Below are 144,179 nucleotides of genomic sequence, written 5' to 3' on the forward strand. Positions count from 1 at the left end.
CCACAGGTCCATCCGCGTCATTGTTGGGGTTGACATCTGTGCAGACAGGGTGGGGACCTCCATGATGTGAGATTTTTTGGATGGACACATAGTCCTGCTCGGTCCAGGCACCTCCTGGGTGGGTACTGGGCCTCAGGGGGTTCTGGACAGGGACCTGGGGCTCCTCCCACCTTCCTGCACAGACCAGAGCAGGTAGCATGGGACGTACCCTGCAGGTACCTGCAGGCCTCCAGGCACATCAGCCCACGCCAGAGTCTGCCAGCCCATGGGGTGCACAGGCATGTGTGTGGCATCCTGAAAGGTGGCTCTCACTGGCAGCTGGGGCCTGGTCACAGAGCTGGGATGGCCTGTCCAGGGGGGAGTGAAGGTCCCAGGAAGCTGGGACCTAGAGGAGAGCCCACAAGACTGGGGGAAGGGGACACCGAGAGCTCCTGGGCCAGGAGGCTGGACCTCGAGAGTGGGGGCCGAGCCCCAGTGGGCACGGGGATGGTGCGCACGCAAAGGTCGGATGAGTAGAGAGCAGGAGACCGCAGCCACCACGGTCCCCAGAAGCACAGCTGAGGAGGCCGGAGCCAGCGCCCCCACTAGAGCCAGGCCGGAGGTGGTGTCACAGGGAGAGCCCGGGTCCCAGACAGCAAGGCCTGTGGCAACAGTGCACCCAGTGGAGATGGGACCCCTCCACAAGCCACAGACGAAAGACCCTGAGATGCCACAGTCGGGCAGGGGGAAGCATGGATACTTGGACTTGGGACCCCCACAGCGGAACAGCAAACAGATCAAAGGTGAGGAGGCCTCCGGGAGCTCAGGTGGCGGCCCTGGTTGGGCGGGGGGGGGGGGGAGAGCAGAACCCAGAGGCCGCCTGGGGCCCATGTCTTTCCTGTTGCATGCCTCAGTTTCTCCATCTGACAAGACAAATGGCCAGGACAGCACCTCTCTCCCAAGGATGTAGTTAAAGGAGATGAACTAGAGCATGCTAAGCCCACCTGCTTCAGCCACTGCCACTCCCACATGTCAGGGGCTGCAGCTCAGCTGCCCACAGGGGCCAGACAGCATAGGGAGAAGGACGGGGCCAGCTCGGCTCCAGAGAAACTGCCCAGTCCCGAGGGGCAGCTCCTTCTCAGGAAGCCCACCTCCGCTCTTTCCCCCTTTTAAGCCAGAGTGCTGTTTGTTTTCCCCATGACTGCAACCAACTCAGAGGCAGCGTGTCCTGGGCCCTGTGGGCCTCTGGGGGAAACTGTAGGGGGCTAAGGTGTCTGCCCACTGTGCCAGCCTCGAGGTGGGTAGTGTGCCAGGCACTGAGCTGCCACCTTCATCGGCCCTGGTGAGCTGGAGGCACAGCAGTGCCTTCAATGGAAAGGCAGTTGTGCTAAGGACGCAGGAGTGTTTCACCCCTGGGGGACTGTGTCAGAGAAGACAGAGACTCCCATCAGGAGATAGACATGGGGGAGGTGGCCCCCAGAATCCCTGGGAGGCGATGGCGGCTCCTGTCTGTCCTGGGGACTCCAGGGCTCTCCTCTCCAGGTGAGCCTGTGGCTGGGGGGCGAGGGCCAGGAAGGGGCCAGGCACAGGCCTCTGTCTCCTCTGCACCTTCACCAGGCCACAGTGGGCAGCCTGGGGCCAGCTGTGTTGTCAAAAGCTGGAGCAGCTGCAGACCTGGGTGGGCAGAGGCTGGTGCTGGCCTATTTTTTCCTACTGGGTGAACTCCTATGCATCCTCTGAGATCTTACCCACAGTTCCGTTCCCTGGGAGGCCTTCCTGATTTCTAAGGGCCGTCACCCCAACTTTTCTCTGGGGTCCCCCAAGCCCATGTTGCTCCTCCTGTATGGCACCCCCAGGGACCCCATTACCCTAAGGTGGTCATCAGGAAAGGTGGACAGGAGGGAGGAAGCCATACACAACCCAGGGAAGGGCATCCAGGCATGGGGTCAAGGGCACTGAGTTGGGCACCAGCAAGGTGCCTCTGCAGAGGAGTGGAAGGTCAGGAGTGAGGGGACAGTGACCTGGTCTGTATCCATGCTTTCCCCTGCCCGACCTGGGACCTCACCTTATCCCCATCCTGCCCCCACAGGCCCGCAGTTCACCTATGCGCTGTTGGAGGACTGAGTAGCCCTGTTCATTGGCAGTGAGGACACGGGTGGATCTGCTTGGCCAGGGACGCTCGACAAGTGAGTAGGACAGGCTTGGGATTCAAAGCTGGGTTTCCTCCTGTGGGGACCTGAGACCAGGAGCTGCTAGGGCAGGGGAGGGGCCTAAAGACTGTCAGACAGCCCAACTTTGGCATCTGAGAGCCAGTGTCACAATGTGGGCACCATTCATCCATTAACTTCACAGGCACTGACTGAGCCCTTTCAGGAGCTCAGCTCTAGCTCTGTCTCCCTGCCACAGTGAGATGGTCTGGGGCTTCAAAAGCCCCCGGCTGGTGGAGGAGCAGGGCTTGCCTTAGGAAAGCAAGTTTCTGGCAGGTGCATGGGTTCAGAGGTGAGAGGAATGGGGGGATGACGCCTGTGGCCAGAGAGAGGTACAGGGCACAGAGACTGAGGGCCCCTGGACAGAGCGCTGGCTGCTGCTGGGAGCTAGGGAGTGAGGGCTGGGGGCTTACTGGAGCACAGCCAGGCCTGGGGGCCTGCCTCAGTCTCTGTGGGTCAAAGGCTCACTGTATCTCTCCCCTAGCAGCCAAGCTTTTGTGGCACTCACTGGCACTGCCACCGCTCATGCTCATGCAGTTCCCAGGCCTGGGCTGCGGTGGCCCCCGTGGCAGGGTGCAAATGCCAGGGCAGCTTGCGGGGAGGCCAGCAGGGCGGGGTCCTCAGGGCCAGCAGAGGACAGGGAGGATGAGGACAAGGACTAGGAAGGGGACACAGTGGCAGTGACAGTGGGTGCCGTGCAGGGCTGCATGGCCCTGGGAGGTCGTGGGCAGCCCTGGTGCCTGTCATGGTGAGCAGTGCCAATGTGGACAGGGCCTGCCAATGCAGGGGCTGCTCAAGTCTCTGCGTGCAGCCAATGAGCCCAAGGACAGGGCTCTGGAGGGAAGTGCAAGATGGTCTCCTTCCACGGGGACCTGACCTTCTGCCTCTTCCATCAGGTGGGGAACCCAGAAAGCAGGGGATTAAATTTCAAGTGAGATTATTGTATTTTTTTTTCATCCTTTAGAAGTAAATACTGAAACATCTACAAAATAAATGATATGGTATGTCATACTTGCTTTCAATACTACTTTTTAAAAAAATTATTTGACAGAGCTATAGACAGAGAGAGAGAGAGACAAAGAGATAGGTCTTCCTTCCATTGGTTCACCCCCCAAATGGCCACTATGGCTGGCGTGCAGCACCGATCCGAAGCCAGGAGCCAGGTGCTTCCTCCTGGTCTCCCATGCAGGTGCAGGGGCCCAAGCACTTGGGCCATCCTCCACTGCCCTCCCAGGCCATAGCAGAGTGCTGGACTGGAGGAGGAGCAGCCGGGACTAGAAGCTGGTTCTCATATGGGATGCCGATGCTGCAGGTGGAGGATTAACCAAGTGAGCCATGGTGCCAGCCCCTCAAGTACTTCTAGGATAACAGGGATTATCAGTTAAAACCATGGCAAAATAATGAAAGTTATTGTCTTAATAACTGATGAGAAAAAACAGTTTACTAGAATAAAAAGGCAGGGCCGGTGCCGTGGCTCACTAGGCTAATCCTCTGCCTGCGGCGCCGGCACTCTGGGTTCTAGTCCCGGTTGGGGCACTGGTTCTGTCCCGGTTGCTCCTCTTCCAGTCCAGCTCTCTGCTGTGGCCCAGGAAGGCAGTGGAGGATGGCCCAAGTGGGAGACCAGGAGGAAGCACCTGGCTCCTGGCTTCAGATCGGCGCAGTGCACTGGCAGTAGCAGCCATTTGGGGAGTGAACCAAAGGAAGGAAGACCTTTCTCTCTGTCTCTCTCTGTCTAACTCTGCCTGTCAAAAAAAAAAAGAAGAAGAAGAAGAAGAAAAAGGCATAGGACTGGAATATTATAAAAAATACAACTAGTCATTAAACATGAAAAACTGTTCATGAAGCCAGTGTTCAAATTCCTCAGTAATAAAAATAATGAAAATAATTGGAGCTGTTTGATGAATACATCATGTTTTATTTGATTATCCCTACTACTATGATTTTTTCATTTCTTTATATTTAAATAAAGCACACATATGTCTTTATAAAATGTGTGATGGCACACAAGCCCGATTCCATAATGAAAAAAAATTGCAGACTCCAAGATGTCTGAATGGGGAAAAGATGGGTGCTTTTGACTATGGGAAAATAGCAGAAGAAAAGCAGAGGCAGTGCATCTCCAGGGAATAGTTGTGGTGAAAACTCTACAGAAGGAAGAGGGATGCAGAGGTAGTGGGGAAGGTGCAGACCTGCAGCAATGAGTGGGGACATCTCCCATGACTCCCGCAGCCAGGGACTGGAGGAGGTGCCAGCTTCAGAAATCGCAGTGTGAAGAGACTGCACAGCCTAGGCCATTGGTGATTTTGCATGGGGAAGAGCTTTGCAGAGCACACTGAGTCTAGAATGGAGCCCCAACAGAGGGCATCGTATCCACCTAATCCAGTGAAAGAAAAGGCATTTATTTCTTCAAGCTCCCAACAAAGGTGCCTGGCACTGGTGGGGAGAAGGTGCCCTCTTGACACCAGTAGAGGTGGTGGTTGCTTTTGTGCAGGGGATTTTGTGAGGGAAAAATCCACATTACCCACTGACTTTCACTTGAAGGGTTAAACTAGGGACCAGGCAACCACATAGGACTGTGAGGTGCCCCCTTCCTGTCCACATATCACAGGTTCCAAGACTCAAAATCCCAAGGCAGAGCACCCATGAGCAGCTGGCTCTGAGAACCTCTTTGCTCTCTCTTTGGACAGGACAGACATGCAGTCAGCACCCCGTAGCTGTGACTGCGGGAATACTGTGACTGCATGATAGGGCGCAGGGTGTATCTGGGTCTCTGGGCAAACACTGTGTCTGGCATCAGAGGCTCAGAGGTCCCTGATGGCGTGGGCTGGGTCATTGCCAAAGGTTCCTTGCTTACACTGAGTACCACACAGATCCGTTATGCAATTCATGTGCCAGCATGGATGGGTGTTGTACCCATTGTGGGATCACCCCAGTCATTGATCACCTTGGAATAGTAGAGGAGGTGAGACTGAGATTACACCAACAGGCATGATCACCATCTCCCCTGTTGACATGCCCATCTTGGGTGTCATCCTGGATTCTCACCAAACCTTTGAGCTCTCACCAGAGTTCACTGGCCACACCTAGCAGATGCCTCTGGTATTCACTTAAAGAACAGACATTCAACTTAGTCACAGAGACATAGTTCAAGTATAAAGTCCATCAGAGGAGAAAAACAACAAGTATATTGATAAATGTCTGAAAATAATGCAGAAACACAGGAAGCAAGAATAAGGAAGACAATATGACTTTCCGAAAATAACACAACACTTCAAATAAGAATGTGAAGACAGATTGATGAAATGCCTGAAAAGGAATTCAGGAGAGTGATGATGGGGGAAACAAATTCATGAGTTAAAGAAATCCATACATGACAGGGAAACTTTTCCTGTAAGATTCAAGAGAAATGAAACAAATATTAGAAATGAAGAAGTCAATAAATCAAATACAATACAATGGAAATTCTTTTTTTTTTTTTTGGATAGGCAGAGTTAGACAGTGAGAGAGACAGAGAGAAAGGTCTTCCTTCCGTTGGTTCACTCCCCAAATGGCCACTGTGGCCGGCGTGCTGTACCAATCCAAAGCCAGGAACCAGGTGCTTCCCCCAGGTCTCCCATGCGGGAGCAGGGCCCAAGCACTTGGGCCACCCTCCACTGCCTTCCCGGGCCACAGCAGAGAGCTAGATTGGAAGAGGAGCAACCGGGACAGAATCTGGCACCCCGACGGGGACTAAAACCCGGAGTGCCGGCACTGCAGGCAGAGGATTAGCCTAGTGAGCCACGGCGCCAGCCACAATGGAAATTCTTAACAACAGACTTGGTTAGCAGAGGAATGAATATCCGTGCTAGAGGAAAAATCTTTGGAAATGGTAAGACCAAATAAAAATAAATTAGAAAAATTAAAAATAGCATTGAAGATTTATTGGATAATATGAAACAACCCAACAGTTGAGTCTTTCTGAATATGTGGAAAGAGAGAGTGGATTAGAAGAGCTATTCAGTGAAATAATAGCAGAAAACTTTCCTAATTTGGAGAAAGAAAGGGAATCCAAGTATGGGATGTACATAGAACTCTTAAGAGACATGAGCAGAAAAGATCCTCACCATGACATATTGTAGTCAACTTTCTTTTTTAAATTTATTTTTATTTTTAACTTTTATTTAATAAATATAAATTAATATAAATTTAATGATATAAATATAAAATTTAATAAATGTAAATAAACTTTTATTTAATCATGTAAATTTTGAAAGTACAATTTTGAATTATAACAGTTTTTCCCCTTATAATAAGATTCCCTCATCCATTATTGGTGGGGATGTAAACTAATACAGCCACTGTCAAAGACAGTATATCTCACAAATATGAAAATAAGTCTACCATATGACCCAGCCATCTCACGCCTGAGAATTTACCAAACAAAATGAAAACAGCATATGCAAGAGTTATCTGTACTCCCATGTTTACTGTAGATAAATTCAAATATCCAAGATATGGAATCAACCCAGGTAAAATGGTGGTATATATTTAGTATGGGATAGTACTCAGCTATAAAAAAGAATTAAATCCTGTCTTTTGCAACAAAATGGATAAAACTGGACACCATTATACTTCATGAAATAAGGCAGTCCTCCAAAGACAAATACCATGTTTTCCCTGATCTGTGATCATTAATATAGTACCAAAAATTTACATTGATGTTGTGAGGTTCAATGATTGTTTAGAGCCCTTATCTCTACTTTTGAAGAATTGCTTTTTATCTTATTACAATTTTTGAAGTCTTTATTTTCTGTAGGGTTAAAATAAACTGAAAGTTGATTAAAAGAATGAATAAGAAAGGAAGGAGAATGGAGGGTGGGTGTGTGGGTGGAGGGAGTATGGGGTAGCTATGCTCCTAAATGTGTATATATAAACTACATAATATGTTTTCATATTAAAATTTTTTTTAAATTTAGAAAAATAATAAATAGAAAAAGAAAATTGCAAATTTATACATGTTATAGTAATGAATTTTGATATTATTATCAGTTCTAGGTGACACAATTCTTGTGGAATGAGTTTATGACAATACAGCATTATTACCAAGAAGAGAGCAATGTAAAAGTCCCTTCATGTATAGACAGAGATGCTGTGAAAAAACTTTATGTAATATTGCTTTTTTGAGCTTTATTTGAGAAGGGATATTCTTTTTGAAACTTTATTGAAGGTATACAAATTTCTTGCATTTCATATATTCAGATTTAGGAAGCTAGTGATTCTCCCCACTCTACCTTCCTCCTATACATACTTCTACACTTCTTTCTCCTCTCTCTCCTATTTCCATTCTTAATTTTTAGAAAGATGTATTTTAAGTTTACTTTATAAGATTAATCCTAAGGTAAATAAAGAGTTCAACAAATAACCTTGATCATATCATTACATGTTTCCCCCACTTCACTAATAGTCATAGTTATAGAGTGTACCCTTTACTTCCATTTTTATTGGCTAGTAATATTGGACATGATTTATGTCCAGTCTTACATTTTGCAAATTTTTATTCTCTTTGCCTATGTAACCATTCTAAACACAATTCATGTCCTACCTGTGCCTTTTCCTCCACCCTTTCCTTCTTAACCTTTTAATAGATCAAACATGAATAGCACACGCTCTCTCTCCCTTTCCCTCTCTCCTTCTTAAATCAAATAAATAAATAATGTTTTCAATAGAAAGTATTTTAAATGGCACTAACTATGACACTGGAAGCACTCACTTTCCATTTCAGAGTGACTGAGTTTGAGTCCCAGCTCTGCTCCTGATTCCAGCTTCATGCTGGTAATGTGCATCCTGTGAGGCAGCAGGTGATGGCTAAAGTACTTGTGTCCCCGTCACCTACATGGGAATTCTGGATTGAGTTATTGGCTCCTCACTTCATCCTGGCCAAGCCCCTAGCTGTTTCAAGTATTTGGGGAGTGAACCACTGTTTGGGAGCTCTCCACTGTGTTCCTCTACCTCACAAATGAATAAAATAAATATATAAATATATTTTTTTAAATGCATAGTTTTTTCCAGTTCTGATGCTTGAATATTTGATTAATTGAATCACTTTAATATTTTAGAAATCATTTGCTTAAAAAGTTTGACATGATCTATGTAACACAATACTCATACACTATAAGTGGAACTTACATGCATTTTGGTGTATGAATGAGTTCTATAATTATAATCCCATTCTGTTGCACACTATTAGAAGAGACTTAAGGAATGAAATTTGTATTTCTGAACAGAGAATGACTTGTGACTTGGCAGCACTCAGGGCCAGGAAAGGTTCACATAGCTGGGCTTGGCCATGTGGGAAGTGTTTACAAATGGCATATGGAAGCACAGTACAAATCAAGCTCATTCGGCTAAGGGTAAGCATCCACCTCATTCTCACATCCTGAGCATGCTTGGTGTGTAGTTGCTAGTGATTGCCTGAAACTGACCCGCTATCAAAAATGAATTTCTAAATTAGGTTTTACTTTGTTTGCTAACTAAGTGTGGTTGAAATGTGAAGGTCTAGAGACAGCCTTGACCAATTTAAGGTAAGGGTATATTTTCCCTAATCCAATCAAAATCCATGCTGCTTGCCTCTCTGTGTGCAGCAGGCTCCTTGAGGCTCTATGGAGTGTCACTCATCCCCAACCAACCTAAGGACCACCATTAATCTATACTCTCTGCCCAGAGATTAACCATTTTTGGTTTTCTGGCTATCAAAACCATATGGTATGCATTATTTTGTGTTTAATTTCTTTCTGTAATCTTAATCATTTTGAGATCTCTTCTCCTTGAAACATATCACCATTTAAGTAATTTTGATTATTAAAGAGTTTTCTGTTATAAAGAAATATCACACTTTTTCCAGTCATTGGTAGATACTTGGATTATTTTCACATTTAGCTCTGTGATAAGGGCTGTGGTGAGCCTTTATGTGGATCCATGTTTTCATGTATTTTGGGTATATCAGTGGGATTTTAATTACTGGATTATATGCTAATTCTCCTTTTAAATATTTATTTATTTATTTGCAAGGCAGAAAATGAAAGAAACAGAGACAAAGGCATACAGAGAAAGCTCACATTCCCTGGTTTATTCCCCAAATACCTAAAATAGTCATGACTGGGCCAGATTGAAGCCAGCATCTGGAAACTCAACCCAGGTCTCCCAACTGGGTGGCAGGAAACCAACTAATTGAACCACCATCTCTGTCTCTCAGGAATGCACTAGCAGGAAGCCAGAATTAAGAACCGAGACAGAGCTATAAAACAATATACTCCAATGTGGGGTACCAAATGCCAACCTCTACATATGATAATTCTATTATGACATTTTGAAAAGCTGCCAGGTTGCTTTTAGAGTGGCTGCACTATTTTATTACTCTCTATCAGTAACATTCAACAATTCCATATTCTCCATTCCCTTGAATTGTTTTTCACTGTTGTTAGAACCATTGTTCAGCTTGTGTAGTGTTATTTTTAAAATTTTAATTTACTGTTTTACTGCTTTATTTACTGTTCTCAAATTACCAGTGATGTTGAAAATATTTCACACAATTAGTGAAAATTTTTGTATATTAGTGCAACATGTCAATTCAAATCAGCACTAATTTCAAATTTGTCTTTTATGTGGTGGAGTTCATTATGAAATCAGCATCACTTTTTTTTTCATTTATTAAACTTTTATTTAATGAATATAAATTTCCAAAGTACAGCTTATGGGTTACAATGGCTTCCCCCCTCCCATAACTTCTCTCCCACCCACAACCCTCTCCCCTTTCCCGCTCCCTCTCCCCTTCCATTCACATCAAGATTCATTGAAATCAGCATCACATTTTAGAAATTTTTTCCTGAGATATGCACTCATTCTGTTGCTACTTTGGATGCTATCATACACTTTTTAAAAAGAGATTTATTGATTTATTTGAAAGGTAGAGTGACAACATTAAGAAGAGGAAGAGGAGGAGAAGGAGCAGGAGGAGAGAGAATAAAAAAGAGAAAGAAACCTTCTAACTTCTGGTGTTCTCTCTAGTTACCTGCAACAGTTGGAGATGGGCCAGGCCAACGTCAGGAGGTGGAAGTCCATCTGTGTCTCCTATGTGGTTGATAGGAAGCAAACTATTTGGATCATCATCTCCTGCATCCGAGGTATGTTAGCCGGAACCTGGATCAGAAACATGGTAGCACTTAATACTACATACTTCAGCATGAGATGTAGGAATCCCAAGAAGCAGCTTAGTCCCCTGAAATATGCCTATCTCAGGATGGTATCACATTCTTAAGTACTGTTCCAGAATGTTCATTACTAGCTTATAGAAATATTATTGACTGCTATATATTGATATCATTCACTGCAAGTTTACTGAACTTATTAATTCAAGTGGATTTTTAGTGAATTCTTTCGTGGTTCTTTTATAGGATTGTGTATTTTACATGAAAATCAAGTTTTACTCTTTGGCTTGCAGTCATGAGTCCTTTTTCTCACTTTTATCACATGCTTTTTTTTTTTTTAAACCAAACACCTCCAGTGTGACATTTTAAAAAGTGCCCAATAAAATATTGTCAGCTTGTGCTGAATCATCTAGGGAAATATTTAGTCTTTCACCATTTACATTAAATATGGAGTTTGCTGTAGGTTTCTTGTAGGTGCTCATTTAAAAATATTTGTTTTTACATTTATGAGGCAGAGTGACACAGGGAGAGAGAGAGCGACAGAGAAAAAGACAGTTACCCACAGAGCTATCTTCTAAATGCTGGTTTACATGGCAAATGCTTTTAACAGCCAGAGTATGGTAAGAACGGGAGTTAGGAGCTGAGAACTCAATCCAGATCTCAGGCATGTGTGTCAAGAACTGAACTGTTTGAGCCATCACCACTGTTACCCAGGGACTGTGTTAGGAGGAAGGAGATAGGAGATAGAACCAGAACTTGAACCCAGGCACTGTGATATGGGATCTGGGATTCCTAAAAAGTATGTTAACCTCTGAGATAAATTACTGCCCCACACAGGTGCTCTTTATCAACTTGAGTAAGTTATCTTCAATCCTTTGTTTATGGTTTTAATCATAAATGGTGGTAGGCTTAGCCAGATGCTTAAGATGATCACATATTAATTTCCATTAACTTTATATTCATTGTTTTTCACATATTAAGCAAGTTATGTACAAGAGTAGTCCAAATGTTCATGGAAAATTCATAAAAAAAGTTCATTCTGTGGCAAAATGTTCTCAAATTCATGGCTAGATTTTTCTTATTATGTGTTTTCCATGAGCTTTTGAAGATCCCTCATATTTGCAATTTCATATTATTTTGCATGAAGATTTTAATGAATTGGCATCTTCTCTCATACTATAGATGAGTTAATATATTTGTTCTTTAATCAAGGTTGATAATTTTTTGTCATTATTGACTTTTTCTTAATTTGTACTATTCCTTATTCTTAATTTCCATGAAAGTTGATGTAGTAAAGATAAAGTGAAAGGAGGCATTGAGTAATCTATTAATACACTGTTTCTGTTTACTCAGATGTAGGAAGGAGAAAACCACTGCATTATGTGCTTCCCCTGACTGACATATGAGACAAATGCAAGATTGTACATATGTAAACTGATAAAGTCTGCCCTTTGACTTTGTGTTTTATCAAGATGACAGACTGAGGATACAGTCTCTTTTGAGTCAAAATTTATATAATGAAACTTGAATCAGAAAAACACTAAATATAAAATTATAAATGAAGAACAGTATGAACAGATGATAATTTGGTGAATCAGAGTTCTTATTACTAATTTGTCTCATATTATATATCATTTGCATGCATAGCCAAGACTGGCTTCTGGCTAACGCCTGGCCCAGCCCAAGCTGTTGTAGGCACTTAAAGAATTAACCAGTAGATGGAATATACACTCTCTCTGTCTCTCTGTATCTCTCCCTCTCTCCCTCTCTCTCTCTCTCTCTCTTTTTCTCTCTCTCTTTCTCTCTATCATTTTCTTGTCCCTCTTCCATTCAGCTAAATAATAAATAAGCTTAGGAAATGTTAGAAACATTTTATAAATATATGGGGAATCAATGAAAAGAAAATGAAGAAGTACATTTAAAATTATAATAAGCATCATCAAAACTATCACAAATCAAATTTTGGTATATAATAAGGATAAATATAATGAAAATTAAATAATGCTATTGGAAAAATCAGCAGGTTAGTAAGATATGAACATAGACAACATTCTAGCCAGTAAACAGAGTGAATGCCATTTACAAATAGTAAGAAGACATTTTGAAAATGTCAACGTTTTAGGATCCCAATAATGTTAAGAAAATATTAATCTACAAATTCTATATTTTCTCAACTGTGAAGTGACAGCTAGAACTACCAATTAAAATGTTATCAGTAAGTCATGCAAAAAAATTCATGGTTTATTTAAACCATCTTATTTAACCATTGTATCAAATGAAACATGCAAAGAAATTATTTTTGAGGAATCAGAAAAGTCATAGGTAGGAATTTGATGATTACATGAAAATAATGTATTCAGGTAACTAACTCAGCTAGTAACTTCTAAAAATTATATTTTTATGAAAAATATTAATTATGACCATATTCTCATATTAATCACTCTTATAAAAATTTTGATTTCCATAAATGTGTAGAAAACATAACATTACCCAAAAACATTAAAAATAAGCAAATCTAGAGATCATTATTAATGGATTTGTACATTATTCTTTCATGAAAGGTTCCATAATGAGAAACCTGGTATTTCTTTTAAGACTCTTTTGTCTGCCACAAACAATTTATGTAAAATGTTATACTCCTGTGCATTTGGTATATGCATGCATGTGATAAAATATATGCCACATGTTCCCAAAACACTTCAAATATAATAACTAATGTACTCAAGAAGTTCCAAGCATCCTTAAAATGTCCAAGAGAGTCAAAAGGAAAATTGAAGAATTTCCCAAGATCAAACATAAATCAACAGAGAGAGGAGAAATCAAACTGAGAGACAATTGCTATCCTAGGGAGGCTGGCTGAACACTTAACTTTCCCTCTGGCCAACTGGATTAAGCAAGGAAATATGAAAACTGGAGACTTTCCAAGGATCAAAGTATACCAAATATGAAAAACAAATTGGAAGTAATGGAGCATACACAGAAATAAGCCACAAGAATGAAGGTTCACAGAAATTATATATCAGAATTATGTTTCAAATATTTAATTAATTAAACAGAAAATGAAAAAAATTGAACTAGTATTGAGAATTAGTAATAATAAGATGAGGGAACCACAAATTTGATTAGCCATATTTATAAAAGAACCAAATGAAATGTAAACATTTGAAAAAAAGTAATAAAGTAAGCAAAATAAACACAGAATTTAGACATTCACCTCAGGTGATAAGAGTGATTAACTGGAGGATTGAGCTGCCAAAATATATCACAGGGTGATATTGCAGTAGAAAATATAAATTTGGTTATATATAGGACGAAACTAGAATGAGAATGAATAAAACACATTTATTTGTATCTTTAGATTTAGAAAATTGATACAATTATGAGATATAATAACCCAATAAAATAATTTATAAATACCAAACACAGCAATCAGACATAAAGCATTGATTTAGCATTTCATTGCATTAAAATAGAGATAAATAAATAGAAGCATTCAAACAGAAATAAGTGTTAAACTGCATAACCAGGTAGAAGTAAAATTGGAGAATAGAAAAAAGAAATGCAACCTAAAAAAGTGACAGAACAATCTACACAGCCCTTGTATAATCCAAGAAAGATAGATACCAAAAGTTACCATTGCAGACAGAAATGGATATCCAGTTTACATTTTAATACTTACCTATTTTTAATTAAAAAGTAAAATAAAAATATTTTTCAAAGTAAGTCATGAAAGACTTGATTGCCATCAGATATGTCTAAAGTATATGTCTTCTTTAAGAAGAAAGAAAAGTTTTCCTATCTGATTTTCTGAAATCAGAATGAAAAAATAAGAAACTGGTAAATGCATGGAAATCTTAAATCATGCTGGATGTTGAATTAAAGAAATGTAAATTCCGGACAAAATATGAATCAAAGCATTTAAATATAAGAAACGTATAATTCTATGCAATTGAATTAATCAGATAGGAACCTGTTGCAGTAGAATAATTTATATGTTCTCAGATACAGCTATCGCAAGACAGTCATTGTTAAAATTATTTATTTTTACTTAATGTCGGAGAGAAGAGAGATGATGGATAGATAGATGATAGATTGATAAATGATAAATATATAGGTAATCATAAATTTTCTGCTTCATTGCTGATGTGCACAACCAGGGTTGGGCCAGGCCAAAACCAAGATCGTAGATCTCCAGATGTCACTCTGATGTTGTGGGTGACAGGAACCCAAGTACTTGAGCAAGCATGTGCTGCCAATCACAGTGTGCACTAACAAAAAGCTAGATCAGAAACAGAGGCAGAATTTGAACCTGGGCACTCCAGTATGGGACGTGGGCATCCCAAGTGGTACCTTAACTGCTAAACAGCATGCCCAATGAAAGACAAACATTTTGTCATCAACTTGTTAAAACAAAAGGCTTTTCCATGGCATATTGTGCAAAACAATGAGTATTCTCTTATCAGAACTGGTAAGCTGTTCTAGACTAATAGTGGATTAGACATGGACCACAACACTCTGGACACCCACAATGACTGAGTCATATGTCCACAGTATCAGGGAGGAGGATGAGATGATGAAGTCCACCCAGCACATGACCACATAGAAAGTCACCAGCAGCAGGATGGTCTGGGTGGCCCTTTTCTCTGGGGAGGATCTTGGGGAGAGGTGGTGCTGTGAAGGTTCTGGGACCTCCTCTGATGCCTAAGTAAGAGGATCATCATGTATACACTTGAGAGCAGCATGACTCCCACAAGGAAGCTGTCCCTGGATGTGGTCATTGTGAACATCAAGCCCGTGATGCCATGCTTTATGGGGGAAAATGAGCAGTATTTAGTGATAGCCATCACATTGGTCCGAGTCACATTGGAAGATGCCACAGTGTGGAAGATTGTGGTCATACTGAAAGACAAACATACCAGCCATATGGGAAGAATAAATAGAAGATGACATGCGTGTATTTATACTTAAACTGTGCCAACCAGAAGGTGCTAGGACTGATGGTCTAGATGATGCTCAGGAGGCAGGTGGTGCAGATGGAGAGCCCCCTCATCACCCTACTGATGTTGAACAAAGCCTTACACTTGAATTCATTCCATACATTCAATGACACAAACAGGTCTGGAGAGTGCAAAAACAGCATAGTAATGAGCAAAGCAATGTGGACAAAGGCCAGGTGACAGTTGGTCAGGTCAGTGGGCTTAGAATGGCGATCCAGCAGGATTGAGGAACTGTGAGAGAGGAAGAGGAAGGTGTTGGCTGAGATTCCAATGCCAGCTGGATAAAGAATGCATTTATAAACAGCAATGTAAGCAGACATTGGGCTCATCTTAATGGCAGGGAAGAAACACATGTCTGAGAAGCAAACAAAAACAGTATATCTCATGTCATCAGATGGCTCTACAATGCCACCAGAAATTTTCCTTCTAACTCCCTATCTTCACGATGATCCTGGATCTCTCATGTAAATGTATTATTTCTCTCATTTGTGAAATGAAATCGAGTCATTTTAAACAAGATGGATGGAACTGGAAAACATTATACCTAGTGAAATAAGCCAGTCTCAAAGGGACAAATAGTATATATTCTCCCTGATCTGTGACAAATAACAGAGCACCTAAAAGGAAATCTGCAGAAGTGAAGTTGATAGTATGAGAAGCAATGACTTGAACAGCCTTTGTCTTGACTGACAAATAACAGTTTGTTATTTTATTATTATTTTTATTTTTTCAACTTAATACCATTGGTGGAACTCTTTACCTAGCATAGAAGTAATCATAGGTGTGTAAAGTCAATTGAAAATAAACCCCAGTAAAAATAATAGTGAGACTAAGAGAGGAGCTTTACAGTTCTGCACATATTCCCAGGGACTTACCCTTAAGGGTAAAGCTAAAAACTTGTCATGGCATACCAAATCCCATTAAGCTGGGTAGCAATAATGCCATCTCACATGTTAAAATGGTCATATTAAGTGTGCAATTGATCATATAGGTAAGATTAAATGTCAAAGGATCACATAAATAAGACCAAGTGTCTGGTAATAACAATAGATAGAATGAAAAAGGAGAGAATGATCCAATGTGGGAAGCAGGCCACACCACAGACTCATAGAATGACAAATGAACTAAACAGCACTCTGGCCTTAGAATCAGCTCTCAAGGCATTTGGATGTGGCTGAAAAGCCCATGAGAGCATTTCAGGCATGGAAAACCTGAGTTTAACTTAATATTTAAACTCTGTATTGTATATTTGTTTATTATAATTTTCAAATGTTTATGGTTATTTGGTTCTTTTCCAAATATGATCAATTTTGCTGTTCCTTGTTCTTATTTCTCAAGCTCATTATTATCTCAATTCTTTCATTTTTGATGTTTATTTAAATATTTGAAATGTAATTCCATTATCTAATCTGTGAAACTCAATTAATTCTAGTAGCTTATTTTTTTTGTATGCTTCATTAGTTCCAATTTTGTGCACATGTTGTCTATGCCTAACCTTTGGATAATCACTAGTTGGCATATTTTCTTATTTATTCCAGTTCACCAGAGGGAAATCTGGTTTATCCAAAGGGATTTGAGGCTCAAGTATTCAGCAACTGTCCTGGGGACAAAAATAGTCCTTTAGCTCGATTTGTCCTCTCAATATTTCTATTGATATATGTTGGCCTCTGGGAAATTCTCTAATGTTCCTCTTGATGATCTTGCACATTTTATAATTTTTGTACTGGAAAGTAAGCATAGTGGATGTAATGTAAGAGTTTCAGGAAATGAGGCATATGTTTTATCATATGCATGTATACATCAAATGCACACAAGAGTAGAATATTTCACAGGGATAGTTTGTGCAAGACAACATGATCTCATAAGAAATACTTGATTTCTTGGGCCAGCACTGTGGCGTGGCAGGTAAAGCTGCCACCTGTAGTGTTGGCATCCCATAAAGGCACCGGATCAAGCCTTGGCTGCTACACTTCTGATCCAGCTCTCTGCTGTGGCCTGGGAAAGCAGTAGAAGATGGCCCAAGTCTTTGGGCCCCTGCACCCACTTGGGAGACCTGGAGGAGGCTCCTGGCTCCTGCCTTTGGATTGGCACAACTGTGGCCATTGTGATCAATTGGGGAGTAAACCAGCGGATGGAAGACCTATCTTTCTCTCTCTCTCTCTCTCTCTCTCTCTCTGCACCTCTCCTCTCTGTGTAACTCTGACTTTCAAGTAAATAAATAAATATTTTTTAAAGAAAGAAATACTAAATTTCTTATCTTGGAACATTTAATGACCAAGTAATATACTTTATACTAATAATGATTTCACAATGGTGACATATTTAATGTTTTATAAATAATTTTATGCTTTATACAAAGCTACATTTTATACAAATTTGTAAATACCTATACATTTCAGACAAATCTAGAATATGCCACATTTCACATTTAATATTTGTCTGTTTTATAAAGATAATTTTTAAAAATTCTTAGCTGAATTAGTTACCTGATTTCATGTTCTGACTGCAATAATCACAATCCCCACTTAATACTTCTCTGATTCCTGAAAAATAATTCTGGACCAATGCAATGTGAGATAATCTTAAGTAAAATTTGCATGTGTCTAAATGACTTCTTGGTAACACTTTAATTGGTAGTTTTTCTATCATTTCATAGATGATAGAGTACAGGATTTTTAGATTTATGCCTTCATGACATGACTGGGTCCATAAACCTTGAAAGTTTCACATGTCTTCCTATTTAGCAACAATGTTCTCTCTGTGTGTGAACTGGTTAAAATATTGTCTTTAAGTGTATCTTAATATCTTGTTAATTTAGTAAAGTTACTTATCATTTATATGTTCATGTATATGTTTATAATATACTAACAATCAGTTTGTGATAGGTTTAGTATCACCTATTATAGTTTTAAATACATAAATTTATCCTTCTTAAAGTGAACCATTATGCTATAAATATTTTGAATTTTTCTAAATTTCCCAATCTTATTTATTTAATTGAAAGGTGAAGTAACACAGAAAGAAAATGACAGAGGAGAGTGTGAGAGAGAGAGGACTAAATGCTCAGAAGCTGGGATTGGGCCAAGCTTAAATGAAACGCCAGGAACTCCATCTGAGTATCCAATGTGAGTATCAGAGACCAAAGTACTTGAGTCCTCATCTTCCACCTAACAGGGTGTGCATTAGTAAGAAGCTGGGTAGGAAGCAAAGTAGGACTTGGTCTAAGAGCACTCCAAATAGAATGTGAGGGGCCCAAGCAGTGGCTTAACCTATGTACCCTGATGTTTTATCCACTTAAAATACTATTATGCTTACATATAAATATATGTAAATGGGATGCAGTGTGTAACATATTAGATTTAAGCATTGGTTCATCAGATCAGCATGTTTATGTTGTTCTTCATACAATGTTACATTTTTCTTATTTTAATGTTATTATCTAAATTAGGACACAAAAGAAAATGTACATTCAGTTTGTCATGTTGATAAAACCCAAAGTCAAATGGCACAATATATCAGTTTACATTATGTACAATATTTCATTTGTCTCATAAAATAACTGAGTAGCACATAGAGCAGTTAGTTATTTTCTGCATGCTACATCAGAATAAACTGAAGTAGAGTGTGATGGCAGATTGCCCAGTGCCTTCTTCTTTCACTTTATTTTTCCCACAACTTCCAAGAAAATTCAGAAACATGGAATATGACCAAAACCTACAAGAATAAAAGTTATCAAAATTGATGCAAGAAGAATCATATTAATTAATATAAGTATTAATTAATTAAAATCTTATTGCTAAATAAAATGAATTTGCTTATATGAGGGGTCCTCAAAAAATTCTTAGAAAATAGTATCTCAAAAAGAAAGAAAAACAGAAAATAATGCATATTAAGAAAAACCCCAATGTGAATTTAAAGAACATGTGATCATCGGAGTGCAAGGGTTCTATTTCAGGTTCTATTTCCTGACTTCCTCCTAATGCAGATCCTGGGAGGTAATGGTGGTGCCTCAAGTATTTGAATTTGTGCCACCCACCTGGGAGAGCTACACTGAGCTCCCATGTCCTGGCTCTGGCCTTGACTCAGCTCTGGATGTTGAAAAAAATCTGTTATGGAAATCAGCATATGGGAGAGATCTCTGTGTGTAAATAACTTTTTCTATTTCCTCTGGTTGTCCCTGTTTCTTTTTCATTCAAAATGTATAAAATACCCAAAGAGAATTGAAAATGAATCTTTACATGAATGGAAGGGGAAAGGGAGCGGGAAAGGGGAGGGTTGCGGGCGGGAGGGAAGTTATGGGAGGGGGGAAGCCATTGTAACCCTTAAGCTATACTTTGGAAATTTATATTCATTAAATAAAAGTTTAATAAAAAAATGTATAAAATACCAAAATCTTAAAAACAGCACCAAAAGAAAGCCTACAGTAAACACCGCATATAATGGAGGAATGCAAAATGATTTCCCCAAATGGTTGGCCACAAGACTCAAATATTTTCTTGTGCATGTCTTTTAAATGTCATCAGGAAGGTTTCTGCTAAAAAAAAGTAATGTGGTGAAAAATGGAGAAAAGGATTCTGGACTGCAAAGCAAGGAATAAAACTTGATTTTTGTGACAAATATGTAATCCTAAGTATAAAAGAATACTAAATAGTTCACTGAAAATCCATTCCAATTAATAAATTCTACAAAGTTGCAGTGTGTGAGGTTAGTATAAAATAAATTATATTTCTATGAAAAGTATGTACTGATACCATTCAGAGATGGGCATTTTGCAGGGGTTAAGCTGCCCTTGGGATGACCACATCCCATACTGGAGTGCCTGGGATGGAATGTTAAAATATTCTGATCCAGCTTCCTGCTAATGTGCCTGGGATGCAGCAGATGATGGCCTAGAGTTGGGTTCCTGACTGCCACATGGGAGACACAGATGGAGTTCAACTCCTGGCCTTGGCCTGGCCCAGCCCAGATGTTATGGGTATTTGGGGATTAAACTAGCAGAAAGGGTATCTCTCTCCACCTCCACCTCCCCTTCCTGCTCTATTTCCTCTATCTCTTACTTTTTCTTTTCTTATTTTTAATTAGCTTTATATACAGAAGATCAACTCTATACTACATAAAGATCTCAACAGTTTGCATCCCCCACACACAACATATAAAATACTGTTTCAGACCAAGTTTTGCAGTTAATTCTCATAGTACAACTCATTAAGGACAGAGGTCCTACATGGAGAGTAAATGCAGAGACTTCTGTTGTTAATTTTACAGTTAACACTCTTATTTTTGACATCAGTGATTTTACCCAAGGCTCTTGCCATGAGCTGCCAAGGCTATGGAAGGCTTTTAATACCACAACCTCTGTCAGAATTTAGACAAGGCCATAAACAAAGTGGAAGTTCTCTCCTCACTTCAGAGAGAAGTACATCTTTTTTGATGGCTCCTTCTTTCTACTGGGGTCACAGTCACAGAGATCCTTCATGTTGGATATTTTTTGACACAGTGCCTTGGCTTTCCCTGCCCAAAATGTTCTCATGGACTTTTCAGCCACATCCAAATTCCTTAAGGACTGATTCTGAGGTCAGAGTGTTACTTAAAGAGACTATCATTCTGTAAGTCAGCTATGTGGACTGCTTCCCATGTTGGACATTCCCTCCTTTTTAATTCTATTATTATTACCAGGCACTTGATGCTATTTATATTTCTTTAACACTTAATCATATCTATATGCTCACTTTAATGCATATGTTCCTTTAACATTTTTAAAATTTATTTTATTTGAAAGACAGAGTTACAGAGTGAGGTAGAGCCAGAGAAAGAGAGAGAGAGAGGTCTTCCATCTGCTGGTTCACTTCCCAAATGACCACAATGGCCAAAGATGAGCTGACCCAAAGCCAGGAGCCAGCAGCTTCTTATGAGTCTCCCATGTGTGTGCAAGAACCCAAGCACTTGGGCCATCTACTGATTTCCCAGGCCATAGCAGAGAGCTGGTTTGAAAGTGGAGCAGCTGGGACTGGAACTGGTGCCCATATGGGATGTCAGCACTTCAGGCAACGGCTTTAACCTAATGCACCATAGCACTGCCCCCCACTTGAACAATTAATATGGCATTTTACCACCTATTTTAATTGGATTTGGAGTCCCATGAAAACTTTTTAAACTGTACCCTTAGAAGTATGCCTGGGGGCCTGTGCTGTGGCACAGTGGGTTTAAAGCACTGGAATGAAGCACCAGCATCCCATATGGGAACTGGTTCTAGTCCCAGCTGCTCATCTTCTGATGCAGCTTTCTGCTATGCCTAGGAAAGCAGTAGAAGATGGCTTAAGTCCTTGGGCCTCTTCACCCACGTGGGAGATCTGGAAGAAGCTCCTGGCTCCTGATTGGCATAGCTCCAGCCATTGTGGTTACTTGGGGAGTGATCCAACAGATGGAAGACTCTCTCTCTCTGTCTCTCTCTCTCTCTCTCTCTGTATCTCTCTCTCTCTCCCTGTCTCTACATCTCTCTATAACTCTTTCAAATAAATAAAATAAATCTTAAAAAAGTAAGTCCATAGGACTGTATGCATAACTATACATCTTAACAGTTACAAACTCCCTCCTCCCTCTCTTATTCCTCCTCTTATCTTTTACTGAGATCTAGTTTCAATTGAGATATTATATATATATATGATTAACCCTATGTTAAGTGTTCAACATATAGTATGAAGAAAAGAAAAAATTAAAAATAAATAAAAAATAAAAATAACTGTTCCTCGACAATCAAGATGAGGGCTGTTCAAGTTGTTGTTTCTCAAAGTGTCAATTTCACTTCTACAGCTTTTATTTTAGGAGTTCTATTAGTTCTTACAGATTTGGGAGAACATATGGTATTTCTCCCTTTGGGACTGGCTTATTTCACTAAGATGAAGTTTTCCAAATTAATCTATTTTGTTGCAAATCATGGGATTTCATTTATTTTTTACAGTTGTGTATAATTTATATATCTCATAATTTCTTCATCCAGTCTTTGGTTGATGTGCACTTAGGTTGATTCCATGTCTTAGCTATTGTGAATTGAGTTGAAATAAACATGGAGGTGCAGACAACTCTTGTTTGCTGATTTCATTTCCCTTGGGTAAATTCCCAGGAGTGGACTGGCTGGGTCATATGGTAGGCCTATTATCAAATTTTTGAGGTCTTTCCAGACTGTCTTCCATAGTGGCTTTACCAGTTTGCATTCCCATCAACAGTGAATTAGGGTACCTTTTTACCCACATCCTCTCCAGCATTTGTTCTTTGTTAATTTCTGTATGAGAGCCATGCTGACCAGACTGAGGTGAAACCTCATTGTGGTTTTTATTTGCATTTCCCTGATTGCTAGTGATCCTGAACATTTTTTCATGTCTGTTGGCCATTTGGATTTCCTCTTTTGAAAAGTGTCTGTTTAAGTCCTTGGCCCGTCTCTTAACTGGATTTTTTGTTTCATGTTGTGGAATTTCTTCATCTCTTTGTAGATTCTCGTTATTAATCCTTTATCAGTTGCATAATTTGTAAATATTTTCTCTCATTCTGTTGGTTGCCTCTTCATTTTCTTATTTCCTTTGCCTTACAGAAGCTTCTCAATTTGAAGTAATCCCATTTGTTAATTTTGGCTTTGACTCCCTGTGTGTCTTGGGTCTTTTCCAGGAATTCTTTGCCTGTGCCAATGTCTTGTAGGGTTTCCCCCAATGGTCTCAATCAATTTGATAGTGTCAGGTTGTAGATTAAGATCTTTGATCTTTAATCAATATTGAGTGGATTTTTTATAAGGTGTAAGGTACTGATCTTGCTTCATACTTTTGAATGTGGACATCCAATTTTCCCAGCACGATTTGCTGAAGAGACTGTCATTGCTCCAGGGATTGGTTATAGCTCCTTGGTCAAATATAAGTTGGTTGCAGTTTTTTGGATTGAATTATGGGGTTTCTGTTCTGTTCCACTGATCTATCCATCTTTTTTTTTACCAGTGCCCAGCTTTTTTGATTGTAACTGCCTTGTAGTATGTCTTTTTTTTTTGACAGGCAGAGTGGATAGTGAGAGAGAGAGACAGAAAGAAAGGTCTTCTTTTTTGCCGTTGGTTCACCCTCCAATGGCCACTGTGGCCAGCGCATCGCACTGATCTGAAGCCAGGAGCCAGGTGCTTCTCCTGGATTCCCATGCGGATGCAGGGCCCAAGGCCCTGGCCCATCCTCCACTGCCTTCCTGGGCCATAGCAGAGAGCTATGGCCTGGAAGAGGGGCAACCGGGATAGAATCTGGCACCCCAACTGGGACTAGAACCCGGTGTGCCGGCACCGCAAGGCAGAGGATTAGCCTGTTAAGCCATGGCACCGGCCTGTAGTATGTCTTGAAACCTGGTATTGTGATGCCTCCGGTTTTATTTTTGTTGTACAAGATTGCTTTAACTATTCGAGCTCTCCTGTGCCTCCATATGAATTTCAGCATCATATTTTCTAGATCTGAGAAGAATGTCTTTGGTATTAAGATTGGTATCACATTGAGTCTGTAAGTTGCTTTCAGAAGAATGGACATTTTGATGATATTGATTCTTCCAATCCTTGAACATGGAAGATATTTCCATGTTTTTGTATCTTCTTCTATTCCTTTCTTTAATGTTTTGTAATTCTCATTGTAGAGCTCTTTGACATCCTTGGTTAAATTTATTCCAAGGTATTTGATTTTTTTTGTAGCTATTTTGTTTGGGATTAATTTTAGAAGTTCTTTCTCAGCCATGGCATTGTCTGTGTATACAAAGGATGTTGATTTTTGTGTATTGACTTTATATCCTTCTACTTTACCATACTCTTCTATGAGTTCCAATAGTCTCCTAGAGGAGCCTTCTGAATCCCCTATATATAGAATCATGTCATCTGCAGATAAGGATAATTTGACTTTCTCATTCCCAAGTTGTACCCCTTTGATATCCTTTTCTTGCCTAATGGCCCTGGCTAAAACTTCCAGGACTATATTGAATAGCAGGGTTAGAGTGGGCATCCCTGTCTGGCACCAGATCTCCATGGGAATGCTTACTTTTCCCCATCCAATATGATGCTGGTTGTGGTTTTGTCAGAAATTAAATTTGTTGTCTTGAGGAATATTCTTTCTAAACCCAATTTGATGAAAACCCAGTTTTCATCATGACAGGATGTTGTATTTGTCAAATGCTTTCTCTGCTTTCAATTTTATTGATTTCTTCTCTAATTTTAATTATTCCTTCTCTCCTACTAGTTTTGGGTTTGGTTTGCTGTTGTTTCTCTTGCTCCTTGATGAACATAGATAGTTTATTTGGTGCCTTTCCAGTTTCTTTAGGTAGGCAGCTATTGCTGTAAGCTTTCCTCTTAACACTATCTTTGCTATATTTCACAAATTTTGGTATTTTGCATTGTTGTCTTCATTTTTTTCCAGAAAATTTTTTGTTCTCTTTTAATTTCTTTTATGACACACTATTCATTCAGAAATATGCTGTTCATTTCCCATGTGTTTGCATATGATGTAGAGATTCTTGAGTTGTTGATTTGCAGCTTCGTTCCATTGTGGTCTGAGAAGATGCATGCATGATTTCAGTTTTTTTTTTTAATTTGCTGAGACTCACTTTATGGCCTAGCATATGGTCAAACCTAGAGAAAGTTCCATTCACTGGAGAAAAAAAATGTGTACTCTGTGGCTGTAGGGTGGAAGGCTCTGAAGATATCTGCTAAGTCTATTTGATCTATTGAGTCAATTAACTCTGTTTTTTCCTTGTTGATTTTCAGTCTGGTTGATCTGTCTATTGCTAAAAGTAGGATATTGAAGTCTCTCATTAGTATTGTATTTGAGTCTATATCTCCCTTTAAAACCCTTAATTCTTTTCAACAGCCAGGTGCCCTGTAATTACGTGCACATACATTTATAACAGTCATATCTTCCTGTTGAATTGATCCTTTAATCATTACATAGTGCCCTTCTTCATCTCTTTTAACAGTTATTGTTTCATTAAGAAGACCTTCTTTTTTATTTTTTTTTTATTTTTTTGACAGGTAGAGTGGACAGTGAGAGAGAGACAGAGAGAAAGGTCTTCCTTTACCATTGGTTCACCCTCCAATGGCTGCTGCAACTGGCCCACCACGCTGATCCGAAGCCAGGAGCCAGGTGCTTCTACTGGTCTCTCATGTGGGTGCAGGGCCCAAGATCTTGGGCCATCATCCACTGCACTCCCGGCCATAGCAGAGAGCTGGCCTGGAAGAAGGGCAACTGGGACAGAATCTGGCTCCCTGACCGGGACTAGAACCCAGTGTGCCGGTGCCACAGGTGGAGGATTAGCCTATTGAGCTGCAGCACCGGCCAAGAAGACCTTCTAATCCTTTCTCTCATTCCACAATTTCTGGAATTCCTAGGATCCATAAGTTGGGTCATTTGATAGAATCTTGTAAGTCTCCAACTGTGATTTTCAATTTTCTAATTTCTTCTTCTGGTATTTGATCTGAATATATTACTTCCAGAAGTTTGTCCTCTGGTCCTGATATTCTTTATTCTGTCTCATCTACTGCTGACTATACACTGCATTTTTATTTGCTCTATTGAATTCTTCATTTCCAATATTGCATTCTGGTTTCTCTTTAAAATCTCAATTTATTGGGAGCACTTTTCATTTAGATCATGAATTTGTTCCTGATTGTTTCTAATTAATCTGATTATTAATTTTCTGAATTCCTTTTCTGGCATATCCTTGATCTCTTCTTCATCAGCCTCCATTATTGAAGATTTTTATTGCTCCTTTGGGGAGTTCATAGAGTCTCCCTTATTTTTATTCCATATTTTTCCTTTGTTCTTCAGCATTTCTGGTTGATTTTATTTTTAAATTCATTTCCTTCTGCTATCAGCTGCCATGTGTTTATGCAAGTGAAATCATGCAGACCTGTCTCCTGGAGTCCTGTTTATTTCTACATCCTGGTGGAGATGGGTACCAGGGCCTTGATGCACTAAGCCCTGCCTACTGGGGGCTGGGCTCACTTCTCACTGGTGTGTGAAATGAGCTTGGATTTTTTGAGGTTTAGGACTACTCCTCGTTGTACAGCTTGCATAATGGGGAAGAAATCACTCTGAAATGTTGTGATCCTTTGGGGCATGTTCTGAGGTGCACCCCACAATTGATTGGTGTGTGTGAGGGATGCAAATGCAGAAGCCCTCTGCTTACGCTCAAAAATGTTAATTATCAATATGGCTTCTCTCCACTGGTTGTAAGTCCAGTTGTGGGTAGAGGGGAGACACAGACAGACCATGGTATGCCCAATTTCTCTGCCTGTTCTCCTACAATTTCTCCTTCTTCCTGCTTGGAGCTTCAAACACAGTTAATCAAGATTTCCTGCCTGCCACTATTCACAGCTCTGTGGACTCACAACCTCTCCCCATGGTTCGCTGGTGGTGGGGGCAGCACCTCTTTGCTTGTTCCCTCTGCAGCTCCTTTGCTGCACATCCACCACCTCCCCCTCCTCTTTGCTCCCCCAGTGTAGACCTGAGCAGTCTCTGGTGGAGTTCTGGGCCACTCTATGCATTTCTGGCTATTCTGCCACTGGCTTGTATCCTCTCTGCTCACTAACTATCCTATGCAACTTGGAACGTTCTGCTGCTCTACCACCATCTTCCCAACACCCTGCTTCTTTTTCTAACCCTGTCACTCTGCCTTTCAAATAAATAAACGTATGTTTAAAAAAGTACAAGATACTATTCAAAATAGCAAAAAAAATACATAGAAAGAAAATTAAGAAAAATGTGACTCTAATTTTAAAATGAACTCTAACAAATAAAATTAAAAGAACAAAAAAAGCCTTTTAAAATCAGTAAAGATTTGAATGGACATTTTGCAAAAAAAAAATAAGTTTTCAATAACTATATAAAATATCCTCAAAATCATTATTTGAAAATAGTAAATAAAACCTCCCTTCAAAATACACACTTCACATACTGTACCATGGCTCACTCACTCTCTCTCTCTCTCTTTCTTGCTCCATCTGCCTCTCCTCTCTGTGTGTAACTCTGACTTTTGAATAAATAAATAAATCTTTTAAAAATATGTCAATATATTTATTTATTCATTTTGGAGACAGAGAAATCCCAAACACTGGCTCACCACCTGATTACCTGCCACAGCCAGGAACTTGACCAGGCTAATTCCAGGAGCTTGGAACTAAATCCACATCTCCCATGTAGTTAGCAGGGATGTAACCTGTTCTTTACCATCACCTGTTCTCTCCCAGGATGCACATTAACAGGAACTTGAACTCAGAAGCAGAACTTGGACTCAACCCCAGGCACTCTGACATTGGATGTGAGTGTCCCAAGTGGCATTGTAATTGCTTCATCAAATCCCTGCCATGTTAAAAGATGTATTTATTTACTTTATTTAATAGAGGGAGAGGAAAGAGTGGTGGAAAAGGCAAAAACATGAATTTTAGAATGATTATGTATGAAAAGAGAGCAGCAGTCTGCAAGGAGTATGGGTGCACATGAATCATACGTATACATTTTCCAACCAATAAAAATTGAAGTAAATGGTGGAATCCAGCTCCAGCAGGTCCAGGAGCTCCTGAAGGTGTGGGAGGTGTTGGCACAGGAAGAAATGAGAGACACACTCACAGCAAGGCTGATGGCATGGCTCTGTCTCTGGAGTACCAGGTTGTTTCTTTATATAAGTCACATAATGATTCTTTCTTCTTACTATAGCAAGTTTGTTGTTCATTTTTATCTAGTCACAATTTATTTGGTTTTCAAGGACATACTCAGAGCATGGGTTACAATCACAGGTGTGAGACAACAATTTTCAAAGGCATGTTCAGAGCATGGGTTACTATCACAGACAGGTGCGAGATAACAGGCTGCCCACACAAACCAAGGCCTGGAGTGCAGTCTAGCTATGCAGAAATTGGCTACACAAGCTAAAATATTACCTTCCTAATCAAATCTTTACTAGAAGCCCCAATGTTCAGAGAATGCCCTTTTTTCAATGTATCCCCTCTTTTGCAGTTCTTTCTGTAACTCATTTCTTTCTTGTACTTATCTAAAGGTCCCCTTAGATCTATTCCACAGTTTTGACATCCTAACCATTGTTGTATTTGTTGCATATATTAAATTAAAGTTTTAATAACATTTATCTTTTTTCTAGTGGGAAGAATATACCAAGGAGCCTGTTACCTTGTAATTCTTTTCCACAAAAAGATCAAACTTGCATAAAGCATTAACCTCTTCTCCTACACTAACATTCTGCTTGATTAAAATTCTACAAAGCAATGGACATTTTGGGGATCACGAGACTAAGAGTTCTTCCCTAAAATTAGAAATATAACAATCATTAATGGAACCACCAGGAAGGTCTGGCTTTCTTACGCAGAGTGTAGATCCCAACAAACCTAAAACCACCAAGAGGACCACAGCTGTTGTTCTCATGCCTTGCTAGAACAGACCTTCTGTTATGTCCTTGTCAGCAAGCCAAAGTTGCCTTGGCCTCCTACTGTGTTAGCATTCCTTTGCATGTGTATACCACATTTTCATTATCCATTCTCCAGTTGATGGGCACCTGATTTTACATCATGGTTACTGTGAATAGTACAATGCTACACATGAGTGCACACATCTCTTCAACATACTTTCAACTCATAGATATGCGCCCGGTAGCAGGATAGCTGAGGTATATAGCAGTTCTGTTTCTAGGTTTCTCAGGATTGGCCACATTGTTTTCCAAAACAATGACAGTCAATTCCATTCCTACAAAGAGATCCTCTTTCCCTACACCCTTACCAGCATTTATTACTTTTATCTTTTGATCAAACTGTTCTAACTGGAATAAGATGGTGATTTTGATTTGCAGTTCCCTGATGACTAGTGACATTGTACATTTTTCCATATACTTGTAGGTTGCTGTAAATCCTATTTTGAGAATATATGTACAGGTTATTTGCCCATTTTATAATCAGATAATTTTTTGTTATTTAGATCCTTGAGTTTCTTCTTCATTATGGATATTCATAAATATTCATTCTCAAAAACAGAGTTCTCTAAGGTGCACTTCTGTGTTTTTCAGTCATTTTAGAAGAGTCATCTTGGAGGCTTCCAACTCTCTCATTCCCTCTGTTCAATCAGTTGGGTCTGTGACCTAGACTCTAGATCTTTATCGCTTCAGGGCCTCTTAGTGGCTCCAGTCTTGAAGAGGTTTTACCTATAGGTTCTGTATTAACATCCCAAGAGGAATTTTCCTAAACCACAAACTTCATTGTATCATTCCCTAGCCCCCCAACTTATTGAATCCTTAAAGCGCACATAGAGAGATGCCGACAGCAGCTTAATGTGGTGCACGTAGAGGGATGCTGGCATGCAGAGTGCAGCTTAACCCAGTGCACCTCAACACAAGACCCAGGATGAGGGACTTTCTGCAAGGACTTTGGAAGGGTCCATTCACTTCTTCCACCTTGTGAGGACACTTCAAAAAGGGGCCATCTTTTTCCTAATGTTTGGATGTTGAACTCAGTCATACTCGTGTATTTAAAGGGGTACAATGCTCCCTTTCAACTCTGACACATATGGTAAATAGCAGGCCTCCATCCTTCCATTTCATTACCAATTTTTTGATGATGGCACCAACAGAGAAGCAGAAAGTGAGCCCTTTCAAGTTACTGGATCTGCTGGTCTTCAATTTTACTCTCCAAGCCTTGAGAACAATGTGAAAATTTTCAAATACCCAAGACAGGGTCTTGTTACAATAGCAAAAAAAGCACTGAAATCTCTAGGAATGTCTTGCTTTTCTCCCTACAATTTGAAGCATAGCTCTGCAGGCTACAGATTCCTCAGTTTGCGCTTTTTTTTTTTTTCCTTCTGCACTGCACCACATCAGCCCACTGCCTTGTGGACCTCCAGGGATTCCAATGAGCAATCTGCTCATGAACATAGGAGAAATGATGGAAGATACCTCCCTCTCAGCTCTACAGATATGAGCAACGCATCTGAGCTGTCACAGGCAACAGAACATTTTGTGGTAGTGTCATGATGCCAGGAAAGTGGTCCCATCATGTTGGGACCTATCACTCCAATGTTACAGAGAAAGGAAAGGCTATTTGGGGTGTAGACTTTAAGAGGCAATTGGGACATTCTACATGTGCTAATTTTGCAAAAAAATAAATATCAATTTCTATCACTAACCTAAGCAAAGATCTTTTGGGGGTACTTTCTCTTTAATCAAATGGACAGATACTTCTGGAAACTGCCGTGGAGTATCCCCAGCTGTGATTGGTCCATTTCTGACATTGGAAGGAACACTGTGATGTCATTCCAACTGCCTGTTGGAATCCCTGGCTGGGCAGAGGATTTTGTCCGTTTTTTCCAGGAAGCAGTTGGATGCTGACCAGTGAGACTTGGACAAAGCTACGTGTTTTTCCATATTTTGTTGTTTTTGCTCTTTTGTCTATTTCTTGTTAGTGTGTTGTTTATTTTGTTCTTTTATTGTTCTGTTCATTTTGTCCTCTCCCTTCCCCCACAATCTTTTACTTCTTATCTGTGCATTTTTATTTTATTTAAATATCTCCTCATTTCTCTTTTGATTTCTCTTGTCATTTCTTCTATTTCTTTTCCATTTTCATTTTCTAATTTTTGAATTCTTGTGTATCTCACCTTCTTTTTCTCATCTGTAATCACTTTCTTTACATAGGAGGATTAGTATTGTAAGTTTAGGTATAAGAGTTGGTGTTTTACTTTCTGTTACAGTTTTCCATGTTTCTGTTTTGTCACTTTTGATTATTTTGTTTGAATCACTGATTAGTATAGTGTAATTCATATATAGTGTTTGTTCAAAATATTAGCATAGTGAATAGAATTAATCTTAATAATTAGTGTACTTCATATACTGTTGTTTTTGTTATGCCCAGATGAGTAGATTCCCCAAGAACCTATCATCGACCCAATCATAGTGAAATCCGAAAGCAAGGTTTTTATTAAAAGGTACAAGCCGCGACAGGGACCTCATCCAACCAACCGGTGCAGCGAGGAAGGAGGAAAGGCCCAGGTCTTTGTTTGGGGACACTTTTAAAGGGGAGAACATCAGGAAGGACTTAAGGTAAGGGGCCTTTTGTGATTGGGCAGGGTGGGGGGGTCTCCATTTGGCTTGGGTTCAGGAAGTTACCTCATTTGGTAGTCTCTACTGAGCTGCCCTTGGTCTGCTGAGGCCTAGCTGTCCTTGCTAAGCTTTGATACCTCCCGAATTCCTGAATGCCTGCTCGTACAAGGACTCGGGTCTGTTATGGGAAACAGAGGCTGATTTTTATTGTTTCAAAATAGTGTCATGGCCGGCGCCGTGGCTTAACAGGCTAATCCTCCGCCTTGCGGTGCTGGCACACTGGGTTCTAGTCCGGTTGGGGTGCCGGATTCTATCCCGGTTGCCCCTCTTCCAGGCCAGCTCTCTGCTATGGCCCGGGAAGGCAGTGGAGGATGGCCCAAGTGCTTGGGCCCTGCACCCCATGGGAGACCAGGAGAAGCACCTGGCTCCTGGCTTCGGATCAGCGAGATGCGCCGGCCGCGGCGGCCATTGGAGGGTGAACCAATGGCAAAAAGGAAGACCTTTCTCTCTGTCTCTCTCTCTCACTATCCACTCTGCCTGTCAAAAAAAAAAAAAACCTAAAAAAAAAGAAACAAAATAGAGTCACTTTGGCTCTTCAGTTTTGTCTGTTCTTTTTAGTGCTGTTTCTTTTATTCTTTTTTTAAATTTTGTTTTCCCCTCTTTTCTTCCCCATTCCCCACAAATTTTGGTTCTTATCTGTGTGTATTTTATTTAAAAATTTCATTTGTTTTTTGATTTCTCTTGTTGTGTTCATAAAATCACATAGTGAATTAGAATTGGTCTTATTGATTAGTACAGTGAAGTTCATATACAGTTATTTTTTGTCTATTTGTTCTTTAAGAGCTTTATTTTTTATTTTTTATTGTTAGTTTTCTTCCCCCCACTCAATTTTTTTCTTTTTAGCTCTGTGTATTTAATTTAAATATCTTTTCTTTTTCTCTTTTCCTTGTTATGTTAGTAATATAATATAGTGAATAGAATTAGTCTGTAGTATAGTAAATGTAGTGTTACCTGTTAGTTGACTTATTCATTTGTTTCTGTCATTTTATTTATTTATTTATTTATTATCATGTTTATTTCATTCATTTGTTTTTGTTTTGTCACTTTTGATTATTTTGTTTGAATCACTGATTAGTATAGTGTAATTCATATATAGTGTATGTTCAAAATATTAGCATAGTGGATAGAATTAATCTTGATAATTAGTGTACTTCATATTCTGTTGTTTTGTCTGTTCTTTTTAGTGCTGTTTATTTTGTTGTTTTTTTGTTTTTCTTCTTTTCTCCCCCACCAATTTTTGCATTTTATCTGTGTGTATTTTATTTAAAAATCTCATTTCTTTTTGATATCTCTTGTCATTTCTTCTATTTATTTTCTTTTTTCATTTTCTAATTGTTCATTTTTGTGTATCTCAACTTTTTCATTTTTTTCTCATCTGTAATCACTTTACATAGGAGGATTAGTATTGTAAGTTTATTTATAAGAGTTGGTGTTTTACTTTCAGTTATGGTTTTTCATGTTTTTGTTTTGTCGCTTGATTATTTTGTTTGAATTAATGATTAGTAGAGGGTAATTCATATATACTGTTTGTTCAAAATATTAGCATAGTGAACAGCATTAATCTTAATAATTAGTGTAGTTATATACTGTCGTTTTGTCTGTTGTTTTCAGTGCTCTTTATTTTGTTCTGTTTTTTTTTCCTCTTTTCTCACCCTCAAATTTTTGCTTTTTATCTGTGTGTATTTTATTTAAAAATCTCATTCCTTTTTTGATTTCTCTTGTTGTGTTCATAATATCACATAGTGACTTAGAATTCATCTTATTGATTAGTACAGTGAAGTTCATATGCAGTTTTTTTGTCTATTTGTTCTTTAAGAGCTTATTTTTTTATTTTTTATTCTTAGTTTTCTTCCCCCAACTCAATTTTTTCTCTTTTTATCTCTGTGTATTTAATTTAAATATATTTTCTTTTTCTCTTTTTCTTGTTATATTAGTAACATGAGTATAGTGAATAGAATTAGTCTGTAGTATAGTAAATGTAGTGTTACCTGCTAGTAGTATTAACATATTGACTTATTCATTTGTTTCTTTCTCATTGGATTGCCAGGTCACCGTAGGTGCTATAGGAGACTAGCCAGTGTTACTCCCAGTACACTAGATACCAAGATATCCCCACAATGAGTGGTGACAGATCCTCCCACACAGAGGAGGAGGTGTTCCGGGGATATGATGTCCTCAGAACCCTTGGCAAGGGCAGCTTCGGCAAGGTGAAGCTGGCCCGCCATATTGAGAGTGGGACTGTGTTCGCTGTGAAGATCATTGCCAGAGGGCACGGGGATTCCTCTGAGTTCCCACAAGCAAGGGTGGAAGCAGAGATTATGAATTCTCTGCATCACCCTAATATTGTAAAGCTAATGCAGGTAGAATACACGGCAGAGAGAGCCTACCTGTTTATGGAATATATTAGCGTGGGGGACCTTGGAAAGTTAGTGGCGGTGCGTGGCCACCTTGAGGAAGGAGAAGCGTGTTACTATTTCAGTCAGACCCTAGAAGCAGTGGAATACTGCCATAAGCAGCATGTTGTCCACAGAGATATAAAATTAGAAAATCTCCTTGTGGACAGAAACATGTGTATTAAACTAATTGACTTTGGCTTAAGCAAGAGGCTGACAGAAGGCCAACAACTCAATTCATTGTGTGGCAGCTTCGAATACTGTGCCCCGGAAGAATTCCTAGGTAAGGAATTCGACGGGTACAAGGCTGATGTGTGGAGCCTGGGTGTGCTCCTATACACCATGGTGAAAGGGTGGCTGCCCTTTGAAGGGGACAGCTTTGCGTACTTGAAGGAAGCCATCCTGGCTGGGTCTTACCAAATCCCCTCCTCTATAAGCGGGGAACTGGAGCAGCTGCTGGACTGGCTGATGACCTGTGACCCTGCTAAGAGGCCCACGGTGGCAGATGCTATGGGCCACAAGTGGCTCCACATGGAGCAGAAAGGGCCCAAACTGAGTGAAGATGCAGCCGAACAGTCTCTGAGTTCAACTGAAGACGAGGACATCAGTGGAAGTGTGGAGAGCCTGAGCTCTCAGGAGGGCCTCAAAGAACAGGATGGCCCCCTGTGGGGACAAGCCCAGCTAAAGGCTTACCTCAGAGGAGGAGGAAGTGAAATGTACATGGGGTTCCCAGGTCCTTCGCATGCTACTGAAGGTCCAAAATACCCCTCAGGCCTCCTCTTCCAGCTGGGCCGTGAGGAGGAGGATGGCTGCTGGTGCCCTGCTCTGAGCTGGGGGAAATCCCAGGAGGGCTTCAGTGGAGCAGCAAGACCTGAGCTCACTGAAGTGGAGCTTCTAGCATCTCCGGAGGATGCTGAGGCCCAAAGCTACCTGGTGGAGCTGGGCTTTCAGCTGAGCCATAAAGCAGCCTCCCTGACACCTAGTCTGCAAGCCAGTGCCATGTCCCCAGTGCTGCCCGAAGGTGACCAGTCATCAGGGCTAAATGCCTGCCATGGAGCCCGCAGGATGGACGGTTCCCCACCTGGTGTGATGATGATCCACACTCCTCACCCAGTCCTGAGGTACAACAACCCCGTGTCCTCTGTGTCCACTCTCAACACCAGCAACAGTGAGGACCGCAGGTCAGAGAGTCCCCACCCTGTCATAAGGAGGAGGACCTACATTCCTGGGCCAGTCCTCAGCTACAACAGCTCCTTGTCCTCCATAGCCACTATCAGCTCCAGCAGCAGTAAGGGCTACTTAGCAGACAGGAGCTGTTCCCAGGGAGTGGCAGAGAACGAGAGCCTCCCAGAAAACCAACAGGACGAGGAGGCGGGGACCTCGCCTGTTAAAGCTGCCAAGAGCAAGGGCTGCTGGGGGGTCTGCAGGAGGATCGTGAACTGCCTTCTGCGGGTGTGCTGTATCCTGCCAGACCCAGAGGAAGACCTCTGAATTCAGAGGAGAAAGGTGGCCCCATAGCTTCATGCACTGGAAATGCCCAAGAGGAAGTTATGATCCCTGTCTGGGAGGAGGGATTGTGGGGAGGCAGTAAGAAATAACAGGCAGGGAGTGAAGGCAATGGGTCTCATAGGAGGAACTAGGATCAGGCGTCAGACCAGACCACACCACCAGGTCCTGTGTCTCCTGTGCTTAGCAGCTGATCAGGTGAGCATAACCTCACTTCAGTGGTCAGGTCAGTGACATTCCTCGGTTGTCCCATGGTTCAAGTAGACAGCAGAATAGCATTTTTATTGGTTAGCATCCATGACCATTTGCTAGGCACCAGAGAAACAGACATCTGACACTGAAATGCTGTAGTGAATGTATCCATTTATAAGGACTTACTATAGAAGCTCCTTTAGAAGAAGCATAACATACTGGGGCACAGTGCCAGCCTCAGGGGCCTTTGTCTATCTGGATTCTGAGGACAGAGCCACACTCTGTGCATTCAACAGAACTTACAGAACCATATCCATAAACATCTCCTTGATTCCATAAAAAGTAGAAAAAAGGAACAAAGAGACCAGGCCCTGGGACTTCCAAGAGCTGTACAAACCTTGCCTTCACGTCTACAAGGTGTGTAGTACTGGGCAAGTACCTCTCATATTCTGAGCCCTGGTTACCACTAAAAAGTTGGGGAGGAGGCTCTGAAATTCCTTGTGACACAGTGAGGTCGAGTTTCTGGGATGACAAATCCAGCCATGTGCTTGCTCAGGGAAACCCTGCTTGGATGCATCCATGCCCAGGTACGTGTGGAAGATAAGCCTTCCTTCTAGCATGAATGTACTGGGCTCTCAGGTTATACTCAAATAGTCTCCCATCCTGTTTTGGGCTGTGTGCAGGGGCCACTGGCTGCTTGGGGGATGACTGGCAGCTGCTGGCCCCAGTGGCCCACTTAGGTATGTGATGTCTGGGGTCACTGTCAAGCCCAGCCTAGTATTGGCAGCTATAGTCAAATTGAGTAACTTTGGTCTGCATTGATAGATATTGGGGTGGGGGAATTCTTTTACCTTTTAAATTATGCTAATAGTACAAAACACAAATGTTACTATGTTAACCCTTTTTAAGTATGCAGTAGTGGCATGAAGAGCATTCACAGGGTTGTGTGGACATCACCACCACTCCTCTATTCCACATGAAACACTCCCAACCCCCTTTCCCAGCCTCTGGCACCCCCAGGTCTACTCCTGTCTCAATGAATGGGACAACTCTGTCTCAAGCATTATGCAGTATTTGCTCTCTCTTTCAAATTTCATTGTATTTGCTCTTTGAGAGGCAGAGAGACAGGCAGAGCTCCCATCAGCTGGTTCACTTCTTGCAGGCCTATAATGGCAACTACTGGACTGGGCTGAAGCCAGGAGCTGGGAACTCAATTCAGGCCTCTCATGTGCATGAAATGAACCCTACCACATGAGCCATCAGCTGCTACTTTCCTGTCTGCAACAGAGAAAGTTGGAGTCAGGAGCCAGAGCTGAGAGTGAAACCCAGTAATTCTGACATGGTACGCAGGCATCTTAACTGCCTGTCCTTGGTGTTTGTCTTTCTGTGGCTGGTTTGTAGTATCCAGTCCTCAGGATTCATGCCTGCAGTAGCAAGTGTCAGAATATCCTGCCTTTGAGAGGCTGAATAATACTCCGTGGTTCAGTTGGACCACATTGTTTTCCCACACTCATTTTCTTTTGATGGTCCTATGGGTTGTTTGCATATCAGGGTAATGTGAATAATGCTACTGTGAACATGGGTACAAATTACTCCTTGAGACCCTGTCTTCAATTCTTTTATTATGTATGTACTCATGTATTTGAAAGACACAGTGACTGAGAGAGAGTTCTGCCTCACTCCCCAGATGGCCACGACAGAGAAGGCAGGCCAGGATAAAGCCAGGAGCCCTGCATTCCATCTAGGTCTCCCACATAGTTGACAGAGGCCCAGGAACTGGAGACATAATCTGTTACCTTCCCATGAGTATTAGCAGGAAGCTGAATTGAAAGCAAATTAACGAAGACTGGAACCAGACACTCCAGTATGGGATGTGGACCTCCCAAGTGGCAGGTTAATTGGCTGCACCACAACACCCACCCCCGTTTCCAATTCTTGGAGTCATATACCTAGATATATATACACCTAGATGTATATATACCTAGATGGACTACTTGACAATTCATTGTTTAAAAACTTGGGTGGCAGTTCTATTTTGTGGTTAAGCCACCACTTGGAACACCCACACTCCATATTGGAGTCAGTTCATGTTCCAGCTGCTCTACTTCCAATCCAGCTCCCCGCTAATGCATCTGGGAAAGACATGAAGGTTGTCTCAAGTACTTGGGCCCCTGCCACCTACATGGGAAACCCAGAAGAAGTTCCTGCCTCTGGCCTGGCCCAGCTTGTCTGTTCTGGTCATTTGGGAGGTGAAGCAGTAGATGGAGGAGTCTCTCTCTGTCTCTGTCTCTGTCTCTCTCCTCCCACTCCCTGCCACAGACTTTGCCTTCCAAATCAATAAATCTTTTTTTGGCTATAAGGAAATAGCTTTATATTTATTTTTAATTTTAAAAAATATTTATTAATTTGAAAGGCAAATTTACAGAGGCAGAAGCAGAGAGTGAAAGAGAGGCAGAGAGAGTGAGAGAGAGAGGGAGGTATCTTCCATCTTCTGCTTCACTCCCCAAATGCTCACAACAGCCATGGCTGGGCCAGGCTGAAGCCCAGAACTTGGAGCTCCATCCTGGTCTCCCAAGGGAGTGGAAAGAACTCAGGTATTTGAGCCATCACCTGCTGCCTTCCAAGGTGCACATGAGCAGAAAGATGGAATGGGGACCTTAACTTAGTCTAGAGTCCAGGAAAAGCAAGCTCTTCAGCTGGAGACCAGGACAGAAGGAGGTGCTGCCTCTCCTATTCCCCTCCCCCAGCTATTTATGCTGCTGGCCACTCCCCACCTATGCCCATGCATGTGTGTTTTCTCACCTTTTTAATAAACTTCATCATTCTGGACAGTGTATATGTGCCTGTACTTAGAATGCCTCCCTGAGTAGAAGGCACACACCTGGAATACACATTCAGCCGCCCCACTTGCTTCACTTCTTATGGGTGAGCCAGCCAGGTGTCTGAGAAAAGCCCAGCAGGGAACCAAAAAAGCAACAGTGGTAAGTGGAATTCAATTTGTTTCTGTCTCAGCTATACTAAGCTTTTACCTCCTTGTGAAAATTCAAAAGTGTCTTCCTCAGTCTCACTGCTCTTGATCTCAGGCAGATCTGTTGAGATGCAGTTGTGGGGACCTTGTTCCTGACTTATAGCTATAGGGGAGGAAAGGCGACTATGAGATGTCTTTGTAAGGAAGATCTGGACAGAGAAATGGGAAGAGAGTTGGCCAGTTTGTGGCCTTGTGCCCAAAATCTTTGTTTCTAGTTTGTAGTGTGTTTTTAAAATTCATTCTTGCTGCTGAAAAACCTGGAACTTGGCATTTAGTTTCTACTGGCAAAAAAGTTATGTGTTGAGATTTTGAATCATGGTGTGTTCCTTATTAAGATGGGCAGATGGGCCAAGCACTCGCCTTTTGCTAGCAAACTTCTCTTCATATGACTGGAGTGGTCCTCAAAACACTTGTGCAGTGTATATGTGCCACAACCCTGTCAGCAGGTGGTACTTCCTAACATGGCAGGAGTTCCTCAACAGGAGCTGAGGGAGGGACTTTGCCCAACCCTGGAAGCCTCAAGTGTGACTTCAGCTTTTCAGTGGATGATGGAAGTGGACCCTACCTGACCATGGTGGACCCCTTAGCTAGTGCAAGCCATGTACCTAGTCAGCAGCACTACAATTTATCTTAGCTTTATGCTGGTTTCTGCTGCCCTGGAATACACACCCAGGTATGGGTTTCAATGCTACCTGAGGTCACAAGCTCTAGATATGCTGGTCCTAGCCCCAGAGAATGTTCAGGGCTCAGAAGCTTCAGGGCTTACAAACTCTAGCAGCTGATCTTCAGGCATAGGCTGTGTTATTTTTACAACCCAGGAGCTTTTCCTCCTGGCGTGAGGAACAGTGCCCCACTGGAGATCATTTCTTGCAGAGATGACATCCCATAAGCTCATGTTGGATGCTGGGAAAATGCCCCAATTATACATGCGTTTGCTCCCCAGTTGTTGGCACCTTTGCAAAAGCAGCAGCACTCTTCCAATGGCCAGGTTACGTAAGACATGTTCATTAAGACATTTTAATAGGGGCATTGGGTAATGAAGATGCCCTTAGATATAGATCAACCCACAGGGAGCCCTGGAGGCAGGTTGCTTAAAACTGAGAACCTCAAATTGGGGTATAAAAACTTTGTAATGTATCCAATACAACTAACACAAGAGATCTGAATCACATGTATAAGCATAACAGGGTTTGTGGAGAGCCATATCACTTTTGTCTTCTCAGGTTCTACAGAAACTTCAGCTGTGTATGACTCTTCATTTGTCCCTATGGACTGACTCCTAAGGGTACAGTTTAAAAAACTCTAGAAAATCGAGATACTGAGTGGTTTATAGACGGCAGTAGTTACATGAAGTATGGAGTTAAAAAGGCAGGTTATGCCATGGTGGGTCTTACTCAGGTGATAGAATCTCAGACATTGCCAACTAGCACTTGATTGCAAAAGGCCAAACTTACTGTGTTAACTAGAGCCTTGCAATGGGGAAGAGCTGAGTTAATATGTCCAGACTCCAGTTTGTTTTCCTTGAGTTCCATGCACATGGAGCAATTCGGAAAGGAAGAGCCCTCCTGACTGCAAAGAACTCTCCCATGAAATAAGGAGAAGAGATGTTAGCTCTCCTTCAGGAGCACTGGAGTCTTTAGAAAGTGGATGTCATCCACTGCAGGGGACACAAGAAGACAGATAACCATGCTATTCAGGGAAATGTGCTAGCAGATAAGGCAGCAAAAGTCGCTGCTGCAGAGCAGGTTCTAGAAATAGCTTTGCTACCTGAGCTTTTTGGTCACTAAATATCCTTACTACCCGAGCCCTGTCACAGAATGATCTCAACCAGGCTACATGAAGGATGCAGTGGAGGTGGGCGTTCAGTCATAAGCCTATGCGCTGAATGGAGGATTATTAATATATGACTCTCACTCTCTTGGAAGAGAAGGTTTAATGCCAGAAGTTCCTTGGGTATTTGGAGGGTACAGGCTGCATACTGTCATAAAGAAAGTACCTCAGCATGTGGTGACTGCTTTAGGTTTTTCTTATCTCCATACCCCTTGGAGACCTTAGTCATCAAAGTCAAAAAGCTAATCATGTTCTTAAGAAAGTCCTGGCGAAGCTTTGCCAAGAGACCTCAGAAACATGGCTTAAATTCTTACCTATTGCCCTCAGGATCATAGTGGCACCTAAGGCTGCTTTAAAACTGCCTGACTAAAATGCTATATAAAAGGTCTTCTTCACCTCTGACACCTTCTTTCACTCAGGGATACAGGATCAGATAAAAGTTTATTATTAACCTTTTTCCTATACAAGAGGCTAATGGACTGTGGTAATAAAATTCTCACAGTGCCAGGTTCCAAACTTCATGAACAGCCTGTCCCCAGGAGACCAAGGCTTAAGAGACACTCGGAGCAAAGACTCTTCCTCTGATCAATTGCAGCCTAGATGAAAGGGATCCTACCAGGTGCTACTCAGCACTCCTACTGAAGTCAAATTCAGGGCATCCCAAGCTGGGTACATTTGTCAAGGATCTCAGTTCTACCTCTTTAGTCTTCACAGGTGCACACAGAGAACAAGTCTGCTCACTCTTGTGAATGCATCCAACATCTCGAATACATCTTCAAAGGGCAAAGGGGTGAGTAAAGTCTTTCCTTTTATCATATTGCACCTGCTACACTTTGTGGCACACATATTTTGCCTATCTTTTATTCTCTCAGGAGGCTGCTGTTGTGAGGAAAACTCCATAGTTCTTGTAGTATGATAGTAGGAGATCCTGCTAAGCCATAGAAAACCATTTAAAAATCTGTTTATTGTGTGGGCCAAACTAGAGCCTACACTTCAGGCCAGATTTTACAGCAATTACTTGAGTCTGTGGGTGCTCTAAGACAGTCATGGACAACTAGCTGGCCGTAAAATGCATACTGGCAAAACCAGGAGTGTGTGCAGTGATTAATGGAATCTGCGGCACCTACTCTAACAGTTGTATATTCACTGAAAAGGATACTACCAGTCTTTATGGCTACGCTAGATGGTTTTATAATCTGGGAAAAGACAATCTATCAACGCCCATGTTTTGGGAAACAGTGGAATATACTCCTCCTATCTTGAAGGGGATTCAGCTTGCAATTTATCTGTTTTCCAATTATGCTCATCCTGATTGACAAACTTTTCTGTTTCAGAATTCAACAGCTTCTCAAAATGATGATGACCATGCAGGGGCAACAGCGATTGGCCGTGACAGATGAAAATTTCCCAGCTCATGAGATGGATCGATTAGATGAGATAAGGAGAGGTTTCCGAACCCTGGATAGGTAGGGACAACGCCCCTGGCCAGCAGGAAGTAGCTACAGAAGATGGATCATCATCCTTCAGCACCCCCTTAAGATGAAGGGTCGGAAATCTCTGCGGGGGGATGAGATGGGATAAGGCAGGTAGCTAGGTTAGGGCCACAGAGCTGGAAGTCCCAAGTCACAAGCCCTTGCCCCCATGTAATTCTATCCTACTTGTCCAATAAACTGCCCCTTCCTGGGGCATCTTTCCTTCTGGGTGGGGCACGTGCCATGTGAATAGCCACCACACTTCTACCTGAAAAGCAGCCAGCACTGGAAGAAGTGTGTCCTGCTCTTGGGAGACGGATGCTGAGGTGCTGTCTCTCCACTTCTCCTCTTACATCCATTTTCTCCTGGCCCACTCCCCACCCATGCTCATGTTTCCTTTATGATCCCTTAAATAAATGTTATCGTTTTGTGTACTGTACATGTTTCTGTGCTTCAAATGCTTCTCTAGGTAGAAGGCAAAGACCTGGAATACAATTAGACCCTACTTCAGGGTTAAGGTTCTGTCTGCAACAGAAGGATCCCATATCAGAGGGCCAGTTCAAGTCCTGGCTACTCCACTTCCTACGCAGTTCCCTATTTAAGCACACCCTGGGAAGGTAGCAGGTGATGGCCAAAGAGCTTGGGCCCCTACCACATAGGAAAGACAAATTGAATTCTGGGATCTTAGCTTCATCTTGGCCAAGCTTGAGCCATTGTGTCCATGTGGGGAGTGAACCAGTGAATGGAAAATGTGTTTGTGTGTGTGTGTGTGTTAAAGAGAGAGAGGGGGGGGAGGGAGAGAGAGAGAGAGAGAGAGAGAGAGAGAGAGAGAGAGAGAGAGAGACTCTCTGTCTTTCATATAAATAACAACAAATATTTTTAAAAAACAGATTGTACCAGGAGGTGGGGATCAACAGTGGCTATCTAAGAGCCTGCATACACAATTCAGGCCATGAATGAACCTAGAATGTTCTGTGTGGCACCTGAAACATGTAAATCATACAAGCAGTAACAAACTCTATGAACAAGGTGCCCTCCAATAGGTTTTCTACCTAATTTAATGGGAATATTGAGGCTCAGTGGTGAAGAGAGTTGACAAAATAAGATGCTGCTACCAGTGAAGCAAAACTGAGAACCTGGGCCCATCTCACGCTAAACACAGGCTTTTTCCTTTGCACTTCCCTTCTCTGATTCTCATTAGAGTGGTGTAAGATACACACTTGGGGGTGGGCATTTGGCTTAGAGGTTAAGATGCTCCTTGGGACATGCATGTCCCATATCGGAGTCCTTGGTTTGAAGCCTGGCTCTGCCTCAAATCCTAGGTTTCTGCTAGTGCACACCCCGGGCAAGCAGCAGATGATGGCTCAACAACCTGGGAGACCCAGATAGAGTTCCAGGCTCCTGGGTGTTGCCTGTCATGGCCTGGCTCTTACAGGCATTGGAGATTGAGCCAGCAGTTGGAAGATATCTATGTCTCTCTTTCCTATAATAATAGTTATAATAATAAATGAATAACATAATAAAAAGCCTAAACCCTGACACTGAGCAGGTGTTGGCAAAAGTTCATTCCTAGAAATTCAGCAAAGAGTTACCACAGATACAGGCAATGACACCTATGCTTACATTGTCATCTCTTCTAAAACCAGCCTGGAGGCTTCTGGGAAACGTCCAAGCTCAGTGAGTGGAGGAAATGAGCACCCAGTTGAGCCCAGAAAAGCCAACTGGGTGGTTAAAGTGAAGGCAAAGCCAGGATGTTGGAGCTGCCTCCTCCACTTCTATCACTTGTCATGTCACACATGGTGTAACCACACTGGCCCTGCCAACTCCACAGGCCATTTAGGTTTACCTATGGGGCAGGTGTTTAATTGGAGTTTAAGAAGACCATGTCCCACTCTGGATTGCTTGAGTAAAGTCCTGCAATTGGCTCTTGACTCCAGCTTCCTGCCAATACACAGCCTGGGAACCAACAGTGATGGCTCAAGTGATTGGATCCTTGAACAGAGTTGTTGGCTCCTGGCTTTGGCCTGGCCGAGCTCTGGTCGTGGTGGGTATTTGGAGAGTGAACCATCAGATGAAAGCTTGCTGTCTCTCTGCTGTTCAAATAAATGCCTACATGGAAAATGTAAGTGAAATATAAATTTGCCCATAATATTGCTAGTAGGCACTTGCTTTAACCCAGGGATTCAGTACCAAGCAAGATGTGTTTAATTAGGGACTTGTGTTGTGATGCAGCACGTTAAAGCACCACCTGTGATGCCAGCATCCCGTGTCAGAGCACTGGTTCAAGTTCTGATGCTCCGTGTCTGGTCCAGCTGGTGTATCTGGGAGAGCAATGGAGTATGGCCTGAGTGCGTGGCTCCCTACCACCCACATGGGAAACCCCAGTGAAGTTCCTGGCTCCAGGCCTAGTTCAGCCCTGTTTTAGCCATTTGAGGAGTGAACCAACAAATGGAAGATCTCTCTCTCTCTCTTGTGCGCACTCTCTCTCTCTCCCCTCATCTCCTTCTTTCTCCCTCTCTCTCCATTTTAAATAATCTTTTTAAAAAAAGATTCAGTGATCCAACCATCATCCCTAGATATGCATGTTGATTGCTAAGCATTCACCACCAACAACAGCTAGAGGAGCTGTGTGATTTGGCAAGCTTGCAGCCTTGCAAAATAAAAGTCATCACCCCCATTTTACAGAGAGGGAAAAAAAGACAGTCTGACACTTGCCATAGGTGAAATTGGCATAGAGAAGGCCCTGCATCCAAGTTTAGCCTGATAGGGCTTCCAGATTTAGCCAAGAAAAAAAACAGAAGTACCAGAAACAATAACACCCAAATGCCCAGTTCCATTTGCATTCTAGATAAACATTGAATGACCCCTTAGTGTATCATATCCCAAATGTTCCATGGAATGAAATATATTTGTTATGTTTTTTTCCATTCATCTGACATGTGAATTGATCTGTGTTGATCAGAAATGCAAATGCATCTAAATATTGCATAGAATGTTAAATAAACTCACAAATTATGCATTGGTCACCTGTTGTGAAAATTCAGCTTGCAGTCCTGTATTTTCCTTTTTAAAAGATATTTTAAAGATCTATATATTTATTGGAAAAGCAGAGTGACAGCACAGGAGGGAGAGACAGAGATATGTTCCATCCACAGATAGACTCCAGAAATTCTTGCAACAGATGGGGAAGGGCCAGGCTAGAGCAGCGAGCCAGGGCCTCATTCCAGGTCTCCCATGCGGGTGGCAGGAACCCAATTACTTGAGCCCTTGGCGTTGCCTCCCAGGGTCTGCAGTAGCAGGAGGCTGGAGTCAGGAGCAGAGCCGGGCATCAAACACAGGCACTCTGATGTGTAACAGAGGCAGGGAAACTCCACTGTTTGAATAAGTTATCCTTTCTTTTTTTGAATTCCCTGTGGTACTGAATAAAAAAATTCAATTGAGCATATTTGTATGTCTATTTGGGTTCTCTGTTCTGTTTGTCTATGTCCTTTTCCCAGTGTCACCAATTCATGATTACTGTATCTACTTAGTGAGACTTGACACTGACTGCAGTGAATCTTCCCACTTTGTTCTTCCCACTCTCCCAAGACTGTCTTAACTATCCGTATGAATTCTAGAATAAGAGCACCTAGGCCTACAAAAATCTTGCTGAGGTAGTGATGGAATTGCATTAGAGTTATTTACTATTTTGGGGAAACCAGCACCTTTATTACATTTATCCTGTAATCCATGGGCACAGTATGGTTTCCAGTTCTTTAGATGTAATTCACCTTTTTTAAAATCAGTATTTTGTTATTTGGAATGTACAATATTATACATATTTTGTTAATACTATACATAAGCATTTCATTTTCTCAGGTTATATATAAGTGTATAGTTAATTTCAGGTTCTACATCCCCATTGTTAGTATTCAGAGAGAGAATCAAATTTTTCATGTTTTTAAGCTGGAAAACGTGCGAGAGAGAGAGAGAGAGAGAGAGAGAGATTCAGGCAGCATGGCCCTTTGCAGTAGCCAGGAGAGGCCAGGCCCACACAGCTGGGACAACCTGTCCCCAAATCATCATGACATGAAAAGAGCAAGTCCCACTCACCTGGACCTGAATCCATCCTTCTGTCCTGAACTTGCTTGCTGCCTAGAAAACAAACTCCAGCTCAGCCAGTCATATGACACACGAGTGGCTTCTTACTGCTGTAGAATATGGAAGGAGCAGTGCTTGGCAATGGTGACATCATGGAGCACAGTCACAATGGCACCCTCCTAGATCAGCAGGTCTCAGGGTCAGGGTTCCCAAACCCTGGGGAATAAGAATCCCCTAGCAGTGGGGCCTGTGGTCTCTCCTGGGATCAAGAGAAAAGGGCAGATGTGTGGGAGGTATGTCATGGGCTCAGATATCCTGGTGCCCTCTGTCACCCACTGGACAAGGTCCCAGCTCCTTGCCACCCTCCATCCTCCATCCTCCTTTTCCTGTACAATTATATTTTGTATAGACTTTTGAGCATTTGCATTTTGGATTACTATGAGTGCAATGGGTGCCCTCACAATTGGCATACAACTACCTGAGGTCGCAGTACTTTCCCCACCTTTGCAAATGACCAGAACTGGGGACTCCAAGAGGCACAATCTCCTGCCACATGACAGGCTTTCCTTAGCGCTGCTGATCCAGGCTGTGCCTCCTGCCCTCCTCCTGGCTTCTCCTTGCTGCTGCTGTTGCTGTTGGGTATCAGAATCCAGAGACTAGGGGGAGAGGTGAGGCAGCCTGCCTGCCACCTGACTGGGACCTTGAGCCAACAGGGATCAGACTGTCTGCAGGAGGAACAGGGACTCTGTCCTGGACACAGGCACGAGGTTAAGGTTTGAATCACTGTGACTTCACCACCAGCCCCTGACGCTGGTGCTGACCACACAGACACTGATGTTGTCAATAAGCATGTGGGGTCAGGAGCACCCACAATCCCTAGGGCTACCAGATGAGGGACATCTATGTCTTGGGGACAACTTCACTGTCAGCACCATTAGGCCTCTTGCAACTCCTTGGCCGGGCATGGTTGCCTCTGGCTCCTGCAGGGACAGTGAATGCCTTGCAGGATTTGTTGAGCCTCCTGGATCCTGCTGTGGCCAAGATCCTCACCACTCTCCCTGTCCCAGGGAGCCTAAGCTATAATATCCCACTGGGGACAAGTGTGAGCCTGTGTGCGTGTGTGTCTGTGTGTGTGTGTTTGTGTGCACAAGCCCATGTGTGTTCCTAGCTATGCAGGTTCCATTGCTGCTGTTGTATTCACCAGTCTCCTCACCACCCTTGTCTGGTCTCTCCTGGAGGTGAGGATGGAGGGGGACCAAGGGCAGGGTCCTGTGAGGAAGCTGGGCCCTGGCTCGTGGAAGTGAGTGTGATGTGGTGCTGGGTGTGTTCTGCAGAGCAGGGATCCCCACCCTGCCCCAGACATCACCACATTCAGGGGCTCCAAGGATGAACCACTTCCCGAGGTCTCGGGGCAGCTGGGTTACCAGGTGCTGCTGACCAGGCCATGGGTTGAGTAATACAAGAAGAAAGATGGGAGATCTCACTTCAGGGACATTGCTTCTGTCACTCAGGGTGTCATATGGAGACACCTCCCATCTGTCATCCCCTCCTCTGCCATCAACCCTCATCATTGGAGACTAAACAGGGCGAAGTCATGGTGAATGTGTCCCTGCAGCCTGTTCTACCCTCCTGATGCCCCACAGGGTCCCACTCCCTGTTCCTTAACCCTGACTCATGCTGTGATAACCCCACACCATTGCTGGCCTGGCCAGGGCATATGACCATCAGGGTCAAGGAGATGGCACAGCTGCTCCCACACAGAGGAGACTGAAGCCTCCCAGCCCTGCTCCTGCCAGGACAGTCATTCAGGCCTCACCTAACCTGTGCTTAGTCTTGGATCCCACCCTCTCTTAGGCTGCTACACTCCTGCCTGACAATTCTCCATCATTCCCTCATGGTCCTGCTTGTGCTGACCTCCTATGAGCTCACAGCTTGCCCAGGAACTGTGCCCACAGTGTCCAGTGTCTCCAAGGACTGCACTTCCACAGTGTCTGCTCAGGACAGGCCCCCAGCATCCTTGTCCCAAGGAGACTCTTCATGTCCATGAACTCACTAGTTGTCTCCATCACCCATTGGTCTACTTCTTCAGTTGTTATATTATAGTATATATAGTAATGAGCTATACTTTGGAAATTTATATTCATTAAATAAAAGTTTAATTAAAAAAAAGAATAAAACAGGATTTTGTAAAAAAAAAATTTGTTTCTCTGCTCTAGGTTGAATCCAAAGATTTTTGTTCCAATAATTAAAAGAAGAAATATTTATAGGAGATAATTCACATTTTCCATTTCTAATGTTTAGGCATCTTTCAACAAACACTGTGTCTTTTCTGTGAATCCATAGAGTCTTGTGGTTTCTGGTCCATAACATGAGGCATTTATTGAATGAATGAGTTATTTTGAAACAACCAAGTGTCTGTTGCATGTTACAACAATGTAAAAAAAGCTCCAATATAAAAACATTTTAATAGGTTGTGAAATATACAGTTATAAAATTCTCTAAATATACCTATAAAATTAGTATCTTATTTTAAATTATTCTATAAAAACAAAAATAACAGATTGGTAATAACTCTTGAGGTCCAAGAATATCCCTCATCAATACTACAAACCACAAACATATAAAAATCCTACAGATATTATTTAGGTATTTAAATCAAACTATGAGTACAGTAAACACATTCATTTATCAAGTATAATACATTAGAATTGTGGCTTAGAGATACCAAGAACACAATTATAGGTGCAGTTTCATTGATTTTCATCATCCATATATAGCTCACTTGTTGCTTGCATAATTAAATGGTCACCTTAGTAAATTTTTAAAACATTTTAATGGTGTAAAAGTAGAGAGACAGAGCAAGACCAGGATAGTAATGCCATATACAAATCCTAGTAAACATAAAAAAATGAGTTTCTATTTGGAGAAATAGTCATCTTAAGACAATAGGAAAAGGAAGGTTTATTTGATCAGTGGGACCTACATAAGTCACTGACTTTCGAGGGAAAATATTAGATGTTTACCGAAGTAATTTTCATATGCTTAAAAAGGATGATTTGTCAAAAAGGAGAAAAAGAATAAGTAAAGAATTAAAAGAAAATAGGGTCAGTGCTGTGGCATAGCTACCAGTAAAGCCACCCCCTGCAGTGCCAGTATCCCATATGGGCACAGCTTCCAGTCCTGGCAGCTCTACTTCTGATGTAGTGCTTTGATATTGCCTGGAACAGATGGAGAATGGCCCAAATATTTGGTCCCCTGCATCCCCGTGAGAGACCCAGAAGAGGCTGGATTGGCCCAGCTCCAGCCCTTGAGGCCAATTAGGGAGTGAGCCAGCAGGTGGAAGACCTTTTTTCTCTCTCTTTCTCTCTGCCTCTGCCTCTCTGTAACTCTGCCTTTCAAATAAATAAATAAATATTTAAAAAAAGAATTATTAATGCTCATTTGATTTTAAGTTTGGGGAGAACTTTTTTAAATACAAGAGCAAGGAAGGGAGCCGGTGCTGTGGCACAGTAGGTTAATCCTCCACCTGTGGCTCTGGCATCCCATATGGGCCCTGGTTCTAGTTCAGGCTGTTCCTCTTCCAATCTAGCTCTCTGCTGTGGCCTGAGAAAGCAGTAGAAGATGGCCCAAGCCTTTGGACCCTTACATCTGCATAGGAAACTAGGAAGAAACACCTGGCTCCTGGCTTTGGATCAGTGCAGCTCTGACTGTTGCCGCCATTTGGGGAGTGAACCAATGGAAGGAAGACCTTGCTCTCTGTCTCTCCCTCTCACTATCTGTAACTCTACCTCTCAAATAAATAAATAAAATTTTAAAAAAAGAGCAAGGAAGAAGATCATAGATGAAATAATAAGTGCCAGACAACATGTGAAATATAATATATATTTTAAACATACAGAAAATAGAAAAATAGTACAGTGAGTATTCACATATATGCTAATCAGATTCATTAACATTTTGCCATATATGCTTCATAAATTCACACATACATTTTGCTAAATCTTTTTGAAATATATTGGAAACACTACAACACTTCACTCCTAAATCCTTCAGTGTGTAAATTAAAAGGCAATTCTATAAACTATGTGATTCTTATCCTAGTAATAATTATCCAGTATAATTGAAAACCCAGTCTAAACTCAAATTCCCTCAGTGATGCCTTGCCACGTCTTTACAATGGCTTCTGTATTTTTTAAAATATTTATTTACTTATTTGAAAGGAAGAGAGAGAGAGAGACAGAGACAGAGAGAGAGAAAGAGAGAGAGAGAGAGAGAGAGATACCTTCCATTTGCTGGTTCACTCCCCAAATGGCTGCAATGGCCTGTGCTGCACCAGGCCATAGCAAGCATCCAAGAGCTTCTTCCTTGTCTCCAATGTGGGTGCAGGAGCCCAGGTACTTGGGCCATCCTCTTTTGCTTTCTCAAGCCCACTAGCAGGAAGCTGGATTAGAATTGGAGCAACAAGGACTCCAACCAGCAAAAATATGTGATGCTGGCACTGCAGGCAGTAGTTTCGTTTCTGCACCAAAGTGCTGATCCCTACAATGTCTTTTTAACCAAATAGTGCTCTCAAGGATCCCATATTATATTTGGCTATGACATTTGTTACATAACATTTAATCTGCAACAGTTTGACCCCTACTTCCTTTTTTCTTTCCAGACACTGATATTTTGAAGAAATGAAGCCAGACATTTTCTACAACATTCTGGATCTAGCCAATCATTTATTTAATGAATAGCTGTAACTTAACTTGTTGCCTTAGCCCCAGGATTTCCTGAAAATAAGAAATCAGTTCTAAAGGATCACGTAAACTCCAGTGAAGTCAGGACAAGAGCACTGAATAGCTACTACAGCATACTGCATACATCAATACAGATCCAAAAGTGAGTCTGGCCATGTGACTACCAGTGATGCAGGTGTCTTCAGATCTTAAGGATCTACACATTGGAAAAGTGAGTTTTTGGCCTGTGCCACAGCTCTCTAGGCTAATCCTCTGCCTGCAGCACCAGCACCCAGGGTTCTAGTCCCGGTTGGGGCACCAGATTCTGTCCCGGTTGCTCCTCTTCTATTCGCGCTCTCTGCTGTGGTCTGGGAAGGCAATGGAGGATGGCCCAAGTGTTTGGGCCCTGCATCCACATGGGAGACTGGGAGGAAGTACCCGGCTCCTGGCTTCAGATTGGCACAGTGTGCCTGCCGCAGCGCACCGGCTGTAACGGCCATTTGGGGGTTGAACCAACAGAAGGAAGACCCTTCTCTCTCTCTCTCTCTCTCTCTCTCTCTCACTGTCTAACTCTGCCTGTCAAAAAAAAATAAAAATAAAATAAGTTTTTTTTTTCATAATCCCAGCCAGCCAGTCAGCCAGCCAGCCAGCCAGCATGTATTTGGTAAAAATCCTGATGGGGTACAGCTCAATCTCTTATGTACTACCTTCATCATCAAAATATCTTTACTATTGCCTTATATTAACTTTTCAACTTTTTTACATTTCTGTTTCCTAAATTATCAAAAACATTTGTTTTCCACAATCCACAGCATTTATAGCAAAGGTTACTTTAAAAATGATGTGCTTACTCCTTAACTAAAATGTGAGCATCTTCTTTCTTTCTGATTTTGCTGGAAGCCCATATGGCAGCCAGTGTGATAGCAACACATGCACCAAGAGATTCATATACTTCCCAAGGCATCGGCATCATCAAGAGAATCTGGACATATGGGAGGTGGTGGAGGAATTGCTGGTGGCCCAGAAAGAAATGGTGGTAGCCAACATGACAGGAAGTGGGGTGGCATGGGTGGTAGTTTGGTAGAGGTGGACCACTAAACTTTAGACATGATGTTCCTGGTCCCTGACCTTGGCATGGGGATTGGCAGGGGGAGGAAAAAGTTCTAAACATTCACTTTTGATTTTATATTATTTGATTTAATTCCAGGAGGGGATCTCTCTGGAAACTTGACCTTCAGTTTCTTTCTCCTGAGCATTTTGTTCTATATTATTAGGCACTTCAGATGTTGAGGAAAGTAGAAGAGATTTTCCTCTTCTGGAAGTTTTCTGCTTGTATCTCACTAAAAAGGCCTTCTAATCCCTTCTCTCTCTCCATGCCTTCAGGAACTCTTAGAACTCAAATGTTGGGTTTTTTAATAGTATTCCGTATATTCCCAACAATATTTTTTTAGATTTCTAATTTCCTCTTCTTTTCTTTGGTTTGACTGTATACTTTCCTGCGCTCTGTGTTCTAAGTCTCATATTCTCTCTTGTACCTCACTGATTATGTTTTTAAGGCTCTCAAATGTGTTTTCCATTTGTTCTATTGAATTTTTCATTTCATTTTGGTTTCTCTTCAGTATCTCAAATTCATATTCCACTGAATTCCTCATTTCATTTTGACTCCTCCTTAAGATTTCATTTTCACGAAAGAGATTTTCTGTCCTGTCCTGTATAGATTTCTGCAGTTCATGCATTTGTTTTTGATAACTTCTAAATGTTCTTAAAATTTTTTTGCATTCCATATCTTGCATTTCTTCTATCTCATCATGTTCACAATCTTGTCTTGGAGTGTCATGTTCACTTGGGAGCATCATGTTGTCTTCCTTGTTCTTGTTTCCTTGGTTTTTGCATTTGTTGTTTGGCATTGTGGAGATATTCTTTGGATTCTTCTTCTTTTTTTCACTGTGGTGGCTTTTCTCATTATACTATGACTCTAGATTAAGTAGATTGTCTGGTTTTGGTGGATCTCTAGAGGCTTGTGGTGGGTGTGACCAGAGAGCTCTGTTCAGGGTTAAGGATGTGCCAAAGGTGACACACCCAGGTTTGGAGTGGTAAATCTCTCCTTCTTTTTTTCTATTCAGAAGTGAAGTAATTCCACTCAGCTGAGCTCTTTTCCTTGCTTGCAATCAGTGTCTGAGCGCTGGCCCCAGTGGGTATAGTATTTGTCTGCTCTGTCCCAAGGACCACACAAAGGATCTGTGCATTCCTCAGTGTAAGCTCAGATTCCCCTGCAATATCTCTCACTGGGTAGCCAAGGCTACTGAGTTTGTGGCAACTCACACCAAGATTACTCATGTCTCAGCCACACCGTGAGTTCTCCCACACACCCTCAATTAATTTTTTTCACAGTCCCGGTTCATAAGCTCCACACATTCACTAGGTCTTAGTCTCATTATTAGTTCCAGCCAGAGTCAAGTTTTTCTGCTTGGCTGAGGGTGGGCACAGCCCTGAGCTGGTGCAGCTGTTACGTATGTCGAAAATGGCACCTGCTCTATTGTCTCGCTTGCCTTTGTAAGGTAAATAGAGACAGAGAATCGTGTCTGTACCATCCCTTTTGTTTTTTCTCTCCTCTAGTTAGGCTGGTGTACTTTCCCCCAGGGGGCTTCAAGCCTTGTTCCCTCTAGGCTCTTCCAGCTGCCTGGAATATTTCCACCAGTTTCTCAGGCTACTGAAGTTTCACCTCACCTCCATTTCCAGCACTGGTGTGGGGGAGAAGATTCTCAGCAGCTAGGCTCCCTAGCCGTGGGTGCCTGTGTCCTCCACATAGATTCACCATGTCCCTCTAATTCCCAAAGAGTTTCCTCTTCGGGAAACTCCCTAACTCCTTCCTGAGACTTCACTATCTCTACTTTTATTAAACTATCTTTTCATGGACTATCAGTGAGTGAGCTGACTCCCTATTCCACCATCTTGGTGGAAACATAGTTCTTTAACCTCAGAGTTTTGCATCTAAATTCCAGAACCCCACAGAGAAAAGAGAACATTTCTTTGAAATGAAATGAGTTTGCACTTATTTCTGCAGATTTCTAGGCATGCATCAACACCAAATACCAGTTTCCATATTAATTAAAGGAAATAACCCTACACTTTTGCAATTTTTGAGCAGTTTCCAGTTTGCACAGCTGAACATATGCTGAATTTTTATATAAAAGTGATTTATCACAAAATTTACTAACCATGGCTGACACTTTTTTTGAATTTCCTTGCCTAACAGTTTTAATGGTTAAATATCATTAGATATTATAAGACTAAGTGCTTACTGATATGAACTTTTTCAAAAATGTTTCTTTACTGTAATTTTAAAACTATTATTTCCAAATAATATTCTTCTCTGCTGGGACTGTAAGCAATGATTGTTTGAAAATATTTATTTTGTTTGGTATCATCTGTGCAAGATGAATTTTTGTTCCACATGCATAATAAAATGTGCAGTATTAAAGATATGCTAAAGCGAATATTCCTCAGACTCCTAAATATGTAGAAGCAGAGACTTGTTTAGAAGAGAAGTCTGAATTTTCAACAATAACCCAATGTTGGAGTTCCTGGTTTCTTGCCCCAGCTCCTAACTGACTCCAGCTTCCTGCTGATGCACACCATGGCAGGTAACGGATAATGGCTCAAGAACTTGGATTGCTGCCACCCATGTGGATTATAAGGACTGAGTTCCAGGCTTCTGCTTTCAGCGTGGTCCAGTCCCAACTGGCAGGTATCTGCTAGAATGAACCAACAGATGGGAAACCTCTATGTCTAAATGTCTCCATCTCTCTCACTGCCTTTCAAATAAAATGAAAATACATGAATATATTTTTTCTAGTCATCTTTGTACATTGCACCTTATTTTATATAAGACACTAATGTTTGTTTTAGGGAGGATAACTATCTACCTGTTGGGCAGTTGCATATTTAAAAACAAGATATTTTTCAAGCTATTGGACATATTAAGATTGAAGTAACTTGACTGTGGGCCTGCGGGCACAATATGGTGGGTGTAGATCTATGTCGTGGGCGGCGGCCGCTGCAGGGGGATGATGCATGAGTACAAATGATCTAGGAGCTTCTGTCAGGTCTCCCACACAAGTGTAGGAGCCCAAGCACTTGTGCCATCTTCTACTGCTTTCTCAGACTATCCATAAGGAGCTGGGTCAGACATGGAGCAGCCAGGACCCTAACTAGCATCTGTATGGGATGCCAGCACTGTAGGCAGAGGATTAACCTACTGTGCCATGGAGCCAGCCCTGTACCTCTTCAAATATCTCAAAACTTGTTTTATGGATCAGTCTTTTTTTGTAAACACTCTATTTGACTCAAGAGCATGTATATTCTGCCCTTGTTGTGAGGAGTGCTTTGTAAATGTCAGTTAAGTCAGGATGTTGATAGTGTTGCTCAAGTTTTCAATATACTTATTTTTATCTACTTGTTCTATCCATTGGTAAAAAGATCTTTCAAATTATGTAGCTATAATTATAGATTTATATCTTACTTCTTGTTGTTCTATCAGTTTTTGCTTCATGTATTTTGAAATCCTGTTATTGCATGAATAAATGTTTTATGTTGTATTTTCTATTAATAAATTAATCATTTCATCATTGTGACATGACCTTTTCATCCATAGAAATCTTCTCTAAATGAAATCTACTTTTGAGGATACCCTTTGCAACTGTCTCTAGACTGGTAATGTATATAATTTTTCAACATTTTATTTTTAACCTGATTGTGTTTAAAGTAGATTTTTAGCAAGCATCATATATCTGAATCTGCCTTTTTTAAAAATCTGAAACACTCTTCCCTTAAAAAATTGAGAAATACAGAGAGTTCTTCCATGCAATGGTCCCCATCCCAAATATCTGTAGCATCCAGGAATAGACTAGGTTGCAACCAGAAGCCTAGCTTCTATCCACATCTCCAAGTGCAAGAAGGGAACCTAACTACTTGAGCCATTGCCTACAGCCTCCCAGGGTGTACATTAATAGAAAAATGCAATGGGAAGCCGATGTGTATTGGATGTGGTGGCTTAATCATTGAGCTGAACATTCACCTATACATGATTTTTTGATAGACATATGTGTTGCAGAGTGATCAAATTAGAGTAAATAAATATATACATATATCCTTAAATATTTATCATTTATTCATGGCAACAACATTCAAAATCCTCTTTTATACATTACAGATGCATATAAATATAGATATAATATTTATATATTAATATATATTAATATAGATATAAATATCTAAATATGTAATTTTATATCTCAAATATGCTTTATTCATGGTAACATTTCAATACCTCTTTTATAGATTTTATATATATATATATACATGTATATATATATATATATATATATGTATAGAGAGAGAGAGAGAGAACATTATTTTCATATATAGTCACCCTAATGTGCAATAGAACAGTGGAATTTTTCCCCTATCCAACTGTAATTTAGTACCTATTATTTTGCCTTCTTGTAAGTTGAGAAATTCTCACAAGTCTGCTTTTCCTCATTATGGATAATTAAATACAACTTTTTTATGTTAGTTATTGATTTAAGGCACATGTTGTACATCTTTAATATCACATTTTACCTTTAAGATATTTTATATTTAGTGTTGGAATTTAAAAGTTGTGTACTTCCATATTCCCACTATCTTTAAAGAATTGCTATCTTATATTTCACCTACACGTGTTGTGAATTCTCACAATACAAAGTTATTTTTGTTTAAATAAGTTATCTTTTACAGAAACATAATTCTTTGTCAATCATGCATTTACCTATGGGGTTTCTATTGTGACAGTGTTTACTTAAACTTCCTTCTTGTCTTACCTTCCTTGTGCCTAAAGGGGAATTCCTGTGCATTTTCTTTTAGTGCAAGTCTGAGAAGAATATGTCAGACAGATCCAGAACTTGTTTGAGGCAAATGAGACTCTCAAGGTGTGAAATTAAGGAAGCATTCAATCTCTAGCCTGTGTAAGTGCAGGGTCAACATTTGAGAGTAGATGCCTCCTTAAATTTCATGCTCTTTGTTACCTATATGCCATATCAGAGTCCCAGAAATGTTTTCAGGTCTTTCAGGTCTGAAAATGTATTTATTTTGCTTTCTTTATCTTTTTTAAAAATGTATTCATGTATTTGATATCTTTCATTTTCTGGCATACACCCCAGATGCCCACTACAGCAAGGACTAGGTCAGGCCTAAGTCAAAAGCCAGGAACTCCACCCAGGTCTCCCTTAGGGGTGACATGAGCCCAAGCACTTGGGCCATTCTGTTGGCTTTCAAGCCCATCAGCATACTTTGAATAGTTGTGTTTTCCTGATAGTTATCTCTTCATGTCCTGGTGATAAAATGACTGCTCACTTCTGTTTCCATTTTCTAATACAATCTTTGGTTGGTTTGTTGTTTTTTTCTCTCCCATTTTTGTTTTGTGCTTTGACAGTTCTTTGTATAATCATGCTACAAGTCTTCATTTAGATATGTGTTTCACATATATTCCCTCCCAGTCTGCATTCACTGGGTCCCTTCAAAAGCAAATTTGATTATGATGAAGTCCAAGTTATCCATCGTTCCTTTGGTGAGCAGTGATTATGTCAGTCCCTAGGAATACTCTTCACCTAAACCTAGGTTCCAAAATATCCATCATATTTTTTCTTTTTTTTTACATTTTTTTCATGTTTTTAAATTTAACATATATAGTATGTGTAAGCAAATGGCATAAAATTCATAAAAATACAATACTTCTATGCAATATTACTTTATTCCTGATACATCCTTCCATTTTCTCATTAATTTCATTGGCCTATTTTAACGCTACACTTGCTGCCAACATTGTTAGAGGATTATTTTTAACAGAAATACTGCCTCAACTTGGTTTGCTTAAGTGTCATAACAATAACTATTTTTGTTGCCTCCTGCCCAACCTTGCTTTCCTCACACTAAAATAAAAGTATTTTAAAATGTTCAAAATATATAAAATACTGAGCCATAATACTGCTTTGCCATTCACATGGAACCCACACGGTGGCTGCTAGACATGATGAAGGCTGAGCGAGCACTGAATCCCCATCTATACTGGCTTGTCCAGAGCAGAACCAGAGCTTGTTGGTGGGGTTACATCAATCTGTGCTGTCATCAAAGGATTCTTCTTGGAAAAAGCACAGAGATAGTTGTAACAATATTTTGATGTTTTCCTGTACAGAATTTTCATTCCCTACATCAGAATTTATTAGGAAAGGAATTTATGGGAGGTGAGAACAATAGAGAATAGCTTTAAAGGAATGATTGAAAAACGTCAGGCAGACTTGGGTGGGAAGCGGTCGTAGGGAGAGCAGAGCACACCTTCCCTGTCTCCAGCCAGTCTTTGCTTCTCAGCCTCTAAGTCCCTCTTCCCATCTCTAATGTCGCTGCATCATGGCTCAAATGTTTCTGTTCATCCACAAATCTCCAGGAGCTTCCCTACTTTCTGAAACTAGCAAAAGTCTTAGAAATAAAGCAACCAGCCAGCAATGTTGGAAGAACACTGACAGAATCGGTCTCCCAGGCCAACTCTGGGGAAGGAGCTGCTGGCTCTGGACACTCTCCTCCACTGGCTGTGCTGGCTTGGCAGATGACTGATACAGTCAACTGGCTGTGGGGAGGAGGCAGAGAGAAAACAGCTCTCAGTGGCTTGCAGGAGCGAGCACTGGAAGCTCTCCAGAGGACTTGGCTCAAGGACAGTTCACAGTGAGGTTACTCTACCTGTGGTTAACACAGAGAACACAGTATAGTGAACATGTACTCAGTCATGGTCATGGTTTGCTTAGAGTTTAAAACTTTAAAACCATTTCTCAGAACTGTGAGAATTTATTACTGTTTTGAAGAATCTCATTTCACACAAATTAATTTCTAAGAGACAAAACTTCATACAAAAAATCAAAGTTTGGAAATTTTTCAAAATAAAAACAAATAGCAAGAAAAAGAGGAAGACTTAATATACTTATTCCTCATACTAAAATAATCACTTTTAGAACCAAAATTGTAACCTAAGGCCTCAGGCTTTGTTTTATTTAAGATAGGCAATCTTAAAAGGAAAATATAATAACCATTTATCATATTTGCTTTTTGACTCAAAAATTAGTCACATTTTAATTACGTTTGAATAGTAAAAGAAAAATTACCTTAGACTTCTAGCTACTATCCCACTGTAAATTATGTCTAATCAAATATATATTAGTTTCTAGATACATTATATTTGGGGTTGTTCAAACTAGTTTTTCTTAAAACTACAATTAACCATGAAAAAATTTAAAAGTGGTTTAAAGGTATTAAAATATAAACATTTGAATAATATTAAAATTAGAAAAATACAGCTACCATTACTGTTTTTTCTTCTTTTATCTTTTTTTTAAGCTAAGAGTAAGTACTAGATAAGTAACTAAAGGAGTAAATAACACATATTTGACAAGAATGGCAGGGATGGGGAGAAGGAAGGGTTGGGGATGTAGGAGTTTCAGACAATAATGCTGCAGGCTGACAGGTAAAGGAACTGAAAGGCAACTGGTCTTAAGCACTAGCTCCAAAAGCCTGGGTAAATAACAGGCAGGGAAGGCTTCCCTCACAAGTGTAGCAGACAACAGGAAGAAGTGAAATAAACACTTGATTCCATAGAGGAAAGGCCCATATCTGCCCCATCTTCTACACCTTGGCTGCCAGCAGGGGCTGACATGACAGGAGAGCTTAGAGGAATCAACAAAGTTCCCAAAAGACTAGAGCAAGAGGCCAAAGAAAAAAGCAAGGGGCATTAGTCATCCCTGCACTGTAAAATGAGTCCCTTGGTGGTTTAGAATTGACTCTGTTCACATCACACTTGTCATGATCTGTCATAATTTTTAGACCAGTAGTTTAGCTCACTTTAGCACAAATATTTAAGTACAAGCAAATACTCATTTGCATAGCAAATTTTAAGGGATGCATTGAAGTAGTAATCAATTGATAAAGGTATACGTTGTTTTACAATCAAAATGGCATTCAAATTAACCAAAAAAAGCATTTTCTATTTGAAAACAGTTACCTATAAAAGATTTTGGGATCTCAATTGAAAACAACACATGACTTATTAACAAAACATTAAAACCATTACTGATGTAGTTTCACTAGGCAGCAATTCATGTAGGAGTCACTCTTTTATAACTTCTAGTACTTTGTAACCACTGTTCTGGAACATGGTGGTGAAGTCAGGCTTGGACTCCTTCACAAAGAGGTTACATAAGGGTGTTTCCTCTGCATTAGCAGGATCTTCCACATCCCAAATTTCAGGCATACTGAAACCAGACTTGGACCTCCTTATACACTATGATTCTTCATAATAATTCACTTTTTTATTAAAAACTTTTATTTAATGAATATAAATTTCCAAAGTACAGCTTATGAATTACATTGGCTTCCCCACTCCCATAATTTCCCTCCCACCTGCAACCCTCCTCTTTCCCACTCCCTCTTCCCTTCCATTCACATCAAGATTCATTTTCAATTCTCTTTATATACAGAAGATCAATTCAGTATATATTAAGTAAAGACTTCAACAGTTTGCCCCCACATAGCAACACAAAGTGAAAAAATATTGTTGGAATACTAGTTATAGCATTAAATAACAGTGTACAGCACATTAAAGACAGAGATCGTACATGATATTTTTAAAAATTAATTAATTTTCTATGCCATTTCCAATTTAACACCAGGGGTTTTTTTTTTCATTTCCAATTATCTTTATATACAGAAGACTGATTCTGCATATACTTAGTAAAGATTTCATCAGTTTGCACCCACACAGAAACACGAAGTGTAAAAATACTGTTTCAAGTTATAGCATCACTTCACATTAGACAACACATTAAGGACAGATCCTACATGAGATGTAATACACAGTGACTCCTGTTGCTGACTTAACAATTTGACACTCTTGTTTATGGCGTCAGTAATCTCCCTAGGCTCTAGTCATGAGTTGCCAAGGCTATGGAAGCCTTTAGAGTATGCCAACTTTGATCTTATTCCGATAGGGTCATAGTCAAATTGGAAGTTCTCTCCTCCCTTCGGAGAAAGGTACCTCCTTCTTTGATGGCCCCGTTCTTTCCACTGGGATCTCACTCGCAGAGATCTTTCATTTAGGACTTCTTTTTTTTCTTCTCCATGGTGTCTTGGCTTTCCATGCCTACAATACTCTCATGGGCTTTTCAGCCAGATCCGAATGCCTTAAGGGCTGATTCTGAGGCCAGAGTGCTGTTTAGGACATCTGCCATTCTATGAGTCTGCTGTGTATCCCGCTTCCCATGTTGGATTGTTCTCTCCCTTTTTGATTCTATCAGTTAGTATTACCAGACACTCATCTTGTTTGTGTGATCCATTTGACTCTTAGACCTATAAGAGTCATCAATTGTGAACTGAAATTGATCACTTGGACTAGTGAGATGGCATTGGTACATGCCACCTTGATGGGATTGTATTGGAATCCCCTGGCACATTTCTGACTCCACCATTTGGTGCAAGTCCAATTGAGCATGTCCCAAATTGTACATCTCCTCCCTCTCTTTTTCCCACTCTTATATTTAACAGGGACCACTTTTCAGTTAAAATTTAAACACCTAAGAATAATTGTGTGTTAATTACAGAGTTCAACCACTAGTACTAGAACAACAACAACAACAACAACAAATACTAAAAAGGATAAAGTATTACATTGTACATCTAGAGTCAGGACAAGAGCTGATCAGGTCATTGTTTCTTATATTGTCCATTTCACTTCAACAGGTTTCCCCTTTGGTGCTCAGTTAGTTATTACCAATCAGGGAGAACATATGATATTTGTCTCTTTGGGACTGGCTTAATTCACTCAGCATAATGTTTTCCAGATTTCTCCATCTTGTTGCAAATGACCGGGTTTCATTGTTTCTTACTGCTGTATAGTATTCTATGGAGTACATGCCTCATAATTTCTTTATCCAGTCTACTGTTGATGGGCATTTGGGTTGGTTCCAGGTCTTAGCTATTGTGAATTGAGCTGCAATAAACATTAATGTGCAGATGGATTTTTTGTTTGCCAAATTAATTTCCTTTGGGTAAATTCCAAGGAGTGGGATGGCTGGGTTGTATGGTAGGGTTCTATTCACATTTCTGAGGAATCTCCAGACTGACTTCCATAGTGGCTTAACTAGTTTGCATTCCAAACCAACAGTGGGTTAGTGTCCCTTTTTCCCCACATCCTCTCCAGCATCTGTTGTTGGTAGATTTCTGAATGTGAGCCATTCTCACCAGGGTGAGGTGAAACCTCATTGTGGTTTTGATTTGCATTTCTCTGATTGCTAGTGATCTTGAACATTTTTTCATGTGTCTGTTGGCCATTAGGATTTCTTCTTTTGAAAAATGTCTATTGAGGTCCTTGGCCCATCTCTTAAGGGAGTTGTTTGTTTTGATGTTGTGGATTTTCTTGATTTCTTTGTAGATTCTGGTTATCAACCCTTTATCTGTAGTATACTTTGCAAATATTTCTTGCATTCTTTCGGTTGCCTCTTCACTTTCCTGACTGTTTCCTTTGAAGTACAGAAACTTCTCAATTTGATGCAATCCCAATAGTTAATTTGGCTTTGACTGCCTGTGCTTCTGGGGTCTTTTCCAAGAAGTCTTTGCCTGTACCTATATCTTGCAGGGTTTCTCCAATGCTCTCTAATAATTTGATGGTTTTGGGTCATAGATTTAAGTCTTTAATCCATGTTGCGTGAATTTTTGTGTAAGGCGAAAGGTAGGGGTCTTGCTTCAAGCTTCTGCACGTGGAAATCCAATTTTCCCAGCACCATTTATTGAGTAGACTGTCCTTATTCCAGGGATTAGTTTTGGATCCTTGATCAAATATAAGTTGGCTGTAGATGTTTGGATTGATTTCTGGTGTTTCTATTCTGTTCCATTGGTCTATCCATCTGTTTCGGTACCAGTACCATGCTGTTTTGATAACAACTGCCCTGTAGTATGTCCTGAAATCTGGTATTGTGATGCCTCCGGCTTTGTTTTTGTTGTACAAGATAGCTTTGGCTCTTCGAGGTCTTCTGTGTCTCCATATGAATTTCAACATCATTTTTTCCAGATCTGAGAAGAAGGTCTTTGGTATCTTGATTGGTATTGCATTGAATGTATAAATTGCTTTTGGGAGAATAGACATTTTGATGATATTGATTCTTCCAATCCATGAGCATGGAAGATTTCTCCATTTTTGGTATCCTCTTCTATTTCTTTCTTTAAGGTTTTGTAGTTTTCATCGTAGAGATCTTTAACGTACTTGGTTAAGTTTATTCCAAGGTATTTGATTGTTTTTGTAGCTATTGTGAATGGGATTGATCTTAGAAGTTCTTCCTCAGCCGTGGCATTGCCTGTGTATACAAAGGCTGTTGATTTTTGTGCATTGATTTTATATCCTGCTACTTTGCCAAACTCTTTGATGAGTTCCAGTAGTCTCTTAGTAGAGTTCTTTGGGTCCCCTAAATAAAGAATCATATCATCTGCAAAGAGGGATAGTTTGAGTTCTTCCTTCCCAATTTGTATCCCTTGAATTTCTTTTTCTTGCCTAATTAGCTTTGGCTAGAACTTTCAGAACTATATTGAAGAGCAGTGGTGAGAGTGGGCATCCCTGTCTGGTACCAGATCTCAGCAGAAATGCTTCCAACTTTTCCCCATTCAATAGGAAGTTGGCCGTGGGTTTTTCATATATTGCTTTGATTGTATTGAGGAATGTTCCTTCCATACCCAGTTTGCTTAGAGTTTTCATCATGAAAGGGTGTTGTATTTTATCAAATGCTTTCTCTGCATCTATTGAGAGAATCATATGGTTTTTCTTCTGCAGTCTGTTAATGTAGTGTATTACATTGATTGTTTTGTGAACGTTGAACCATCCCTGCATACCAGGGATAAATCCCACTTGGTCTGGGTGGATGATCTTTCTGATGTGTTGTTGCATTCTATTGGCCAGAATTTTATTGAGTATTTTTGCATCTATGTTCACCAGGGATATTGGTCTGTAATTCTCTTCAATGCTGCATCTTTTTCCGGCTTAGGAATTAAGGTGATGCTGGCTTCATAGAGAGAATTTGGGAGGATTCCCTCTTTTTCGATTGCTCTGAATAGTTTGAGAAGAATTGGAGTTAGTTCTTCTCTAAATGTCTGGTAGAACTCAGCGGTGAATCCATCTGGTCCTGGGCTTTTCTTTGTTGGGAGGGCCTTTATTACTGTTTTAATTTCTGTGTCAGTTATGGGTCTGTTTAGGTTTTCTATGTCTTCCTCGCTCAATTTAGGTAGGTTGTATGTGTCCAAGAATCTGTCCATTTCTGATAGATTTCCCTGTTTGCTGGCATACAAGTCCTTGAAGTAATTTCTGATGATTCTATTTATTTCTGTGGCGTCTGTTGTTACGTTTCCCTTTTCATCTCTGATCCTATTGATTTGGGTCTTTTCTCTTCTTTTTTTAGTTAGTTGGGCCAATGGGGTGTCAATTTTGTTTATTTTTTCAAAAAACCAGCTCCTCGTTTGGCTGATTTTTTGTAATGTTTTTTTGGATTCAATCCTGTTGATTTCTTCTCTGATTTTAATTATTTCTCTTCTCCTACTGGGTTTGGGTTTGGTTTGTTGCAGATTTTCTAGATCCTTGAGATGACTTGAAAGCTCATCTATTTGGTGCCTTTCCAATTTCTTGATGTAGGCACCTATTGATATAAACTTTCCTCTTAACACTGCTTTTGTTGTATCCCATAGGTTTTGGTTTGTTGTGCTTTTATCCTCATTTACTTCCAGTGGGGCCTCAGGCCTCCTTTTGCCTTTCCCCGCCAGTGTCTCGGGTTTCCTGCAATTGGCAAGATTCTAATGCTCGGCTCCCGTGGCTGGGCTTCCACGTGGTGGGCTCCCTGTAGGTCCTCTGTGTCACATCCACTAGATCCACAAGTGTTTCCTCTGCAGTTTTTTTTTCTTGAGTCTTTTCCTGAGGCTACAGTAACTCCACTTTTATTAAACTATCTTTTCCCAGACTATCGGTGTACGCCCTCACTATCCGCCATCTTGGCTCCGCTCCCAATAATTCACTTTCAACTTTATCAATTCTCACTTCACTTCTTCAGCTGCTTTTCGACTATACATTGAGTATACTATTTTTGTTCTAGCTCTCAAACCTGCATCTTTATAATGTGGATGATTCACAACTGGCTGAAGTGCAGAGAGTTTAACACTCGCCATGGTGGGCATGGCACCTGCAAACACTGCATCTGGTTTAGTACTATATTTGATCCATTCTATAAGTTCTTCTTGAGGCAAATTGCTGAACTCCCCTACAATATTCCACTGGGTCTGTAGATTTGCAGAACCTTGTATCAACATTGCTGCTAATATAGCAAGAACAACAGCACCAGAATGTATTTTGCAAAAGAGCTATCCAAACAGTTGTCTTGAGCACAGCAAGGAAGCTATGAACACATGTGTGGGGTCAAGAAGAGTTTCAGTCTCATAATTAAAATGCCTGTGTATGCTAACAGTTGCAATGCATAATAAACCAGCTCTGCATGATCAAAGTGATGTTTCCTTATATGTGTCTGTTGTTTAGTTAAGACACACCACATATCACTAATAACCTAACAATTGCAATAAACACTACAAGAACAACTTGAAGCAATGATATCTTTGTATATCTCAGCAGAGTCTCATTTTCCATAAAGTCAAACTGTGCTGCACAGGTGTACAATAAAGTATCAAAATCCTTATAACTGAAGAATTTTGATGTTAATAAGTTGCCAATGTGAGCATCATCTGCAATGCCAAAGATTTTAGATGTCAAAAACTTGAGAATTTTAGTTCCAAATAACCAAAAACATCCTTAGATAACCCATAATCTGAGTTTAAACTAAGTTCTAAACTAAGTTCAGAGACATTTATTTTCAGAAAATGTGGTTTCATTGCCAGCAAACCCCAAATAACTACTAAAGAGAAAGCATAATAAGATGTTAATAACATTGAGTCCCCAATCATCAAAACAATACAAAGTGCAAGAGAAATCATGTGTATATAAATGATCTTCTGCAATTTACATATATCAATGTACCCCACAACATATACTGCAAATAATGATGCAATCTGAGTAAGAAGTACAAACTGTGCAAATTGCCATGGAAGCATGAAAAATACATTGGAACTGCAGAGTGCAATCAAGCTTACTCTGTAAAGTTTTGTAGCCCTGAGAATGCGAGTCACAAGCAACATCTGAACTATGAGGAATGGATATGAGAAGCTTTCACAGAGAGGTGGTGTCTACATCACACGGGTACACTCTCCATGATTGAAAAAGAAGCACAACACTGTGACCAGGCCTTCTAACCAGCTGCCACTTAAATATGTGCCATACACGAAGAATAATGCCATCATTAATCCATTTAAAATAAAAATTACAGCAACATAAAAGCAAGCAGGATCTCCCAATCCTTCACAGCTTTCAATAGGACTGAGTCCTTCTCCTCTGGTGACTGTCCGACATATCTTGGTTTCAATGCCAATCAAGTTCATTATTTTGGTATAAATCCTGTACCAGCTGGTCAAGATTACCTCAGGGTAAATATTGAACCTTTTCAATGTGTTAATACCAAGGGGTATTTTGGTAGCTTATCATTCATAATCATCCAGACTCCACTCAAGAATGAGGGTGCTTCTACAATAGTCTTGAAGTAAGAATAATAAAGTTCCATTTCAGTGTAAAAAGCCATCTCCCTTTCCAATGTTGAGAGGTGAGAAAAATGACGATCATTTTCAAACAGGTGTGTTATATGGCTGGTTCCTGCGGGGGCTCCTGATAGGGAGCAGAGAGGGGGCCCAAGCCTCAAAGTTGCCATGAGCTCTGGGCTGCTCACCTAGCACTAGCCTGGCCCAGGTCCGGCCATGCCTTGCATGCTGCAGGCCCAGCCCCCTGAGCAGTCTGGCCACCAGGTGCCCCTGAGGCCACCCCAGGCAGGCGGCACAGCAGGCTCAGCGCAGGGCCCTTTCCTGCCCACTGCTCCCCGATCATGTTTTTTCTAAATACGCTAAATTATTTAAATCCAAGTCCATGAGCTATTTTCAATTAGTTTTTGTATAAATTTGAAGTTTGACCTGAGGTTGATTGTTGGCCTACAAATGCCCAATTGCTTCAGGACTATTTATTTAAAAACCTATACTGCCTCCAATAATTTTTTTAACACATATGTAACAAATCAATTCAATATATTTGTGAGAATCTACAACTGGTTACTGCATCCCCTTCTATGGACCTGTGTGTTCCTTACTCTGTAGCACCATAGTATCTGGACTACTACACCTACAAAATACATTGTAATATTCAGAAAATTCACTTTCCTCACTGCATTTTTATGGCTCAAACTAGTTTTAGCAATTATAGTCCCTAGGTTTTTCCATATAAACTTTAGGATGCTATACCCTGGAAAAAACCTCGCCAAAATTTTGATGGGAAGCTTCTTAAACCTATAGATTAATTTGAGGAAAAAAATGTATCTTTCCCAAGTTGAGTCTTCCACACTGTGATCACAGAATACCTCTGTTTTTTGAGATCTTCTTTGATTTTGTTCATCAGAATTTCACAGTTCTCAAGATACAGATAATGTTACATGTTTTATTAGACTTGTACATAAATATTTCTTTCTGGAAGTAAATTTAAATGATATTATGTTTAAACTTCAGTATCTGCATGCATGGTGTATGTAGCAATGCAATTTGTTTACCATATTGATCTCTCTTGCAAACTTGCTAAACTTATATCTTAGTTCTTGATATTGTTTATGGAGACTGCTGTGACATTAGCAATGTCATCTTCTGTCCCAATATGGTCAGTTTTGGTTTTCTTCATATTGCCTTATTGTGCAATTTAGAATTGCTAGTACTTTGTTAAAGAATAATGTTGGGAGTAGACACTTTTGCTTTGTTGTTTTGAATTGTCTGTATTTTCACCACTAAGCAGGATGTTAACTCAAATTTTTCTCTGGATGTTTTTTGTTACATTGAGGGAGTTTATATTTCTAGTGTGCTGAGTGTTTATCATTAATGATGCTGGATTTTGTCAAATGTGACAATTGTAAAAATACTTAAACTTCTGTAAGGATTCCAGGGGCTGGTGTTGTAGCATACTGGGTTAAGTTGTCACCTCTTTGCTGTTCCAATTCTGGCCCACCTCCCTGATAACTCTCCTGGGAAGGCAGCTGAAGATGGCCAAAATGTTTAGGCCTCTGCCATCTATGTGGGAAACCCAGGAGATGCGCCTAGTTATTGGCTTCAACCTAGTCAAGCCCTGGCTATTGCAGCCATCTGGGGAGTGAACCAATGGATGGAAGATATCTCTCTCTCTCTCTCTCGCTCTCTCTCTCTCTTCTTCTCTTGGTATATCTTTCTCTCTCCTTCTCTAACTGCCTTTCAAATAAACAAATACTTTAAAAAGAATTAGAGTTGAGATTTTTTGTTTATTTTTGGTTTTGAAGTAGTACTTTGAATATAGTATTCTTCAAGATTTTTGTACATGTTGCTTTTTGATAAAGAAAATTTGCTGTCATTGCTTTTGTCTGTATGAAAATTTCCTTTTTTCTGGATACATTTAAGATTATGTCCTTATTACTTATTTAAGCAATTTGATTGTGATATGCCTTGGTTTTCTGCCTCCAGGCTTCTTGTGCTTAAGATCTTTGATCTTGTTGAATTGGTACATTTATCTTTTTCAGCATCTGTGGCAAATTTTTTATAAACTTTTATTTAATGAATATAAATTTCCAAAGTACAGCTTATGGGTTACAATGGCTTCCCCCCTCCCATAACTTCCCTCCCGCCTGCAACCCTCCCCTTTCCCGCTCCCTTTCCCCTTCCATTCGCATAAAGATTCATTTTCAATTCTCTTTATATACAGAAGATCAGTTTAGTATATATTAGGTAAAGATTTCAACAGTTTGCCCATCTAGAAACATAAAGTGAAAAAACTACCATTGGAGTACTAATTATAGCATTAAATAACAATGTACAGCACATTAAACACAGAGATCCTACATAATATTTTTTTAAATTAATTAATTTTCTATGCCATTTCCAATTTAACACCAGGTTGTTTTTTTTTCATTTCCAATTCTCTTTATATACAGAAGATCAATTCAGTATATAATTAGTAAAGACCTCATCAGTTTGTACCCACACAGAAACACAAAGTGTAAAAATAACATTTTTCTTCCATAGCTCCATTTTCCCTTTGTAGTCTCCAATTATACGTGTTTAAACAGCTCATTGATGTTCTCTTCATGCTTTAGGTCTTTGCCTTTTCATCTGAATTTCATAGTGCACAGTTTGTCTTGCTCTGTGTTTGAGTTCCTTTTTTCTTCCACATCTATTCTGCTATTAATTATATTCAGCTGTATATTCCACTATAGACAGTTTACTTTAATTTGTGAAATATCAGTTTGGGCGTCAGCCCACCCCTTGCCAAAAGCCGCTGGGGGCCGCGGCCCCGCTGCCCTCACTGGCCAGGCCCCACCAGTTCCCCAGGCCTGGTGCTGGGTGCAGAGCTGGCAGGACGCGAGTCCAGAGGGGAGCGGCCCGGGCCCGGTTCCCACATGGGCAGCCGGCATCCTCGTCCTTGCCTGGAGTGGTGGGCCGACCAGGGGGCAGCCAGGGCCAGCGGCAGCCATTCCCTTGTCACTGTGCTCTCGGGGCCACTGGAGCTGGCCGCCATGCCGCTGGGCCTGAAGCCCACCTGCAGCGTCTGCAAGACCACGTCATCCTCCATGTGGAAGAAGGGCCCGCAGGGGGAGATTCTCTGCTGCCATTGCAGGGCTGAGGCAGTACGTCCGGCGGGAGTGCTGGCAGGGGCCGGCCTAAGGACTGGAGGCGGGGGCAGCGGGGGCAGTGGCGGTGGCCTCAGCGCGACCACCTTCGCTCCACGTCGGTTGCCCCTCCGCAAAGCAAGCAGAGTAAGCAGGAAATCCACCGGAGGTCTGCTTGGCTGAGAAACACTAAATACAAATCCGCTCCAGCGGCCGAAAAGACAGTGTCCACCAAAGGCAAAGAGAGAAGGCATATTTTTAAATTAAAAAACCCCATTAAAGCTCCTGAGTCGGGTTCCACCATAATCACTGCGAAAAGTGTGTATTACCAAATTGGGGACGTTGTTTCTGATTGATGAGCAAAATGGAAAGCCCTACTATGCTTAGGTCAGGTGTTTCATCCAGGACCAGCACTGCGAGAAGAGTGCGGCTCTGACGTGGCTCATTCCCACTCTCTCCACCCCCAGAGACCGGTTTGATCCTGCATCCTATGTCATAGAGCCAGAAGAAGATCTCCTAAGGAAGATGGACTACTTGGAGTTCGTTTGTCATGCACCTTCTGGATATTTCAAGTCCCGGTCGTCATCATTTTCCACGGTTCCTACCAGACCTGAGAATAGCTGTATATGGACTCACGTTGGACATACTCCTACAATAACTATCAAGGAAACAGTCGCCAACCATCTGTAGTTGGAAACTTACAGTGGGAGGGCCCCTGGCATAGCAGTGAAGCTGCCAATTGGGAAGCCCACAGCCCATATCAGAGGGCCTGGGTCTAAGGCCTGGCTCCCCTCCACATTCCAGCTTGCTGATAATGTGCACCTTGGGAGGTAGCAGGTGATGTATCCAGCAGTTATGTCCCTGCCACCCGTGTGGGAGTCCCAAATGGAGTTCCGCACTCCTGGATGTGGCCTGGCCCAGACCTGGCCATTGCAGGCATTTGGAGAGAGAGCTGGAAGGTTGGAGCTCCCCCCTTTGCCTGTCTCTGTGTGTATGTGTCTCTGTCTCACAATAGGAAACAATTAATTAGAACTGGATTTCCAGTTATCTTGTATTCATATTATTACAAGATAATGCCCCATGTTTCTTTAATGAAATTTTTAGCTGGAAAAATGACTAAGTTACAGTTTTTGTCCCAAATACCCGTAATCATTATCATCTTCATCGCTTGTCATTTAAAGAATTAAGGGTAATAGAAAATAATGGACTGTATTTGAGGTTAAATACTACCTTCTGTATGTGTGTTTTCACAGGCAAAGTCTGTAATGCCCAGGGAGACCATTAAGAGCAGGTAGTATCTATTTTTCTTCCATAATTTATTCCTAGAAACTCACAAAATGGGATTGCATTTTTCTATAAGAACAAAATATTATGATTTAGATTTTTGACCACGTAAAATGGAGCTGTGACCAAAAGTGTCTATCATAAAACCACACAAGCCTTATTTTGTGATCTAGAATGGATTTTTGGCTGCTTCAGCCATGAGTTAAGTGACTGGTGGGTGATTTTATTAGTCCAGTATTTCTTAAACTTGTATCTACTTCTGTTGCAAACAGGCACTCTCAGTCATGTAGTGAAACCATTTGCTGTGGACTCAGCCTGGGCCGGACAGGCCTGTTGTACAGAGGTGTCCAGAATACAGCTGCGGGTCTTAGTTCACGTGCAGGTCAATCAAGTAAAGGAGCAGTAGCATTGATATAGTGGGAAATGAGGTGGCACACACGTGCCTCTTCTATCCTGGTTTACCATTGTTTTTCACTCCTGGAAAATTGGTCAGGGTCTCATTTGGTCATAACAATTTTGAGCTGAGGCACCTTTCAACTCTTGCTTTCCACATTGGTTGGTTTGTATTTGGGAAGCAGCAACTGTAAACAGCTCTGTGTCAGTGGGTGCATCTCTATTCAGAACAGCTAGAGTAAAATTGACTGTAAATAACTTTGTATATAGTTTCCTAAATGCTGTTGTTTTGGATTAAAATTTTGGATTAGAATGTGTTTTTCACCAAGTTAAAAAAAAAGAAAGAAAGATCAGTTTGGATATTTTTATACATTTATATCTCTACATAGATGTTTAAATATAAGTAATAAAGTTTTAATCATTGTTCCTTTTTGTCCTTATTTTCTAATTCTAGATCCATTATGATTGATTGATTTTCACTTACATGGTATCATTTTTTTCTTTTATTCACAGGCCTGGTAATATTTAGTTGATTCTAAGACATTATCAACTTTATTTTGTTGGCTCCCAGATATCTTTGTGTATGTACCTGAATTTTCTCAAGATAAACAGTTGTTACATGGAAACAGTTTGATAAACTTGGGCCTCGCTTTCAAGATTTGTTAAATAGAATCAGTGCATCATTGGTTCTCCCTACTGATTCAAGATGCCTCAAGTACTTTGCTTTGAAATGTGAGCATTCCATTCTGGATAGAAAATGCTGTTAAGTGTTAAGTATATTTCCTTCTAGCCCCTTTGATGAGTCTTTCCCCAGCCTTACAGTTTCTTCACACACATGCACTGATCAAGACTACCAGAAGCTCAAGGGCATCATTATTGTTCTCCTGGTTTATTTCTGTGGGAAGCTCACATCACCCTGGTTCTCTGTCCTTCAAACATTTGCTGTCTTTGTCTCTGCATACCTTGAAAGGTCTAGAAAGGGCCTGCAGCATCTTTTGAAAGCACAAGCCCTTATTCTAAGTGTTGCTTGTGCAAACTTCTGTTTTCATTTTCTCTTTTAAAGAGTCTTAACACCTGTGTCCTATGTTGTGTAGCCTGTGTCCTATAGCCTATGTCGTGTAGCCTGTGTCCTGTGGCCTGTATCCTGTAGCTTGTGTCCCCTAGCCTGTGTAAGCCCTTTTAGCCTGTGTCCTGTGACCTATGTCTTATAGCCTGTGTGCTCTGTCCTTTAGCCCTTGTCCTATGTCCTGTATGCTGTGTCCTATAGCCTGTGTCCTGTGGGCTTTGTCCTGTAGCTGCTGTCCTGTTTCCTGTAGCTTGTGTCCTGCATCCTGAATCTGGTTTCTTGTAGCCTGTGGACTATGTCATGTAGAATGTGTCCTGTGTCCTATAGCATATGTCCTGTGTTCTGTAGCCTGTGTCCTATGGCCTTTGTCCTGTAACTGGTGTCCTGTTTCCTGTAGCTTGTGTCCTGTGTCCTATGTCCTGTATCCTGTGTCCTCATCCTTTAGCCTGTTCGTGTCACCTATGTCCTGGGTCCAGTAGCCTATGTCCTGTTGTCTGTGTCCTGTGTCCTGTAGCCTGTCCCTATGTCCTGTAGCCTTTGTCCTATGTCCTGTAATCTGTGTCCACTGGCCTGTTTCTTTTAGACTGTGTCCTGTAGCCTTTGTGCTGTGTCCTGTGGCCTGTGTCCTATGTTGTGTAGCCTGTGTCCTGTAGCACATGTCCTGTAGCCTGTGCCCTGTGTCCTGCATCCTGTGTCCCTTGGTGTGGGTCCTGTGTCCTGAGCCTGTGTCCTGTGTCCTACAGTTTATGTACTGTGCCCTGTAGCATGTGTCCTTTGACCTATGTTCTGTAGCCTGTGCGCTCTGTCCTGTAGCCTTTGTCCTATGTCCTGTGTTTTATATCCTGTAGCCTGTGTCCTGTGCCCTGTAGCCTGTGTCCTGTGCCCTGTAGCCTGTGTCCTGTATCATGTGTCCTGTGGCAGTTGTCCTGTAGCTTCTGTCCAGTTTCCTGCAGCTTTTGTCCTGTAGCCTGAGACCTGTTCCTGTAGCCTGTAGCCTGTGCCCTGCTATCTGGAGCCTATGTCCTGTAACCTGTGTTCTGTTTTCTGTAGCCTGTGTCCTGTATCCTGTATCCTGTATCCTGTGGCCTGTATCCTGTAGCTTGTGGCCTGTAATCTGTGGCCTCTTTCCTGTTTCGTGTAGCCTATGTCCTAGGTCATTTAGCCTGTGTCCTGTAACCTGTGTCCTGTGTCCTATAGCCTATGTCCTGTATCCTGTGTCCTGTGTCCTTCAGCCTGTGTCCTTTAACCTGTGTCCTGTGTCCTGAATCCTGTACCTTGTGTCCTGTAGCATATGCCCTGTGATCTGGATCCTATGGCCTATGGCCTATATCCTGTGTTCTGTTTTCTGTAGCCTGTGGCCTGGGTACTGTAGGCTGTGGCCTTTGTCCTGTAGCTGGTGTCCTGTTTCCTATAGCCTGTGTCCTGTGTCCTGAAGCCAGTTTCTTTTAGCCTGTGGAGTGTGTCATGTTGCTTGTGTCCTGTGGCCATTGTCCTGTAGCTGGTGTCCTGTTTCCTTTATCCTGTGGCCTATATTCTGTAGGCTGTGTTTTGTGACCTCTGTCCCATAACTGGTGTTTTGTGTCCTGTAGCCTGTGGCCTGTGTCTGGTAGCCTGAGTCCTGTGTCTTGTAGCCTTTGTATTATATCTGGTAGTCTGTGTCCTGTGTCCTGTGTGCTGTGGCCACTGCCCTGTACCCAGTATTTGTGTCCTGTAGCCTGTGCCTGCAGGGGCTGGGGACCTGAGCGAGGGCCAGGGTCGCATCTGGGGTGCCCAGGACGGGGCCCTCGCCCTGCCTGCAGGGGCTGGGGACCTGGCTGGGGGGGTCACTTCTGGGGTGCCCAGGGAGGGGTCCTCTCTGTTCCTGCAGGGGCTTGGAACTCGGGCGGGGGGCAGGGTTGTGTCTGTGGTGCCCAGGGCATGGCCCTCACCGAGTCTGCCCTCGCTGTTCCTGCAGGACCCTCACCATGCCTGCAGGGACTGGGGACTTGTGCGGGGGCGGGGTTGCATCTGGGGTGCCAATGGCGGGGCCCTCGCCATGCCTGCAGGATCTGAGGACACGGGCGGGGGGCGATGTCGTGTCTGGAGTTCCCAGGGCAAGGCCTCGCTGTGCCTGCAGGGGCTGGGGACCTGGGCGTGGGGATGGGATCATGTCTGGGGTGACCAGGGCAGGACCAAGCTGTTCCTGCGGGGCTGGGGACCCAGTCCTGGGGGGCGTCACGTCTAGGGTGCCCAGGGCAGGCCCTCTCCATGCCTGCAGCAGCTTGGGACCTGGGCGGGGGGCGGGGTCGCATCTGGAATGCCCAGGGCGTGGCCCTCGTGGCACATGCAGGGCCTGGGGTCCCGGGCGGGGTTGCATCTGGCATGCCCAGGGCGGGGCCTTACTGCACCTGCAGGGACTGGGGACTCAGGCGGGGTGCGGAATTTCGTCTGGGGTACCCAGGGCAGGGACCAAGCAGTGCCTGCACAGCCCTCGCCTTGTCTGCAGGGGCTGGGGACCCGAGAGTGGGGCGGGGTCGCATTTGGGGTGCCCAGGACAGGGCCCTCACAGTGTCTACAGGGGCTTGGACCTAGTCGGGGAGGAGGTCACACCTGGGGTGCCCAAGGCGGGGCCCTCGCCATGCCTGCAGGGACTGGGGACCCGGGTGGAGGCCAAGGTCGTGTCTGGGGTGTCCAGGGCGGGGCCCTTGCTGTGCCTGCGGGGCCCTCGCTGTGCCCGCAGGAGCTGGGGACAAGGGCGGGGGGCCTGGTCGCTTCTGGGGTGTCCAGGGAGGGACCCTCGCTGTGCCTGTGGGGCCCTCGCTGTGCCTGCAGGAGCTGGGGACCTGGTCGGGGGTAGGTCACGTCTGGGGTGCACAGTGCGGGGCTCTCGCTTTGCCTGCAGAGGCTGGGGGCCTGTCTGGGAGGGTTTGGCATTTTTGGTGCCCAGGGTGGGGCCCTCACCATGCCTGCAGGGGTGGGAACCCAAGCATGGGGGGGGTCGCGACTGGGTGGGAAAGTTAGGATTCTATCCTCTCTCAGAGACTGGGAGACCAAGGGCTTGTCCTTCCTGATGACTGCATTTCAGAGGAATGTCTTTAGGTCCCTAAGACATATTTGTGTTGTAGGAGATAGATTCATACCTCAGTGCATCTCAAAGGATTTATAACTGTAAACTTTATAACATGCTCCAAGAAAGGTAATGGGGGATCAGTAGTCAGGTGTTGGCTAAAGTACATGGTAAATTTATTTGTAAAGGTTTATTTATTCATTTTCAAGGCAGAGTTAGAGATGCAGAGAGAGATCTTTCATCCACTGGTTCACTCCCCAAATGGTCACAACAGCCAGGGCTGGGCCAGGCCAAAGCCAGGAGCCTGGAATTTGACCTGGTCTCCTATGTGGGTGCCAGGCCCAAATACTTGGGCCATTTCTTTTGTTTTCTCAGGAGCTAGGTTTGAAGTAGAGCAATCATGACTTGAACCAGTGCCTGTATGGGATGCTGACATTGCAGGCAGACCTGCTGTGCCACAACACCAGGCCTCAAATGGTAGATTTCTTTTGACAATCTTGAGCTCCTTCAGATAGGAACTCAAAGGTGGGACTTGTTGGACTCAGGTGTGAGGACTTGGGCTGGCAGAGTCAGCACTGGCCAAGTCTCTCAGTGCAGGGGTGTGGGAAGAGTTGAATTGTAGGGTTCTACAATTCGTGAATGGGAAAAACTATGCTTCTCTCATGTTGTGATCATTGAATGGGATAACATGTGAAGCAATGTGGAGTGTGGAAATAATTGTTATTAATACTGAAAATCATCATCAAAGAACTTGGCTTTCCATCATGCTGTGAATTTATGCAGCAGCATAAATGGCAATGTCCGTTAAGGGGGGGGGGGAATCCCCGAAGGCCAGACTGCTGGACCTCCTTTTTAGTTCTTTTTGAGAAGGTGATGACTTAGAACTGACTGCAACACACCTTTGCTTTTTCTTTTTGGACTTGCTTTCTCTGCTAAGGCATTGCAGCCTGAATCCATTGCTAATGTGGGAATGTGCTTTAGAAAGAAAGCCAAAGCTAAGTATGCTTCTAGTGTGACCAAGATTAGTTTTTAAGTTTTAAATTGAAAAGCTATTTTGTTGTTTTCATATCATGCTAAAATATAAAGATAGAGTTTGATATTTCTTCCTTTTCTGTCCTTTAGCTATGAAATGTGTTACTTGAATAACATTGATTCCTTTGACAAAGGCTGTAACTTAATTTCTCACTTTAAAAGATTGATGAACTATTCAAACGATGTACTAGTTCTTCAACTTCAGACCTTAATTAATGGAAAACACCTTTCAAATTTGACTGGAAACACTAGGTGGAACTTTGTTTTTACTTTGTACTTGGTCTTCTCTCCCTGGGGGCTGGTTGCTAAAGTGTTTTGAGGAGAATGCTAAGGAATAGTATCCTCTGTTTTTATAATGCTTTCCTTTTTTCCTTTGTTCCTCACAACACATTGGAGAACCAGTTAGAGCAAGGGTTATTATGCTGAATGCACATGAGGGAAACTAATGCCCTGGGATGATGTGTGAACCAGAGGCAGAGCTCAGGACAGAGGTTGGGACCCCTGCCCATTAACTGCAGGGGGCACAGAGGACCAGGCAACAGTTAGCAGTCCTTGAACAGATCACATCGTTGAGCATCCAAAATCTAGTAGAAATTCATAAGGAAGCTAGGAGTCCACTGGAATCCTTGTTTTGGGGTGAAGTTGAGATTGTTACTCAACATACTCTTTAATATCCAATATAGGAAGGCGTAAAACTAGGAATGATTTCTTCTGATGCAGGGAGGTGTTTTTTTTTTTCTTTCGTTCACATTAACTTTACTGAAATGTAATCACATCCTGTATGATTTGGACATTTGAAGTATAAAATTCAGTGGTCTGAAATATATTCTCAGATGTGCACCACTGTCATCACAATACATCTTAGGCTATTTTCTTCATCTCATAAAAAAATCTCTGTATCCATTAGCTATCGTCCTCTTCTGCATCGACCCCTAACCTTATGCTACAAGCGCTCTACTTTCTATTGCTATATACTTTCCTATATAGTAGTCTCCATTATTTGCAGGGGATATGTTCCAAGATCACCTAGTAGATGCCTGAAACCAGGGATAGCACTGAACTCTATATGTGCTATATTTTTCCTATATAGCTATGATAAAGTTTAAATTGATAAATTAGGCATGGTGAGAATTTAAAAACAACAATAAAATAGAAGCATTATAACAATCATGTAATAATTGGTACTTAAACCTCATGAATTGTTTACTTTTAGATTTTTCTATTAATATTTTCAAACTGTGAATCTGAAACCTCAGAAATCAAAACCAAGGATAAAGGTGGGGGGGATACTGGATTTTTGTGTGAAAGGAGTTGTGTAGTATGTATACTTTTGTAACTGGTCTCTTTTACTGAGTATTCTGTTTTTTTTAAGATTTATTTATTTATTTGAAAGGCAGAGTTATAGAGAAGTAGAGGGAGAGAGGGAGAGAGAGAGAGTCTTCCATCCACTGGTTTACCCCTCAAATGTCCATAATGGCTATTGTGGTGCCAATCTGAAGCCAGGAGCTTCCTCTGGGTCTCCCATACAGGTGCAAAGGCCCAAGGACTTGGGCCATTGTCTACTATTTTTCCAGGCCATAGCAGAGATCTGGGTCAGAAGTGGAGCAGCCGGGACTCAAACCAGTGCCAGTATGGGATGCCAGCACTGCAGGCAGCGGCTTTACCCACTAAGCCACAGCACCGGCCCCAAGCATACTGTTTTAAAGGTTCATCTAAGTTGTGGTGTGTATCAGTGTTTCATTTCTTTTTATGGTGAATAATATTCTATTGAATGGATGTCTCACATTTTGTTTATCCATCTTTCAATTGGTGGACACTGGGGTTTTTTCTCCCTTTTGGCTACTATGAATAATGTGAGTACTGCTCTACATATTCATATACATATGTGCACATATATTATACTTTCTCTTGCCTAAATACTTAGGCGTAGAATTACTGGCTTACAAGATAACAACTCTGTGTTTGAGGAGCTGCTAGACAGTTTTTTTTACAAGTGTGCTTACCCTTTTATATTTCCTTTATCATGATTCCCTTTTCTTGTCATCTTTGCAAATACTTACTATTATACAATGTTTTAATTTAGCCATCCTGATGACTGTGAAGTGGTATCTCCATGTGTTTTTGATTTGCATTTCCTCAATGACTGATGATGACCTGAGAACATTTTGATCTGCTTATTGACCATGTGTATACCTTACTTGAAAATTTTTTGTTATTTATTAATTGGTTCATTTGACTTTATTATAGAGTTGTGAACATTTTTATGCATGCTAGATATATCTCATTTGATATATGATTTATAAATATTTTCATTTTGTGAGTTATGATTTCTCTTCTTGATGGTGTCCTTTGAAGCTTGTAAGTTTTTTATTTTGTTGTAGTTTATCTATTTCATATTTTTGGATGTCATATATATGAATCTATTGAAAAATCCAAGATCATGAAGAATTTTGATTTACCCCTGTGTTTTCTCCTAAGAATTTTATAGTTTCAGCTCTTACATTTAGGTCTTTGATCAATTTTGGATTAATTTTTGTATATGTGTTGAAGCAAGAGGCCAAATTCATTTTTTACTTAATTGTTCTGCATATGGATATCCAGTTGTCCCAGCACTATTTGGTAAATGGTTTATTCTTTTCCCATTGCATGGTCTTGGCATCCTTGTTGAAATTAGTTGACTACACATGCATAGTTTATTTCTGGACTCTCAATTCTATTTCTTTGATTTATATGTCTATATTTGTGCCAGTACCACAATGTCTTGATTACCACTCTGTTGAAGAAATTTTGAAACTAAGAAATATCCCTCTTATGTTTCTTTTAGGATTTTTTTCCTACTCCAGCTAGCATTTATTTATTTATTTATTTGAAAGGCAGAGTTAGAGAGATTGAGAGAGATATCTATCTTCCATTTACTGGTTCACTCTCCAAATGCCTGTAACAACCATGGCTGGGCCATGCCAAAGCCAGGATCCTGAGTCTCTATCTAAGTCTGCCATTTGGGTTGCAGGGGCCCAAACAGTTGGACCATCTTCTTCTTTCCCAGGTGCACTAGCCAGGAGCTGGTTTGGAAGGGGGAGCATCTGGGACTCCAACTTGCACCTATAATGGATGCTCTTGTCACAGGCAGCATCTGAACTTGCTGTACATAATGCCGGCCCCCTACTCCATATATCTTAAATTCCATATAAATTTGATAGTCAGCTAGTCAGTTTCTACAAAGAAGTCAGCAAAGATTCTGATAGGGATTACATTGAATGTAATTAATGAATTAATGGTGAAGAGTCTTTTGATGCATAAATATGTGGTGTTTTCCTAAGTTTTGGATTTTACTTACTGTCAGTGATATTTATTAGTCTTCAGAGTCTAAGTTTGGAAATTCTTAGATTTATTCCAAAGAATTTTATTCTTTTGTTTATGCCTTTGTGAATGGATTTTTTCTTAATTTTCACATTTCTCATTTGCAAGTACAGAAAAATACAGTTGTTTTTGTCTGCTCCCAGTATCCTGCAAGCTTGTTCTATTATGTTGGAACCTTGGTAAATTAATTTATTAGTTCTAATAGTTTTTTGTGGATATCTTTTAATATTATACCAGCAGATAATGTCATTTGTGAATACAGATAGTTTACATATTTTCCAATCTAGGTAATTTTTATTTCTTTTTTTTTGACAGGCAGAGTGGACATTGTGTGTGTGAGAGAGAGAGTAAGGTCTTCCTTTACTGTTGGTTCACCCTCCAATGGCTGCTGTGGCCAGCGTGCTGTGGCCGGCACATTGCGCTGATCTGAAGCCAGGAGCCAGGTGCTTCTCCTGGTCTCCCATTCGGGTGCAGGGCCCAAGCACTTGGGCCATCCTCCACTGCACTCCCGTGCCACAGCAGAGAGCTGGACTGGAAGAGGAGCAACCGGGACAGAATCCAGCACCCCGACTGGGACTAGAACTCGGGGTGCCAGTGCTGCAGGTGGAGGATTAGCCTATTGAGCCACGGTGCCGGCTGGTAATTTTTATTTCTTCTTCTTGTTTAAATACTCTGGTTAGAATTTCTAGTACATTGATGAATACAAGTGTTAAGGGAAGATATCCTTGTCTTGTTCTTTATCTTAGGGAAAAACATAGAGTTTTTCACCATTAAGTATGATGTAAGTTTTTCATAAATTCCCTTGATTAAGTTGAGGAAGTTTCCCACTCTTCCAGTCTGTTGAGTGTTTTTATTATGAAAGGGCATTGAATGTTGTTGGATGATTTTCTGTATCCATTGAGACGATTGTGTAATGTTAAATTTTATCTGTCGAGGGCGGAGCCAAGATGGCGGATAGTGAGGACGTGTGCCTTAGTTTGGGAAAATAAACTTTCATAAAAGTGGAACTACTGTAGCCTCAGGAAAAGACTCAAGAAAAAAAACTGCAGAGGAAACGCTTCCGGACCTTGTGGATGAGACACAGAGGACTTACAGGGAACCCACCGCGTGGAAAACCAACCGAGACAAGCCGAGCGGCAGCTGCGGGAGCGGAGCCAGAGCCACAGAATCTCGCCAGCGCGGGAACGGAGGACGGTAAGACAAAGACCTGAGAAGTCCGAGACATTGGGGGGAGGGGGAACAGAGGCCTCTCCATTCACTCACCAAGCAAAACAAAGAGCACCGCGATTTTACATATGTAAAGCTCAGCCAAACTCAGTATCTTTAGCGAAACTGGAGAACACATTGAGGGCTGCATAAAGTCTGTGTATGGTCCCAGGGGTAGATCAAACGAATACTCACAGAGGCTAGATTTCAACTACCCTCAACTCCACTCCCAACTGAGTCAAAAGAAAAAAAAAAAGAGAGAGAGAGAGAGCATCCCAGCAAGGAGCAAGTATTCTGGGAGAGTCGCTCTTTACACAGCCTTAAACCTCAAGAAACAAGCATAGCTCTCTGGCCACACCCATCACAGCCCCTAAGGCTCCAACAAAACAGACAGCTCACTTAGAGGCATAGTATAACGAGAGAAAAAAAAAACAAAAACAAAAACAAAAACACCACAAATTATCTCTAACATGCCAAGCAAGAAACATAGAAGCGGAGGTACCAAAGATAAGGATAGCACTATGACGCCCCCAAGTGAACAAGACACGCCAATGCAAGATCATGAAGATAAAGAGTTAGAGCAAATGCACGAAACAGATTGCAAAAATTTCATAAGAACATTAAGAAGTTCTCAAAAACAAATTCTTGAACTACAGAAATCCTTAATGGACAAGATAGAAAATCTCTCCCGTGAAAATGAAATATTAAGGAGGAATCAAAATGAAATGAAAAAATTAGTGGAACAGGAAACTGCGATACTGGCAAAAAACATCAATGAAATGAAGAACTCAATAGATCAAATGGCAAACACATTAGAGAGCCTTAAAAACAGAATGGATGAAGCAGAAGAGAGAATATCGGAATTAGAAGACAGAGAACAGGAAAGGAAACAGTCAAATCAAAGAAAAGAAGAAGAAATCAGAAATCTAAAAAATACTGTCAGGAATCTACAGGATACTATTAAAAAACCCAACATTCGGGTTCTAGGTGTTCCTGAAGGCATGGAAAGGGAGAAAGGATTAGAAGGCCTTTTTAGTGAGATACTAGCAGAAAATTTCCCAGGTTTGGAGAAGGACAGAGACATCCTAGTACAGGAAGCTCAGAGAACCCCTAATAAACATGATCAAAAGAGATCCTCACCACGACACGTCGTAATCAAACTCACCACAGTGAAACACAAAGAAAAGATCCTAAAATGTGCAAGAGAGAAACGCCAGATCACTCTCAGAGGATCTCCAATTAGACTTACAGCTGATTTCTCATCAGAAACCCTACAAGCCAGGAGAGAATGGCGAGATATAGCCCAGGTACTAAGAGAGAAAAACTGCCAGCCCAGAATATTATATCCTGCAAAGCTCTCATTTGTGAATGAAGGTGAAATTAAGACCTTTCACAGCAAACAGAAATTGAAAGAATTTGTCGCCACTCGTCCAGCCCTGCAAACGATGCTTAAAGATGTGTTACATACAGAAACACAGAAACACGGTCACCAATATGAAAGAAAGTAAAGGAAGGAAACCTCAGAGCAAAAGATCACAGGAATCTCAAACCAGATATTAGAAAATATCTTTGGCAAATGGCAGGGCAAAGTTACTCCTTCTCAATAGTCACATTGAATGTTAATGGCTTGAACTGTCCAGTTAAAAGACACCGATTGGCCGATTGGGTTAAGGAACAAAACCCATCCTTTTGCTGCTTACAAGAAACCCATCTATCCAACAATGATCCATACAGGCTGAGAGTGAAAGGCTGGAAAAAGATATACCATGCCAACAGAAATGAAAAGAGAGCGGGCGTAGCCATCTTAATATCGGACAACATAAACTTTCCCACAAAAACTGTTAGGAGAGACAAAGAGGGGCACTATATAATGATTAAGGGATCCATTCAACAGGAAGATATAACGATTCTCAACGTATATGCACCTAATTACAGGGCACCAGCTTATTTAAAAGACTTGTTAAGGGACTTAAAGGGAGACTTAGACCCCAATACAATAGTACTGGGGGACTTCAATACTCCACTCTCAGAGATAGACAGATCAACAGTACAGAAGATCAACAAGGAGACAGAAGATTTAAATGACACTATAGCCCAAATGGATCTAACAGACATCTACAGAACATTTCATCCTACATCTAAGGACTTTACATTCTTCTCAGCAGTACATGGAACCCTCTCTAGGATTGACCACATACTAGGCCATAAAGCAAGTCTCAGCAAATTCAAAAGAATTAGAATCATACCATGCAGCTTCTCAGACCACAAAGGAATGAAATTGGAAATTGGCAACTCAGGAATCCCTAGAGCACGTGCAAACACATGGAGATTGAACAACATGCTCCTGAATGAACAATGGGTCATAGAAGAAATTAAAAGAGAAATCAAAAATTTTCTGGATGTAAATGAGGATAACAGCACAACATACCAAAACCTATGGGATACAACAAAAGCAGTGTTAAGAGGAAAGTTTATATCAATAGGTGCCTACATCAAGAAATTGGAAAGGCACCAAATAGATGAGCTTTCAAGCCACCTCAAGGATCTAGAAAATCTGCAGCAAACCAAACCCAAACCCAGTAGGAGAAGAGAAATAATTAAAATCAGAGAAGAAATCAACAGGATTGAATCCAAAAAAACATTACAAAAAATCAGCCAAACGAGGAGCTGGTTTTTTGAAAAAATAAACAAAATTGACACCCCATTGGCCCAACTAACTAAAAAAAGAAGAGAAAAGACCCAAATCAATAGGATCAGAGATGAAAAGGGAAACGTAACAACAGACGCCACAGAAATAAAAAGAATCATCAGAAATTACTACAAGGACTTGTATGCCAGCAAACAGGGAAATCTATCAGAAATGGACAGATTCTTGGACACATACAACCTCCCTAAATTGAGCCAGGAAGACATAGAAAACCTAAACAGACCAATAACTGACACAGAAATTGAAACAGTAATAAAGGCCCTCCCAACAAAGAAAAGCCCAGGGCCAGACGGATTCACTGCTGAGTTCTACCAGACATTTAGAGAAGAACTAACTCCAATTCTTCTCAAACTATTCAGAGCAATCGAAAAAGAGGGAATCCTCCCAAATTCTTTCTATGACGCCACCATCACCTTAATTCCTAAGCCAGAAAGAGACGCAACATTGAAAGAAAATTACAGACCAATATCCCTGATGAACATAGATGCAAAAATTCTCAATAAAATTCTGGCCAATAGAATGCAACAACACATCAGAAAGATCATCCACCCAGACCAAGTGGGATTCATCCCTGGTATGCAGGGATGGTTCAACATTCGCAAAACAATCAATGTAATACACTACATTAACAGACTGCAGAAGAAAAACCATATGATTCTCTCAATAGACGCAGAGAAAGCATTTGATAAAATACAACACCCTTTCATGATGAAAACTCTAAGCAAACTGGGTATGGAAGGAACATTCCTTAATACAATCAAAGCAATATATGAAAAACCCACGGCCAACATCCTATCGAATGGGGAAAAGTTGGAAGCATTTCCACTGAAATCTGGTACCAGACAGGGATGCCCTCTCTCACCACTGCTATTCAATATAGTTCTGGAAGTTTTGGCCAGAGCTATTAGGCAAGAAAAAGAAATTAAAGGGATACAAATCGGGAAGGACGAACTCAAACTATCCCTCTTTGCAGATGATATGATTCTTTATTTAGGGGACCCAAAGAACTCTACTAAGAGACTGCTGGAACTCATCGAAGAGTTTGGCAAAGTAGCAGGATATAAAATCAATGCACAAAAATCAACAGCCTTTGTATACACAGGCAATGCCACGGCTGAGGAAGAACTTCTAAGATCAATCCCATTCACAATAGCTACAAAAACAATCAAATACCTTGGAATAAACTTAACCAAGGACGTTAAAGATCTCTATGATGAAAACTACAAAACCTTACAGAAAGAAATAGAAGAGGATACCAAAAAATGGAGAAATCTTCCATGCTCATGGATTGGAAGAATCAATATCATCAAAATGTCTATCCTCCCAAAAGCAATTTATACATTCAATGCAATACCCATCAAGATCCCGAAGAGCTTCTTCTCAGATCTAGAAAAAATGATGCTGAAATTCATATGGAGACACAGAAGACCTCGAATAGCCAAAGCAATCCTGTACAACAAAAACAAAGCCGGAGGCATCACAATACCTGATTTTAGGACATACTACAGGGCAGTTGTTATCAAAACAGCATGGTACTGGTACAGAAACAGATGGATAGACCAATGGAACAGAATAGAAACACCAGAAATCAATCCAAACATCTACAGCCAACTTATATTTGACCAAAGATCCAAATCTAATCCCTGGAATAAGGACAGTCTATTCAATAAATGGTGCTGGGAAAATTGGATTTCCACATGCAGAAGCTTGAAGCAAGACCCATACCTATCACCTTACACAAAAATTCACTCAACATGGATTAAAGACTTAAATCTATGACCCGAAACCATCAAATTATTAGAGAGCATTGGAGAAACCCTGCAAGATATAGGCACAGGCAAAGACTTCCTGGAAAATACTCCAACAGCACAGGCAGTCAAAACCAAAATTAACATTTGGGATTGCATCAAATTGAGAAGTTTCTGTACTTCGAAAGAAACAGTCAGGAAAGTGAAGAGGCAACCAACAGAATGGGAAAAAATATTCGCAAACTATACTACAGATAAAGGATTGATAACCAGAATCTACAAAGAAATCAAGAAAATCCACAACAACAAAACAAACAACCCACTTAAGAGATGGGCCAAGGACCTCAATAGACATTTTTCGAAAGAGGAAATCCAAATGGCCAACAGACACATGAAAAAATGTTCAAGATCACTAGCAATCAGAGAAATGCAAATCAAAACCACAATGAGGTTCCATCTCACCCCGGTGAGAATAGCTCACATTCAGAAATCTACCAACAACAGATGCTGGAGAGGATGTGGGGAAAAGGGGACACTAACCCACTGTTGGTGGGAATGCAAACTGGTTAAGCCACTATGGAAGTCTGTCTGGAGATTCCTCAGAAACCTGAACATAACCCTACCATACAACCCAGCCATCCCACTCCTTGGAATTTACCCAAAGGAATTTAATTTGGCAAATAAAAAAGCCATCTGCACCTTAATGTTTATTGCAGCTCAATTCACAATAGCTAAGACCTGGAACCAACCCAAATGCCCATCAACAGTAGACTGGATAAAGAAATTGTGGGACATGTACTCCATAGAATACTATACAGCAGTAAGAAACAATGAAACCCAGTCATTTGCAACAAGATGGAGCAATCTGGAAAACATCATGCTGAGTGAATTGAGCCAGTCCCAAAGAGAGAAATATCATTTGTTTTCCCTGATCGGTGACAACTGAGCGCCAAAGAGAAAACCTGTTAAGTGAAATGGACACTATAAGCAACAATGAACTGATCAGCTCCTGTCCTGACTTTAGATGTACAATGTAATACTCTATCCTTTTTAGTATTTGTTGTTGTTGTTGTTGTTCTAGTACTATTGGTTGAGCTCAGTAATTAACACACAATTATTCTCAGGTGTTTAAATTTTAACTGAAAAGTGATCCCTGTTAAATCTAAGAGTGGAAAAAGAGAGGGAGGAAATGAACAATTAGGAACATGCTCAATCGGACTGGCCGTAAATGGTGGAGTCAGAAATGTGCAGGGGATTCCAACACAATTCCATCAAGATGGCATGTACCAATGCCATCGCACTAGTCCAAGTGATCAATTTCAGCTCACAATTGATAGCTCCGATAGGTCTAAGAGTCAAAGAGATCACACAAACAAGACAAGTATCTCCTAATACTAACTGATAGAATCAAAAAGGGAGAGAAAGATCCAACATGGGAAGTGGGATACACAGCAGACTCATAGAATGGCAGATGTCCTAGACAGCACTCCGGCCTCAGAATCAGCCCTCAAGGCATTCAGATCTGGCTGAAGAGCCCATGAGAGTATAGCAGGCATGGAAAGCCAAGATATCATGGAAAAAAAAAGACCTAAATGAATGATCTCTGTGAGTGAGATCCCAGTGGAAAGAACGGGGCCTTCAAAGAAGGAGGTACCCTTCTCCGAAGGGAGGAGAGAACCTCCACTTTGACTATGACCCTATTGGAACAATATCAAAGTCAGTGAACTCTAAAGGCTTCCATAGCCCTGGCAACTCATGACTAGAGCCCAGGGAGATTACTGACGCCATGAACAGGAGTGTCAAATTGTTAAGTCAGCAACAGGAGTCACTGTGTACTTACACCCCATGTGGGATCTGTCCCTAATGTGTCGTCTAAAGCCAAATGATGCTATGACTGGTACTGAAACAGTATTTTTATACTTTGCGTTTCTGTGTGGGCGCAGACTGATGAGGTCTTTGCTAATTATATACTGAAGTGATCTTCTGTATATAAAGAGAATTGGAAATGAAAAAAAAAAAAACAACAAAACAACCCGGTGTTAAAATGGAAATGGCATAGAAAATTAATTAATTTGAAAAAAAATACATAGGATCTCTGTCTTTAATGTGCTGTACATTGCTATTTAATGCTATAATTAGTAATCCAATGGTAGTTTTTTCACTTGATGTTGCTATATGGGCAAAATGTTGAAATCTTTACCTAGTATATACTAAACTGATCTTCTGTATACAAAGAGAATTGAAAATGAATCTTTACATGAATGGAAGGGGAGAGGGAGTGGGAGGGGGGAGGGTTGCGGGCGGGAGGGAAGTTATGGGAGGGGGGAAACCATTGTAACCCATAAGCTATACTTTGGAAATTTATATTCATTAAATAAAAGTTTAATAAAAAAATGCATAAAAAATTTTATCTGTCATAAAAACTTTATTTTTATTTTATTTGAAAGGAAGAGAAACGGACACACACATGCACACACAGATATCTTCCATCTAGTGGTTCATCTGTCAATTTCCTGAAACAGCCATGGCTGGGACAGGCCAAGGCTAGGACCCCAGAACCCAATCCACGTCTCCTGCATTGAATGAAGGGATCCAGGTACTTGAACCATCACCTGCTTCCTTCCAAGATGGGCATTTGCAGGAAGATGGAATTGGAAATGGAGCTGCAACTCAAACTAGGCACTATGATAAGATGCAGGAACCTATCCTCTGTGGCAAATGTCTACTATGTAGTTTTTAAAAATGATTTATTTGTTTATTTCAAAGTCAGAGTTACATAGAGAGAGGAGAAGTGTGGATGGGAGAGAGAGAAAGAGAGAGATATGTTTTCCATCTGGTGGTTCACTCCCCAACTGGCCGCAATGGCTGGAGCTGTGCTGATCTGAAGCCTGGAGCCAGGAGTTTCTTCTGGGTCTCCCATGTGGTTGCAAGGCCTTGGTCCATCTTCTACTGCTTTTCAAGGCCATAGCAGAGAGATGGATCGGAAGTGGAGCAGCTAGGTCTTGAACCGGTGCCCATAAGGGATGCCAGCACTCAGGCCAGGGCATTAAACTACTATGCCACAGTGCTGGCCCATACTATGTAGTTAATTTTTACTGTATTGACACAATATAAAAATAATTCAAAAATTTCATGAAAAATGGAATGAAAAAATTACTTTGGTGCAAATACATGCACTTTGAAAAGTAACATACAGGCCAGTGCCGTGGCTCACTAGGCTAATCCTCTGCCTTGCGGCGCCGGCACACCGGGTTCTAGTCCCGGTCGGGGCGCCGGATTCTGTCCCGGTTGCCCCTCTTCCAGGCCAGCTCTCTGCTTGGCCAGGGAGTGCAGTGGAGGATGGCCCAAGTGCTTGGGCCCTCCACCCCATGGAAGACCAGGAGAAGCACCCGGCTCCTGCCATTGGATCAGCGTGGTGCGCCAGCCACAGTGCGCCTACCGCGGCAGCCATTGGAGGGTGAACCGATGGCAAAAAGGAAGACCTTTCTCTCTGTCTCTCTCTCACTGTCCACTCTGCCTGTCAAAAAAAAGTAACATACATATACCATGAACTTTTTGAATAATCCTTAAGTAATAATTGATTTTTCAGATGTTGAACTAACCTTACATTCGTAGAATAAATTCTACATATTCATGGAATATATTGCTTTTAATATACTTCTGGATGTGATTTCTTATTATTCTGTTGAGGTATTTTATAGCTCTATTCATAATATTGGTCTACAGTTTTACTTTGACTTTTCCCCTATTTTCTATATCAAGCTAATACAGGTCTCATAACCTGAGTTGAAGATTGTTCTATTTTGTGGAAGAATTTGTGAAAAATTTGTGTTAATTCTTTGAATGTTTGGCAGAATTCACTAGTAAAGCCATCTGGGCTTGGACTTTTCTTTGTTGGTAGTTTTTTGATTCTCATTCAGTCTGTTCACTTGACATATTATCTCTTCCTTGCTCAGTTTCAGTAATTTGTATCTTTTTAAGTGTTTGTCCATCTCATCTGGTTTGTCTGATTTATTGGTGTACAATTGTTTATAACATGTATTCCTTCATAGCTTACTTTATTTCCATAAAGTCATTAGCAACATGCCCTCTTTTATTTCATCTCCACTAATTTGAATTGTCTCTTTTTTTCTGGATCAATGTATCTTACACTTGCCAATTTTGTTATTCTTTTCAGAGAATAAGCTTTTGTTTTTGCTAATTCTCTTTACTGATTTTCAATTCTCTGTGCTATTAACTTCTGTTTCCATCTTTGTTATTTCCTTCAGTCTGTTTGCTTATCGCTTGGTTTGCTCATCTCCCAGTGTCCTAAGGTAGAAAGTTAGGTTATTGATTTGAATCTTTGCTTTTAATCTTAGTTTAGCCACAGATTTACCTTTTTTTAAAACAAAATTGCCTAACATAGATATTTCTTGATTTGACGATTGCTATTAGGATCATTTTGAGAAGCTTTAAGTGTGTGTGTGTGTGTGTGTCTGTGAGTGTGTGTGTAAATTTTGCAGTAGCTTCAGTGGAGAGACTAGCTGAGTTCCTCATGTGGTCATACAGGAAGTTGATCTCATGCTTCAGAGGCTATATAGCATTGACTCCATGGGTACTATCCTACGTGGGACAATCACCTAGAGATAATAGAGTAATCACAGAGATACTAGAGTAATCACAGAGATTACTGGAAGGGAAGGGAAGCAGTAAGTATGAAGTGCTGGGATACTGGATATGAAGGATGGGTAAATATTTTCAGTGTAAATCTGAGGTTGGAACTTGGAGTAATAGTTGTAGGTTTAAGGCAAATATGAAGACACAATTTTGGGGCTGGTGCTGTGGGAGAGAGGGTAAGTCCGCATCCTGCAGTGCCAGCATCTCATGTGGGTGCCAGTTTGAGTCCCAGCTACTCCACTTCTGATCTAGCTCTCTGCTATGGCCTGGGAAGGCAGTGGAGGAGTGGAGGATGGCCCAAGTCCTTTGGCCCCTATACCTGCATGGGAGACCTGGAAGATGCTCCTGGCTTCAGATTGACACAGCTCTGGCCTTTGCAGCCATCTGGGGAGTAAACCAGCAGGCAGAGGATCTCTCTCTGTCTCTCTCTTTCTCTCTCTTTCTCTCTCTCTCTGCACCTCTGCCTCTGCCTCCCTGTAACTCTGCCATTCAAATAAAATAAATAAATCATAAAAAAGACCAAATTCCCAACAATTTTAATTCTTGTGATGCATGAAGCTATCTCCTCTGTTTTGGGCATTTTCATAATCTCAGAGATCATCCAGATTTTTAAGGGCGTTCTGGAAAAGATTCCCTCACCAGTGTGGAGGGGTGTTACATGATGTAACTTCTTGTTCCCTTCTCGGCAAAACTTCAGAGACCATTGCATGGCTTTGCCTGGGGGCTGCCTGGGGTACAAGGTCTCACAGCTGGCTTTGGGGACAAGAGTTTGCAATCAGAGTTGATGGGAATGTAAATTAGTGTGCCACAGTGGAAAACAGTATTGAGATTTCTGAAAAAACTAGAATAAACTGGCTGGATGACTTAGCACTCCCATTGTTGGTATATACCCAAAATACATAAACACACTGTCTCAAAGAGATACTTGTACCACCATGTTTAAAACAGCAATGTTCACAATAGCCAATATGTGGAATCAACAAAAATATCCATTATCAGATGAATGGATAAAGAAAATATGATATATATTTACACACACATATATACACACACAATGAATATTTTTCATCTGAAAAAGAATGAAATTCTACCATTTACATCAAAATGGTTGCAACTGGAGGACATCATATTGAACAAAATAAACCAGAAACAGAAAGGCAAGCACTGTATGTTTTGCCTTAGGTGTGGAAGTTAAAATTTAAAATAATAAGAAAGAAATGCTTGTTGTATAAATTGTACTGCACATATAATGTTTTGTCAAACTTTGTTTTTATATCTTTGTCAAACAAATTATTAAGAATTATATACTACTATAGTTTTAATCATCTGTGACTATTTTTTTTGACAGGCAGAGTGGATAGTGAGAGAGAGAGAAAGGTCTTCCTTTTTGCCGTTGGTTCACTCTCCAATGGCTGCTGCAGCTGGCACATCTCGCTGATCTGAAGCCAGGAGCCAGGTGCTTCTCCTGGTCTCCCACGCAGGTGCAGGGCCCAAGCACTTGGGCCATCCTCCACTGCCTTCCCGGGCCATAGCAGAGAGCTGGCCTGGAAGAGGGGCAACCGGGATAGAATCTGGCGCCCTGACCAGGACTAGAACCCGGTGTGCCGGCGCCGCAAGGCGGAGGATTAGCCTGTTAAGCCACGGTGCCGGCCAATCTGTGACTATTTTTAAAAATTTCTGTGTCTATGAAGTTGATCATCTTTTCATTTGGTTATTGTTTATAGCTCTTGCCTATAGTTCTAAACTATGATCTTTTTACTTTTTATTTATTGAACTCTTTATTTATTGGAGCCTTTGACTATAATGTAAATTAAAAATATGTTACCACTAAAATAATAATATATTGTTAAGACCATAATCCAGTAGGAGAAACGTCAAGGGCTATAAACACTAATCAAGTCAGAAGATATTCAACTTCACTCATATAAAGTAATTTTTTTAAATGAATATAAATTTCCAAAGTACAGCTTATGGATTACAATGGCTTCCCCCCTCCCATAACTTCCCTCCTACCCGCAACCCTCCCCCCTCCCGCTCCCTTTCCCCTTCCATTCACATCAAGATTCATTTTCAATTCTCTTTATATACAGAAGATCAGTTTAGTACATATTAGGTAAAGATTTCAACAGCTTGCCCATATAGCAACACAAAGTGAAAAAACTACCATTGGAGTACTAATTATAGCATTAAATAACAATGTACAGCACATTAAAGACAGAGATACTACATAATAGTTTTTTATTAAACTTTTATTTAATGAATATAAATTTCCAAAGTATAGCTTATGGGTTACAATGGCTTCCCCCCTCCCATAACTTCCCTCCCGCCCACAACCCTCCCCTTTCCCGCTCCCTTTCCCCTTCCATTCATGTAAAGATTCATTTTCAATTCTCTTTGTATACAGAAGATCAGTTTAGTATATATTAGGTAAAGATTTCAACATTTTGCCCATATAGCAACATCAAGTGAAAAAACTACCATTGGATTACCAATTATAGCATTAAATAGCAATGTACAGCACATTAAAGACAGAGATCCTATGTATTTTTTTTCAAATTAATTAATTTTCTATGCCATTTCCATTTTAACACCAGGTTGTTTTTTTTTTTTCATTTCCAATTCTCTTTATATACAGAAGATCACTTCAGTATATAATTAGCAAAGACCTCATCAGTCTGCGCCCACACAGAAACGCAAAGTATAAAAATACTGTTTCAGTACAAGTCATAGCATCACTTGGCTTTAGACGACACATTAGGGACAGATCCCACATGGGGTGTAAGTACACAGTGACTCCTGTTGCTGACTTAACAATTTGACACTCCTGTTCATGGCGTCAGTAATCTCCCTAGGCTCTAGTCATGAGTTGCCAGGGCTATGGAAGCCTTTAGAGTTCGCTGACTTTGATCTTATTCCGATAGGGTTATAGTCAAAGTGGAGGTTCTCTCCTCCCTTCGGAGAAGGGTACCTCCTTCTTTGATGGCCCCATTCTTTCCACTGGGATCTCACTCACAGAGATCATTCATTTAGGTCTTTTTTTTCCATGATATCTTGGCTTTCCATGCCTGCTATACTCTCATGGGCTCTTCAGCCAGGTCTGAATGCCTTGAGGGCTGATTCTGAGGCCAGAGTGTTGTTTAGGACATCTGCCATTCTATGAGTCTGCTGTGTATCCCACTTCCCATGTTGGATCTTTCTCTCCCTTTTTGATTCTATCAGTTAGTATTAGCAGATACTTGTCTTGTTTGTGTGATCTCTTTGACTCTTAGACCTATCAGAGCTATCAATTGTGAGCTGAAATTGATCACTTGGACTAGTGCGATGGCATTGGTACATGCCATCTTGATGGAATTGTGTTGGAATCCCCTGGCACATTTCTAACTCCACCCTTTGCGGCCAGTCCGATTGAGCATGTTCCAAATTGTTCATCTCCTCCCTCTCTTTTTCCACTCTTAGATTTAACAGGGATCACTTTTCAGTTAAAATTTAAACACCTAAGAATAATTGTGTGTTAATTACTGAGTTCAACCAATAGTACTAGAACAACAACAACAACAACAAATACTAAAAAGGATAGAGTATTACATTGTACATCTAAAGTCAGGACAGGAGCTGATCAGTTCATTGTTGCTTATAGTGTCCATTTCACTTAACAGGTTTCCCCTTTGGCGCTCAGTTGTCACCGATCAGGGAAAACAAATGATATTTTTCTCTTTGGGACTGGCTCAATTCACTCAGCATGATGTTTTCCAGATTGCTCCATCTTGTTGCAAATGACTGGGTTTCGTTGTTTCTTACTGCTGTATAGTATTCTATGGAGTACATGTCCCATAATTTCTTTATCCAGTCTACTGTTGATGGGCATTTGGGTTGGTTCCAGGTCTTAGCTATTGTGAATTGAGCTGCAATAAACATGAATGTGCAGATGGCTTTTTTATTTGCCAAATTAATTTCCTTTGGGTAAATTCCAAGGAGTGGGATGGCTGGGTTGTATGGTAGGGTTATGTTCAGGTTTCTGAGGAATCTCCAGACAGACTTCCATAGTGGCTTAACCAGTTTGCATTCCCACCAACAGTGGGTTAGTGTCCCTTTTTCCCCACATCCTCTCCAGCATCTGTTGTTGGTAGATTTCTGAATGTGAGCCATTCTCACAGGGGTGAGGTGAAACCTCACTGTGGTTTTGATTTGCATTTCTCTGATTGCTAGTGATCTTGAACATTTTTTTCATGTGTCTGTTGGCCATTTGGATATCCTCTTTTGAACAATGTCTATTGAGTTCCTTGGCCCATCTCTTCAGTGGGTTGTTTGTTCTGTTGTTGTGGATTTTCTTGATTTCTTTGTAGATTCTGGTTATCAATCCTTTATCTGTAGTATAGTTTGCAAATATTTTTTCCCATTCTGTCGGTTGCCTCTTCACTTTCCTGACTGTTTCTTTTGAAGTACAGAAACTTCTCAATTTGATGCAATCCCAAATGTTAATTTTGGTTTTGACTGCCTGTGCTCTTGGGGTCTTTTCCAAGAAGTCTTTGCCTGTGCCTATATCTTGCAGGGTTTCTCCAATGCTCTCTAATAATTTGATGGTTTCGGGTCATAGATTTAAGTCTTTAATCCATGTTGAGTGAATTTTTGTGTAAGGTGAAAGGTATGGGTCTTGCTTCAAGCTTCTGCACGTGGAAATCCAATTTTCCCAGCACCATTTATTGAATAGACTGTCCTTATTCCAGGGATTAGATTTGGGTCTTTGGTCAAATATAAGTTGGCTGTAGATGTTTGGATTGATTTCTGGTGTTTCTATTCTGTTCCATTGGTCTATCCATCTGTTTCTGTACCAGTACCATGCTGTTTTGATAACAACTGCCCTGTAGTATGTCCTGAAATCTGGTATTGTGATGCCTCCGGCTTTGTTTTTGTTGTACAGGGTTGCTTTGGCTCTTCGAGGTCTTCTGTGTCTCCATATGAATTTCAGCGTCATTTTTTCCAGATCTGAGAAGAAGGTCTTCGGGATCTTGATGGGTATTGCATTGAATGTATAAATTGCTTTTGGGAGAAAAGACATTTTGATGATATTGATTCTTCCAATCCATGAGCATGGAAGATTTCTCCATTTTTGGTATCCTCTTCTATTTCTTTCTTTAAGGTTTTGTAGTTTTCATCGTAGAGATCTTTAACGTACTTGGTTAAGTTTATTCCAAGGTATTTGATTGTTTTTGTAGCTATTGTGAATGGGAATGATCTTAGAAGTTCTTCCTCAGCCGTGGCATTGCCTGTGTATACAAAGGCTGTTGATTTTTGTGCATTGATTTTTTTATTAAACTTTTATTTAATGAATATAAATTTCCAAAGTACAGCTTATGGGTTACAATGGCTTCCCCCTCCCAAAACTTCCCTCCCACCCACAACCCTCCCCTTTCCCGCTCCCTCTCCCTTTCCAATCACATCATGATTCATTTTCAATTCTCTTTATATAAAAAAGATCAGTTTAGTATATATTAGATAATGATTTCAACAATTTGCCCCCATATAGCAACACAAAGTGAAAAAAAATACTGTTGGAATACTAGTTATAGCATTAAATAAGAGTGTACAGCACATTAAAGGCAGAGATCCTACATAATATTTTTAAAAAATTAATTAATTTTCTATGCCGTTTCCAATTTAACACCAGGTTTTTTTTTTCATTTCCAATTATCTTTATATACAGAAGATCGATTCAGTATATACTTAGTAAAGATCTCATCAGTTTGTACCCACGCAGAAACACAAAGTGTAAAAATACTGTTTCAGTACTAGTTATAGCATCACTTCACATTAGACAACACATTAAGGACAGATCCCACATGGGATGTAAGTACACAGTGACTCCTGTTGCTGACTTAACAATTTGACACTCCTGTTCATGGCGTCAGTAATCTCCCTAGGCTCTAGTCATGAGTTGCCAGGGCTATGGAAGCCTTTAGGGTTTGCTGACCTTGATCTTGTTTCGATAGGTTCACAGTCAAAGTGGAAGTTCTCTCCTCCCTTCAGAGAAAGGTACCTCCTTCTTTGATGGCCCCGTTCTTTCCAGTGGGATCTCACTAACAGAGATCTTTCATTTAGGTCTTCTTCTTTTTTTCTTCTCCATGGTATCTTGGCTTTCCATGCCTACAATACTATCATGGGCTCTTCAGCCAGGTCTGAATGCCTTAAGGGCTGATTCTGAGGCCAGAGTATTGTTTAGGACATCTGCCATTCTATGAGTCTGCTGTGTATCCCACTTCCCATGCTGGATCTTTCTCTCCCTTTTTGATTCTATCAGTTAGTATTAGCAGACACTTGTCTTGTTTGTGTGATCCCTTTGTTCTTAGACCTATCCAGGCCATCGAATGTGAACTGAAATTGATCACTTGGACTAGTGAGATGGCATTGGTACATGCCACCTTGATGGGATTGTATTGGAATCCCCTGGCACATTTCTAACTCCATCATTTGGGGCAAGACTGATTGTGCATGTCCCAAATTGTGCATCTCCTCCCTCTCTTTTTCCACTCTGAAATTTAACAGGGATCACTTTTCAGTTAAAATTTAAACACCTAAGAATAATTGTGTGTTAATTACAGAGTTCAACTGCTAGTACTAGAACAACAACAACAACAACAAATACTAAAAAGGATAAAGTATTACATTGTACATCTAGAGTCAGGACAAAAGCTGATCAGGTCATTGTTTCTTATACTGTCCATTTCACTTCAACAGGTTTCCCCTTTGGTGCTCAGTTGTCGCCGATCAGGGAAAACAAATGATATTTGTCTCTTTGGGACTGGCTTAATTCACTCAGCATGCTGCTTTCCAGATCCTTCCATCTTGTTGCAAATGACTGGGTTTCATTGTTCCTTACTGCTGTATAGTATTCTATGGAGTACATGTCCCATAATTTCTTTATCCAGTCTACTGTTGATGGGCATTTGGGTTGGTTCCAGGTCTTAGCTATTGTGAATTGAGCTGCAATAAACATTAATGTGCAGATGGCTTTTTTATTAGCCAAATTAATTTCCTTTGGGTAAATTCCAAGGAGTGGGATGGCTGGGTTGTATGGTAGGGTTATGTTCAGGTTTCTGAGGAATCTCCAGACTGACTTCCATAGTGGCCTAACCAGTTTGCATTCCCACCAACAGTGGGTTAGTGTCCCTTTTTCCCCACATCCTCTCCAGCATCTAGGTAGGTTGTATGTGTCCAGGAATCTGTCCATTTCTGATAGATTTCCCTGTTTGCTGGCATACAAGTCCTTGTAGTAATTTCTGATGATTCTTTTTATTTCTGCGGCGTCTGTTGTTACGTTTCCCTTTTCATCTCTGATCCTAATGATTTGGGTCTTTTCTCTTCTTTTTTTAGTTAGTTGGGCCAATGGGGTGTCAATTTTGTTTATTTTTTCAAAAAACCAGCTCCTCGTTTGGCTGATTTTTTGTAATGTTTTTTTGGATTCAATCCTGTTGATTTCTTCTTTGATTTTAATTATTTCTCTTCTCCTACTGGGTTTAGGTTTGGTTTGCTGCAGATTTTCTAAATCCTTGAGATGACTTGAAAGCTCATCTATTTGGTGCCTTTCCAATTTCTTGATGTAGGCACCTATTGATATAAACTTTCCTCTTAACACTGCTTTTGTTGTATCCCAGAGGTTTTGGTATATTGTGCTGTTATTCTCATTTACTTCCAGAAAATTTTTGATTTCTCTTTTAATTTCTTCTATGACCCATTGTTCATTCAGGAGCATGTTGTTCAATCTCCATGTGTTTGCATGTGCTCTAGGGATTTCCCCAGTTGCTAATTTCCAATTTCATTCCTTTGTGGTCTGAGAAGCTACATGGTATGATTCTAATTCTTTTGAATTTGCTGAGACTTGCTTTATGGCCTAGTATGTGGTCAATCCTAGAGAAGGTTCCATGTACTGCTGAGAAGAATGTAAAGTCCTTAGATGTAGGATGAAATGTTCTGTATATATCTGTTAGATCCATTTGGGCTATAGTGTCATTTAAATCTACTGTCTCCTTGTTGATCTTCTGTCCTGATGATCTGTCTATCTCTGAGAGTGGAGTATTGAAGTCCCCCAGTACTATTGTATTGGGGTCTAAGTCTCCCTTTAAGTCCCTTAACAAGTCTTTTAAATAAGCTGGTGCCCTGTAATTAGGTGCATATACATTGATAATCGTTATATCTTCCTGTTGAATGGATCCCTTAATCATTATATAGTGCCCCTCTTTGTCTCTCCTAACAGTTTTTGTGGTAAAGTTTATGTTGTCCGATATTAAGATGGCTACGCCCGCTCTTGTTTCATTTCTGTTGGCATGGTATATCTTTTTCCAGCCTTTCACTTTCAGCCTGTATGGATCATTGTTGGAAAGATGAGTTTCTTGTAAGCAGCAAAAAGATGGGTTTTGTTCCTTAACCCAATCAGCCAATCGGATTCTTTTAATTGGACAGTTCAAGCCATTAACATTCAATGTGACTATTGAGAAGGGTTAACTTTGCCCTGCCATTTGCCAAAGATGCTTTCTAATATATGGTTTGAGATTCCTGTCATCTTTTGGTCTGAGGTTTCCTTCCTTTACCTTCTTTCATATTGGTGACCATGTTTCTGTGTTTCTGTATGTAACACATCTTTAAGCATCTTTTGCAGGGCTGGACGAGTGGCGACAAATTCTTTCAATTTCTGTTTGCTGTGAAAGGTCTTAATTTCACCTTCATTCACAAATGAGAGCTTTGCAGGATATAATATTCTGGGCTGGCAGTTTTTCTCTCTTAGTACCTGGGCTATGTCTCGCCATTCTCTCCTAGCTTGTAGGGTTTCTGAAGAGAAGTCAGCTGTGAGTCTAATTGGAGATCCTCTGAGAGTAATCTGGCGTTTCTCTCTTGCACATTTTAGGATCTTTTCTTTATGTTTCACTGTGGTGAGTTTGATTACAACGTGTCGTGGTGAGGATCTCTTTGGTCATGTTTATTAGGGGTTCTATGAGCTTCCTGTACTATGATGTCTCTGTCCTTCTCCAAACCTGGGAAATTTTCTGCTAGTATCTCACTAAAAAGGCCTTCTAATCCTTTCTCCCTCTCCATGCCTTCAGGAACTCCTAGAACCCGAATGTTGGGTTTTTAAATAGTATCCTGTAGATTCCCGACAATATTTTTTAGATTTCTAATTTCCTCTTCTTTTCTTTGGTTTGCCTGTTTCCTTTCCTGTTCTCTGTCTTCTAATTCCGATATTCTCTCTTCTGCTTCACCCATTCTGTTTTTAAGGCTTTCTAATGTGTTTGTCATTTGATCTATTGAATTCTTCATTTCATTATGGTTTCTCGTCACTATCTCTGTTTCTTGTTCTACTAATTATTTCATTTCATTTTGATTCCTCCATAATATTTCATTTTCGCGAGAGAGATTTTCTATCTTGTCCATTAAGGATTTCTGTAGTTCAAGAATTTGTTTTTGAGAGCTTCTTAATGATCTTACCAATTTTTTGAGATCCGCTTCTTGCATTTCTTCTATCTCATCATCTTCATAATCTTGGATTGGGGTGCCTTTTTCATTTGGGGGCATGAGAGTGACTTCCTTGCTCTTGTTGCTTTGGTTTCTACGTTTCTTTGGCATCTTGGAGGTGTGGCCAAAGAGCTGTTTGGTTCTTCAGTGTTGCCTAGGCTAAAGAGTTTGTTTTTCTTATGTAAAGTGGTCCCTGCTCTTTGTCTTTCTGGGGTTTGTAAGGAGAGTGCAGAGAGGCTAGTGTCCCAGCTGGTTCCCCCTTTTTTTTTTCTCTTTCAGTCAGCCTGGTGTAGTTCCCCCTCCCCCCCGAGTGAGCTCGGAGCACCGTCTAACCTTCGTGGCCAATGTCTCGGGTTACCTGTGCTTCCAGAGCCGGGGCTCAAATTCTGTGGGTGGGCTTCTGTAGCTGGGTTCGCTGTTTTCCCAACTCTAGTGGCCCCCGTGTCCGTGGCGCGGCTCAGTGCGCGTCGGGTCCGGTCGGCACGGCGCAGCTGGGCGCTGTTAGGTGCGGCTCAGGGCGGCTCTGTGCGGCTCAGCAGCTGGGCGCTGCTAGGTGTGGCTCAGGGCAGCTCTGTGCGGCTTGGCAGGGCTCAGCAGGGCTCAGCGTGGCGCGGCGCGGTGCGGCAGTGGGCCACCTTACGCTCCTCGTAGGTCTTCCGTGTCACATCCACTAGATCCGGAAGAGTTTCCTCTGCAGTTTTTTCCTCTGAGTCTCTTCTTAAGGATAGAGTAACTCCACCCTTGTTAAAATTTCTTTTCCCAAACTGTTGTGTGCGTCCTCACTCTTCCGCCATCTTGGCTCCCTCCCCATATAAAGTAAATTTTAAAATAGTCACAAAATTATTAAAACTGTAGTAGTATATAATTTCTATCAATTTGTTTGACAAACACTGAAAGTTTGGCAAAACACTGTTTATGTAGGAATACTGATACACATAGACTTTTCTTTGTTTTTTTAAATTTTAGCTTCTCCCACATAAGGGAGAACATGTAGTACTTGTTTTTCTGTTCCTGGTTTATTTTATTCAACATGGTGTCCCCTGGTTGCAACCATTTTGAAGCAAGTGATAGAATTTCATTCTTTTATAGCTGAGCAATATTCCATTGTGTATGTGTGTGCGTGTGTGTTTGTGTGTGTGTGTATCACATTTTCTTTATCCATTCATCTGATGATGGAGACTTTAGTAGATTCCATATTTTGGCAATTTTGAGCAGTACTGCTATAAACATGGTGGTTTAGGTACCTCTGTGGAACAATGTGTCTATGTCTTTTGCGTATATACCCAGTAGCGGGATTGCTGGATCATATGGCAGGTCTATTTCTAGCTCTAAAAATAAATCTCATAGTGTTTTCCACAGCAGTTGCACTAATTTACGTTCCACCAGCAGAGTATAAGAATTTTTTTTCTACACATCTTTGCTGGCATTTGTTGCTTTCCGTCTTTTGGATAATAGCCATTTTGACAAAGGTGAGGTGATATCTCACTGTAGTTTTGATTTGCATTTTCCTGATGACTAGTGATATTGAGCATGTTTTCCTATGTTTATTGGCCATTTGTATCTCTCCTTTTGAAAACTCTATTCATGCTCTTTGCTGTAATATTTGACAAAAGTTCCCAGAGCATACATTGGAGAAAGGATAGTTTCTTCAATAAAAGTGCTGGTAAAATTGGATGTATAAATATAGCAGAATGATACTAGGTACCTACTTCTCACCATACACAAAAGTTAATTTAAGAACTAAATTTAAGACTTTGGACTATGAAACTGCTAGAAGAAAATGTTTGAGAAACACTTTGACATTTGTGGTGATGACTTCTTGGATAAGATCTCCAAAGTTCAGGCAACAAAAGCTAATGAATTGGATTATATCAAACTCAGAAACTTCTGTATATTAGAGGAAACAATCAACAGAATGAAGAGACATCTGATGGGAGAAAATATTTTCAAACTATTTATTCAATAAAGGATTAAAATCCAGAACACAATAGCAACTCAAAAAACTCAACATCATCAACAAAATAACTAGTTCAGTTAGCAAATATATAGCATTTTTGAAATGGCAACATTTCAATTATGTCACTCAGCCTCCTGGTTGTCATAAGGGGTTGGGAATGGGAAGGAAATGTCTTTAATCTAGAAGGCAACTCAAGGAGTTCCTGTGATCATATGTATCTTAGCTGTAGTAATGGATGCACTAATCCTCACAGGAGATAAAAGTACATAGAATTTAATACACAAACATTCACCAATGAATACTAGTAGAACTGGTTACGTCTGAATAAGATGGGTGGACTACATCAATTTCGGCCTTCTGTTTGTGATGTAATGCAATAGTTTTGCAAAGCTAACCAATGGAAGTTGGGCAAAGAATACAAGGGAATCTCTCTGCATTATTTCCTGTAACTACATGAGAATATACAATTATCTCAATAAAAGTTTCAGTGATAAAAAAGGAATAAGGCTAAATATGTCAGTTATTACAAATAGTAGTAAGTTAAGTTCTTCTTTAGAAAAATGGAGACATTGACATCAATTTTTTTTAAAAAATGGAAATTCCTCTTGTAAGGGGCATATGAGTATTTAAAATAAGGTGATATATATGGAAAATAATTAATAGAAAACGCTGTACCATGAAAATGCTTACAAAGACTAAGGAAGTTTAAGAATGTGAGAAATGTAGAATCTGAGGAAAAAGCATCAAATAGAAAAGTAATAATTCATGTAGATAAAAATACAAAATAGAAGAGATAATATACATGAACTTTTTAAAATCTAAACACACTTCTAAAATAAAAACGCCAAAAATTGTTGGAAAAAATAGAGAAAAATTCACAAAAAATAATTATAATTGTCTCGGAAATAATGAGATAAAACAAAAGGATAAAGATCTGCATAGCCAGAGATAAAAATGAAACTATAGGTAAGATAAAGATAAATAAGGCTCTTTGGCCAACTGAGAAATCACATTCCATGAAAACAAGTACAGGGCATTGATAAAAGAAAATTCATCTTACATTAGATCTTGGGTTTTTTTTTATTAAAAATTTATTCATTTATTTGGAAGTTAGAGTTACACAGAGAGAGAAGGAGAGAGAAAGAGGGAGAGAGAGAGAGGTCTTCCATTTGCTGGTTCACTCCACAATTGGCTGCAATGGTCAGAGCTGCGCTGATCCAAAGCCAGGAGCCAGGAGCTTCTTCCAGACCACATGGGTACAGGGGCCTAAGAACTTCTGCATCTTTTGTTTCCCAGGCCATATCAGAGAGCTGGATTGTAATTGGAGCAGCCAAGACATGAACCGGTGCCTATATGGGATGCTGGCACTGCAGGAGGCAGCTTTACCTGCTATACCACAATGCCGGCCCCCTTAGGTTAGATCTTAAGGAAATATATTAGTAGTCTTTGTAAAGCCCCTTCTATCTTCTACAAAAGTACTCAGTGTACACTCACATGGTAATTCTGCTTTTTTTTTGTTGACAGGCAGAGTGGACAGTGAGAGAGAGACAGAGAGAAAGGTCTTCCTTTTCCATTGGTTCACCCCCCCCCCATGGCCACTGTGGCTGGCACACTGCGCTGATCCGAAGCCAGAAGCCAGGTGCTTCTCCTGGTCTCCCATGTGGGTGCAGTGCCGAAGCACTTGGGCCATCCTCCACTGCACTCCCGGGCCAGAGCAGAGAGTTGGACTGGAAGAATAGCAACCGGGACAGAATCTGGTGCCCCGACCAGGACTAGAACCCAGGGTGCCAGTGCCGCAGGTGGAGGATTAGCCTATTGAGCCATGGCGCCGGCCGGTAATTCTGCTTTCTTCTCTTTCTTCCCCTCCTCGCCAGTTATTATTCCCAGATTAACCTTTGTAAGCAGAGCTTTACCCTTTCCCTGTTTATAGAAATCGTCAATGGATCAGCAAAGATTATGAGTAAAGTAGTAGCTATACCTAGGCACTCTATGATTTTTTATTTAAATACATTTTATCTTTTAGGGAAGTTTTAAGTTTACAGCAAAACAGCAGAAAGCAGGGGGATTTCCAGTTTACCCTGTGTTCTCGTACAACACTAAGTTGATCTTCTGTATACAAAGAGAATTAAAAATGAATCTTGATTAAGAATGGGATGGGAAAGGGAGTGGTAAATGGGATGGTTTGTGGGTGGGAGGGAGGTTATGGGGGAAAAAACTGCTGTAATCCAAAAGTTGTACTTTCAAAATTTATATTTGTTAAATAAAAGTTTTTTAGAAAAATTAAAAAAACAACCACAGCATTTCTTTTATTGGCACCCAACACCAAAGTATAAGACTGATACATTCGTGACATCATCACCCAAAGTCCATAATTAAAAATAGTTAAAGAAATTCACAGTTCTGCCTGCAATGCTGCTGACCCTACTTGGCCGTCCCCTCAGCCGCAGTGGTCACTTTGGAAGTTGGGCTGAGTGAAGGGCTTTTCAGCTTAGAGCCAATAAGATCTGTGGCTCTGACCTGGGCATCCTTCGACTCCAGGGCAGGTCCATTTCCAGTGATCCAACTCTTGGCAGAGCTGCCAGGGCTCTTCACAAGTTGACTTCTGCTGAAGCCCAGGCTTACCACATTGAAAGCCACTGCAGTGGACTGGCCTGTTGGGTCTCCTTGACGGCAGATCACTGTACAGATCAGCCATTAATAGGCCTGCCACCCATTGCTTCTGATGCCTAGCTTTCTTTTCCTCCTGGTTTGTGTTAAAGCAGACCAGAGGATGCAAGTCAAGGGAGTGCCCAAGTCCCATCTCTAATCTTCGGTGGCCTGAACTACAAGTCTAGAGTCACAGGCATGTTCTGTAGTAGTTTTTCTAAGGTAGACAATGCCCATGAGGAAAATTATATTCTCACTTTAAAACTTTCTTTCCCTTTGGTCTGAAAGGGAGGTTTTTCCTACTTACTGTTTACTTCGCTGATGGTGAAGTAAATCTAGCTATGAGATTATAATTTAAGCTCTTATTTTGGCTATGTTATTACAGAAAAAAATGTTAGCCATCTCTTTTATAAGATCTAAAGATTAAATTGTGCATCCTACAGATTCCTTCATAATAGAATTAGTTTCCTACCTTGAAGAGAATAGAGAAATGAAAGAACAAGTTGGGCTTAGAATAGAGAAATGAGGGAGCAAGTCCTAGCTCGCTTGCTGACAATAGCAATATCACATGGATACTTAGCAAAGAGTTTCAACCATTAGATAACAACTTAAGAAAACATTTACCAGAAGGTCCAATGCCTTCTATAAAAGCTTCCAAAGTGACCACTGCAGCTGAGGGGATGGCAAAGTGGGGTCAGCAACATTGCAGGCAGAACTGTAAATTTCTTGTTAGAGATGTCCCCTGCCTTTACCTGGCCAGCTCTCCTCCCAGCCCAGCCAAGTAATGAAAGTCAACAGAGTGCCTGCCCCTAGGAGGTTCACACCTCCCTTAGGATATACCCCATGTGAAGAGATAGATAGGTCTGGGCCTCTGAATTTACAAGGCCTAAAGCCCACCAGATTATTATCAAGCCCCTTCTATCAGGTTCTATTTGCCTCTCAATCAGAAAACTTAATTGTAGCTTAGACAGCACCTTTCTTAGCTCCTCTAATAATGACTCTGTCCTTTGTTCTAGGCCCTGTCTAGTGCACTTGGGCCTCATTCCTTTGTAATCATAACCTCTACTCTAACAATGAAGGACCCTTACGGGGGGAGGGACAAGACACTAGGCCTGGGCAAATATCAGGGGCTTCTTAAGATGTTAGATGTTCCCCAGCGTCTAGCGGGCAGGACATTCTCTGGGAAGGAAAAGTCAATCCCCTTCAGAGAACCTCTAGGCACGCCCAGAGCAGAGCTGCCCCTCCCCTCCGGGAAACCTCTGGGCGCACCCAGACCAGAGCTGCCCCTCCCCTTAGGAGAGTCTCTAGGCGCGCACTTATGATGTCACTGCAACCGGCCAATCCTGTAACACCTCAGCACTCTCCCTCAGCACTCTCCGGTATGCTAATTGTCCCTCTGAACTAGCCAATCCCGTGCCACCTCTGCATTCTCCACCAGCTCTCCCCACCAGCATTCTTCGCCAGCATTCTCCCATATGCTAATGGTCCCTCTGAACTTACCAATCCTATGCATGCACATTAGGAATATGCTAATTCATTGCCTATATGACCTGTGTGAAACTGCCGCTCAGGGCTCCTCACCGCCTGAGGTGGGGGCCCGTTTGCGCAAACGTTCAATAAACACCTCATGCTTTTTGCATCAACTGGTCTGGAGTCTGGATGTTTGGGCGTCCTCCCGAGCAAGTGGGCATCTCTGCAACTGAGAGTTCCAACATTTTGGGGGCTCTCCGGGATTTTAGGTTGCCCTCAGACCCATTCCCTGCGGACCAGTTGGAGGTACGATTAAGTGTTTTCTGTTTGTTGTTCTTCGTCTTGAGTGTTCTGACTGGCCAGTACCTGACTCTATGAGACCAGTGGGGGAGGCAGGCGTGCCCAGCAACCCCTGGTCCGTTCCCCAGAGGATGCTCCGGTTTGTGAGACCAGTAGGGGAAACCCTCGGTCCGTTCCCCCGGAAGACGCTCCCGGGCTGGTCTGGAGGTGGGTCAGAGACCAAGTCTCCCTCCTTCCTGGGGAGGGCTGGTCAGGCAGCCACTCCCAAAAATAGCGCAATAGCATTTGATTTGTCATAGGTCTGTTGCTGCGTGGTTTGTCTTGTTTACTGTATGTGTCTGTGTATTGGCTGTTCTTTTTTTTGGGCTGAAATCTTTGCACCCATGGGTTAACAAATAACCACCCCTTTAAGTCTCACTCTAGATCACTGGAAGGACGTTCGAGAACGCGCGTGCCACCTCTCAGTGGAGGTTAAAAGGAAACGATGGGCAAAATTCTGTTCCTCAGAGTGGCCGGCCTTCGAGGTCGGCTGGCCAAGGAACAGAACTTTTAACCTCAATATTATTTTACAGGTTAAGGTGTGAGTCTTTCAGCCAGGATCCAATGGACACCCTGATCAGGTGCCCTACATTACCACGTGGGAGGATCTTTCACGTAACCCCCCTCCCTGGATAAAACCCTTCTCCTTTCCGACGGAGCCCATACGGACCCCATTGCCCCTTCCTCAGCCATCCCCAACTCCTTTAATACCTTCCCCCTTGGGACCTTCCTCCCCGATACCCCCTCCTCCCGTCCCGGTTACGCCATCCTCCTCCCTGTACCCTCTGAAGGAGATTCGAGATCCAAAACCTGACAAGCCACCGGTTCTTCCGGCTGATCAGGACCTTCTGCTCTTTGACTCTCCCCCACCCTATCTTCCCGGCCGGCCTGCTCCCCCGCAGCAACCCCCACAACAACCAGAGCGGGATGTGCAACCTTCTGCACCATCCCCTGATTCCACGAGGGCAGGGGAAGAAGTCTCGGCGCCTTCCCCACCCTCCAGCCGCCTGCGCCTCCGTCGGGGGCAAGCAGGGGGCTCAGGAAGCCTCTGGACTTCACAGACCTTTCCTCTTCATTCGGTGGCTGGCCAGATGCAGTACTGGCCATTTTCCGCTTCCGATCTTTACAATTGGAAAACCCATAACCCCTCTTTCTCTCAGGACCCCCAGGCTCTTACCTGGGATGATTGGCAGCAGCTTCTGCAGACCCTCCTCACTACTGAGGAAAAGCAGCGTGTCTACCTTGAGGCACGGAAAAACGTCCCTGGAGCAGATGGCCGACCGACCCTACTGCCAAACAAAATTGAGGAGGCGTTTCCATTAACCCGTCCTGATTGGGACTACACCACCGTTGCTGGCCCGGTTGAGAGTGCTCCAGATCATCCAGAACCAGGTCTGGAAACCTCTTGCAGCAGCCTACCAACCTGAGATGACAACCATCCCACATCCTTTCCAAATCGGTGACACTGTGTATGTCCGAAGGCACCAATCTAAGACTCTAGAGCCCCGGTGGAAAGGCCCCTTCACTGTGCTGTTGACAACTCCCACCGCTCTCAAGGTAGACGGAATTGCTGCCTGGGTCCACGCCTCACACGTGAAGCGAGCACCACCCCCCCAGGGCCCCGAGGATCTGGATAGACCAGCCAAATGGAAGCTCCAGCGCACTCAGAACCCACTCAAGCTAAGACTTTCAAAAACTGTTTAATATTTGTGATGTTCCTGGCCTTTCCCCATTGTTTTTCCAATCCCCATGTTCCACAATTGTTAACGTGGGAAGTAATTTCCTCCACAGGACGGGTGGCCTGGTCTGTTAGTGGGTTACATACCCCCGGGGCGTGGTGGCCCACCTTATACCCAACTGGTTACTGGGTTAGATACCTGGGATGTACCTGACCAGGATAATTTGACAAAAATCCCTGGAAATAGTCTTAACTATTGGGGCATGTATGGCTCCCATTTCGATGTCGGGTGCTGGAACGCTGTAAAGAGATGTTTCCTCCATCAGACGGAGTTTTATGTGTGCCCCAAGGATGACAGGAACAACCAACAAAAGTGGCAGTGTGGTGGACCTGAGTCCCTATATTGTAAAGCCTGGGGGTGTGAGACCACCGGATCCGCCTGGTGGAAGCCATCCTCTAGTCGGGATTGGGTTACAGTTCTCCGAAACTTTACCCCCGAAGGGAAAAAATGCCGCTACGCCCTGGGGCCCTGTGATGAAACCCATTACTGCATCCCGCTGAATATTTCCTTCACTACTAGAGGGAGGGATATTTCTGATGTTTCTACACTCTCCAGCTGGATAAAAGGAAGAACATGGGGATTAAGATACTATGTCGCAGGGTATGATTTTGGGTTTTGGTTCACCATAAGGTTAAAGGTTCAGGCTCCCAGTCCCCAGTCAGTGGGACCCAACCCAGTCCAGCAAGAACAGAGTTCCCTCCCTCCAATGAGGCAGGCTCTCCCCAGGCCACCCCTCCCACCAGCCACCCTTTCGCCCAGCTTGGCAAGTTTAACTCCAAATGCTTCAAGCCCCCGTACAACCAGACAGCAGCTGTTTAACCTTTTGACAGGGGCCTTTCTGGCCCTCAACCAGACCAATCTGGAGCTGACCGAGTCCTGCTGGCTATGCCTAGCCCCAGGTCCACCTTATTACGAGGGCCTCGCGGTCCCCAGGACCTGGAATGGCACTACAGAGGCAAATAATTGCCTCTTGCCCCTTCAGCCGCGTCTCACTCTTACAGAGGTGTCGGGACAAGGTACTTGTGTAGGAAATCCTCCCTTGTCCCACCGACACTTGTGCAATGTCACCCACAATGTTTCTATACGAGACAGCCCATACCTGGTTCCGGAGGCAGGCACTTGGTGGGTGTGCAAGAAAGGCCTCACCTCCTGCATGTCTGCAGAAGTCCTAAATAATACCAACGACTTCTGTGTTTTGGTAAGAGTAATGCCCAGAGTGTATTACCATCCAGCTGACACTCTGATTGATTGGTATGATGGACGGCCCACTCGCTTCCAGCGAGAGCCCACCTCAATAACCCTGGCTGTCCTACTGGGATTGGGGGTAGCGGCTGGAGTAGGCACTGGTGCGACAGCTTTAGCACGGGGCTCCCAACTTTATTCTGAGCTCCAGGCTGCGGTAGATGAGGATATAAGAGCACTCCAGCAATCCATTACAAGGTTAGAGCAATCCCTAGATTCCCTTGCCAAAATCGCACTACAAAACTGATGAGGTTTAGATCTACTTTTTCTTAAGGAGGGAGGATTGTGTGCTGCCCTGGGAGAGGAATGCTGCTTCTATGTAAACCAATCTGGGGTAATGAGGGACTCTATGTCAAAGCTCAGGGAGAGGCTTGACAAGAGACAAAGGGATAGAGAGGCCCATTACAGCTGGTATAAAGGATGGTTTACTAAATCCCCATGGTTAACTACCCTAGTATCGACCATAATGGGCCCCCTACTCATCCTATTCCTTCTTTTAACTTTTGGCCCATGTATTCTTAACAGGTTGCTCCAGTTTATCTGCGAGAGGCTTTCCCTTGTCCAAACCCTGGTGCTGACTCAACAGTACCAGTGTCAAGCTTCAAAGACCTCTGAGGTCCAATAGATTTTAGGATTAAAATCTGTGCAAAAAGAAAAGGAGGGAATGAAGGGAGGGGGGACAAGAAACTAGGCCTGGGCAAATATCAGGGGCTTCTTAAGAAGTTAGATGTTCCCCAGAGTCTAGCGGGCAGGACGTTCTCTGGGAAGGAAAAGTCAATCCCCTTCAGAGAATCTCTAGGCACGCCCAGAGCAGAGCTGCCCCTCCCCTTAGGAGAGTCTCTAGGCGCGCACTTATGATGTCACTGCGACCGGCCAATCCTGTAACACCTCAGCACTCTCCCTCAGCACTCTCCCTCAGCACTCTCTGGTATGCTAATTGTCCCTCTGAACTAGCCAATCCCGTGCCACCTCTGCATTCTCCACCAGCTCTCCCCACCAGCATTCTTCGCCAGCATTCTCCCATATGCTAATGGTCCCTCTGAACTGACCAATCCTACGCATGCACATTAGGAATATGCTAATTCGTTGCCTATATGACCTGTGTGAAACTGCCGCTCAGGGCTCCTCACCGCCTGAGGTGGGGGCCCGTTTGCGCAAACGTTCAATAAACACCTCGTGCTTTTTGCATCAACTGGTCTGGAGTCTGGATGTTTGGGTGTCCTCCCGAGCAAGTGGGCATCTCTGCAACTGAGAGGCCCAACACAACCAATGGCTCTACTTCCAACCTGTGTGTACTGATGGTCGTCTTCCCCACTTAATGCTGTATAATTGTTCAGACCTGGTTAATGCCACTCTTAGGATCATTGGTTACTATCCTCACCCTGTCTTTTATGACCTTGTCTAAAAATGATCAGAGTCTGCAAACTTGGAAGGCTTCCATAGCCTTGGCAACTCATGACGAGAGCCTAGGGTGGTTACTGGTGCCATAAACTAGAGTGTCAATTTGTTGGGTCAACAACAGGAGTCACTGTGCACTTGCTCCTCGTGTGGGATCTCTGTCCTTAATGTGCTTTACATTGTGATTTAATGCTATAACTAGTACTCAAACAGTATGTTTCACTTTGTGTTTCTATGTGGGTGCAAACTGTTGAAATCTTTACATATACTAAATTGATCTTCTGTATATAAAGAGAATTGAAAATGAACTTTGATGTGAATGGAAGGGGAGAGGGAACGGGAGATGGGAGGGTTGCAGGTGGGAGGGAAGTTATGGGAGGGGGAAGCCATTGTAATCCATAAGCTGTACATTGGAAATTTATATTCATTAAATAAAAGTTAAAAAAAAGCCATTCCCAAAATTAGTAAAGAAAAGAACTCTCGCAGAGCAGAGAGGCTGATGTTATGGCAAGTGATGCCAGCGTCCCATATGGGTGCTGTTTACAAAACCCCAGCTCCTCCACTTCAGATCGAGCTCCCTGCTAATGCACCTGAGAAAGCAGTGGAAGGTGGCCCAGGGTTTGGGTCTCTGCACCCACACCAGGGACTTGGAAGGGGCTTCTGGCTCTGGCTTCAACCTGGCAGAGCCCCAGCCGTTGTGGCCACTTGAAGAGTGAACCAGCAGATTGAAGATCTCTCTCTTTGCCTCTCCCCCCATATCTCTATGATTCTGACTTTTTAATAAATAAAAATAATTAATAAAATAATAATTTTAAAAGTCAGAGCAGAAATAATATGGGTACTAAATTAATACAAAAGACAAGGAGATGAAAAGTTGTTTTTTGAAATGACTTATTTAGCCACACTTGAGTTAGATTAACCAAAGAAAAAGAACACTAAAAATCAGATATGAAAAAGAAAGGATCATTAGGGACTATCATGACCAACTAGATGTCAACAAATTTGAAAGCCTACAAGAAGCAATTAAGTTTCTGGACACATATAACATTTCAAACTTGACCTATGAAGATACAGAAAGCAAAGACAAATAGTGAGTAGAGATAAAATAGCAGTTATTAAAAGTCTTTCACAAAGAAAAGCTTAGGACTGGATGGCATCAGTGATGAATTTTCCCAAATGTTTAAAGACTAATACCAGTTATTCTGAAATTACTCAAAAAAATTGAAGAGGAATGCATTCTTCCAAACTCATTCTATGAGACCAGCATTACTGTGATATCAAAACCAAGGACAAAACAACAGTAGAAAACCTTCTACCAATATAGCTGATGAACATAGACGTAAAAATTCTCAACCAAAAACTATCCATAAGAACAGAACAGCATATCAAAAAGATTATATACCATGAATAACAGGGCTTTATTTTAGAGTATCTAAGGATGTTTCAATGAATGTAAATGAATAAATGTAATTCACCACATCAATGAAAAAAAATTAGTTAAAAACCCATTGGGTTTTTACAATGTGTAGTGACTTGTATGCACCAGAAGAATATCATACAGAATAGTCTCACTGTCCTAAAAATGCTTTGTGCTTCCCCCTCACCCATGGCTCCAACCACTGGCAAACATTGAACATTTTACTCTCTGCATAGTTTTGGCTCTTTCAGAATGTCATATAGTTGGAATCATATATTACTTAGTCTTTTCTGATTGGCTTCCTTAACTGAGTCCTGAGTATGATGTATGTGACTGTCCTCCATGTCTTTTCATGACTTCCTTGATAACTTCTTTTTAGTGACAAATAATAGTTCATTGTCCAGATGTACCAGATGGTTGAATTTTTTTCCTTCACTTACTGAAGAGCATCTTGGTTGCTTTTAATTTTTGCAATTACAAATAAAGCTGCTATAAACACTTTGTTTGTAAGTTTTTGTATATATATATATATATATATATATATATATATATATATATGTTTTCAACTCATTTGGATAAATACCAAGAAGCAGGATTATGTTGGCAGAAGCATGTTTAATTCTATAAGAAAGTGCCAAATTGTCTTCCAAAGTCACTGTATCATTTTGCATTTTTATGAGAAATAAACGAGAGTTCATGTTACTGCATATCTTATCCAACATTTGGTATTGTCACAGTTACGTATTTTGGCCATTTTGATAGGTGTTTAGTGGTATCTTTTTTTTTTCCAAATGGATGTCTTTTTGTTGTAGTCCCATTTATTGCAGGCTCAACTGTTGAAAAGATCATCTTTGGATTTGCAGAGAGATGTGGAACAGGATGGCAGTTGGGTGAAACTCTCCAGTGATCTCCCTAAAGAGACAACATTTTGTGTAGCTATTCAAGTATCAAGTCACTTTCACAAGAGCCAAAGAAGTCAGGTGAGAGACACAGTGCCTGGATTTATTATAATATGAAAGGACATATTGAAGGAGGCAAGAAGGAAACAGGTGCAGTGTCACCTCTCTTAGCTCCAAGTAGTACAGTTTGGAGACAGATGTCCCTCACTTGAGACAAGGGAGAAAATAAAGTCTAGCCTTGGACTTGAAACCCAGTATAAGGCTTGACAGATTAGTACATGCAGACTGAGCCACTGGACAGGGAACCAACTTCACCACACTTCTCCAACCTCTAGCAGATAGCAGAGCAGGAACCAGCTGCTGAGGAGTAGGGCAGGACAGTTAATTTCATGCTTTGCCTTGATTCTCTGAGCTGGACCAGCTCTAGTAAGACCAAGTACCAGATAAAGCCCAAAGACTTCTGCTCTCAAGACAGTGCTCATGGATGTAACCCCTGTATGTGCACCACCATTTTATTGGTGGGGTGGAAGAGCTTAACAGCTTGCATCATGTACAGCCTCTTTCAGGCTTGGTGTTCATTCAAAGACAGATAGTACAGGGCCCTGAAGCTGTGACACTGAGGTGTAATACAGCTTAGTGTCAGTCTAGGAAGCCAAGGGACTGCTTTGACCACTCCTCTCCCAACCACGGGCAGGCAGTAAGGAGCAAAACTCAAGCCACAAAGAGGAGGGGACCAAAGTGAGTGTAGGACTGTGTCTTGGATTTGAAAAAAGAAACCATCACTGGACAGATACTAATTATCACTGTCTCTAGGCAAGTGCCTGCAGGCAGTCACTGGACCTACTCCAGTCCTGAGTGGAGATCTATGACCACAGTAATTGTGGCCATCAGTTATGGTTGATTATAACAGCTTTGAGCTGTAAGACCACATCAGCAGCAGGTAGCCCATAGCAAAATGAACCTTGGCTCTTTCCCATGTTATGCTCCTCTTTGAGAGGGCTGTGGATTCTGGTTGTGATTCAGCATTGGTGCATGCATGGCCACAGGGTGGACTACTTATTCCATTCTCTCTCCAACTGCATGCAGCATAGTATGCAGAGAAAAATCTGCCTGCTTCGAGAGAGGGAGACCTGTCTTGTGCATCCCTGCTGGACTTTGGGCTGGCAATACCATGCCCTGACCATTACCCTGACATGTGGATACTGGAGTGACTCTTCTAGTACTCAGGGCCAGGACTCACACAATCCCAGACACAGTGAAATGAAGATCAGTGCACCTGGGACTCCAGACCTGCCCCATGAGCTGCTATCAAAACCTACATATTCCTCTAGCTATGAGGGGAGTATTCCATTCTCCCATTGTTGCTGCCATCAATTGTGGTGGGAGAGTTATAGGGAAATTATCCTAGCCTCCAATTAGAAATAAAGCCAAAAATAGCCTAGCAAACCAATACCTGGAAAGAACCATTTACCACATCTTTAGAAAAAAAGCTATTTTTAAAAACCACAAAACCACCTGTCAAAACAGGATAAGAATCATATTATTTCTGACTGTATAGAGTTTGGTTAAATAGTTTTGTCACAGAAAAAGTGGCAGAAACTATCAAATTGTCAGATGTGTGAATATCAATTTAGGGACATTGGAAGTATGAAAAAGTAAGGCTATATCATGCTCCCAAAGGAACACAATAATGCTTTGGTAAAAGACTCCAGACTAAAGATAAGTTCCAAGTCACTTTCAATAGAACTTCCAGTAAGTTAGGAGCAGATTATTCTACAGAAACCTTACAGACCAGGATGGAATGGAGAAATACTGTCCAAATTCTGAAAATAAATGACTGTTGATCAAGGATATTTTTCCATCCAAAGTTATCTTTTATTAATAAAGATAAATAAATCTTCCTAAGACAAGAAAACTGAGAGAATTCCTCATCACCAGATTAGCCTGACAAAAGATGCTTTAGGGACTCTTACATACAAAAGCAAATGAAAGCTAGTAAACATCAGGAAAAATACATGAAAGTATAAAACCTACTAGAAACAGAACAAAGAACACTAAAAGTAGACAGAACCTTAAAAGATTACAGAACTAAGATATTACTAATCAGTAATAATGTTGAATATAAATGGACTAAATTCCCCAATTAAAATATTTAAACTGGTTGAATGGATAAAGACCCAGTGATATATGGCCAACAAGAAACTCACTTCTTTCTATCTCTCAAATACATGTATTAAAGGAAGCCTGTACATGAACATACATGGCAGGAAGAGTCATGAAACCATCCTATAATTTGCACAGAAAGATGAAAGCAGTATTTAAAAAGTCCTAAAGTGTTTAGGGAAACACAAAATATATAGAAATAGCTAAAACAACCTTGAATATAAAGAACAAAACTTGAAGCATCAAAATACTATTACATCCCAAACAGCAAGGTACTGGCATAAAAGCAGACTAATGGAACAGAATGAAGATATCAGAAATTAATATATCTATAGCCAGTTATGTTTGACCAAGGTACATTAAAGAAAGGATAGACTGTTTGGTAAATGGTGCTGGGATAACTGTATATTGAAACTTGACCCCCCCCTTTCTTCTCATCCTATTCAAAAATCAACTCAAAATGAATCAAATCTCTAAGTGCAAAATCTGAAATTAAGAAATTACAAGAAGAAAACATAGTGGAAATACTTCAAGATGCTGATTTTTTTTTCAGATAAGACTGCTAAAACACAGGCAACAAAAGCAAAAATAGGCAAGTAGGATTATACCAAACTGAGCAGCTTCTACATAGCAAAAGAAACAACCAGCAAAGCAAAAAGGTAACTGACAGAATGGGAGAAAATATTTGCAATTTATTAATCTGACAAAGGATTAATATCCAAAGTATATAAGAAAAAAAGCACGTCAACAACAAAAACCAGACAACATAGTTAAGAACTGAGTAAAGAATTTGAACAGACATTTCTTAGTAGAAGAAATACAAATGACCAACCAGCACATGAGGAAATGCTCAATATCCCTAGACATGATTGAACTGCAAATGAAAACCACGGTGAGGTATCATCCACTTCCAGGTAAAATGGCTATTAGCAAAAAGACAAAAAATAACAAATGCTGGAAAGAATTTTCCAGAAAAGGGAGCCTTCACACACTGTTGGTAGTAATGAAAATTAGTATAGCCATCATGAAGAAAAGTATAGAGCATCCTTAGAAAGCTAACAACAGATGTATCATATGATTGGGCTATCCCATTTCTGGGTATTATATCTGGAGGAAAGGAAATCAGCATATCAAAGAAATACCTACATCATATTACAGTACTATTCACAATAGCCAAGATATAGAACAAACATAGGTGCTTGAGAATGGATGAGTGGATAAAGAAAATGTAGTATATATTCAGCATGGAATATTATTCAGTCATAAGAAGAATGAAATCCTAAGTTTTGTAGCAAAGTGGATGGAACTGCAGATCATAATGTTAAGTGAAACAAGTCAGACACAGAAAAACAACCAGTGAATGTCCTCTCCCACATGTGGAAATTAAAAAAAAAAATAGTTGATCTGAACTTTGAACATTGATCACTAGAATATGGGAAGGAGGAGGGAAAATAAAGAGAGGTCAGATAATGGCTACCAAAATGTAGAATCAGAGAATTCCATAACGGGATGCCTATATTTCATAGTAATGTATTTTATATTGTCTACAGAATTGGAAGAGAAGAGCAGGTAGACTCCAAATGCAAAGATCAAAATAAATAGGCTAGTTGCCCAGTTTGATTATTTTTTGCTGTGTATTCGTGTTGCAATATTACACCTTACCTTTGTTTTTTTTTGACAGGCAGAGTGGACAGTGAGAGAGAGAGACAGAGAGAAAGGTCTTCCTTTTGCTGTTGGTTCACCCTCCAATGGCCACCGCAGCCAGCGCGCTGTGGCCGGCGCTGCACTGATCCAATGGCAGGAGCCAGGTGTTTCTCCTGGTCTCCCATGGGGTGCAGGGCCCAAGCACTTGTGCCATCCTCCAGTGTACTCCCTGGCCACAGCAGAGAGCTGGCCTGGAAGAGGGGCAACCGGGACAGAATCCGGCGCCCCAACCGGGACTAGAATCCGGTGTGCCGGTGCCGCTAGGCGGAGGATTAGCCTATTGAGCCACGGTGCTGGCTTTTTTTTTTTCTTTTTTTCTTTTTTTTTTTTGCACCTTACCCTTTAAAAAAGTACAAGTTAAAAGAAAAAAAATGACTCTCTTTACTTTATTGTATTGCTTAAGTTGCTTTGCCAAAGGCCAATTGATTATACTCTGCTTATGTGGGCACTCTATGCTGCTCCATTGATCTATTTTTCTCTTCTTTTGCCACCACCAAACTATATTAATTTGTGAAGCTTTATAATAAATCTTGAAAGTTCTCTGACTTTGTTCTTCAAAATAGCATCATTCTGGGTCTTTTGTCTCTTCATATATATTTTAGAATCAGTTCATTGACAGTCACAAAATAGTTTCCTGAGGCTCTGATTGATATTACATTGAGTCTACAGATCCCAGTTGGGAAGAACTGATGTCTTAGCAAATATTTAGCCTTCTCTTCCCATAACAGAATATATCATTATTTAGTTCTTTGATTATTTACCTCAGAACATGTCTGTTTCTTTATATAGATCTTGTACATATTCTTATTTAAGTTTTGCTTGTTCAATGGTGGCATTGTTGACTTTTGAATATAATTCTTGCATCTTGCAGTTCTACCATCTACATTTGTCAGTTTCCTAAATTTCTTGTTGGTTCTTTCAGGTTTTCACCACACATAATCTTTTCATCTGAAAACAAAAGCCTTCTGCGGTTTTCATAATTTAACCTCAACCTTGTTCTTAGCATCATTGTCTGCCATTTATCTTCTGCAACTCAACATTTATTTCTAGTATTTAAAAATTTTCACTATTACTTCATTTTTTGCCTTTGTCCATATCCTTAGAAATCAGTAGGTGTAGTGGCAATATGTATAAGCTTATAAATCAGATTTCTCTTGTTTTTACTGGCTGTGAAACATTGGGCAAGTGACTTAACAATCCATCTGGAAAGCAGAGATATGAATAATTCCTTAGTGTTTGTCAAGAGGATTAACAGGGACAAAATGCTTGGCAGAGAATAAATAAATGCTTAGTAAATACCAAATAGCAGATTTTTTTCTTTCATTGAGACATTAAGTTTGAGTAACAGGTTCATGGATCTTCCAAAGGGGAGAGGTAGAAGGAGACTTAGTCAAGCCTTTCTGTGTTTTGTTTTCAATAGATAATGGCTTTTGAGAATAGTGTTTGAAGACTCAGAAAAGTCACTGAGAGAAATGTGGAGAACAGGAGAGAGGGCAAGCAGATGGAGAGAGGCTCTCAGGGCAGGGAAGAGAATATGTGGCTCTACAGGCAATAGGAATCTGTTCTTTTCCACTTGGTATGCTTGGAAGAATGGAAAAACCAGAAATCAAAGATGAATACTGAATTAACGAGGATGATCCCAGCCTCTCTAGAGATTGTATCAAAATCATTGAAGGAAACAGCACAATGGCAGCCTCAAAGAGACCATGAGGTCTAAGACAATCAAAATGTGCCAGCAAGAGTCACTGGGAACAGGTGACTTATGAGTAAGGAAGTCTCTTTGGTGCCTGGGAAGTTTTAAGTTCATAGAATCTTGGCATAACCCTGAGATGGGAGCATTGAGGGATAAGGAGTGATTAAGGATGTATCTCCCAATGGCCTAGCCAAGGAGGCTAGTGTCATATGTTGATTTATGGAAAATAAAGACAATAATTGTTGCAAATCCAATTTTGTCAAGAGACAGACAATAACTACACTGGTATCATTCTCATCCTCACCACCATTATTATGTTATCCACACTCTGCTGTGCAACCTTTTGTCATGTCCATAAGCCCAAATGCTATCCACCATTTCAGGCCCAACTCCATTGCCTTCTCCATGAAGCATTACCTGATCACTTTCTGGAATTATATCCCTCCACGGAACAAGAACATGTATTTATTAATGATCATGTGTTGCTTTCACTAGATCCAGCATTCATTCTTGGTGCCTATTTACACATTGTGAAGTTTCATATTAACCCAAATGTGGAAGCAAAGGTGGGATCAAACAGGAGACCTTTGAAATCTCTCCCTCTCTCCTTTACTGCCAGGAATTTGGTGTTATCTTAAGGTGCCAGAGCTTGAGCCTAAGACATAGCCTTCCTTTGGCTCATTCACTGTCAAGTTAGAACCACTCTGCTAGTCCCTGTATCGTTTTGGTCATAACAGATGAGATTATATCTTGGTGTTGAAATGTTGAACAACTTTGAATCTTCAAGAGGAAGATAGATGCCTTCATTTCAGGAACTGAGGATAGCTTGCAATGTATGAAGGCCCCATTTGTACTACAAGCCATGAAGATCGGGGCAAGAAGTTTTGATAATCTATATGTATAGGTTTGATAATCTATATCTATATCTATATCTATACACATATGTGTGTGTGTGAGTTTGAGGGTATCCCTCAATGCTCGCATCCCAGTTAACTTTTTTTTTAACTTTTATTTAATGAATATAAATTTCCAAAGTACAGCTTATGGATTACAATGGCTTCCCACCCCCATAACTTACCTCCCACCCGCAACCCTCCTCTTTCCCACTCTCATTCCATTCACATCAAGATTCATTTTCAATTCTCTTTATATACAGAAGATCAGTTTAGTATATATTAGGTAATGATTTCAACAATTTGCCCCCACATAGCAACACAAAGTGAAAAAATACTGTTGGAGTACTAGTTATAGCATTAAATCATAGTGTACAGCACATTAAAGACAGAGATCGTACATGATATTTTTAAAAAATTGATTAATTTTGTATGCAATTTCCAATTTAACACCAGGGTTTTTTTTTTTTCATTTTCAATTATCTTTATATACAGCAGATCGATTCAGTATATGCTAAGTAAAGATTTCATCAGTTTGCACCCACACAGAAACGCAAAGTGTAAAAATACTGTTTTAGTACTAGTTATAGCATCACTTCACATTGGACAACATATTAAGGACAGATCTCACATGCGACATAAGTACACAGTGACTCCTGTTGTTGATTTAACAATTTGACACTCTTGTTTATGGCGTCAGTAATCTCCCTAGGCTCTAGTCATGAGTTGCCAAGGTTATGGAAGCCTTTGGGGTTCGCCGACTTTGATCTTATTCCGATAGGGTCATAGTCAAAGTGGAAGTTCTCTCCTCCCTTCAGAGAAAAGTACCTCCTTCTTTCCATCCCAGTTAACTTTATTAGCCAATTTAGTACTGATGAGCATCAAAATTTGCCCTTAATATGTTACCCTAAAAACCAAAAATTGACTGCTGGATAGTAAAATTGCCTTTATAGGGCCTTCCGAAGCAGAAGGCTTGGTCCTTCTGTGCTCAGCGAATGGGAAGCTGCTTCAGTTCTGAGTGATTTCCAAGGTTCTTCATTTTAAAATAAGTTTTCTTTCTTTTAGGAATTTAGCTGTTAAGTCCCTTCTGGTTTAAACAGCAGTGAAACCCTGAATTTTCATTTGGGCCATAAATGAATAGCCATGAAGATCTATTCCTTTAGAAAATATATTTTTTATTCTTCCCATTGCATCTAAATGAATCTACTGCAAAGCTGTGTTTACCCACATCCATATGCAAATATTAACTTATGCAATGCAGTGAAGTAAGCTTGGTGGGTTTTGGAAGAAAACACAATACAGATAAACATTTACAAGCAATTCAAATGTTAAAGAGTTTCAACACTTCTAAAGAGATTCACATGTGAGGTTTTCTGTTATGGTGCTGCAATCATTTGCAAAATATTATTACTGAACTACATAGCTTTTATGTATAAAATTATGTATTTACTTCTAACAGCAATGAAGTCAAAGTGTTAGGTATTCATACCTTCCTTTTTAATTACCCCTGGGAGATATATTCAGCTCTTTATTTTCTTTTAAGTTGATACTCTAGTAAAATACGACAGTAAATTTAAAAATCTGTCCTAAGTGTTGTTGAATATTCCTGGTCTTTAACGATAAGGATTGTTTTAAATGTTTATTCTGATGTTAAGAGGTAAATAATTTCAGAGAATATGTCATTTTAGCCTTCCTGCATCTGGTATTTTTCCTTTAATATGACTTTTATTAAAATGTCACATTTGGTTAATGTACATGCCACTCTTTTGAATCCTGATAGCTATTTTCTGTTTCTCCTTGTCTATCTGCAGTTGTATTACAATGCAGTTTTATCTTGCTGCGTTCTGAAGAGTACCAAACTAAACCAGACTAAACCTGATATGTTCATACCTAACAACAAACTTCAGAAATATCGATGAGGTTCCTAGGCTGTTATGACTTCCACTTTCATTCCCTACCATATATGGGACAGATACTTCATAAAGATACTGGAAGAAGGACCCAGAAAAGGGACAGGTCACAGATCATCCATGTGACACATTTGAAGATTGACTGGCTTGGGTGTGGCTGGCATGGGGAGCTGAGAGAATGGGAAGAATTGGTGGGGAAGTGACTGGCAGGAGATGGGGAAAGAATGGGAAAGGTTTTGTCAGTGATGTTAAGGAATTTGCATTCAGTCCAGAAGGGGTATTTAGTATATTTTTTTTAAAGAAGAGAGTGATGTGATACAAAGCAGAGCTTCAGAAAGATTCATTTAATGTTGAGACAGAGATTAGATTGCAGCAAGGAGAGCCTATGGGCAGGGAATCCAATTGAGCAATGAGATGAAAATTTCACTGATGTTGGCCACTCAGCAAATATCTGAGGGTGTTAGACTCTAAATGGAGTGTGTTCTGTGTCATCAATCACCGATGAATATTTATCAATTTGCAACAGATTGTGAGATTGTGTCTAGTTGAGGAAGATGGAAAGGAAAAGCTTTGTATGTGACCAAAGAGTATATATAAGACATCCGATTTAGTTGTAGTGAGCTCTCTTTTCCTCAACAGCCTCTTTCCTATTTACAACTTAGGAAATATTTAATCTACTTGTTATTGTGAGTGTTTCACCAGATACCACATTACTGAATCTACAAAGATTTTAAATACTGCCTGAGGGGAGCAGGGCCAGACCCTGGAGGGCGAGGAGGGGAGTGGGACCCAGGACCTAGAAGTCCAAGTAGGCCTGCACCTTAGGAGAGCAGGGCCTGGCCCTGGAAGGTGGAGAGGGGAGGGGGCCCAGTCCCTGGAGGGCAAGAAGAGGAGCTGGGCCCAGGTCCTGGAGGGCAAGGAGGGGAGTGGGTTTGGCCCTGGAGGGGGTGAGAGGAGCAGGGTTTGGCCCTGATGGACAAGGAGGGGAGCAGTGCTCAGGCCCTGGAGGCCATGGAGGGGAGTGGGGCCTGGGCCTGGAGGGTGGTGAGGGGATCGGGGTCTGGCCCTGGAGGGTGAGGAGGAGAGCGGGGTCCAGCCCTGGAGGGCAGCAAGGGGAGCAGGGCCCAGGCCTTGGAGAGCTATGGTGGAAGAGGAGCCCAGTCCCTGGAGGGCTAGGAGGCCTGCACCTTAGGAGAGCAGTGCCTGGCCCTGGAGGGCGAGGACGGGAGCAGGGCCCAGCCATGGAGGGTGGCATGGGGAGCTGGGTAAGGCCCTGGAAGGCAAGGAGGGGAGTGGGGCCCAAGCCCAAGAGGTCTAGGAGAGGAGCAGGGCCCAGACCTGTAGGGTGAGAAAGGGGGCAGGGCCCAAGCCCTGGAGGGCAAGGAGGGGAGCAGGGCCTGTCATTGGAGGGCATGTAGGCCTGCACCTTAGGAGAGCAGCGCCTGCCTTGGAGGGTGAGGAGGGGAGCAGGGTCAGGCCCTGGATGGCAAGGAGGAGAGGAGGCACTGGCCCAGGGGGGCGAGGAGGGGAGTGGGGCCTAGGCTCTGGAGATGAGGTGGGGAATGGGGTCCAACCCTAGAGGGCTTTGAGGGGAGTGGGGCCCAGCCCTGGAGGGCAGCATGGGGAGTGGGACCCAGGCACCAGAGAGCCAAGAAGGGAGCAGCGTCCAAGCCCTGGATGGTGAGGCAGGGAGTGGGGCACAAGCACTGGAGGTGAGAAGGGGAGCAGGGCCCAGGCCCTGGAGGGCAAGGAGAAGAGGAGGCACTGGCCCTGGGGGGCAAGGAGGCGAGCAGGGTCTGGCCCTGGAGGGCAAGGAGGGGAGTGGGTCCTGGCCCTGCAGGGTTGCGAGGGGAGTGGGGTACAGCCCTGGAGAGTGAGCTGGTGAGTGGGGAGCAGGGCCCAGCACTGGAGGGCAGCATGGGGAGTGGAGCCCAGGCCCTGCAGGGCAAGGAGAGGCTGGGGCCCAGGCCCTTGAGGGCCAGGAGGGGAGCAGGGTTCGGCCCTGGAGAATGATGAGCAGAGTGGGGCCTGGCCCTGGAGGGCAGTGTGGGGAGTGGGGCCCAGGCCCTGCAGGGCAAGGAGGGGAGCAGGGCCCAGGCCCTGGAAGGTGAGGAGGAGATCGGGCCATGGCCATGGGGGTGAGGAGGGGAGTGGGGTTCAGCCCTGGAGGGCAGAAAGCAGAGTGGGCCCCAGTCCCTGGAGGGCCAGGAGACAAGCAGGGTCAGGCCCTGGAGGATGTTGAGGGGAGTGGGGCCTGGCCTTGGAGAGCAGTTTGGGGAGCGGGGCCAAGGCCCTGGAGTACGAGGAGGAGAACAGGGCCCAGACCTGGAGGGTGAGGATTGGAGTGGGGCCCAGGTCCTGGAGGGCGAGGAGGAGTGTGGGACCCAGGCCCTGGATGGTGAGAAGGGGAGCGGGGTTCTGCTCAGGAAGGCTTTGAGCAGAGTGGGGTCTGGCTCTGAAGGGCAGCATGGAGAGTGGGGCCCAGGCCCTGGAGGCAAGGAGGGGAGCAGGGTTTGGCCTTGGAAGGTGTTGTGGGGAGCGGTATCCAGCCCTGGAGGGCAGAGAGTGGACGGGGACTCATGCCCTGGAGTACAAGGAGGCCTGCACTTAGGAGAGCAGCACCCAGCCATGGAGGGCAAAGAGGGGAGCAGGGCCCTGTCCTGGAGGACAGCGAGGGGAGCAGAGTAGAGCCAGGGGGGGCGGCTAGGGGAACAGGGCTCAGGCCCTCCAGGGCAAGGAGGGGTGTGGGGCCCATACCCTGGAGGGCGAGGAAGGGAGCAGGGCCCAGACCCTGGAGGGTGAGGAAGGGAGCAGGGCCCAGATCCTGGAGGGCGAGGAGGGGAGCAGGGCCCAGGCTCTGGAGGGCAAGGAGGGGAGCAGATTTTGGCCCTGGAGGACAGTGAGGGGACTGGGACTAGGCCCTGGAGGGTGGCTATGGGAGCAGGGCCAGTCCCTGGAGGGCAAGAAGGGAATAGGGCAAAGGCACTGGAGAGCAAGGAGGGGTGGGGGTTTTGTACTGGAGGGCAAAGAGAGGAGCCTGGCCCAGGCCTTGGAGTTTGAGGAGGGGAGCAGGGTTTGATGTTGGAGGGCAGTGTGGGGAGCAGGGCCTGGCCCTGGAGGGTAAGGAGGGCAGTGAGGCCCATGCCCTGGAGGGCGATGAGGGGAGTGGTACCCAGCCCTGGAGGGCAGCATGGGGAGCAGTGCCCAGGCACTGGAGGGTGAGGAGGGGAGCAGGGCGCAGAATATGGAGGGCAAGGAGGGGAGCGGGGCCCAGTCCCTGAAGGGTGAGGAAGGGAGTGGGGCCCAGGCCCTGGAGGGTGAGAAGGAGAGGAATGCCTTGCCCTGGAGGGCAAAGAGGCCTGCACCTCAGGAGAGCTGGGTCTGGCCCTGGAGAACAGTGAGGGAAGCAGGGCTCAGGCCCTGGAGGGTGAGGAGAGGAGCAGGGGCCAGCCATGGAGGGTGACAAGGGCTGTGCCCTAGGGGAGCAGGGCTGGGCTCTGGAGGGCATAGAGGGGAGCAGGGGCCCGGCCCTGGAGGGTGGAGAGGCCTCGGCCTGAGGGGAGCAGGGCCAGGCTCTGGAGGGATACGAAGGGAGCAGGGCCTGGCCCTGGAGTGCAAGGAGGGGAGCAAGGCCAGGCCCTGGAGGGCGAGGAGTGGAGCAGGGTCCAGCCCTGGAGGGCAGTGTAGGGATGGGGCCTGGCCCTGAAGGGCAGTGATGGAAGCTGGGCCCAGGCCCTGGAGGGTGAGGAGGGGTGCGGGGCCTGGCCCTGGAGGTCAAGGAGGGGAGTGGGCCTGGCGCTAGAGGGCTCCTTTCCCAGGCCATAGCAGAGAGCTGGATCAGAAATGGAGCAGCCAGGTCTGCAACTGGTGCCCATATGGGATGCTGAAACTTCAGGCTGGGGCTTTAACTCGATTTGCCACAGCATCACCCTGTACATTTAGTGAGTGTTACAAGAAAAATAACTTGGAGATGTTTCCTTAACACAAAATGGAATGAGTTAGCAGCAAAACAAACAGAAGATGAAGTGTAGAGAGTTCATTGTGGACTGCATGCCCCATCTCACCCAGATTCTTGTGTTGAAGCCTAAATCCCCAACATGGTGTTATTTGGAGATGGAGTCTTGAGGAAGAAGCTATATCCAGATCTTGGGGCCCTTGTGAGGAGAGGTGCTCTGTCTCTTCACTCTGCCACAGATGACACAGAAGACAGCCATCTAAAGACTAAAAGGCAGGCCCTCCACAGACACCGAACCTGCCAGCAACCTAAACTTGATCTCTCCACCCTCCAAAACCATGTTGAAGCCACTATGCCAATGGAAATTTGTTCCAGCAGCCAAAACTGACTAAAACACTTTACAAGAATTATCCATGCAAGCTAAGAGCTTGGATGCTGGAGCATACCTGGATTCACATAAAGCTTATATCCAGGATACATTAGCATTGGCACTCTATCCATACCACTACAACTTCTCTGACTCAAAATTAGCTCATTGCCAAGGCTCAGTATTCTCATCTGTAAAATGGAATTAGTAAGACCACTAAGTTCATAGCAGTAAGTTGCAGTAGTGAACAAAAGGGCCTAGTCCTGAAATGGGTGGAAGGATGATAATGGATAATGGAGATAACAGTAAGCAAGAAGACAAGAATCATATAAAGATGACAGAATCACTTTTCCCCCATGGATGATCATACCCATTCCTTATCTCCCACATCTGTTAACTAAAATATTTAACTTGTTTTCAATCTGACAAACAGCAAATAATAAATGAGGTATTTCTTATTATCTTAATAATTTATTTACTTTTCTAATTTATATTTTATTATAATTATGGAATGATATTTATAAATATACTAACTATGTGGCTGGCGCTGCAGCACACTAGGCTAATCATCCGCCTGCGGCGCCGGCACCCCGGGTTCTTGTCCCGGTTGCTCCTCTTCCAGTCCAGCTTTCTACTGTGGCCCAGGAAGGCAGTGGAGGATGGCCCAAATGCTTGGGCCCTGCACCCACATGGGAGACCAGGAGGAAGCACCTGGCTCCTGGCCTTGGATTGGCACAGTGCCGGCCACGGCGGCCATTTGGGGGTTGAACCAATGGAAGGAAGACCTTTCTCTCTGTCTCTCTCTCTCTCATTGTCTAACTCTGCCTGTCAAAAAAAATATATAAACTAAGTACTGAATCTTAAATATTTGATCAAACTATGTGCAGTATTCTAATATTTTTATCATTTTAAACTTTTGCATTTCAATAACTTTTTCTTTCATATAAAAATACTTCTAGGAGCTGATGCCGTGGTTCACTTGGTTAATCATCCACCTGTGGCACTAGCATCATATATGGGCTCCAGGTTTCTGGTCCTGGTTGCCCCTCTTCCAGTCCAGCTCTCTGCTGTGGCCCGGGAGGGCAGTGAAGGATGGCCCAAGTGCTTGGGAGACCAGGAGGAAGCACTTGGCTCCTGGTTTTGGGTTGGCACAGCGCCGGCCATAGCGGCCATTTGGGGAGTGAACCAATGGAAGGAAGACCTTTCTGTCTCTCTCTTTCACTGTCTATGACTCTACCTGTCAAATAAAAAAATACTTCTTAACTATAGTTTTATTTTAGCCTCTGAAATTCAAGCAGACCAGGATTTCTTCCTGTGGGATCAATGAGCAGCAGCTCACATACAGCTCAGTGTCACAAGCACAACACCACTGCTCTCTAACTTCTAGGTTCATGCTCTCCTTACTGAAGTAATTCATAAAGTCAAGTTTATTTCCACATCATGTCTTATAAGCTGCAAATGTTCTAGTAGGACTCCTGTGATATTTTTAATTTCTAAATACTATGGTTTCTTATTTCTTTATCAGTTTAGAATTGATTCTTCCATACCTAAATATTCAATGAATATGATGAATTAATATGTTACTATTTTCAAATAGGATTTTTTGTACAAACTTGAAACCTTTGCATAGTCTTCCATTTTTTTTTTTACTCTTTCTGATATCAAGGCCACATAGCTTAAGTTTTGTTAATGTGAAACACATTTTAGTATCTACTAGGTGAAGAAGCTGTTCTTCAAAAATCTTATTGGGCCTACTTAGTCTTTAATCTGCTAGATAAAGTTAGGTGTCTTTATTTTTAATTAAAATATTCTGTTGAGATTTGGCTAGTTCACTTTGTCTAATTTACTTTCAAAATAGCTTCCATCTCTATAGAATTACTTTACTTGATCTGAAATACACGTTTCCACCTTTTACCTCCATGTAATGAAATGCTATGGGTGTTTATCAGTCCGATATGTTTATTACATTTGTTCAAATATGTGCTTTTTATTTATATTCTGGATTATATCTTCTTCATTTTGTGTTTTCTAAGTGATAAATTAGAAACTTTGTTAATTATTAATTTGAATTACCCTGACTACTAGTGAGGCTATGCAACTCCATTTGCTTTTACTATATTTTTTTATGAGTTATCTCTTTATATTCTGTGCCAGCTTTTATTGTGAGATTTTTTCTCATAATTTCATAGAATTTTAGTCTAATAAAGTGCAGATATAATTCTTTTCTATGTCTCAGCATTCTCTCAAATTTTCTTAATTTTTAAATTTTGTTAAACAGAAGTCTTAAGGATGTCACGTAGTTTATTAGTCTTTTAATTTGTGTTTAATATTATACTATAATGGGTGTAGATTATATGAAAAAATCTAGACTAGAAAATTTTAAACTTATGCCTGTGTTTTATATAATTATAAATTCATGTCCATATGTAATGTAATATATAATGTTCAGCATGTAATCAGAAGATACATTAAGATTCCATAAACTAGAAACCTATCGTCATTCCTACAAGCCTCTTGTTATTCAAGGCTTATTTCTATTCCACTTATTTGACTCCCGTATTGGTGATATAGCATTTCTGTATGTCTTAATAAGCCATTGATTAAGAGCAAAAGGCATTTCCAATAGACCATGAAACCATAAGCTCTGTTCTCTGAGTTTGCAAAAATCCACCAGAACAGCTGGTGGCACCAAGAATATCCATTCCAAAGGAACCAGGAAGATGCACTTGATGGGATGGAGAGAGCTATGGGTTCCAATGTGCTTAGATGGGGACCACTGAATAACAGCTACCAGGAAATAGACTTCAGCCTGTAAAATGAAGATTTGGTTATCCATATTTGTCCAAAACTGCCAAGGAAATTGTGACTTCTTTTTCACAACGGTGCTCATGATAAGATTGATAGGTATAACCATGTTCCCTCACTTCCTAAAAATACCAAAAATCTCCTTTATTGAGAATATTCCAAGGAAAACATCACAAAAATTGTATAAACTAATTATTTGATGAGAATTTAAAACTCTTGGTTTTGAACCTATAGTTATTTTATTTATGAAATGATTAAAAGTAATCTCTAGTAATAAAATATATTGCTGTCCAAGGGTTTTAAACTCTGTATTCATAGTATGACAACTATGGTTTTGCCTGGTGTTGAATGAAATTTGGGAGTTGGATGTATAGGATGTATAGGTGTATAACACATGCACACAGATCATGAAAACAACTTCTGGCTGGCGCCGCAGATCAATAGGCTAATCCTCTGCCTGCAGTGCTGGCACACTGGGTTCTAGTCCCGGTCGGGGCGCCGGATTCTGTCCCGGTTGCCCCTCTTCCAGTCCAGCTCTCTGCTGTGGCCTTGGAATGCAGTGGAGGATGGCCCAAGTGCTTGGGCCCTGTACCCGCATGGAGACCAGGAGAAGCACCTGGCTCCTGGCTTCGGATCAGCGCAGTGTGCCGGCCACAGTGGCCATTGGAGGGTGAACCAATGGAAATGGAATACCTTTCTCTCTGTCTCTCTTTCTCTCTCACTGTCCACTCTGCCTGTAAAAAAAAAAAAAAAAAAAAAAAAAAAAAAAAAAAAAACTTCTGAGACACATGTTAATATTTCCTTTGGATAAAAGACAATCTAAACTCATTAAAAGGCATAAGTAAAATCACAAGTAACTGATTAGGAGTTACATTGTTCTTTTCCTTCTCTTCCTGCATGTGTGCGCATGTATGGTTGTTTATGTGTAATGGTTTCAAACAATATGAAAGTGCAAAATAGAAACCCAAAGTCTGCTTCCCTGATAGCAATCCCATTATCTCATATTTGATTCAGTAAACAAGTTTGTCTATTCCTTGAATGATCAACTTTAAGCATAATCTCTGCATTCTCTACTGAGAAAGACACAGAATTTACTCAAGATATTATTCTTTGGAAGTCATTTAATTATTCTGCTAAGATCTCTCCATGACCTTAATACTCTATGTAAATTGTCTTTTTGAATTTTTAAAAAATATTTATTTATTTATAAATAAATTTGAAAGTGAGAATTACAGAGAGAGAAGAAGAGACAGAAATAGTGAGATCTTCCATTCATTGGTTCACTCCCCAAATGGCTGCAATGGCCAGGCCTGGGCCAGGCTGAAACCAGGAGCCAGGAGCTTCATTTGTGTTTGCCACATTGGTGCAGGAGCTCAAGCACTTGGTCCATCTTTCGCTGCTTTTGCAGGTGCATTAGCAGGGAGCTGGATGGGAAATGGAGCAGCCAGGAGGTGAACCAGTGCCCATATGGGATGCCAGTGCTGCAGATGATGGCTTAGCCCACTACACCACAGCACCAGCTCAGTAAATTATCTTTTTTGACCCATCAATTTTGAAATATATATTTTTTGAAGATGAAGAAGTACATGGCTTCATTTTTCTTTTCTATTCTACAGTATTTCTTAGCCCTCATGCACAATATTAAAAAAAAAAACCTCAAGAAACAGAGCAACAGTGCCTAAACTCACTCTCCTAGGGACCCCTAGGCTCACGTGGGACACATAGCCCCTGTGCCCCTGCTCACTTGGTCTGGCACCCATAGGCCCAGGCGGTACACACAGCACCTGTGTCCCTGCTCACCAGCCTGGCAGCCACTGCCCCACAAAGAACACACAATTTCCGGCCTGTGATCACTCATATTGAAACCCACGGCTTCGGATCAGCGAGGTGCACCGGCCACAGCATGCCAGCCATGGTGGACATTGGAGGGTAAACCAAGGGTAAAAGGAAGACCTTTCTCTCTGTCTCTCTCTCTCTTACTGTCCACTCTACCTGTCAAAAAAGAAAAAGAAAAAGAAACCCACAGCCTCAGGCAGGACACACAGCCCCCATGCCCACACTCAATTGGCCTGGCATCCCCAGGCAAAAGCAGGACACACAGGCCCTGTGCCCGTGCTCACTCGGCCTGGCACCTACAGCCCCACGCAGGTCACAAGCCCCTGTGTCCATGACCACTCGGCCTGGCACAAGAGCACTACATGGGACACACAGCCCCTGTGCTAGCACTCCCTCAGCCTGGCACCCCCAGGCCATTGAGGGACACACAGCCCTGTGGCCCTCGCTCACTTGGCCTGGCACCCACAGCCCAAAACAGGACACACAGGACCTGTGCCCACCTTCACTCTGGCACCCACATCCACAGGTGGCACACACAGCCCCTGTGCCCATGCTCATTTTGACAGCCAACCGTAAGCCCAGGTATGACACACAGCCCCTGTGCCCACACTCATTTAGACAGCCAACTGTAAGCCCAGGTATGACACACAGCCCCTGTGCCCACGTTCATTTAGACAGCCAACCGTAAGCCCAGGTATGACACACAGCCCCTGTGCCCACGTTCATTTAGACAGCCAACCGTAAGCCCAGGTATGTCACACAGCCCCTGTGCCCATGCTCATTTAGACAGCCAACCGTAAGCCCAGGTATGACACACAGCCCCTGTGCCCACGCTCATTTAGACAGCCAACTGTAAGCCCAGGTATGACACACAGCCCCTGTGCCTGCTCTCACTCGGCCTGGAACTCGCAGCCCTATGCAGGACACACAGCGCCTGTGCTGGAACTCACACGGCCTTGCACCTGCTGCCCAACGTGGGACACACAGACCCTGGGCCCACGTTCACTCGGCCAGACACCCCCAGCCCACATGGGACACTGACCCTGTGCCCACGCTCACTTGGGCTGGCATCTTCTGCCCCACATGGGACACACAGCCCCCTGTGCCCACGCTCACTCATCTTGGCACACGTAACCACACATGGGACACACAACCCTGGTGCCCAAGATCACTTGGCCTGGCACCCACAGCCCCACATGGGATAAACAGCCCTTGTGTATGCATTAACAGCCTGGTACCAGCTGCCCCATGTAGGACATACAGCCCATGCATGAGCTCACTTGCACTGGAACCCGCAGCCCCACACATAGCCCCCTGAACCTGCGCTCACTTGGCCTGGCACCTGAAGCCCCACGAGAGACACACAGCCCCATACCTGTGCTTACTCTGTCAGGCACTCACAGCCCCATGCACAACATACAGCCCTTGTGCCCATGCTGACACAGCCTGGCACCCACTGCCCCACATGGTACACAAAGCCTCCATGCCTGCGCACACTTGGCCCACCACCTGCAGCCCCATGCGGGACACACAGCCCCTGTGCCCACACACACTTGGCCAGCCACCAGCAGGCCCACGTGGGAAACACAGCCCCTGTGCCTGTGCCCACACTGGCTAGAACCAGCAGCCCCATGCGGGACACAAGCCCCTGTGTCTGCACCCACTTGGCTTGGTACAAGAGACCTATGCAGGGCAAATAGCCCCAGTGCCCACGCTCACTCGACATGGCACTCCACGCGGGACACACAGGTCCCGTGCCCACCCTCACTCAGTCTGGCACCCGCATCCATAGTTGGGACACACAGTCCCTGTGCCTGTGCACACTTGGCCTGCCACCCGCAGCCCCATGCAGGACACACAGCCCCCATGCCCACGCACACTCGACCTGGCACTGCAGCCCCATGCAGGACACATCGCCCCTGTGTCCACACTCACTCAGCCTGGCTAACAGAAATCCATGAGGGAAACAACCCCCTGTGCCCGTGAACACTTGCCCTGCAACCCACAGGCCCTCACAGGACACACAGCACCTGTACCTGCACTCCACAACACACAGGACCATGCCTGCACTCACTCTGCCTGCCACTCACAGGCCCAAGTGGGACACGCAGACTCCAAGCCCATGCTCACCTGGCCTGGCACCCCCAGCTCCACAAGTGACACACATCCCTGTGCACACGCTCACTTGGCCTGCCACCCGCAGGCCCAGGTGGGACCAACAGCCCCTGTGCCCGCGCACACTTGGCCTGGCACAAGAGCCCCACACGGGACACACAACCCCTGTGCCCATGCTCACCTGGCCTGGCACCCACAGCTCCACATGTGACACACAGACCTGTGCACATGCTCACTTGGCCTGCCACCCACAGGCCCATGTGAGACAAACAGCCCCGGTGCCCGTGCCCACTTGGCCTGGCACAAGAGCCCTATGTGGGACACACAGCCCCTCTTGATGTGCTAACTTGGCCTGATACCCCCAGGCCCCTGTGGGAAACACAGCCCCCGTGGCTGCGCTAACTCAGCCTGAAACCCACAGCCCCACATGGGACAAACAGCTCCTGTGCCTGCGCTCACTCAGCAGGGCACCTGCTGCCCCATGTGGGATATATAGCCCCCTGCATGAGCTCACTCAGCCTGGAACCTGCAGCCCCATGCAGGGCATGCAGCTCCTGTGCCCACACCCACTTGGCCTGGCACCTGCAGCCACATGTGGGACATACGGACCCGTTTCTGCACTCATTCGGCCTGCCAGCTGCAGCCCCACACAGGACACACAGGCCCCATGCACACACTCGCTCATCTGGCACCTGTAGCCCCACGCATGACACACAGACCTGTGCATGCGCTCACCGGCCCGCCACCCATAGTCCCACGCAGGACAGAGAGCCCCTGTGCCTGCTCACACTTGTCCTGGAACCCACAGCCAATGCCCACATTGCCTGGCACCTGCAGCCCCACGCGGGACATATAGCTCCTGTGTCCACCCACTCAGCCTGGCACAAGAGCCCTACACGGGACACACAGCCCCTGTTCCCGCATTCACTCGGCCTGGCACCCCCAGACCCCCGCGGGAAACACAGCCCCTGTGGCCTCGCTAACTTGGCCTGAAACCCGCAGCCCCACGCGGGACACACAACCTCGTGTGCCCATGCTCACTTGACCAGGCACCCACAGGTCCATGCAGGACACACAGCCCCTGTCCCCACACACACTCAGCCTGCCACCTGGAGCCTCATGCAGGACACACAGCCCCCATGCCCATGCTCACTCAGCCTGGCTCCTGCAGCCCCACACAGAACATAGGGACCCATTTCCATGCTCATTCGGCCTGCCACCCACAGCGCCACATGGGACACACCGGCCCCTTGCATGCGCTCACTCAGTCTTGCATCCACAGCCCCATGTGACACACAGCCCTGTGCCCATGCACACTTGGCCTAGCACCCACAGCCCTACACAAGACACACAGCCCCTGTGCCCCACCCACACCACCTGGCACCTGCAGCCCCATGAGGGACACATAGCCTCTATGTCTGTGCCCACTCGGCCTGGCACAAGAGCCTTACGTGGGACACACAGCAATTGTGCCCATGCTCACTTGGTCTGGCACTGGCATCCACAGGTGGGATGCACAGCCCCTGTGCCTATGCACACTAGGCCTGCCACCTGCAGCCCAACGCAGGACACACAGCCCCAAGCCTGCACACAGTCGACCTGAGACCCACAGCCCCACGTAGGAGACACAGTCCCTGTGCCTGCTCCCACTCAGCCTGGCACCTGCAGCCCCACCTGGGAGACTGGGCTAGGGCTAGGGCTAGCGTTAGGTTTAGTGTTAGAGATAGGACACGGGCTAAGTGTAGGGCTAGGGCTAAGGTTAGGGCTTACAGCTATGTTTAGGGTTAGTGTTAGGTTTAGGGCTAGATCTAGGGCAAGTGTTAAGGTTGGTGTTAGGTTTAGGGTTAGGGGTAGTGCTAGGGTTAGGTCTAGAGCTAGCACTAGGGCTAAGTTTAGGTTAGGGTTAGGGCTAGGGATAGGGTTAGGGTTCAGGTTAGGGCTTGGGCTAGAGCTAGGGCAACGGCTATGTTTAGGTTTATGTGTAGGGCAAAGGCTAGGGCTAGGGCTAGGGCTAGGGCTTGGGCTAGGTTTAGGATTAAGTATAGGATTTGGGTTAGGGAAAGGGCTAGGTTTAGGGTTAGAGCTAGGGCTAGGGTTAACTTTAGGTTAGGGTTAGGTTTAGGGACAGGGCTTGGGCTAGGTCTAGGGCAATGGTTAGGGTTACGGTTAGGGTTAGGGTTAGGATTAGGACTAGAGTTAGAACTAGATTTAGGTTTATGTTTAGGTATAGGTCTAGAGCTAGGGTAAGGGCTAGGGTTAGGACTAGGGCTAGGGCTAGGGCTGGGGTTAGGTTTAGGGTTGTGTTAGGTCTAGGGCTAGGGTTAGGGTTAGGAATAGGATAAGGGCTAGGATTAGGACTAGAGCTAGGGCTAGGGTTAGAGCAATGGCTTGGATTAGGTCTAGGGCTATGGCAAGGGCTTGGGCTAGGCTTAGATTTGGGTTTAGGGCAAGGGTAGGGCTAGGAATAGGGTTAGTGTTAGAGTTAGGGCTAGGGTTAGGATTACAGTTAGGGTTAGGGTTAGGGGTAGGGTTAGGTCTAGGGTTAGGTTTAAGTTTCAGGATAGGTCTAGATCTAGGGTTAGGGCTAGGGCTATGACTAGGGCTGGGCTATGTCTAGGGCTAGGGTTATGTTTAGGCTTTCAATTAAGACTAGGGTAGGGCTATGATTAGTGTTAGGGTTTGGCCAAGGGATAGAGCTAGGGCTAGGGCAAAGTTTAACCTTAGGGTTAAGGTTCAGGCTAGGATACAGTTAGGTCTAGGACTAGGTTTAGGGTTGTTATGGTTAGGGTTAGATGTTGGGCTAGGGATAGGGTTAGGCCTAGGGCTAGGGTTAGGTTTAGGGTTAGTGGTAGGTTTAGGGTTAGAGGTAAGGCTAGAGTCAGGGCTAGGGCTAAGACTAGGCTTAGGGCTAGGTTTAGCTTTAGGGTTAGGTTTAAGTTTAGTGTTAGTGTTAGTGTTAGGGCTAGGGCTAACACTAGGGTTAGGGTTAGGGTTAGGGCTTGGGCTAGGGCTTGTGCCAGAGCCAGGGCTAGGGCTTGGGTTAGGGATAGGGTTAGTGTTAGGTGTAGGGCTAGGTTAGGTCTCAGGCCATAGCTATAGCAAAGGCTGTGGTTAGGGTTAGTTTAGGTTTAGGGCTAGGGCTAGGGTTTGGGCTTGGGCTAGGGCTAGGGCTAAGACTAGGTTTAGCTTTGGAGTTTGGGATAAGGCTACCACTAGTGTTAGGGCTAGGGCTAGGACTAGATCTAATGCTGGGGCAAGAGTTTTGCCTAAGGTTAGGGTTAAGTATAGGGTTAGGTATAGGGCTTGGACTAGGGCTAGGCTAGGTCTAGTGTTAGGTTATGGGTTAGGGTTAGGGCTAGGGTTAGGATTAGTTAGAATAGGGCAAGGGCTAAGTTTAGGGCTAGGGCTAGGGTTAGGGTTATAGTTATGGTTAGGGCTAAGGCTAGGGCTAGGGCTAGGGTTAGGTTTTTGGTTTTTTTAGGGTTAGGCCTAGGGCTAGAGCCAAGGTTAGGTTTAAGGTTAGAGATAGGGCAAGAACTAGGGTTATGGCTAGGGCTAGGATTTGTGTTAGGGTTATGGTAGGGATAGGTTTAGGTTTAGTGTTAGGGTTAGGGTTAGGACTAGAGCGGGGACTAGGGTTAGGGTTCAGGTTAGTGCTATGGCTAGTGCTAATGCTATGGCTAGGGTAGGGCTATTATTAGGGTTAGGTTTAGGGTTAAATTTAGGGGCAGGTCTAGTGTTAGGGCTAGGGCTGGGGTTACAGCAAGGGCTAGGGTGAGGCTTAGGGTTGGGGCTAGGTCTAGGGCTAGGACTATGGCTAGGTTTAGGTTTGGTCTTAGGGATAGGGCTAGAACTAGATTTAGGCATAGGGCTAGCATTAGTTTTAAGGTTATAAGTAAGGCTAGGGCTAGGGCTAGCTTTAGGGCAAAGTCCAGGTCTAGATTTAGGGTTAGTGTTAGTGTTAGAGTTTGGGATAGAGTTTGGGTTAGGGCTAGAGCTAGGTCTAGGGTTAGGTTTAGGATTAGGACTAGGGCTCAGGCTACAGTTAGGGCTAGGTCTAGGACTTGTACTGAGTTAAGGCTAAGGCTTGGGTTAGGGTTAAGTATAGGGTTAGGGCTAGGGCTAGGGCTAGTGTTAAGGATAAAGCTAGAGTTAGGGCTAGGGCTAGGTTTAGGCACAGGGCTAGTAATAGGGTTATGGTTAGGGAAAAGTCTTGAAAGTATTGAAACAAAAGCCTTTGCATACATGGGAACAAAAGAAGTTTTGCACAGACTTTTTAAAGCAGAGTTTTATATTTTTTGAAAACTAGAGTGAAAGAGAAAGAGAAAGAGAGAGAGAGAGAGAGAGAGAGAGAGAGAGATTGCCCATCTGCTGATTCACCCCTCAGAGATCCAGAACAGCCAAGGATTAGCCAGGCTAAAGCCAGGAGCCTGGAGATCCATCTGGGACTCCCACGTGGATGGAAGGGACTCACATACCTCAACCATCATCTGCTGCATTTCACAGTGTACGTTAGCAGAAAGCTGGAATGGGTGGCAGATCAGAGACTCCAACTGATGTGGGATGCAGGCAGCCTAAGCAGCATCTTGATGGCTGCCACTGAACACCTGCTGGACTGCCTACTTTGTGCAAGAAGCATGGTAAGGTGGCCCAGAATGATATGGCTTTGGTATAGTGCTGGAAAGAAGTAAACTAAACACAGAGACAAATGAAGACAATGCAGAAAAGGAATAACAAGGGACAACATTTCAGCAGAAGACCTGCACTACTCGTAAAAAGGATTTTTTGGCAAGAGAAAAATGAACTCAGAGGGAAAATTGGATTTACAAGTAAGACTAGGAGCACTAGAAATAACACATACATGGGTAGGCATGAAAGATGTGTTTCTTATTGTAAAACCCTTTAAAAGATAATTTACTGCTTACAGCAAAATTCATAACAATGTGTTATGAGGGTTATAGCACACACAGATGTAAATGCAAATGTAAGAACCTGGGAGAAAACAACTGAATGAATAAACATGGAAGAGAAAATCAAAGTGTATCATAGCAAGTTTCTTGTTTATACATGGATTGATGTAAGGGTATTTGAAGTTACCTTAACATTTATAGATGTGGAAACCTAGATCGAGCAAAAATATTTCCATCCACTGAGTCACCTCCCAAATGGCCACCAGGTTCATGGCTGGGCTAGGCCAAAGCCAGGAGCCAGGAACTTTTTTTGGGTTACCCACATGGGTGACAGGATCCTAAGTACTTGGGCCATCTTCTGCTGCTTTCCCAGGTGCAGTAGCAGGGAGCCAGATTAAAAGCAGGGCAGCCAGGCTCAAACCTCTACTGTGATACAGGGTACCCACACCGCAAGCCAAGGCTTAACTTGCTAGACAATAATGCTGAGCCCTGCACAGTCAGCTTTTAATTTGCTTGGCTCAGACCTCAAATCAATAGCTTCCTCCAGGAACTTTGGTGCCTTCATTGGGAAATAGAACTAAACACATAGGTGTATTATACTTGTATTCATTATTACTAGGCTGTTATTATTTCTAGGGTTTCACAGAGAATGTAGCTAGGGAAATACTTGTTTATCTATATGTATAAGTTGTGTTAAAATCAATAGTACCAGTCTGAATACACAGTTTTATATATATATATATATATATATATATATATATTTGAATGTATATATGTGTATGCTGGTTAGTATATATATATATATACATATCATATATGTACATACATATCTACATGTATAGACACACACATATGTATAATGTCAGAATTGTTAGCAAATATTTGTGAGAAACACTGACCGATTACCAAGCATTTTTTCTGTATAGTGCTGTAAAAAAAATTAAAAAATGAAAGGACAAGACACAGACTGGGGAAAATACTCACATTACACATGTTTCTGAAAAGGGACTGGTTTTCAGAATGTCTAAAGATTCCTACAATTTAATAAGACAAACAATGGCACTTTAAAAAACAGCAAAAGATTTGTTGAATCTTTCATAGAAGATCTGTGAAAGACCAGTTGTTACTCACAAGATGCTCAAGGTCAACAATCATGCAGAAAATGCAAATTAACACCACAATGAGATGCACTCTCCACTCACAAAGAGGGCCAATTTCACATGATGTGGTGGCAGTTCTGCTTCTGTCTTTGAGGGATTAAGGGCTCCAGAGCTTACTTTCCCAATGTCAACAAAACACAGCAGAAAACATTGCCAGATATTGATCAACAGACAGTAGGGGCCTGGCATCCCGAATAAAAGAGAAACCAACCAGGTCAGCCCTATAAACACTCCAGTGTGCCCCCTGGAAGCAATTTCCAGGCCACAGGGGAGGAAGGACGAAACCAGATGGAGCCTGGTGGACTCCTGGACTCCAGTTTTGAAAGACAGACTTAAAGAGTTTGGAGAGGTCAAGGTGTTAGAATTTGAGTCACAGCAAGAGGGAGGTGGAAGCTATAGAAGGAGAGGTTTACTTTAGAAATGTACACGCTGACTCTGGAAGTGTAAGGACAGTCCAAGCACATGATAATCAATTTTGAAGTAGAAATGAAAGTTAAAATTAACACTTTTTTTTTTACTAAAAATAACTAGTTTAGTAAAGCTACAGTAGTCAAGACATTGTGATAATGATATTAAGGCGATAAAAGCTGACCATAATGGAAGTGTTATAATATACCCAGTGTGTACAAAGAATTTCTTTTTGTTAATGGTTTGAAGATAAGTGTTGGTTTCAAAGAGAAATGTCAACAATATTTGATAAAGCAACTTAACATTGTTGCCAAAATAGGTGAACCTGAACCCTTCTTCACACTTCAGAAAGATTTGATACATAAATATAAGAACTAAAAATATGCAACTTTTAGAAGACATAATAGAAAATCACCATACTCTTGCCATTAGGAAAAATTCTTTAAAATACATGAAGTCAAATCCCTTAAAAAATCAAAAACTAAACTTCATCGAATCAAAACCTTTGTTTTCAGAGAGAAATTATTTAAAAAATTAAAAGGGCAAGTCACGAACTGGGAAAAAATGATTGCAGAACAAGAAGCATTAAATGTCTTGTACCTAAAATATGGAAAGAAAAAAACTAAAGTGGACTGAAGATGTAAACAGACATTCTGTGGAAGAGGATGTAAAAATGCAAAGCACAGAAAAGATACTCAGCATTGTAAGTCCTTAGGGAAAAGTAAATTAAAGTCACAATGCAATGCTATTACCCACACACTGCAACAATCTCATGTTGAACAATGCCACAGCTAATATCATGAAGGTTTTCTCTCATAATTTCCTCTGAATGTTTCTATTGTTAGTTTTACATTTAGGTTTGTGATCTGTATCAAGTTAAAGGTGTGGATTGCAGTTAATATTTTGCACCATGATGAATTTTTCTGGTGCCATTTACTATTTCTTTTTACCATTAAATTGCTACTGCTTTTCTGCCAAAAATCATTTGTCCAAAGACATGCAGGTCTGGTTCCAGACTCTGGTTTGTATGTATTTCATGAATCTATTTCTTCATTTGGATGCTATACCACAGTGTCTGGTTCACTACAACTTTGTTGTATGCCTTGAAATAAAATTTGCATTATTTTTTGAAGTTATGGGTATTGTAAGTCATTCCAACATAAACTTTAAAATCAATTTGTAACTTTCCATAAAATAGTGGGTGGTATTTTGATTGTAATTTATCTGAAACTACAGATTAATTTGGAGGAATTCATATATTAAAACTGAATTTTCCAACTTGGGTATGGGGTAGGTCTCTCTATTTATTTAAATTTTCTTTCATTTCTCCCAGCACTGATGTGTCTGTGTGTACAGATCTAGCACATATTTTTTTTAACTTTTATTTAATGAATATAAATTTCCAGTATACAGCTTATGGATTACAATGGCTTCCCCTTCCCATAATTTCCCTCCCACCCGCAACCCTCCCCTCTCCCGCTCCCTCTCCCCTTCCATTCACATTGATTCATTTTCAATTCTCTTTATATACAGAAGATCAATTTAGTATACATTAAGTAAAGATTTCAACAGTTTGCACCCACATAGAAACACAAAGTGAAACATACTGTTTGAGTACTAGTTATAGCATTAAATCAAAATGTACAGCACATTAAGGACAGAGATCCCACATGAGGAGCAAGTGCACAGTGGCTCCTGTTGTTGACCCAACAAATTGACACTCTAGTTTATGGCGCCAGTAACCACCCTAGGCTGTCGTCATGAGTTGCCAAGGCTATGGAAGCCTTCCAAGTTTGCCGACTCTGATCATATTTAGACAAGGTCATAAAAGACAGAGTGAGGATAGTAACCAATGATCCTAAGAGTGGCATTTACCAGGTTTGAACAATTATACAGCATTAAGTGGGGAAGAGGACCATCAGTACACACAGGTTGGGAGTAGAGCCATTGGTGGTAGAGTAGAGGTTATGATTACAAAGGAATGAGGCCCAAGTGCACTAGACAGGGTCTAGAACAAAGGACAGAGTCATTATTAGAGGAGCTAAGAAAGGTGCTGTCTAAGCTACAATTAAGTTTTCTGATTGAGAGGCAAATAGAACCTGATAGAAGGGGCTTGATAATAATCTGGTGGGCTTTAGGCCTTGTAAGTTAAGAGGCCCAGACCTATCTATCTCTTCACATGGGGTATATCCTAAGGGAGGTGTGAACCTCCTAGGGGAAGGCACTCTGTTGACTTTCATTACTTGGCTGGCCTGGGAGGAGAGCTGGCCAGGTAAAGGCAGGTGGCATCTCTAACAAGAAATTTACAGTTCTGTCTGCAATGTTGCTGACCCTACTTGACCATACCCTCAGCTGCAGTGGTCACAATTGTTTTTCTTTAACAACTTTGAGGCTGGAACCATTTTGAGCAGGAAAAGAGAGTTTTGAATATATATAAATAAAAAATAAATAACAACAAAGGGGTTAATTTATGAGATGTAGAACACAAGAGGAAAAGTGATTATTACTAATATTATTTCAAATTCTAGATTTTCCTTTTTCTCCCAAGAAACCTTTTATTTAAGATATACAAACTGCATGCATTGCATAAATACCACTTTAGGAACACAGTGATTCTTCCCACCCTACCCACCCACATTCCACCCTTCTTTCTCCTCCCTTTCCTATTCCCATTTTTGTTTTTACTAAGATCTATTTTCAATTAACTTTATGTACATAAGATTAACTCTATACTAAGTAAATAGTTCAATAAATAGTATTAAAAAACTGTTTCTCAACGGTTGAGACAAGGGCTGTTAAAAAAAAAAGACACTCTATAGAGAGCGGCAAGATGGTGGAATAGGAAGGGAGCACACTATTAGTCCGGGGGGAGAGAAAGTTTAATATAAGTGGAGATACTGCAGGGTCAAGGAAGAGTAGGGGATGAAACAGCAGAGGAAACTCTTCCGGAACTAGTGATTCACAGTGGACCTGCGTGGAGAGCGTGGGAGCCCAAGTTCAGGACACCAGCGGCAGACTCAACACACCAGAGCTGGAACGCGAGGTGAGCCGAACCTCAATAGCCCGAGACACCAGCAGGCAAGCGGAAAGAGGAGGCTAGAGGGAACGAGGCTTGAAACTCCGTGGGGAAAAGTTCACCAGGCTAACTAGAAGAGAGATAGGAAAAAAATAAAAAAGTGACCAATACAGACACAAGATTCTCTCTCTCCGCTCACCTCTCAAAGGCGAGCAAGACAGAGCAGGCGCAATTTTGGACATACGTCATAAGCGGGGCGACCTCAGGTCTGCACCAGCCCTGAGCCTAGCAGAAAAACCTGACTCTGGGGGGAGGGGTGAAATAACAGGAGATTAGCATCTAGCTTGGCAACCCAGTGGGAGACTGCAGGAGAATTGGAGCCCACACTGAGGGCAGCACAGATTCCCTGTGTGGTCCTTGGGAAAGAGCTTCCAATCTCTGGCTCCTGTGGGTATATCATTGGCCTGCTAACTACCTCCAATTACGTTCAGCTGTGCGGAATTACTTCCCTTTTAAATCAAAAAAAGAAAGAGATTTACCACACCTAACCTGGGAGTGTCATCTTTGACACACCCTCAACCCTGAGGAACCAAACACAGCTCTCAGTCCACACTCATCTCAAGCCTCTAAGGCTCCACTGAAAGCAGACAGTCCACTTAATATAGAGCCATAGTGTAACAAGAAAAAACACCACAGTGAAGAAACCAAATATCTCCAACATGCCAAACAACAAGTGCAAAAACCAAGCTAACAAGAACAAGGAAGACACTATTACGCCCCCAAATGAAAAAGACACCCCAATTCAAGATTATGAAGATGATGAGATAGAAGAAATGCAAGAAGCGGATCTCAAAAAATTGATAAGAACATTAAGAAGTTCTCAAAAACAAATTCTTGAACTACAGAAATCCTTAATGGACAAGATAGAAAATCTCTCTCGTGAAAGTGAAATATTAAGGAGGAATCAAAATGAAATGAAACAACTAGTGGAACAAGAAACTCTGATAGTGACTAGAAATCATAATGAAATGAAGAATTTAATAGAACAAATGACAAACACATTAGAGAGCCTTAAAAACAGAATGGGCGAAGCAGAAGAGAGAATATCAGACTTAGAAGACAGAGAACAGGAAAGGAAACAGGCAAACCAAAGAAAAGAAGGAGAAATTAGAAATCTAAAAAATATTGTCGGGAATCTACAGGATACTATTAAAAAACCCAACATCCGGGTTCTAGGAGTTCCTGAAGGCATGGAGAGGGAGAAAGGATTAGAAGGCATTTTCAGTGAGATACTAGCAGAAAATTTCCCAGGTTTGGAGAAGGACAGAGGCACCTTAGTACAGGAAGCTTATAGAACCCCTAATAAACATGACCAAAAGAGATCCTCACCACGACACATTGTAATCAAACTCACCACAGTGAAACATAAAGAAAAGATCCTAAAAGGTGCAAGAGAGAAACGTCAGATCACTCTTAGAGGATCTCCAATTAGACTCACAGCAGACTTCTCATCAGAAACCCTACAAGCTAGGAGAGAATGACGAGACATAGCCCAGGTACTAAGAGAGAAAAACTGCCATCCCAGAATACTATATCCTGCAAAGCTCTCATTTGTGAATGAAGGTGAAATTAAGACTTTTCATAGCAAACAGAAACTGAAAGAATTTGTTGCCACTCATCCTGCCCTGCAAAAGATGCTTAAAGATGTGTTACACACAGAAACACAGAAACATGGTCACCAATATGAAAGAAGGTAAAGGAAGGAAACCTCACAGCAAAAGATCATAGGAAGCTCAATTTCTCTTTGACATAGAATTAAACTCTGATGCTCTGTTAAAGCAATGTGTTAAAGTAATCTATTATGTTCTCTTGATGTCTGTTAAATTCTAATTGTTCAAAAACAGCTGAATTTTTATTAAGAGCTATGGGTTATTTAAATATGTGCTTATTTTCAAAGATTTGAATAATCACCTTGTAACAATGATCAAATTTGGTCTATGTTATGTCATGATTTTAAGAAATCTTATTTCAACCAGATATTTTGGATTTTGAGCCCTCTTGGCATTCTTGACAGGCATTCAAAAAATCAAAGTTTCAAACAATCTGGTCTCTAAAATTTCCAGTAAATCCTGGACTTTGGTTTTTCCAGTTTGGGCCCAGCTGAAAAAATCGAAGGACCTATGTCTCTCATCTTATAGAGACACCAACTAATCAGTCTATTTGGATTATATTAGAAGTACTGTCAAGATGTGATGTGGTACCAGACTTTAAGTTTCTCTAATGGAAAATGCTATTAATACAAATGTTTGAGAATTAAAAAGTCTAATGATCTTGTGTTACTAGACATGATAGTTATCTTAATGAGAAAGCCCCAGAGGCCTAAAGGGTTAAATACTTGTAAAATCCTACAGGTGCTTTCAAAAATACTGTGAAGTAAGCAAGTGCCTCTTGTTGGTTGATGAGTTTATAATTTTAAACATGGCGACTTAAAGTCTTTTGTCATCCACAGTTATATATGATGTGCTGCTCATAAAA

General features: G+C 42.2%; 1 protein-coding gene and 2 pseudogenes across 1 annotated transcript; 2 read left to right on the plus strand and 1 right to left on the minus strand.

The window, feature by feature from the left end:
- Positions 1 to 33,629: 33,629 nt before the first annotated feature.
- Positions 33,630 to 35,396, plus strand: LOC133750492 (MAP/microtubule affinity-regulating kinase 4-like). Its single transcript, XM_062180086.1, has one exon. The coding sequence runs from the start codon at positions 33,630 to 33,632 to the stop codon at positions 35,394 to 35,396; it is 1,767 nt and encodes a 588-aa protein (XP_062036070.1).
- Positions 35,397 to 59,921: 24,525 nt separating this feature from the next.
- Positions 59,922 to 69,512, minus strand: LOC133750493 (probable C-mannosyltransferase DPY19L1; annotated as a pseudogene).
- LOC133750931 (GATA zinc finger domain-containing protein 1-like) lies at positions 69,511 to 70,293 on the plus strand (annotated as a pseudogene).
- Positions 70,294 to 144,179: the final 73,886 nt, after the last annotated feature.

Source organism: Lepus europaeus, chromosome 21 (assembly GCF_033115175.1).
Source record: "Lepus europaeus isolate LE1 chromosome 21, mLepTim1.pri, whole genome shotgun sequence".
NCBI classification, from domain to species: domain Eukaryota; kingdom Metazoa; phylum Chordata; class Mammalia; order Lagomorpha; family Leporidae; genus Lepus; species Lepus europaeus.

Coding starts and splice junctions, on each gene's coding strand:
- LOC133750492 (XM_062180086.1), top strand. CDS start 33,630: ATGAGTGGTGACAGATCCTCCCACACAGAGGAGGAGGTGTTCCGGGGA.